The sequence below is a fragment of the Trichechus manatus genome, unplaced genomic scaffold (genome assembly GCF_000243295.1).
Source record: "Trichechus manatus latirostris isolate Lorelei unplaced genomic scaffold, TriManLat1.0 scaffold00059, whole genome shotgun sequence".
Lineage (NCBI taxonomy): Eukaryota > Metazoa > Chordata > Mammalia > Sirenia > Trichechidae > Trichechus > Trichechus manatus.
The window spans coordinates 819,948-930,521 of record NW_004443995.1 but is presented as its reverse complement, the minus strand read 5'-3'; the positions used below and the strand labels follow the sequence as shown (position 1 = coordinate 930,521).

The window sequence follows — 110,574 nt, the reverse complement described above, 5'->3', positions numbered from 1 at the left end:
TACTGTTTCATGAGAAACTGTTTGTTCTGTAAGCCTTCACCTGAAGTACAATTAAAAAAAAAAAAAAAAGAAGTAGAGGTAGTGGACCTATGTGATGTGGAATTCAAAAGACTCATATTTAGGGTTCTCCAAGATATTAGGAAAGAGATCCAGGAGATCAGGTCTCAAGTGACAAAACCAAGGGAAAAAATAGACAAAATCATGGAAAACACAGACAAAACCTATGAAAACATAGGCAAAATCAAGAAAAACACAGACAAAATAATAGAAGAATACAGGAAAATACAACAAGAAAAAAATAAATAGAAATCATACAGAAACAGCAACTAGAAAGCCAAAAGTAAAACAAAATTTCAGAAATGGACAACACAGTAGAAAGTTTGGGGAGTAAATTTGAAACAATGGAAGACAGAATCAGCAAGATTGAAGACAAAATCATGGTTGCCACTTTGAGGAAAAATCAGAGAAAAGAATGAAGAAAAAGCTAAGAATTATGTGCGGCACAATCAAGAGCAAAAATTTTCACGTGAGCAGAGTTCCAGAACGGGGAGAAACTGGAAAACATAAAGAAAATTCTTGAAGATTTGCTGGCAGAAAACTTCCCAAATATCAAAAGACAAAAATCTAATCCTCCAAGACACTTAACCTACCCCATATAGGATAGACCTCAAAGAAAGTCACCAAGACATATTATAATTACACTTGCCAAAAGCAAAGACAAAGAGGGCAGCTCAAGAAAAAGGTAAAGTCACTTACAAAGGAGAAACAATAAGAGTAAATTCTGATTACTTGGCAGAAATATGCAGGCAAGAAGGCAAAGGGATAACATATATAAAATCTTGAAAGAAAAAAAACTGCCAATCAAGAATAATATATCCTGCAAAACTTTCTCTCAGATACGTAGGGGGAAATTGGGACATTTCCAGATCAACAGAAATTTAAGAAATTTGTAACACCAAACCAAACTTACAAGAAATATTAAAGAGAGTGCTTCAGTTAGAGAACCAACAAGATCAGACAACAATCGGAGTCTAGGACACAGCTCAGCATCAACCAGATACCAACCTAGGTAAAAGCTCTCAATAATAACACAAAGCCAAAAGACTTAAAACAGAGAAACAGAGATGTCAATCTGTAAAGGACAACAATGTCACAATAATAAAAAGAGTAATAAATGGTGTAGGCATAGTACTTTCAAATGGAGAGTACATCAAGGCAATATCAAGTATAAAAGATTGGTTCAAACTTAGGAAGATAAGGAGTAAATTTCCAGGTAACCTCCAATAAAATTAACAAACCTACTCATCAGAATAAAAAAAAAGAAAATCATAAAATCTCAATAAATACAAAATCTATAATAATGAAAGAAGAGAAAATCCACAATAAAAATGAACTCAGCACAGGTAAGTGAAAGAAACAAAGAAAACATCAGCACCATAAAAAAAAGCACAATATGACAGTAATAAACTCATACCTGTTGATAATCATACTACTGTAAATAGCTTAAATGCACCCATAAAGAGAAAGAGAGTGGCAGATAAAAAAGCATGACCCATCAATATGCTGTCTATAAGAGACACACCTTAGACACAAAGACATAACTATATTAAAAATCAAAGGAAGGAAAAAATATATCAAACAAACAGTAACTGAAAAAGGACAAGAGTGGCAATACTAATCTCAGATAAGATGATTTTATGGCAAAAATCAACCATAAAAGACAAGTAAGGACATTATATAATGCTTAAAGGGACAATCCAGCAAGACGACATAACCTTAATAAATATCTATGCACCCAACAACAGGGCTTCAAAATACATAAAACAAACTTTGACAACATTGAAAACAGAAATAGACAGTTCTACGATAGTAGTAGGAGACCTCAACAGACCATTCTCTGTAAAGGACACAACATTTAGAAAGAAACTCAACAAAGATACAGAAGATTTAAAGGCCAAAATCAACCAAATAGACCTCATAAACACATATAGAATACACCACCCAACAGCAGCAAAGTATACATTCTATTCCAATGCACATGGGATATTCTCCAGAATAGACCACATTTTAGGCCACAAAGCAACCCTCAATAAAATTCAAAACATCGAACTAATACAAAGCATTCTCTCTGATCAAAACACATTAAAAGTAGAAATCAATAACAGGAAGAGCAAGGAAAAAAATTAAAAACATGGAAACTGAATAACACCTTGCTTAAAAACAACTGAGTACTAGAAGAAATCAAAGAGGAAATTAAAAAATTCCTAGGATCAAATGAGAATGAAAACACATCATAGCAAAACCATTGGGATACATTGAAGGCAGTGCTCAGAGATCAACTTATAGCAATAAACACATGCATCAAAAGAGAAGAATGAGCCAAAATCAAAACACTAGCTCTGCAACTCGAACAAATAAGAAGAGAAGAGTAAAAGAAACTCACAGGCACCTGAAGAAAGGTAATAAAGATTAAAGCAGAAATAAATGAAACAGAGAACAGAAAAAATAATAGAAGGAATCAGCAAGACCAAAAGCAAGTTATTTGAAAAGATCAAGAAAATCAACAAACTATTGTCCAAACTGACAAAAGAAAAACAGGAGAGGAAGCAAATAACCCAAATAAGAAATGAGAGGGGGGACAATACAAAAGAGTCAACTGAAATAAAAGGATCATAACAGACTACTATGAAAAATTGTACTCCAACAAATTTGAGAACCTAACGGACATGGACAAATTTCTAGAAACACACTACTTACCTAAAGTCACACAAGCTGAGATAGAAAATCTGAACAGACCCATAACAAGAGAAGAGATTAAAGAGGTAATAAAAAACTTCCAACAAATAAAAGCCCTAGCCCAAGCAGCTTCACTTGGGAATTCTACCAAACATTCAAAGAGCTCACAGCAGTAGTACTCCAATTATTTTAGAGCATAGAAAGGAAAGAATACTCCCAAATTAATTCTATGAAGCCACCATAACCCTGATCCCAAAGCCAGGCAAAGACACTTAGTCATCTAGTGCTGCTATAACAGAAATACCACAAGTGGATGGCTTTTAACAGAGAAGTTTATTCTGTCACAGTCCAGAGTGCTACAAGTCCAAATTCAGGGCTTCAGCTCCAGGAGAAGGCCCTCTCTCTGTCTGCTCTGGAAGAAGGTCCTTGTAATGCAGCAGTCTTCCCTTGGTCTGGGAGCTTCTCTGTGCAGGAACCTCAGGTCCAAAGGATGCGCTCTGCTCCCGGCACAGCTTTCTTGATGGTATGAGGCTCCCATGTATCTCTGCTAGCTTCTCTCTTTTATATCTCAAAAGAGATTGGATTAAGACACTATCTAATCTTGTAGACGTCATCAATATAACCTCATCATAGTGATAGAGTTTACAACACATAAGGAGATCACATATAACCTCATCACAGTGATAGAGTTTACAACATGTAAGGAAATAACATCAGATTACACAATCATATACAATACTAGGAATCATGACCTAGTCAAGTTGACAGACATTTTGGGGGGACAGAATTCGATCCATGACAGACACCACAAAGAAAATTACAGTGCAATATCTCTCATGAATATATATACAAAAATTCTCAACAAAATACTAGCCAATAGAATTCAACTGAATAGGATATTTCAAAGGGTGGCTTGAAAAAACTGAAGTAAAAATTCAAGCCTCAAGTTGTAATATAGAAGAGTTCAACAGGGAAAATGTTGAATGACGCTGGAAGCATTGAAAGAAGATAGAACGAATACACACAGTCTCTTTAGAAAAAAAAATTGGTTGACGTTCAACCATTTCTGGAGGTAGCATATGATTAAGAACTAATGGTACTGAAAGAAGTCCAAGCTGCACTGAAAGAATTTTCAAAAAACAAAGCCCCTAGAATTGATGGAATACCAATTGAGATATTTCAACAAACAGATGCAGCTCTGGAGGTGCTGACTCATCTATGCCAAGAAATTTGGAAGACAACTACCTGGCTAACCAACTGGAAGAGAACCATGTTTGTGCCCAATCCAAAGACAGGTGGTCCAACAGAATGGAGAAATTATCAAACAATATCATTAATATCACACACAAGTAAAATTTTGAAGATCATTCAAAAGCGGTTGCAGTAGTACATTGACAGAAACTGCCAGAAGCTCAAGCTAGATTCAGAAGAGGATGTGGAACAAGGGATATCATTGCCAATGTCAAATAGATCTTGGCTGAAAGCAGAGAATACCAGAAAGATGTTTACCTGTGTTTTATTGACTATGCAAGGCATTTGACTATGTGGATCGTAACAATTTTTGGATAACATTGTGAAGAGTGGGAATTCCAGAACACTTAATTGTGCTCATGTAGAACCTGTACACAGACCAAGAAGAGGCAGTCGTTTGAAAAGAACAGGGGATACTGCGTGGTTTAAAGTCAGGAATGTTGTGCATCAGGGTTGTCTCATTTCACCACATTTATTCAGTCCGTATGCTGAGCAAATAATCTGAGAACCTGGACTGTATGAAGAAGAACATGGTATGAGGATTGGAGGAAAACTCATTAACAACCTGCATTATGCAGATGACACAACCTTGCTTGCTAAAATTGAAGAGGACTTGAACCCCTTACTGATGAAGATCGAAGACCACAGCCTTCAGTATGGATTGCACTGAACATAAAGAAAACAAAAATCCTCACAACAAGACCAATAAGCAACATCATGATAAATGGAGAAAAGATTGAAGTTGTCTAGGATTTCATTTTTCTTGGATCCAGAATCAATGCCCATGGAAGCAGCAGCCAAGAAAACAAACGATGTACTGCATTGGCAAATCTGTTTGCAAAAGACCTCTTTAAAGTGTTAAAAAGCAAAGATGTCACTTTTAGGACTAAGGTGCACCTGACCAAAGCTATGCTATTTTCAATCTCCTCATATACATGCAAAAACTGGGTAATGAATAAGGAAGATTGAAGAAGAACTGACGCCTTTGAATTATGGTGTTGGCAAAGGATACTGAATATACCATGGTCTTCCAGAAGAACAGACAAGTCAGTCTTGGAAGAAGTACAGCTAGAATGACCCTTAGAAGCAAGGATGGCGAGATTGTCTCATGTACTTTGGACATGTTATCAGGAGGGACTAGTCCCTGGAGAAGGACATCATGCTTGGTAAATTAAAAGGGTCAGTGAAAAAGAGGAAGACCCTCAATGACACAGACAAAGTGGCTACAATGGGCTCAAGTATAACAATGATTGTGAGAATGGTGCATCACCGACAAGTGTTTTGTTCTGTTGTACATAAGGTCACTATGAGTTGGAACCATCTCAACAGCACCTAACACCAATATAAGAATTCAGCATAAAAAAAAAACAGAAAAAAACAAAAACAAAAACACCACAACCAAGCGGGATTCTTGTCAGGTATGCAAGGATGGTTCAACATTAAAAAAATCAATCAATGTAATAAATGACTTAAGTAGACCCAAAGAAAAGAATCACATGATCATTTCCATTGATACAGAAAAGGCATTTGATAAAGCCCAACATCCATTCCTGATAAATAAAATAAGAATAGAAGGGAAATACCTCAACATAATAAAGAGCATCTTACAAAGCCAACATCATTCTCAATAGGGAGAGGCTGAACGCATTCCTCCTGAGATCATGAACAAGACAAGGATGCCCTTTATCACCACGCCTTTTTAACATTGTGCTGGAAGTCCTAGCTAGAGCAAAAAGGCAAGAAAAAGAAATAAAGGGCATCCAAACTGGGAAGGAAGAAGTAAAATTATCCCTATTCACAGATGATATGATCCTTTACATACAGAACTCCAAAGATTCCACAGGAAATCTAATGGAACTAACAGAATGATTAAGTGGTGTAGTGGGATGCAAGATCAACATACAAAAATCAGTTAGATTCCAATATATCAACAAAGAGAGCTTCGAAAAGGAATCAGGAAAACAATACCATTTATAATAGCCCCTAAAAAGATAAAATACTTAGGAATTAATCTAACCAGGAACATAAAAGACCTATATAAAGAAAACTACAAAACACTATTGCAAGAAACCAAAAGAAACCTACATAAATGTAAAAACATACGTGCTCATGAATAGGGAGACTCAACATTGTGAAAATGTCAATCCTACCCAAAGCAATCTACAGATATAATGCAATCCCGATCCAGATACCAACAGCATTCTTTAAAGAGGTGGAAAAAATAACCATCAACTTTATGCCAAAAGGAAAGAGGCCCTGGATAAGCAAAGCATTACTGAAGAAAAAGAAGTAAGAGCCCTCACAGTACCTGATCTCAGAACCTACTATACAGCCATGTTAGTTCAAACAGCCTGGTACTGGTACAACAATAGAAACATAGACCAATGGAACCAAATCTAGAACCCAGATGTAAATCCATCCACCTATGGTCATTTATTCTTTGACAGAAGACTATAATCAAGACAGTCTTTTTAACAAACGGTACTGGCAAAATTGGATGTCCATCTGTAAGAAAATGAAACAGGACCTATACCTCACACTATCACAAAAACTAACTCAAAATGGATCAAATACATAAATATAAGACCTAAAACAATAAAGATCATGGAAAAAAAAATAGGGACAACACTGGGGGTCCTAATACATGGCATGAAGAGAATACAAACTATAACTGACAATGCACAAACACCAGAAGATAAACTAGACAACTGGGAGCTCCTAAGAGTTAAACACGCTCATCAAAAGACTTAACCAAAAGAGAAAAAAGAAAACTGCTGCAACATATCTGACAATAGTCTAATCTCTAAAATCCATAGAGTACTTCATCTCCTCAACAATAAAAAGACAAATAATCTAGTTAAAAAATGGGTAAAGGATATGAGCAGACACTTCACCAAAGACATTCAGGTGGCTAACAGACATATGAGGAAATGCTCACAATCTTTTGCTATTAGAGAAATGCAAATCAAAACTACAATGAGATACCAAGTCACCTCCACATTACTGTCACTAATTAAAAATCCAGAAAATAACAAAGTCGGAGAGGTTTGGGGGAGATTGGAACTCTTATGCACTCTTGTTGGGAATGTAAAATGGTAAAACCACTATGAAAAATGATATGATGTCTCCTTGAAAACTAGAAATGGAAACACCATAAGATCCAGCAATCCCACTTCTAAGTATATATCCTAGAGAAATAAGAGCCATCACACAAATACACATATGCACACCCATGTTCACTGTAGCATTACTCACAATAGCAAAAACATGGAAACAACCTAAGTGCCCATCAACAGACGAGTAGTCAAGCAAAACAAATTATGGTACATACATGCAATGGAATACTATGCAATGATAAAGAATGATGATGAATCTTTGAAATATCTCATAACATGGATGAATCTGGAGGGCATTATGCTGAGTGAAAGAAGTCAATTACAAGAGGACAAATATTGCATGAGACCACTGTTATAAAAACTCAAGAAATGGTTAGCAATCAGAAAAATATAATCTTTGATGATTAAGAGGGAGGGGATGGGTGGGGAGGGGAAATTACTAACTAGATAGTACACAAGTGTTAACTTTGGTGAGGGAAAGACAACACACAATACAGGGGAAGTCTGCACAACTTGACCAAAGTAAATTCATAGAAGCTTCCTAGACTCATCCAAACACCTTGACGGACCGAGTTACAGGGGCTGAGTGCTGCAGACCGTGGTCTCTGGGGACATGGAGGTCAATTGACCTAACAGTTCTTTGCTACTTTTGAGGCAGAGCCCCCACAGTGTTGCATCAAAAACCCTGTTTCCTTTGCTGTGCTTCCTCTCCCCCAGGTTTGCATTTGAATCCTGCTTTGATTGGAGGTTATATGTAAACCCTCTTGTGCCTGCATAGTATGATTAAAAATGTTGCTGATGTAACTTATATGAACTTCCTACTTGTAAACCCCTTAAAAGTAACTTGTCTGCTCGCCCTTGGGGAGCAGTCTTGGCAGCAGCAGCTCCAACTGACTTCTTTTCCTAGTACAAAGAAATAAAGGTGCCTTTCCTGTTCTCCTACCTCAGTTTCTTGTTTATTGGCCAATATGAGTCATGCCAAGGAAGAACCTGGGATTACCACCCAGTAAAATTTGGTGAGTGGTGTTTGGGGTCTTAAAAGCTTGGGAGCAGCCATCTAAAATGCATCTATTGGTCCCATCCTGTCCAGAGCAAAGGAGATGAAGAAAACCAAAGATAAAAGGAAAATATTAGTTCAAAGGGCTAAAGTACCACATGGACCACAGCCAGGACCACATGGACCACAGCCACCACCAGCCTGAGCCTAGTAGAACTAGATGGTGCCCAGCTACGACCACTGACCACTCTGACAGGGATCACAATAGAGGATCCTTGAAAAAGTGGGAGAAAAACACAGAACAAAATTCAAATTCACAAAAAAAGACCAGACTTACTGGTCTGATGGTAACTGGAGGAATCCCCAAGACTATGGCCCCCAGACATCCTACTAACTCAAAACTGAAGCTACAGCCGAAATCCACCTTTCAGCCTAAGATTAGCCAAGGCTATAAAACAAAAAATAACACAGGCGAGGAATGTGCTTCTTAGTTCAATCAAGTAAAGGAGACCAAAAGCAAAGATGAGAAGGCAGGAAGGGACAGGAAAACTGGATGAATGGACACGGGGAACCCAGGGTGGAAACAGAACGGAGGAGAGTGCTGACACACTGCGGCGTTTGCAAGGAATGTCACAGAACAATTTGTGTATAATTTTTGAATGAGAAACTAATTTGCACTGTAAACTTTCACCTACAACACAGTAAAAAAAAAATTTATTTCTTCTCCAAGACTCAACTCCCCTTACTCCCTCCCTTTCCCTACCCCTTGTCCCCTCCCACACACCGCTTTCAGCTTTGCCTTTGAAAATTCACAGACAAGTGACTGCCAGGAAATTTAACAATGGTAAATGCGTTTCCAACTTTACACTACACATAACTTTCCAGGACAAGGACTTAAAGTGAAAATAATCTTTATTTAAAACATATATACAAAGGGATTTAAGACGTAAGAAAATGTTTGCTGAGCAGCATTCATGACACCATAGATATTAAATATAAAGCATCTAATAAAGCATCCTAGAGCCCTGATGGGATAGTGGTTAAGAGTTTGGCTGCTAACCAAAACGTTGGCAGTTGGAATCCACCAGCTGCTCCTTGGAAACCGTATGAGGCAGTTCTACTCTGTCCTATAGGGTCGCTATGAGTCAGAATCGACTCACGGCAACAGATTTGGTTTTTTTTTTGTTGTTGTTCTATTCGTGGGAGACCAAGTAAACAAGGTATCTGTGTGTATATCAACAAATAGATGTTAGAGGGGCATATCTATTATTATTGTTACTTCTGGCTTTTCTTTTATCTTAATATCTGTCTTGCCATTGCTTCACAAAAAGAAGCTGCTTGGTAAGCAGTTCACTCTGGAATACAGAATGATCACAATGGTGTGAGCTCATAAATCCCGTCCTGCCCTCATCAGAGGACTGCCGAGCATGAACACTACCTGATGCATGGATACCTTAAGAAAACTAAAACCAGATGTCAACTCTGTCAGCTTAACTTTTAGGTTTAAGGGGCAGGGACTGCCCCATCTTTCCTCACCATTTCTCTGGGTGAGGATTTAAGATTTTAGGAACTGATACATCATATTGAACATTAAACTCTATAGCCAAAAAGCACAAGAAAGGAATATAGAAATAAATGTGTCACCTTCTCATGCCAAGTGGCCACTGGCTAGAGTAGTAATACGATCTTGGAAGGAAACTGATGAACTTGGCTTGACTTTCTGGTATCTTGGGGCTTAATCTCTAGGTATAAGAGGAGGAGTCATTTCTGGGCAATGGAATTCACATTCAGAATTACAACACTGCAAACCAACGGGACAAATACTAAAAAGCTGGCAAACAATGGCAGCAAATGGACCATTCTGGCTCTCCACCAATGGAGAATGGTGCAATCCTTCTTGAACAAAGCCTCCAGGCCTATTGCAAATGGCAGAATCACAAGCAATGACAGGCCTGGGTTACAAATCAAAGGACATTATGTACATGTGTGACATTGGTAAGCATGTTGATTTAGCAAAAATTTTTGGGCAGTGGGTTTGGTTTTGGTTTAGTACAGTGTTGCATATATAACTTTTAATAAATTCAAGAAAATAAATTTCACTGTCTTCCAGATTATTTTATAACTTTATTTTCTATAGATGGGCAGCCAAGATAAGGAAAGTCTGCTTTTTTAGCTCCTCAGGTGACTGGCATTCAAACAGAGCATTCATCTAATCATCTATTCCTTTTTATGTTTTCTTTTTTACCTTCCTCCCTCCAGGAAGTATTTATTGAACACTTGAGTGCAAGGAGGGCACTGCTATGGGGTTTTAACAACGTGGTAGAAGAGGGACTGGATCTCTCTTACACCCAGAAAGCAGAAGTAGCTCTGTATTATCTTTTACTCTTGTACTTCACAGTACTGATGGTGATACTGTTCAGGCTGCAGTTTTATGCACAAACCTGATACTTATCATTACACTTTGTAAATTTCCTGTTTAATCCTTTGATTATCTCTGTTGTTAGATGCCGTAGAGTCGGCTCCTGATTCATGGTGACCCCATGCACAATGGAATGAAATGTTGCCCAGTCCTAGACCATCCCCATGATCAGTTGCAGATGGGACCTTTGTGATCCATAGGGTTGGTTTTCATTGCCTGACTTTTGAAATTAGACCCCCAGACCTTTTTTCCTAGTCCATCTTAGTCCGGAAGCTCCACTGAAACCTGTTCAGCACCATTAAGAAAAAAAAAAAGTTGCAGTAGAGTTGATTCCAGCTCATGGCAACTCTGTGTGTCAGCATCATAATCAAAAAACCTGTTGCCACAGAGTCAATTCTAACAGCGACCATATAGGACAGAGTAGAACTGCCCATAAGGTTTCCAAGGCTGTAATCTTCATGGAAGCAGACTGCCACATCTTTCTCCCGAGGTGTGGCTGGTGGGTTCAAACCACCAAATTTTGGTTAGCAGCCGAGTGCTTAACCACTGCACCACCAGGGCTCCTTGTCAGCATCATAGACAGTCTAATCTCATAGTTTAAAATCTCCATTCTCAGAGTTGGCTCTGGGTTTAAGGTGCAAACTATGCTCCCCTTCTCTGTTTTCTTAAACTTCTTCTGTTGCCTAGATGACTAACATACAAAAAAAAAAAAGCTTGGGCATGCACCAACGTAGAGTGGATTTGACTGGCTCTCAGAGTACAACTGCCTTCCAGCGGGTCTCTGCCCAGCTGCCTGCCTAGCTTCCACAGCAGGCACACCCATCAGCACTGCGGGGGGATTTCAGGTTTGCCACATGACACATTTCCATACGCTACACTCATCATTTTTTTTAAAAAAAAAACCTGTTCTGTCTCATATGTTTTCCTGTTTGTCTACCATCTAACTTACTGGGAGATTGTTAAAATTATTTTCTTATCTCTAGATTTAATAGGAATAAAATCTATTCAGATGGGAAATTTTGGTAATGTTGAATTCTCTAACTTTCCTGTGTTGTTTCATAAACGTTATTATTTATTTTTTTGCAGTTCTCCACCATCATTTCACTTCTCTCCCCTCCTCACCCCTCACAGTTCTATTCAGTCTTTGTTGTGGAGCCTCTGTGATAGAATGGAAAGGCCTGGCTTTGAACCTTGTGTCCTCACCAGCTAGAGTCTTCAGCAAACTATCTCAGTCTTAATTTACTCAAGTATCAGTGGGGATATTACTACCTCTCAAGACTATTGTGAAGGTTACAGTGAAAGTATGTAAAGTCCCCACATAGGCTTGACACATACCAAAATTGAAAGACCTGCTGCCATTGAGTCGATTCTGACTCATAGTGACCCTATAGGACAGAATAGAACTGCCCCATAGGGTTTCCAAGGAGTGGCTGGTGGATTTGAATTTCAACCTTTTGGTTAGCAGCTGAGCTCTTAACCACAAGTCCATCAGGGATCCAGGATGCTATATTAGATGCTTTATATTTAATATCTATGGTGCCATTAATGCTGCTCAGCAAAAATGTGGGTGTCCACATTCTAGGTACCTGTAAGATTGTGCCACCTAGACCCCTTGGTTGGTGGGACTGTGTGACCTCTCTTAGCTAATGAAATGTGATTAGGAAGGATATATGTTAGTCTGGAACCAAGCATGAGATTGCCAACATAAGATCCTTCAGCATTGTCTTCTCCTTCTGCCATGGCGACCTGCAATGTAACAACTGGTGGTTCTCCATCTGTCTGGGTAAAGAGCTGCGGACTGACTTCATGGGAGCAGGGCCTCAGCTGATGTAGCTCAAGTGAGAAATAAATCTTTGTTGCATGAAGCTTTGAGATTTGCAGGAATTATTACTGCAGCATAACCTAGCTTATCCTGACTGATCAAGTCTCTTATTTAATCCAGACAACAAGCATACTAGGTAGGCAATATTGTTATAAATGTGTTATTGATCTTGTTAGGTGCCATCAAATCAATTTCGATTTATAGAGACCTCATGTGCTACAGAGTAGAACTGCCTCATAGGGTTTTGTGGGCTGTAATCTTCACAGGAGCAGATCACTAGGTTTTTCTCTTGACAAGCCGCTAGATGGGTTTGAACTGCCAAACTTAACTGTTGCACTACCAGGGCTCCTTGTTATAAATGTAGTATTTGTGAAAACGGAGACTTTGGGAGGCTAAATAATTTGTGCCCAAAGTTGCACTGCCAGCATTTGAACTGTCTCGTTTCAAAGTTTGTTTTATATCCACCTCATTACGCTGACTCAAGAAAGTGTCGAAGCACAACTCATTATACTTACTAAAGTGTTCAGAAATCAGTACATGTTAGACCAATATTTGTTGAATAATGTTGTTCATACCCTGGAACTACCCTTCCAGTGATGCCTGGGGTTAGTGAAAGGATGCAGTCCTATGCTGTGCCAGCTTAATACGCTTCTAGAGGTTCACGAGAAGCCTGGTTGTAAAATTTGGTTTGGGGGTCTGCAGGAATTTAAGCTTCACTCTAATTCAAATCAAAGAACAAATAAGCAGGAGCAGCATAAATTATACAAAAGTTAATTCTGGAGTCGTATTTCCATGAACTTCCAAATAATTTGGCCATAACTTCTCTGGATCCTGGACATTATGAAAGTCATTCCACTCATATTTTGAAAATAAATATTTTTTCTCTAGAAGCAGGGAGATGGAGATACATATTTCTGTGTATTAGTAATTTGTGAAATCATATAAGAATTAAACTTTCCTTTCATTAGGTCACTTCAAGCATTAAAATTTGAGAGTCAGGAAATAAACTGCTCTTATTTTTTATCTTTTATTCATACATTTGGCAAATAATTATTGAGTACACTGTGCCAGGCACTGGATACAGAGCAATGAATAAAACAGACAAAAACTGATCTTATATATCAGTAGGGGAGATAAAGAATAACAACATAAGTAATTAAAATAGAAAGTTAGATGGGGAGAAGTACCATGGAGATAAATAAAGCAGAGGTCGACAGAGGTTGTGCATGAGTGTAGAGGGAAGGTCTTACTGAGCAAGTGAAATTTGAATAAAGGCCTAAAGAATGTGAAATGGCCAGCCACCTGGCTATGTGGGAGAAGCACATTCCAGGATCATGAAATAGCAAGAATAATGGCCCTGAGGAGGATTTTGGTTGGTACATGTCTTAGGCTGTGTTCTCTAGAGAAGCAAAATCAGTAAAAGCATATAAATATGTATATATAGAGAGATTTATATCAAGGAAATGGCCCACACGGTTGTAGAGGCTGGAATGTCCCAAGTCCATGGGTCAGGATAGAGGCTTCTCCTGATTCATGTAGCTGCAGGGGCTGGTGAACCCAAGATTGGCAGGTCAGAGAGCAGGGGTCTTGCTCACAGGCTGCAAAGATCAATGAATCCTAAGATCTGCAGACAAGACCGCAGGTAAGCTGAAGGTCAGACGAACAGGAGCCAGCTGCAGGATCCAGCACAAGCAAAAAGCCCCCAAGCCTTGCCAGAATGTCTGCTTATATTTGATGTAGGCTACGTGACCAAGGAAACTCCCTTTCAACTGATTGGCTACTCACAGCACATCCCATCATGGGGGTGATCACATATCGAATCTCAACAGGGAAGTGATCATATTATACAACTGCCAAAACACTGAGAATCATGGCCCAGCCAAGATGACACACAATGTTAACCATCACAACATATAATCAGGAACAGGAGTCTCTTGGTGGTGCAAATGGTTAAGTGCTCCATTAGTAACTGAAAGGTTGGTGGTTCAAACCCACCCAGAGGTGCCTTGGAAGAAAGGCCTGGTGATCTGCTTCTAAAAGGTCACAGCCTTGGAGCACAGTTCTACAACACATGGGGTTGCCATGAGTCAGAATCAACTCAATGGCAACTGGTTTAGTCAGGAACAGCCAGGAAGTCAGTGTAGCTGGAATAAAATGAACACAAAGATTTTTGTCCGTCTTGTTCATCATGAATCCCCATCCTAGCAACTAGCATAGTGCCTGGCATGTAGTAGGCACTACAGAAATGTATGTTAAATAAATAAACCAGTCAATGGGCAAAGGCAGCAAATGGGGTTAGGGCTGGTAACCAAAGGAACTCTCGCTTTATCATATATATGTGTGTGCGAGTGTGTGTGTACACTTTAATTAGAAAAAAAAGAACTGAGACAAATATGACCAAACGTTAACAGCAGTCAATTCTGGGTTGTAAGAAAGTTGTGGGGGTCGTGTACTTTATTTTTAAAATATCTGTTAAATTTCTAAAATTATAATCAACAAACGAATGACAACAGCAAAACAATTCAAGAGATGATAATAAAAATCTAACATGCCATAAATAAAGTGGCCAGTACAGGACTTGGTATTCTCACATGATGTCTCCGGTTACACCACACACCTGGGAGAGATGTGGTTTTATGTTCTTTTCACAACGCTGGAACCTAAAGCTCAAAGGGGTTAAGTGAGTTGAACAAGGCTATGCACATCTAGAAAAGAGAAGAGCTACAATCTGTGTGCAGGTTTTCTGACTTTTTAATTCCAGTACATTTTATTTTATTTTTTAACATTAGACCATGCTGCCTATCAGATATACATGAGAACTAGCTTTTCTAAAATATATAAAATATATAAAAATATAAAATATACTCAACTATTTGTCACATTTAGTAAATAAGTAGTAAGAAAGAATAAGATTGCAAAAACAAATATGATTGTTATTAGTATTTGTTCTTAAAACAAGGTAGTCATTCTGAATTAATATTAATATTAATAAGGAAGTATACTTACTCCTAGTGTCTTAGTCATCTAGTGCTACTCTAACAGGAATACCACAAGTGGATGGCTTTAACAAAGAGATATTTATTCTCTCACAGTCCAGTAGGGTACAAGTCCAGATTCAGGGCATCAGCTCCAACGGAAGTCTTGAAGTCCAAATTCAGGGCATCAACTCCAGGGGAAGGCTTTCTCTCTTGGCTCTGGAGGAAGGTCCATGTCATCAATCTTCCCTTGGTCTGGGAGCGTCTCGGCGCAGGAACCTCAGGTCCGAAGGACGTGCTCTGCTCCCAGCGCTCCTTTCTTGGTGGTATGAGGTCCCCAACTCTCTGCTTGCTTCCCTTTCCTTTTAGCTCTTGCGAGATAAAAGCTGGTGCAGACCACACCGCAGTGAAACTCCCTTTACATTGGATCAGGGGTGTGACCTGGGTAAGGGTGGTGTTACAATCTCACCCTAATCCTCTTTAATGTAAAATTACAATCACGAAATAGAGGACAACCACACAACACTGGGAATCATGGCCTAGCCAAATCGATACATACATTTTTTGGGGACACAGTTCAATCCATGACACTTAGTAAGGGAGCTGATCACTCCCCCACCCCCCCCTTTTTTTTTTTTTACCTCCTACCCACCCACTCTCACTCCCATCAAGTCAATTCTGACTCATAGCTATCCTATAGGACAGAGTAAAACTGCCCCTTTTCAAGGCTGTAAATATTTATGGAAGCACACTGCCACATCTTTCTTCTGCTAAGTGGCTGGTGGGTTCGAACAGCCAACCTTTTGGTTAGCAGCAGAGCACTTTAACCACTGGGCACCCAGGGCTCCTTTTATCTCCTACAGCTCCAACTAACTGACCTATATACTATTTACCCATTACCATTCCCTCTAAACACGTACTAGAGGCTTACTCCATCTCACATTTATTCATAGAACTGAAGCCCAGTATCTGGGTTGCGCAGGGCTGCTGGACTGAACCAGAGAGGAAGTTCTAATTCAGTCTAACTGGTTAGCTTGACTCATGTATACAGAAAGGTCCTGATGAAAATAAGAATTACAGATCATAGCTGGTTTTGTTGCTGAACCCAGGAAGGTGGGTTCTGTCCAGCGCACTCAGACCTGTCAATAATCTGGACACTGGCCTTTCAGAAAGAGAAAGCAACTTTACTGCAATGCTCAGAGCAGGGAGCCAGGAGGAAGTTCCTCACATCCAACTCCCCGAGCCATGGGGAAGCAGGGCTTATATATAATTTGGGCTGCAAGATGGTGGCCATGCAGGCGTACTGGGGAGGGAAAATTCTGGAAGGAAGACGTTGCAGGAATTATGGCGGCCAGGAAACAGGGCATGATGTGGCTCTTGTTGGACCTCTCTTTCAGAATAGGGTCCGGGTGATGATTTTCCTTCTGATTCATTGCACCTGTTGCTGCATCTGCTGTTGAGGTCAACTAACTGTCACAGCTGGCCCAAATCTGGCTTGGGCTAGTTTAAGGCAATCTTTTCTGACTAATGCAAATTTACTGGCATTTGTAGGATAAGGTTACAGTTTGCCACTATATATTTAAATACATCATTCTGACAAGATTCCGTTTTATTTACATAGTCACAAAGGCTTACTAACTCAGTGGTGTTAAAAAAACACAGGTAGATTTGAAAATGTATCTGGTTTATTCAGGATGAGAATTGAAATGGAATGAGTAAAAGCTGGAATAACATAAAAGGCCAGAGATTTCAGGGATGATCTAGACATTGTACGTATAAGCTGATCAACGTAAGTTAAGACAGATACAATTAAATTATGATGCTTTAATTTAAAACACAGGCTGCATTATGGACTATGATGGCATTATTCTTTCTCCTTAGAGTCCCACGGACTCTCTCTTTTATTTTTTAATGATTGTACTTTAGATGAAGGCTTACAGAACAAACTAGCTTCTCATTAAACAATTAGTACACATACTGTTTTGTGACATTGGTTGCCAACCCCAGGACATGTCAACACTCTCCCCTTCTTGACCTTCGGCTCCCTATTACCAGCTTTCCTGTCCCCTCCTGCCTTCTAGTCCTTGCCCCTGGGCTGGTGCCCCTTTAGTCTCGTTTTGTTTTATGGGCCTGTCTAATCTTTGGATGAAGGGTGAACCTTAGGAGTGACTTCAGTATTGAGCTAAAGGGTGTCCAGGGGCCATACTTTTGGGGTTTCTCCATTCTCTGTCAGACCAGTAAGTCTGGTCCTTTTTTTTTTTGAGTTAGAATTTTGTTCTACATTTTTCTCCAGCTCTGTCTGGGACCCTCTATTGTGATCCCTGTCAGAGAAGTCAGTGGTGGTAGCTGGGCACCGTCTACTTCAGCTGGACTTAGTGTGGTGGAGGCTATGGTAGTTGTGGTCCATTAGTCTTTTGGACTGATCTTTCCCTTGTGTCTTTGGTTTTCTTCATTGTCTCTTGCTCTAGACAGGGTGAGACCATTGGAGTATCTTAGATGGCCACTCACAAGCTTTTAAGACCCCAGATGCTACTCACCAACGTAGAATGTAGAACATTTTCTTTATAAGACTATGTTATGCCAGTTGAGCTAGATGTTCCCCAAGACCATGGTCCCCACAGCCCTCAGCTGGGGTCCTCAGGGAGTTTGGGTGCGTCTATGGAGCCTCCATGACCTTGCCTTGGACAAGTTGTGCTGGCTTCCCCAGTATTGTGTACTGTCTTACCCTTCACCAAAGTTACCACTTATCTATTGTCTATTTAGTGTTTTACCATCCCTACCCCTTCTCTCCCTAGTAGTCGTCAAAGATTGTTTCTTTTTCTGTGTAAACCTGTTCATGAGTTTTTATAGTAGTGGTTTCATACAATATTTGTCCTTTTGTGATTGACTTATTTCACTCAGAATAATGGCCTCCAGATTCACCCATGTTATGAGATGCTTCACAGATTCATCATTGTTCTTTATTGTTGCATAGTACTGTGTGTATGTATGTATATTGTGTGTATGTACCATAGTTTATTTATCCATTCGTCTGTTGATGGGTATCTAGGTTGTTTCCATATTTTTTCTATTGTGAACAATGTTGCAATGAACATGGGTGTGTCTATGTCTATTCGTGTGATGGCTCTTATTGCTCTAGGATATATTCCTAGGAGTGGAATGGCTGGATCATATGGTATTTCTATTTCTAGCTTTCTAAGGAAGCATCATATCATTTTCCAAAATGGTTGTATCATTTTGCATTCCCACCAGCAGTGCATAAGAGTTCCAATCTCCCCGCAGCCTCTCCAACATTTGTTCTTTTCTGTTTTTTGATTCGTGCCAGTAATGCCGGGATGAGATGGCATCTCATTATGGTTTTGATTTGCATTTCTCTAATGGCTAGTGATCGCAAGCATTCCCTCACGTGTCTGTTAGCTGCTTGAATGTCTTCTTTGGTGACGTGTCTGTTCATTTCCTTTGCCCATTTTTTAATTGGATGATTTGTCTTTTTGTTGTAGAGGTGCTGGATTTTCCTGTAGATTTTAGAGATTAGATCTTTGTCGGATTTGTCATAGCCAAATTTTTTTTTCCAGTCTGTAGGTTCTCTTTTTACTTTTTTGGTGAAGTCTTTTGATGAGCATAAGTGTTTAATTTTTAGAAGATCTCAGTTGTCTAGCTTATCTTCTGGAGTTTGTGTGTTGTTAGTTATGGTTTGTATCTTGTTAATGCTGTATATTAGGGCCTCTAGCATTGATTGTATTTTTTCTTCTATGATCTTTATAGTTTTTAGTTTTATATTTAGGTTTTTGATCCATTTTGAATTAGTATTTGTGTATGGTGTGAGGTCTGGGTCCTGTTTCATTTTTGTTTTGCAGATGGACGTTCAGTTTTGCCAGCACCATTTGCTAACAAGACTGTCTTTTCCCCATTGATGGACTTTGGGCCATTGTCGAAGATCAGGTGTGGATGGATTTACATCTGGGTTCTCAATTCTGTTCCACTGGTCAATGTATCTGTCATTGTAATAGTACCAGGCTGTTTTGACTACCGTAGCTGTATAGTAGGTTCTGAGGTCAGGTAGTGTGAGTTTTCATTCTTCAATAGTGCTTTACTTATCTGAGGCCTCTTCCCTTTTTGTATAAAGTTAATGATTAGTTTTTCCAACTCTTTAAAGAATGTTGTTGGTATTTGGTTTGGGATTGCATTGTGTTTGTAGATTTGCTTTGGATAGAGTTGACATTTTCATAATGTTGAGTCTACCTATCCATGATATGGTATGTTTTTCCATTTATGCAGATCTCTTTTGGTTTCTTGCAGTAGTGTTTTGTAGTTTTCTTTGTATAGGTCTTTTACATCCCTTGTTAGATTTATTCCTAAGTATTTTATTTTTTTAGGGACTATTATAAATGGTATTGTTTTCCTGATTTCTTTTTCATCATTCTCTGTATTGGTGTATAGGAATCTAACGGATTTTTGTATGTTTATCTTATATCCTACTACTTTGTTGAATCTATTAGTTCCAGTAGTTTTCTCATGGAGTCTTTTGGGTTTTCTATGTATAGTATATCATCTGCAAAGAAGGACAGTTTAACTTCTTCATTGCCAATTTGGATGCCCTTTATTTCCTTTTCTTGCCTTATTGCTCTAGCTAGGACTTCCAGCACAAGGTTAAATAGGAATGGTGATAAAGAACATCTTTGTCTTGTTCCTGTTCTCAAGGGGAATGTTTTTTACTCTCTCTCCATTAAGATTGATGTTGGCTGTTGGTTTTGTATAGATGCCTGCCATGGTTTGAATTATGTCCCCCCAACAATGTGTGTATAAATTTGGCTAGGCCATGATTCCCAGTGTTGCGTGGTTGTCCTCCATTTTGTGATTGTAATTTTACATTAAAGAGGATTAGGGTGGGATTGTAACACCACCCTAACCCAGGTCACATCCCTGAACCAACATAAAGGGAGTTTCCCTGGGGTGTGGCCTGCACCACCTTTTATCTCGCAAGAGATAAAAGGAAAGGGAAGCAAGGAGAGAGTTGGGGACCTCATACATCAAGAAAGCAGTGCCTGGAGTAGAGCACGTCCTTTGGACCAGGGTCCCTGCGCAGAGAAGCTCCTAGTCCAGGAAAACACCGAAGAGAAGGCCGACAGAGACAAAAAGCCTTCCCCTGGAGTTGATGCCCTGAAGTTGGACTGTTAGCCTACTTTAACTGTGAGGAAATAAACTTCTCTTGGTTAAAACCATCTACTTGTGGTATTTCTGTTATAGCAGCACTAGATGACTAAGACAATGCTGTTTATTATTTTAATTTCCCTTCTATACCTATTTTATTGAGAGTTTTTATCATGAATGGGTGTTGGACTTTGTTGAATGTCTTTTCTTTGCCAATTGAGATGATCATGTGATTCTTTTATTTATGTGGTAGTTTACATTGATCGATTTTGTAATGTTGAACCATTGCACACCTGGTATGAATCCCACTTGGTGGTGGTATATTAGTTTTTTGATATGATGCTGAATTCTATTGGATAGAATTTTGTTGAGAATTTTTGCATCTATATTCATGAGAGATATTGGTCTGTAATTTTCTATTTTTGTGGAGTCTTTGCCTTGTTTTGGTATCAGGGTTATGCTGGCTTCATAGAATAAATTCAGAAGTATTCCTTTCTTTTAATGTTCTGAAATAGTTTCAGTAGTACTGCTGTAACCTCTTCTCTAAATGTTTGGCAGAATTCTCCAGTGAAGCCATCTGGGCCAGGACTTCTCTTGTTATGGGTCTGTTCAGGTTTTCAGCATCAGTTTCTGTTTCTCTCTCTGTTTTTAATAATTTATTTTATTTTTGTTGTTGAGAACATACATAGCAAAACATACATCACTTCAACAGTTTCTTCATATACAATTCAGTGACATTGACATTTATTACCCTCCTTTTACCATTCTCACCCTCCTTTTCTGAGTTGTTCCTTGTTAACATAAACTCACTGCTCCTTAAGTTTCCTGTCTAGTCTTTCCAGTTGTTGTTGTCAATTTGGTCCTATATAGAAAGATCCTAAAAGAGCACAATACTCAAGGCAGACATTCTTTACTAGTTAAGCTAACCTATTGTTTGGTTTTAAGAAGACTTCAGGGGATATTTTTGGTTTAAGGTTTAAAGATTATCTCAGACAATAATTTCAGGGATTCATCCAGCCTCCATGGCTCAAGAAAGTCTGAATTCCATGAGAATTTTAAATTCTGTTCTACATTTTCCCCCTTTTGATCAGGATTCTTGTATAGACTCTTTGATCAAAATGTTCAGTAATGGTAGCCAGGCACCATTCAGTTCTTCTGGTCTCATTGCAAATGGGGCAGTTGTTCATGGAGGCAATTAGTCACACCCTCCATTTCTTCCACCTGACTTCCCTTCTTCCTCTGTTGCTCCATGGATATAGAGATCAATTTTGTACCTTGGATGGCTGCTTGGACTCTGTTTATTACCTGCATCGTAGAGAATGCAAGAAATATTCCCTCCTGGGCACAGAGAGGAAGTCTCCCTGTGCTTCCTCTGCAATAAAGAATGATAGAGTTGGACAGTCAGAGCTGGAGTTACCTAGGGAGGGTACCTCCCATGGAGTGCAAAGAAAATTGACAATTTCATTCCTAAAAAACTCCTTTTCCCCACACAGCCTTTTGTATCAGGATCCCTGAACCAAAGCTGACTGTTGTCCTTAGCCAAAATAATTTCTTCATTCAACATATTTATGTTACCTTTGTGATTTTTTTTTTTTTTTGGAACCATTGTTGAAACTAAAAAAAAAAAAAACCAAACCTGTTGCCGTTGAGTCGATTTCAACTCATAGTGACCCTACAGGACAGAGTAGAACTGCCCCATTGGGTTTCCAAGGAGCACCTGGTGGATTTGAACTGCCGACCTTTTCATTAGCAGCTGTAGCACTTAACCACTATGCCACCAGGGTAAGTAGAAATTAAAAGCACAGTTTTAAAGTTTCTTGGAGGCCAGTGTATCAGACTGAAAGTCGGAGAGAGGCGTTGGGAGATCCAGTATTGCCACTAAGCAGTTTTGTGATTTCGGGTAAGTCATTTTGGCTTCCCCAGCCTAATGATTACTAAGACGTCTTTCAGCTCTAGTTCTACAGTAACATATTGCCAAGGGAAGCACACCACTAACCTCTAGTGACATGAGACATGAAAGATTTCATCACACTCTCTCTCCAACCAAAGTGTTTAAATTTTTAATCAGTCTTCACTAGCAGAAAGCTACTATTCTTATGTTGTAGGTTAAGTCTCCATGTCTCAGAGGAGGAAAAACAGACTTTTTTTCTGGCATCACCTAGAACTATTTCTAATAAAGTAGTTAATTTCTTTCTTTTTTTAAATAATTGGATGACTGGATCCTGATGTGACTAATACCAACCAGAAAAGGTTGGCTTTATCACTACTTCCTTTTGTTAGCACCTATGCTAACTGAAGCCTTGGGTTTGGTCCCTATATGGGCCATTAAACTATGTACCAAAAAAATCTCTATTTCTGATTTGCTGTCTTGAAAAGAGAGGTATTTGATCATGGGAAGTACACTGACAGGATGTACAGATGGCTCAAAATTGGAAAAAACAATGGTAACCACTTTATAGTCACCCTGTTGCTGACACTCACATTCCAGAGTAATGAAAAATTCAACTTAACATGTCAGGCAGAAATCATCAAACCACAGTGAGACAGGGTGAGAAAGTAAGAATCAGAGAATTGGAATAAACATATTTATTATAAACATTAAAAAAAAAAAAAACCTATGTTTCTGAGAAGATTTGAGATGTCATTTAGATTGGAGTGTGACCAGATTAAATAAGAGTCCTTTGCTCCTGAGCTGAGACCTTAGATTATTAATTCTACAAACATGCAAGTAGTAGCCATGTTTTTGGTGGATCTGTGCCATCATGCCAAATATGGATGAAGAAAGCTCCAACACATGGAAAACAAACCAGACCACTGCACACTGCTCTTTTAAATGAAACCATTCACCTTTCATTTCTTTTATTAGGGCTAAGTTGAATTTTAAACATTTATAATGGCTTTCCATTGCTTTTCTTCCCTTTTGGTGGTTTGTATTTTATAGATGGTATATGAAAATAATTTCTAAATAATCTAAAAAGTTTGAATTATATATGCAAAACATATATTTTCAAGGTATCCAGACTATTTTAGCCAACTATATTTTGCACATCCCTTCCTATATTTTACTGGTAAGTTTTTGTCTCCATGTTCCACAATCAGCATTATTTTTCTTTCTAGTGATTTCAGAGCTCCCTTTTTAATTTATCCCTCATCAACAAGTATCTTCCAACTCTTGGCTTCTTGAACTGTGTCTCCCAAAAATATGTGTTGTAAATCCTAACCTCTACACCTGTGGTTATAATCCCCTTTGGGAATGGGTTTTCTTTGTTATGTTAATAAGGCAGTACCAGTGTAGGGTGTGTTTTAAGTCAGTCTCTTTTGAGATATAAAAGAGATTAAACAAGCAAGTGAACAAGAAGAGATGGGGGAAGAGAGATACCAAGCCGCATGAAGACCGCCCAGGACTCGATGCTCAAAAGAGACGAGGGCTTTGCTCCAGAATTGACAGAGAGAGAAAGCCTTCCCTGAGAGCCAACACCCTGAGTTTGTACTTCTAGCCTCCTAAACTCTGAGAAAATAAATTTCTGTTTGTTAAGCCCACCCATTTTGTATCTGTTATAGCAGCACTAGATAAGTAAGATGCTTTTCAGTCCAAAACCCCTTTACATCTTTTCTTCTCTTTTCCTATTCATTTGGATCACCTTTTCCATAAACTTGCGAATTTATAGTAAACCCAAATTTGTGGATCTATTTCTGAAAAAGAATTCTGGTTGTTAAAAATGTTTTAGATACTCTTTTCTAGTAGCCCAGAGAAATAAAGTTAAAGGAAATTTCTTTAATTTTACATGCAGAGAATACAGTTTTATAGCATTTTAGAAAAATACACCCATTAATGAACTTTGGATAATAACGGTTTAGAAGGTATCTGACCAAAAAGACATACAATGTTGAGTATGGGAAGGGTCTTTAAATAACACTGTCTGACCTAAAACAAGGTTCTATGGCCTGACTTTCATGTCTATTGAGAAACCCTTGTTTATTTGATTTTCTTTATACCTGGCGGAAAAAAAGGAAACAAACAAAAACCGACCTAGAAATATAAAACAATCCTTCAGGCTACTATTCTTTGTACCTCACAAGAAAACATCTCCACCTAGCGGCTCTTTGTGATCCTACAGCAACTACTAGAAATTCAGTTGCTTTGACTTTTCAAAGTATGCCTGACACAATTTCAGTTAGTTTAACATTAAATGGAAACATGCTTTTATTTTTAATTAATTCCTGAGAATTGAGAAAGGACCAATATGAAAATGAAGAATGTGGGAAATCTTTTTCCAGAGAAATAAAAGAGCAGCCGCAAATAGTAAGCAATATGATATAACAATTATCATCCTTGCAGTTCTTGATATAGATAATTGATGACACATTAAAAAAAAAAAAAGCCAAGTAGGTATATTCTATCATCTAGGCTTTCTAGTTGCTTTATTTTGAATGCATGCAGCCAATATGAGATTAGTATTCATCTGGGGTTGAAGGGTCAAGAGTTTAGGATAGATTATTTGTTGAGCTTTCACTGTGTACTGGGTGTTACGCCAAGTGATCTACTTGTTTCTGGACACATTTTGAGACAGTACAGCATGATGGTTATACCCAAAGTTTCCAAAGCCAAACTGGATTTGCATTCTTGGCTTTGCCACGTGCTCTATGACTTTGGGCAATCTACTTAAAGTTTCTGTGGCTCATTTTCTCCATCTGTAAAATGGGGCTAGTACCTTTGCCAAAATTACCGTGAAAATTAAATGAACTAATATATGAAAATCCCTTTGAACTGTACTTGGCATGTAGTAAGTTCTTAATATTTGTGAAAATTATATATAATTCAATCTTCATAATCCACATTTTAAAATGGTAAAATAGAGATTTCAGCCCAGGTCTGTCCGGATCCAAAGTGCTTGCTAATTCCACTATCCCTCTCTGTTGCAAAAGATAAATCCCAAAATGCACTTTCATTTGCTAACAAAGAAAATTTAAACTGGTAGGCATTCATTAGACAACATATGAAGACATCAAACATAAACTGAAATCACAAGTTAATGTTGAAGAAAGCACTTCCATGCTGGAAATAAGGGGACCTGTTACTGTGTAATCCAATTTATTATTTTGCGCATCAAGTTCCTTTTTGATAAAAGAAAAGTTACATGATCTATGTTCTGTCTAGTCCTGATGTCTATGAGTCTATAGATAACATTCAACGCGTTAAATCTGTTCTTGAGATGGTCTCTAAATTCAGGTGGGATATACTGAAGGTCATACTTTGGCTCTTGTGGACTTGCTCTAATTTCTTTTAGCTTCAACTTGAACTTGCATATGAGCAATCGATGGTCTGTTCCACAGTTGGCCCCTGGCCTTGTTCTGCCGATATTGAGCTTTTCCATTGTCTCTTTCCACAGATGTAGTCAATTTGATTTCTGTGTATTCCATCTGGCGAGGTCCACGTGTATAGTTGCCGTTTACATTGGCGAAAAAAGGTATTTGCAATGAAGAAATTGTTGGTCTTGCAAAATTCTATCATGCAATCTCTGGCATCGTTTCTATCACCAAGGCCATATTTTCCAACCACCAATCCCTCTTCTTTGTTTCCAACTTTTGCATTCCAATCACCAGTAATTATCAATGCATCCTGATGGCATGTTCGATCAATTTCAGACTGCAGAAGTTGGTAAAAATCTTCTATTTCTTCATCTTTGGCCTTAGTGGTTGGTGCATAAATTTGAATAATAGTTGTATTAACTGGTCTTCCTTGTAGGTGTATGGATATTATCCTATCACTGACAGTGTTGTAGTTCAGGATAGATCTTGAAATGTTCTTTTTGACAATGAATGCAAGGCCATTTCTCTTCAAGTTGTCATTCCCAGCATAGTAGACCACATGATTGTCTGATTCAAAATGGCCAATACCAGTCCATTTCGGCTCACTAATGCCTAGGATATCAATCTTTATGCATTCCATTTCATTTTTGACAATTACCAATTTTCCTAGATTCATACTTCATACATTCCATGTTCTGATTATTACTGGATGTTTGCAGCTGTTTCTTCTCATTTTGAGTCATGCCACATTAGCAAACGAAGGTCCTGAAAGGTTGACTCCATTCACGTGATTAAGGTCGACTCTACTTTGAGTAGGTAGCTCTTCCCTAGTCGTATTTTGAGTGCCTTCCAACCCGAAAGGCTCATCTTCCCGCATTATATCAGACAATGTTCTGCTGCTATTCATAAGGTTTTCACCGGCTAATTTTTTTCAGAAGTAGACTGCCAGGTCCTTCTTTCTAGTCTGTCATACTCTGGGAACTCAGCTGAAACCTGTCCGGATGGGTGACCACGCTGGTATTTGAATACTGGTGGCATAGCTTCCAGCATCACAGCAACACGAAAGCCTCCACAGTATGACAAACTCACAGATGCGCTGTGGAATGATATCGAGGACATCACACATGAATAAAGCAAGGACGTGGAACAAGTGGTATCATTGCTGATGTCAGATGGATCCTGGCTGAAAACAGAGAATACCAGACAGATGTTTACCTGTGTTTTGTTGACTGTGCAAAAGCATTCAACGGTGTGGATCATGACAAATTACAGATAACACTGTGAAGAATGGGAATTCCAGAACACTTAATTGTGCTCATGCGGAACCTGTACATAGACCAACAGGCAGTCATTTGAACAGAATAAAGGGGATACCGCATGGCTTAAAATCAGGAAAGGTGTGAGTCAGCACTGTAACCTTTCACCATATTTATTCAATCTGTATGCTGAGCAAATAATCTGAGAAGCTGGACTATATGAAGAAGAATGGGGCATCAGGATTGGAGGAAGACTCATTAACAACCTGTGTTATGCAGATGACACAACTTTGCTTGCTGAAAGTGAAGAGGACTTGAAGTACTTACTGATGAAGACTAAACACCACAGCCTTCAGTATGGATTATACCTCAACATAAAAAAAACAAAAATCCTCACAACGGGACCAATAAGTAACATCATGATAAATGGAGAAAGACTGAAGTTGTTAAGGATTTCCTCTTACTTGGATCCACAATCCATGCCCATGGAAGAAGCAGTCAAGAAATCAAACGACACATTGCATTGGGCAAATCTGTTGCAAAAGACCTCTTTAAAGTGTTAAAAAGCAAAGATGTCACTTTGAGGACTAAGGTGCACCTAACCCAAGCCATGGTATTTTCAATCGCTTCATATGCATGTGAAAGCTGGACAATGAATAAGGAAGACCAAAGAAGAACTGACACCTCTGAATTGTGGTGTTGGCGAAGAATACTGAATATACCATGGACTGCCAAAAGAAGGAACAAATCTGTACTGGAAAAAGAATAGCCAGAATGCTCCTTAGAAGCAAGGATGACATAACTTCATCTCACATACTTTGGACATGTTATCAGGAGGGATCAGTCCCTGGAGGACATCATGTTGGTAAAGTGGAGGGTCAGTGAAAAAGAAGACCCTCAACAAAATGGATTGACACAGTGGCTGCAACAATGGGCTCAAGGATAGCAATGATCATGAGGATGGTGCAGGATTGGGCAGTGTTTAGCTCTGTTGCACATAAGGTCGCTATGAGTCAGAACCTCATGGCACCTAACAACAATGGATAACATTATCCATTGATACAGAGTTGGTTCCTAAAGTCCTTTTTTCTTAGACAGCCACTCTCTCATTAAAGGAAGCAAAATTCAGAGAATGCCTACAGAATGCCAAGTGACCATATCAGTTGAAGTTGGTTTTACGTAGGCTTAGTAGATGGCAGGAGCCCTGGTGGTGCAGTGGTTAAGAGCTAACTCTGCTAACCAAAAGGTCAGCAGTTTCAATCCACCAGCTGCGCCTTGGAAACTCTATAGGACAGCTCTACTCTGTCCTATAGTGTGGCTATGAGTCCAAATCGACTGGATGGCAATGGTGTTTTTTTTTTTTTTTAAAGTAGGTGGCACAAGAAGTTTGCACTGGACTGCTATCCTAGAGGTTGGCAGTTCAAATCCACAGAGACACCACAGAAGAAAGGCCAGGCAATCTGCTTCCATTAAGACTACAGCCAGCAATCTGTGGAGTCGTTTTACTTTCTAATACATGGGTTGCCATGAGTCTGAATCCACTCCATGGCAAAGGGTTTGGTTTTTTTTTGTTGTTGTTGTTTTGTCTTGTTCTAGTATCTGGCTCATCAGCTACCCTATGACCAAATCTCTTCCCAAGCTGATTAGTGGTTGAGTCAGGCCTATTACCAGGTCTCCTAATTCAGCCCATATTCCTAGGCATTTAAGCCAGTTTAACCTTGTATTTCTTTCTACTCCTATTTGCAAATTTGCCTTTTAGCCATATACCCCACAAGCCCTTATTTAAAAAGGTTCATACTAAGGATCTCTGGCTATTTTGGGCCTAGCTAGCAGTTTAAGACTTGAAAATCTTGTGAATCAACAAACAAAAAGAATCTTTATAGATGCCAAAATTTACTATAAGACCCGTTGCAGTGGAGTGGATTCCGACTCCCAGCGACCCTGTAGGACAGGGTAGAATTGCTCCATAGGGTTTCCAAGGAGTGGCTGGTGGATTCAAACTGCTGACCTTTTGGTTAGCAACTGAGTTTTTAACCACTGTAATAGGTAAATTCAAAACACTGCCCTTGTTTTTACCTGCTTGACGAAATCAAGCAAATTACCAGCCAGAACTCTCATTTGGTATTACCCCATCCTCACTGCCCCAACTTGCTTTCCTCACCTCAATTGGTTAAAATGGCTGTCAATCCAAATACGGTCCCTCCCCTCCCAAGAATCCCTCCCTTAACATTTAAATCTTGGTCCCTCTCACCCCCACATCACACACTCCCGGAATCTGGTCACTGATTGGTTGGGGAGCCACTGCGCATGGAATCACGCAGGCCAAAGTGCGCTCAGCCTGCTGGGAACTGGGTTGAAGGCGCGAGGACAGCACGAGCTCCTCCCGGTGGCCTCCCCTCCCCCTTACGGTGACCCCACTCCGACCGACAGGTCCCCGAAACGGTGGCGGCGGTTTGTGGTCGTTGGTCCCAGGGATTTATGACCAACATTTGAAGACCCAAAGGGGTGAGGAGGGGATGGGGGCAGCGAGGTCACAGCTAAACCTTTAGTAACGGCTGGAGACCTGCCTCCCAGCCACGCACACACCTAGATACGTAATGGGGACCCGTGCCCCGCTAGAGGCTGTGTTCACCTCTCCTAATTGCTCCCAACCCCATCTAGCAGCGGAAGAGCAAGAGGCAAAACCGAGGGTTCCCGCCCCAGCTAGCCTGTTTTGACTGGACGGATCCCTCGCTGCCACGCCTTGCACCGCGTGATCTCCCCAGCCCGGCCTCCAGCTCCCCTTCTCGTCCGAGCCCCCTCCGACGGCTCCTCCCGCCCTGCGGCGCCCTGCCCTCCCTCCGCCTTATTTCCGCTCATCCCCGCTGCCTTCCGGCGCTTCCACCTGCTACCCTCCATGTTCTTTCTTTAACACTCTTCTCCCTCCGTCGACCGTCACGGGTCGGGGTCGCCTGCCTTTCCTTCTGGCCGGCCGGCCGGCTGTTGTTGCGCCTGCGCGTCCCCTCTAGTGACTTTGGGACAACGCCCACGGTGATCCGACTGCTGGGTGAGATTAGCGATCACGTCGTCGTTTTCATTGACTTCTAACTGGAGATGAGCCTCGAACTTCCCTCTGCCTTTGACTCTACTCTGCCTTTTTCTGTTTCCTTCCCAAGTCTTCTCTTGAATGTTGGGATTTGAATAGCGGAAGCCTGCAGGTATGATGGAAGGATAACTGACTCGTTACCCCAAAACAGGCAACCATAGACGGTGATACACACAGATAGTACCATCTTTTGTTTCCTAACATCATATCGTTTTTATTACTAATTTTAAAAATTTCTTCTTTGGAGTGTTGGAAAGACTACTAAACGTCAAGTCAGGAGACCTGGTATTTAATCCTTGCGTTCATTTTAACTCCGTGAGCCTTGTGAAGCCTGTTGATTTATTTGGGCACCAGTTTCCTCATATGTGAACCTAGTTTAGCTATTGTTGAAGTTTCTTTAAGCTCTCACTTTATCATTCTTGATAAGTACTCTGTAGCTTTTCTATTTTATGATCATCTTAATGTAGGGTAATATATAAAAGAAAAAGAATATCAGCATGAACTCTTTAAGTCTTCTGTTTTTTTAAGGACTTTGCGTTAAAGGATGGCATTGTAACCAAGAAGCAGGGTATGTGGCATGTGTAAGTAGACTGACATGTAAATAGCATATTCACTTGTTGGTAGAATTTTGCTCATTTAAAAAAATAGGATATTTTCATTTCAAGAATCACTTTAATGCATATTTGAGGAGTTTGACAAATTTCCATTTGGAGCCTTTCAGAATTATGGGCTTTAATGATAGAATTGTTTACAGAGTACACATTTCAAACATTCTATTTTTAAATTAGTTTGTAACTGTGAGCCATTATAGACGTAAAGGGACTGTTAGTGCTGCAGTTGCTAAATATTAGCAATGCTTTATTTTCTGCTTAAGACACTGCTTTAATTGCTAATTTTCACTTAAAAAAAAAAAAAAAACCATTGCCGTGGAGTGGATTTTGACTCATGATCCTGTAGGACAGAGTAGAACTGCCCCATGGGGTTTCCAAGGAGCAGCTGGTGGATTTGAACTGCTGACTGTTTTGGTTAGCAGCTGAGCTCTTAACGACTGCACCACCAGGGCTTCAATTTTCACTTAAGAGGGTGAAATTCTGGACTTGAGCATTATTGCCAAAGGTAGTAATACATACCAACACTTAAAATATAAACATGTATATTATTGGCTATTTTATGAGGTAAGAATTACTAATAACAAGAATGGACCCAATTTATACACCAAAATTAAGATTTGTATGTATAGTGGTGTCATTTTTGTTTCTTAGTAAACTTAGACCTGTTGGATTACGAAGGTTTGTGAATAGAAATCAAATAATTGGTGTAAAAGTTGTTCAGATTTGCATATTAATTCTGGTTATTGTTTCCCGTTTTATTTTACTACCTGGTGGTTGGTGAGGCAAGGAGATGAGTGAAGAAAATATAATCCATGTGTTCAAGTTGATAATATATTTGAAATAACAATTTTTAGAAGACCTTATGTAGGAAATAGTAGTGTACTTACTTTGGACTAGAATTCTGTTTCTTTATGGGTGTCTTTATCCTAAATTTAGGGAACATATTGTGCTTTCATTTTTAAAGCAGTGTTTTTGAAAATTGTTATTAGTTACAGTTTTTTTTTTTTTAATCAGGTTTTAAGTCATCCTAAATTTAAGTTGACCCTATGCAGTATAAAGGTCCCTGTGTGGCACAGAGCTGGACTACTAACCTAAAGGCTGTTGGTTTGAACCCACTCAAGGGGCTTCTTGGAAGAAAGGATAGATAGTCTCCTTCTGTAAAGATTACAGCCAAGAAAATCCTGTAGAGCTCAGTTCTGCTTTGTAACACAAGAGGTGGCCAAGAGTCCGAATTGACTCAACAGAATTGGATTTTTTTTTTTTTATGTAGTTTTACTGGAAGTTGTGAAACACCTAGTTTTGAAAGTTTTCATGCACTTTATATTTAACTTCTAGAAATAGCAATATGGTCTTATTTTTAATAAAATAATTTAAAATGGAATTGAACTGACCAATCTATACTCTTTTATTTTGAAATAATTTTAGACATCTATATCCATACACTTTTGATTAGTCCTTCTCATTTTCCAACCAGGTTGCTGTAGTTTAGTCTGTCACTAAAATGAGTAGCCACTAAAACACCTTCATTGACCTGGCAACCATGATCTCAGTGTGCTATATAACAACTGAGATAACAAGTAATGAATTTAATACCACCTAACGTAAGAAACGAGTTCTGGTGGCACAGTGGTTAAGAGCTATCTATGGCTGCTAACCAAAAGGTCAGCAGTTTGAATCCACCAGCCTCTGCTTGGAAACCCTATGGGGCAGTTCTGCTCTGTCCTATAGGGTCACTATGAGTCAGAATTGACTCGATGGGTATGGATTTTTTTTTTTTAATGTGAGGAATGTCATAAAGATCTAACGTGCCTTTTATAAAAGTATTTTGATACCATGAAAATTAATTTTTTTCATTATTGCATTCAGTTTTTAAAAACCATAGTAAATTTATGTAATGTTCATTTTTACAGTTTTATAAATTCTTACAGTGCAGGTGAGAGTTTCAATTAAGGTGTTAGTTTGAACAAAGCTGAAATCAATTCCTTTATATAAATTATTGATGTTCATTTATATTTTTCTAAAACAGTATTTGTCACATTTTTCATTAGTATATTCTCTATTTTTTTAAAGTACAAATTTGAACATTTAAATTTTAAGTAATAAAAAACCAAACCAGTTGCTGTTGAGTCGATGCTGACTCATAGTGACCCTGTAGGACCGAGTAGAACTGCTCCATAGGGTTTCTAGGGAGCGGCTGGTGGATTTGAACTGCCAACCTTTTGGTTAGCAGCTGACCGCTTAACCACAGTGCCATAATAAGATGCTTAAAATTCAAGAAGATATAGTTAGCACTTAAAGCTAAAGATTTGGTTCAGATTGCTACTTGAATATCTAGCCTGTGATTGGCTGTACCATCTTGTCCTTTTACTTCATAGCTCAGTGGCTTTTTTGTTTTTCTCCTGCTTTTGAGGCTGTGCTGGAGCACAATGAAAATTCAGGGTTTTAGGAAGAGAGATTTATTTGTGAAAGCTAGAGTTTATATACGATGCAACAACTTTTTAACTAACCCATCCAACTTTTTTTTTTTTTCTTGGCGTAAAACATTTATGTCATTCTCTTGCTCAGGACCCCTCCTTTCCTTATTCAGATTTCTTTGGGTCAGCAGGGTAAGGAAAAAAAGTTTGTAGAACACTTTGGAATGTGAATCCACAGCTGAAAGTGGCAGAGGACTAATTGAGTCTGGAAGCCTCAGTTGGCATGTCAGCTTTGTTATAATGTACAGGACTGCATGTGCTTCCTTGGAGGTTTACATAACTCTCAGATTGACTTTGGAATATTTTAGAGTAAATGTAATGTTTGCCTGTATTTGGATTTGATTATAGTTCTCTGGCTAACGTGCTTGAATTCTGGCTTTTTTAGAAATGTACTTTGGTTAAACTAATTCAGTGTTAGAGTTTGATATTTTCAAACTTTCCTGATTGAGAATTAGACATTTGTGTATGTTTTGTTTTGTAGGTTTCAAGATAATGCATTCCTTTCTAAAGAAAGGATGGGGTTGATGACTTTATTATGAGGATGACAGAGAAAATGCAGAATCCTATTTGAAGATACCACTCACTGGTCAGACTAGGGCAGTTTAAAGATACTTCCTGATTATATTTCGGAAAACTTTTAATTGAGTTTGGAAAGATGAAAGTTATATCTTGGAAAAGGGTGATAAGTGAGGGTATTTCATCAGTGGGACACAAGTGGGTAAAAGATCAGAGGGGAGATAGGAAGAACTAATAAGAGAAATTCAGTATGACTCTAAAACCTGGTTATATATACAATAGGGCAGGTTTGGGTTTTTTGTTGATAATATGCTTAATTTGAACAAACAGTATCATGAAGCTCTGTAGTCCCTAATTTGATCTTTCTTAGTACTGGTGGACTTCTCAATTTTGGCCACCATGCTTTTACAGGAAGAGACAGGATGATGAAGGAACTTGAAACTATATCATAAGAGAAACATTTTCCATACTGGTTCTGTAGAAAGTTAATACGTATACCAAGGAAAATTAGGGTACCATGATGAAATAAGTTTCGGAAACACTGAGATAAACAAAGCTGAACAGTTTTTTATTGTTTTAACTGAAATTTTTTATGACCTTACATATGCTAACGTTCATTGTGATACTCTTAAGAGGGGAAAGTGGTTTTCGGATATATTTAGCTATGGAACACATTTTTGAAGCCTTCTTGTTAATAGCTCCTGGAACACTTGTCTAAGGGACACCAGTTTAGGGGATGTTTGGCTAAAGGAACTTATAATATTTAGCCTGGAGAAGAGGACAATCATCTTTCAAATGCTGTTTTAGGAAAGAGACATGATTAATTTGGCTAGAAGGATAGAATCAGGATCAATATGGGAAAGTTACAAGCAAACAGATTTTAATGTGTTGTAAGGAAAAACTTAAAGAGTTACCCAAGGTTAAGTTGCTTTAGTGAGTTCTTCGTAAGAATTCAAGAATAATATGGATGACTACTTTGTAGAAATACTACAAAAAGTATGCAAACATCAGATGGATGGTTGAATTAGATCATATTTAAGGTCTCTAATCTGTGACTGGAGCCCTGGTGGCCCACTGGTTAAGAGCTTGGCTGCTAACTAGAAGATTGGCGGTTGGAATCCGCCAGCCTCTCCTTGGAAACCCTATGGGGCATTTCTGTTCTGTCCTATAGGGTTGCTATGAATCAGAATCAACTCTATGGCAACAGGTAGGTTGTTGTAATCTTAATTATTAACGATTTTCTAAAAGTTTTTTGTTCCCTAAATTTTCTAAGGAAAAATCCATTTTTAAGAATTCATTTTTTCTAAGTTAATACACTTTAAAAAAAATCATGTCTATAGTATAAATAATTGATTAGATACTTGCTGTTACAATCTTATACAAAAAAAAACCTACTGTAAAGAAAAGAATCTAGATTTAGGTAGGGGTGTTGCTCTTTATAAGTTGTATGACCTCAGCCAAATCATATCACTTTTTGGAGATCTCAGTTTTTTAAATATTGAAAATGAAGGTAATATAAAGTCGGGGTTAGGAAGACATTATTTAGCAGGCAGATTTCTGATTGAATATCTATTCTACCAGTTTGCTAGCACAATGACTTTATCTTTCTTAGCCTCACTTTATTTATTTTTAAAATGGAAAAGAATAATACTTAACCTCACAGGGTTATTGTAAGGACTCAATGAGATAATCTATATGAAGTGCCTGTCATTATACTGGGTATTTAATGTGCTAAATAAATGAATGTAGAAATAAACATAAAATTGAATATTACAAATAGGTAAAGATCAGAGCTGTAAAGTGATTTGTCAAAGGTCTCTTCACTAAGAACTAGAACTCAGGTATTCTCTCACCCAGTTCCGTTATCTTTAGTTAAATCAGATGTCCCTCCCTTCCTGTCTCATTCTTTGAACATGTATCATATGCCAGGTAGTGTAAATGGTGCTAGGGATTCATGAATAAAAAACATGATGTTTCTCATGTCAGGTGGGAGGTGGGAAGAAGAGAATTGAGATGGGTTCTATGATAGAAAGTACAAAACAAACAAAAAACCAAACCTGTTGCCTTACAGTCGATTCTGACTCATGGTAACCCAACGTGTTACAGATTAGAACTACTACATAGGGTTTTCTTGCCTGTGATCTTTACAGAAGCAGATTGCCAGGCATTTCTTTTGTGGTGCTACTGAGTGGTTGGGTTCAAACTACCAATCTTTAGGTTAATGTTGTTGTTAGGTGCTGTTGAGTCAGTTCCGACTCATAGCAACCCTGTGTATGACAGAATGAAACACTGCCTGGTCCTGTGCCGTCCTCACAGTCATTGTTATGCTTGAGCCCATTGTTGCAGCCACTGTGTCAATCCATCTCCTTGAGGATCTTCCTCTTTTTCACTGACTTTCTACTTTACCGAGCATGATGTCCTTCTCCAGGGACTGATCCCTCCTGATAACATGTCTAATGTATGTGAGACAAAGTCGTGCCATCCCTGCTTCTAATGAGCGTTCTGACTGTACTTCTTCTAAGACAGATTTGTTTGTTCTTCTGGCAGTCCGTGGTATTATTCCGTGTTCTTCACCAACACTGTAATTCAAAGGCATCAATTCTTAGGTCTTCCTTATTCAGTGTCCAGCTTTCACATGCATATGGGGCTATTGAAAACACCATGGCTTGGGTCAGGCGCACCTTAGTCCTTGAAATCACAACTTTGCTTTTTAACACTTTAAAGAGATTTTGTGCAGCAGATTTGCCCAGTGCAGTGCGTCATTTGATTTCTTGACTGCTGCTTCCTTGGGCATGGGTTGTGGATCCAAGTAAAATGAAATCCTTGACAACCTCAATCTTTTCTCCATTTATCATGATGTTGCTTTTTGGTCTAGTTGTGAGGATTTTTGTTTACTTTATGTTGAAGTGTAATCCATACTGAAGGTTGTGGTCTTTGATCTTCATCAGTAAGCACTTCAAGTTCTCTTCACTTTCAGCATCAACATTGTATCATCTGCTTATCACAGGTTGTTAATGAGTCTTCCTCCTATCCTAATGCCGCGTTCTTCTTCATGTAGTCCAGCTTCGCATATTATTTGCTCAGCATACAGATTGAATAAGTATGGTAAAAGGATCCAACACCGACACTCAATTTTCTTGACTTTAAACCACGCAGTGTCCCTTTGTTCTGTTCGAACGACTGCCTCTTGGTCTAAGTGCAGGTTCCTCATGAGCACAGTTAAGTGTTGTGGAATTCCCATTTTTCACAGTGTTACCCATAATTTGTTATGATCCACACAGTCATATGCCTTTGCATAGTTAATAAAACACAGGTGAACATCATTCTGGTATTCTCTGCTTTCCGCCGGGATCCGTCTGACATCAGCAGTGATATCCCTTGTTCCACATCGTCTTCTGTATCTGGCTTGAATTTCTGGCAGTGCTCTGTCAGTGTACTGCTGCAGTTGCTTTTGAATGATCTTCGGCAAAATTTTACTTGCCTTATGATATTAATGATTTTGTTCTGTAATTTTCACATTCTTTTGGATTGCCTTTCTTTGGATTAGGCATAAATATGGATCTCTTCCAGTCGATTGGCCAGGTAGCTGTCTTCTAAATTTCTTGGCATAGATGAGTGAGCACTTCCAGTGCCGTATTCATTTGTTGAAACATCTCAGTAGGTATTCTGTCAATTTCTGGAGCCTTGTTTTTCACTCATGCCTTCAGTGCAGCTTGGACTTCTTTCAGTACCATCAATTCTTGATCGTATGCTACCTCCTGAAATAGTTGAACGTTGACCATTTCTTTTTGGTACAGTGACTCTTTTTATTCCTTCCAGCTTCTTTTGATGCTTCCTTCATTGTTTAATATTTTCCTCATAGAATCCTTATATATTTCAACTTGAGGCTTGGATTTTTTCTTCAGTTCTTTTAAGCTTGAAAAATGCAGAGCATATTTTTCCGTTTTGGTTTTCTGTCTCCAGGTCTTTGCACATTTCATTATAATACTTTACTTTGTCTTCTCAGACTGCCCTTTGAAATCTTCTGTTCAGCTCTTTTACTTCATAATTTCTTCATTTCACTTTAGCTACTCTGTGTTTAAGAGTAACCTTCATAGTCTTTTCTGACATCCATTTTGGTCTTTTCTTTCTTTTTAATGTCCCCTTCATTTGTCATGTATGATGTTCTTGATGTCATCCCACAACACATCTGGTCTTTGGTCATTAGTGTTCAATGCTTGAAATCTGTTCTTGAGATGGTCTCTAAATTCAGGTGGGATATACTCAAGGTTGTACTTTGGCTGTCATGGACTTGTTCTAATTTTCTTTAGCTTCATCTTGAACTTGCATATGAACAATTGATGATCTGTTCCACGGTCGGCCCTGGCCTTGTTCTGACTGATACTGAGCTTTTCCATCATCTCTTTCCACAGATGTAGTTGGTTTGATTCCTATGTATTCCATCCGGAGAGGTCTACATGTGTATAGTCGCCGTTTATGTTATTGAAAAAAGCAACGTATTTGCAATGAAGAAGCCATTGATCTTGCAAAATTCTATCGTGTGATCTCCAGTGTCATTTCTATCACCAAGGCCATATTTTCCAACTAACAGGCCTTCTTCTTCGTTTCCAGCTTTGGCATTCCAATTGCCAGTAATTATTGTTGCATCTTGATTGCGTGCTCAGTCAATTTCAGACTTCAAAAGTTGGTAAAAATCTTCAGTTTCTTCATGTTTGGCCTTAGTGTTTTGGTGCATAAATTCAAATAATAGTCGTATTAACTGGTCTTCTTTGTAGGCATATAGATATTATCCTATCATTGACAGCGTTGTACTTCAGGATAGATCTTGAAATGTTCCTTTTGATGATGAACACGACACCATTTCTCTTCAATTTGTCAATTCCCAGTATAGTAGACCATATGATTTTCTGTTTCAAAGTGGCCAGTGCCAGTCCATTTCAGTTCACTTATGCTTAGGATATGTACGTGTATGCATTCCATTTTTGATAACTTCCAATTTTCCTAGATATATACTTCGTACATTCCACATTCTGATTATTAATGGTTGTTTGCAGCTGTTTCTTCTCATTTTGAGTTGTGCCTGTCAGCAAATGAAGGCCCCAAAAGCTTGACTCCATCCATGTCATTAAGGTTGACTCTACTTTGAGGAGGCAGCTCTTCCCCAGTTGTATTTTGAGTGCCTTCCAACCTGAGGAGCTCATCTTCCGGCAGTATATCAGACAGTGTTTCGCTGCTATTCATAAGGTTTTCACTGGCCATTTTTTTTCAGAAATAGACTGTCAGGTCCTCCTTCCTAGTCTGTCTTAGTCTGGAGGCTTAGCTGAAACGTGTCTACCAAGGGTGACTCTGCTGGAATTTGAAATTCCAATGGCAAAGCTTCCAGTATCACAGCAACACACAAGCCACCACCGTATGACAAACTGACAGGTACATGGTGGGTTTTTTTAAGTTAATAGTGGAGCACAAAGCATTTGCACTGCTCAGGGACCTTAGTAAGTGTACAGTAATACCTAATTTAGCTTTGAGAGGGAGAGTCATGGTTTTTCTTGGCCAGTGTTAGGAGTTGGACAGGCAAAGAAATTGAGGAAGGACTGTGGAACAATCTGTGCAAAGGCTGGTTTATGAGAACGTGGCACATTGAGAAATTGCAAATAGCTAAGTGTTGTTGTTGGCATAATATGGTAAGAAGTTGGAGAGGTAGGCTGGGCCAGATTGTAAAAGGACCCTTATGACTTTTTAAAGTGTATGGGTTTTATTTTCAAGGAATAGTTGAGACCCTCTGAAAGGGCATTTTGTTTTTAATACAAGTGGCATATACTCTTGATACTTTAAGCAGACCAGAAAAGTGAAAAGTAAAGATTTTGACTCCTCTTTCCTACTCACCATTGATAACTACTATTACAAGGTCCTTGTAAATTCTTACAGAATTTTTATGTATCTATATAAGCATAAGGAGCCCTGGTGGCAAAGTGGTTAAGAGCTTGGCTATTAAGCAAAAGTTCGGGAGTTCAAATCCACCATCCGCTCCTTGGAAACCTGAAAAGGCAGTTCTACTCTGTCCTATAGGGTCACTGTGAGTTGGAATCGACTGGACGACAATGGGTTTTGTTTTTTGTTTTTTTTTATATAAGGATAAATGAATATATAAGTGTACTACACCTTTTGAAGATATACGGTTGATGTCATAGTAAATGTATCATTCTCCAACTTGGTTTTTCTTATTTGTTATATCTTGAATATTCTTGCATGTCAGCAGACACAAATATAGTGCCATTCTTTAACAGCTGTATATCATTTCATTGTGTAGTTATGCCATGATTTTTTAAATCAGTCCCCTGTTTATGGATAGTTAAATATTTTCTAGTTTTTTGCTTTTACGTACAGTGTTTCAGTGAATATGCTAGTACATACGTCTTTATATGTTAGCGCAACTATATTTGTAGGTTATAGTCTTAGTAATTGAATTACTAAGTATTTGTGCATTTTTTAGATTTTGATAAATATTACCAAATTTCTCTGAAAAAGGTTGTTCCAATTTTTTTCCTGACTTATGGTGAACCCCGTGTGTGTCAGAGTACAGCTGTTCTTTCTTTTTATTCTGGTGAGAATAACACACAACAAAACACACACTACTGTAATAATTTCCACATTTACAGTTCAGTAACATTGATTATATTTTTTTATGTTGTCTGACCTTTATTGCTATCCTTTTTCAGATTATTCCACCCTTAAGATAAACTCAGTGCCCTGTAAGCAAAAACTCCCCGTTTCCTTCCCTTTCCCACCCACTGAGAATTTTCGGTTTCTGTTTATTTGCTTATTTCATGTAAGTGAGACTATATAGTATTTGTCCTTTTGTTGCTAACTTATTTCACTCAGCATGATGTTTTCAAGGTTCATCCATGTCATGGCATGCCTCAGGACTTACTCTTTATAAAACAACCTGTTTCTATCGAGTTGATTCTGACTCATTCCATTTTATGTATATGCCACATTTTGTTTATCCATTCATCTGTTGACAAACATTTCAGTTGTTTCATCTTTTGGCTATTGTGAAAAGTGCTGCAGTGAACCTTGGTGTACAGGTTTCTGTTTGTATTTCTGCTTTCATTTCTTCTGGGTAGTTACCTAGGATTGGGATTTCTGGATCATATGGTAGTTCTGTGTCCATCTTTTTGAGGAACTACCGAACTGTTCTCCATGGTGGCTGTGGTATTCCTGTGAGCAGTGGATGAGGGTCCCACTTTTCCCGCAACCTGACCAACATCTGTTGTTTTCCGTTTTTTTTTATCATTGCCATTTTAATGGTGGTGAGGCGGTATCTCATTGTGGTTTTGATTGCATCTCCCCAATGGCTAATGACTTTGAAGATCTTTTCACATGCTTGCTGGGCATTTGAATATCCTCTTTGGTGACATGTCTGTTCAAGTCCTCTGACCATTTTTTAATTGGGTTGTTTGTCTTTTTGTTGTTTTTAGAAATTTTTTATATATTTTGGATATTAGACCATTACTAGATAAATGGTTCTTGAATATTTTCTCCTAATTTGTAGGCTATCTCTTCACTTTGTTGATAAAGTTCTTTGATGAACAAAAGTATTTAATTTTTATGACGTCCTATTTATCTGTTTTATCTTTTTCTGCTTGTGCTTTTGTTGTCATATCTGATAATCTGTTGTTAAAAACTAGGTCCCTACATTTTCTTCTAAGAATTTTATGGTTTTCACATTTAGGTGCTTGATCCAGTTTGAATTGGTTTTTGTGTATGGTGAGAGGCATGAATTCATTCTGTTGCATGTAGAAATCCAGTTTTCCCAGCACCATTTGTTGAAGAAGCTCCTTCTTCCCCATTGTATGGACTTAGCACCCTTGTCGAAAATCAGCTCAACATAGATGTATGAATTTATTTCTGGACTTTGTATTCTATTCCATTGGTCTGTATGTCTTTTATTATACCAGTACCAGACAGTTTTAATTACTGTAGCTTTATACTATGTTTTGAAATCAGGAAGTATTGAGTACTCCCACTTTATTCTTCTACAAGATTGCTTTAGGTGTTTGGAGTCCCTTGCCTTTCCATATACATTCGAGGATTAACTTTTCTTTTGCAAAGAAGGCTGCTGGAGTTTTGATGGGGATTGCACTGAATTTATAGATTGACATCTTAACTATATTAAGCCTTCCAATCCGTGAACATGGGATGTTTTTCCATTTATTTAGGTCATCTTTAACTTTTTTTAGTAACGTTTTATGTTTTCTGTGTACAAGTGTTTCACCTTCCAGGTTAAATTTACTCCTAGGTACTTTATTCTTTTAGAAGCTATTGTAAATGGTAATGTTTCCTTACTTGCCTTTTCAGATTGCTCATTGCTGATGTATAGAAACCTGTGTTTCAAGGGATTTGTTCATTTCCTCTAAGTTATCTCTTAAAATTCTTTTTATGTCTGTGGGGTCAGTTGTAATGTCCCCACTTTTCATTTCTAATTTTAGATATTTACATCTTCTCTCTCTTACTGTGTGAGTCTAGCCAAAAAAGAACTTCTGATTTTGTTGATTCTCTCTAGTGTTTTTCTGTTCTCCATTTATTTCTGTTCTGATCTTTATTATTTCCTTTATTATGGTAGTTTAGGGTTAGTTTGCTCTTCCTTTTCTAGTTCCTGAGGTTTCAGAGTTAGGCTATTGATTTAGAATCTTTCTTCTTTTTTAACGTAGACTTTTATTGCTATAAATTTCCCTCTGAGTACTGCCTTTGCTGCATCCCATAGGTTTTGGTATGTTGCGTTTTCATTCTCATTTGACTCTTTTAAGTATTTTTGATTTGTCTTTGATTTCTTTTTTGACCCATTGATTGTTTAGTAGAATGTTACTTAGTTTGCACATATTTGTGTATTTTCCAGTTTTCTTTCTGTTATTTCTAGTTTCATTCTATTATAATTGAATAAGATACTTTGTATGATTTCAGTCATTTTAAGTTTATAGAGACTTGCTCTGTGTCCTGAGATATAGTCTGTCTTGGAGAATGATCCATGATCACTGGAGAAGAATGTATATTGTGCTGTGTTTAAGTGGAGTGTTCTATATAGATCTGTTAGGTCAAGTTGGTTAACAGTGTTGTTCAAATTTTCTGTGTCTTTACTGATCTTATTTTTAGTGTTCCTTTCATTATCGAAAGAGGTGTATTAAAGTCTCCGGCTGTTACTGTAGACCTATCTCTTTCTCCCTTCAATTCTGTCAGTGTTTGCTTTATACATTTTGGGACTCTGAGGTTAGGTGCATAAATATTTATAATTTTATATCTTCTTAATGAATTGACCCTCTCATTATCATATAGTGTTCTTCTTTTCTCTTATAATAGATTTTGACTTAAAGGCTAATTTGTCTGATATTAAAATTGCCACTCCTACTCTCTTTTGATTACTGTTTACATGGAATTTTTTTTTTCCTCCATCCTTTCACTTTCAACCTGTTTGTGTCTTTGTGCCTAGGGTGTGTCTCTTGTAGACAGAATATAGATGGGTCATTTTTTTAATCCAATTTACCACTCTTTGCATCTTGATTGGAGTGTTTAATCAAGCTTCTGTCATTTTGTTATTCTTTTTTTATGTGTCTTATAACTTCTGTGTCTCTCTTTTCCTCTGGTGCTGACTTCTTCTGTGTTTAGGTTTTTTGTTTGTTTGTTTCCCTTCTTTCCTTTTGTGTGTAATGTTTTATTTACTTTCTTTGTGATCACCATGAGTATTACGTTTATTATGTTACAATTATAACAACTTGGCTTATGTTGATACTAGTTTAACTTCAGTAACACACACAAACTATGCCAGTCTCTTTCCTTCCTGTTTATATTGTTGTTATCATCAATTACATCTTTATACCTTGGATATCTTGTAATTTAATTTCAAATTGATTTTATTATTACATGTTTCTTTAATTAGTAATACCTTAAAAGCAGAAACCAAATCCATTGCCATCGAGTCAACTTGGACTCCTAGTGAGCCTAAAGGACAGAGTAGAACTGCCCTGTAGGGTTTCTGAGGCTGTAAATCTTTATGGAAGCAGACTGCCACATCTTTCTTCCTAGGAGCAGCTGGTAGGATAGAGCTGAAGGGCTCCTTCAGAATACCTTAAATCCAGCCTTTATACTTGTCAAGACATTACCATTAATGGAGCTTTTTTGTTTTTTCCCTGTATGTACAAAGTCAAATTACTATCTAGTGACCTTGCTTTTCCTTCTGGAGGGCTTCCTTTAGCATTTCTTGTAGGTTAGGCCTAGTGGTAGCAAATTCTCTCAGCTTTTTTTAATCTGGGAATGTCTTAATTTCACACTCGTTTTAATGATAGTTTCGCTGGATATAGTATTCTTAGCTGACAGTTCTTTTCTTTTAACATTTTAAGTATATCTTCCCACTGCCTTCTTGCCTGAATGGTTTCTGAGGAGAAATCAGCATTTAATCTTATTGGATAATTCCAGTTTTAATGCATACTTGCCAACAGTGTATACAGTCCTGTTAAATGTTTTTCTGTTTTTTCTGTTAGGTTCTTCACCCAGCAAATACTTATTGAGTATCTTCTTTATACCAAGCACTATGGTGGGAAAGTATTCAGATGGAGTTCTTGCCCTCATGCAGCCCAGCATTTGAACCAACCATAGAAAGTCTGTAGGTGTTTTATATGGTCTGCACAGTTTTTATTATTGTTTTTTACATTGAATTGATTTCCGGTTTTTAAGAATTGAGAGATTTCACATAAAAATCTTCAGATTTCTAGTTTCTCTTGAAAAATTGGAAGAGTTGGCATAAATTTGGTATATTTGTTTCCTATAGCTGCTGTAACAAATTACCACAGGTTTAGTGACTTAAAACAACAGAAATCTATTTGCTCACAGTTCTGAAGATGAGCAATCTGAAATAAAAAGTATCAGTAGCGTTTTTTCCTTGTGGAGGCTTTGTGGGAGAAACCATCCCATGCCCCTCTCTTAGCTTCTGGCAGTTGGCGACATTCCTTGGCATTCCTTGGTTTGTAGGTGCATTACTAATCTCTGCCTCCATCTCTACATCGCCTTCTTCCCTCTGGGTCTCTGTCCAAATCTCCTTCTCCTTTCTCTTTTAAAAAGACACCAGTCATTGGATCTAGGACCCACCCTAATCCCGTGTGACCTCATCTTAACTTGATTACGTGTGGAAATTCTCTATTTCCAAATTAGGATTTGAACATATGTTTTCTGGGACACAATTTAACCTTACACTGGGCAAGCTAGATTTCCCCATTGTCTCTTTTAGATGGTTTGTGGGCTCTCTAGTTAAGCGGAGTTCATACCGTTCTTACAACCTTGTTCTTGCCGTTTTCACTCATTTAATGTTTCTTGCCAGGATCTTGTCAGCATTTGAATTGGTTGTCTAGTAGATATTCAAACTTACCGTGTTCAAACCTGAACTCTGATCTTACCCCCCTAAAATTTGTTCTGCTTCAGCCTTCTTTACCTCATTTTTGTCATTCTGTTTTTCTCATTGCTCGAGCCAAAAACTTTGGTGTCATACTTTAGCCCTCTTTTTATCTCATAGTCCATATCAGAGAATTCTGTTGACTGGACCTTGAAAGTGTATCTCAAATTAGACTGCTTCTTGTCACCTACACGTCTCTGGTCCATGACACCATCATTTCTCAACTGGATTTCAGCTGTAGTCTTCTAATTGGTTTCCTACTTCCACTTTTGCCCTTTTACAGACTCTTCTCAACACAACAGCCAGATGGCCCTTTGACATAAATGATCATATTATTCCTGTGCTCAGAATCTACAGTGGTTCCTCAGTGGACTTACAACAAAAGCTAAAGTCCTTAGTTACCTGACTTGGAAGTCCTACATGATTATGACTGTTTGTTGTGCTGACTGCATCTCCTACTTACCCTTAACCTGGCTCTGGCCACATTGGTCCCCTTGCCGTACCTTTTAAATGCCAGGCACATTCCTACCTTAGGGTTGTTGTCCTGACTTTCATAGATACGCATCTACCACACCACACCCACACTTCCACCTTTGAGAAAATGAAAGATGTTTCTGAAGAAAATGTTCTGCCTGTGTCAGTATCAGTGCGTAAAAACTTAGGATGGACTTCTCTCTAGCACTTACGAAAACTAACCTTTATTTGGTTCTTATATAATTTCAACAAGCTTTTCACACACAGTGCCTTATTTTAATCCTAATAGCAACACTGTGAGAACTTGTATTGTTACTCCCACTTTACACATGAAGCGACTAAGGTATAAAGAGTTGCCCAAGGTTGGATAGCTAGGAAGTAGCAAAGCCAAGTCTGAATTAAGGTGTTGTGGCTCGAAATTCCATATTTTTTAAAATGCTGTGTCACAGTGACTTACTTTCCATTTCCAATAGGAAATTTCTGTTGAAAGCTAAAATAGCTTTCCTAGTGCATTCCCTATACCTCAAAAGTGGATTCAGTTTGTGTGTTTGTTCATTATAACACCAAATGAGAGGGATATAAAATTAAGAAACAGAATAAATCACATCTTTAGGAAGACAGCCTAAGGGATATAGTAATTAATAAGCTCATTTTAAAAAATTAGAAGTATATTTTTACATACATTGGTCAACAGAGATCACAGCTCTTCTACCCTAGCTCTGCCCACGGATTGATGGAAGTTTCTTAAGCAGCTGGTCATTGGACATCACAGTAGCTGCTGTTTGTGCTCAGATTGGAAGTGGTTGCAATTCCTACTCTTTCTAGTAACTTCTTTTAGTAGATAGGAACGGGTTGATTTGAAGCTCTGTTTTTCCAAGCATCTGTTTAATTTCTGTTAACTGGTGGAACTCTGGAGGATTGCTGACAACAGCAGCAGTATTAGCATTAGGCAACAGTTATCTGGCAAGTATAAGTCAGAGAAAAATGCAGTTGACAGTGATTATATATTCATTGATGGTAGTGTACTTTTTTCTTACTCCCTCTGCTTTCTTTTTTCTTAACTCTCTGCCACATATTTCTGTTTTCTCACTCTTGTCTTAGTTGTTTCTCTTTTTCACTTTTACCTCTCCTTCTTGTAGCTTAGGTCTTTTAAAGGTACTGCTTAAATCAGTCAGTTTAATCACTAAGTTTCCAGCTTCTATTATAGGGAGGAGTGTTGGGGGCGGAACACGAAAGGGATAATGAAGAGTAATTACCGAACACACAGCCACAACTGTTCTTGGTTTCTTGCAACCCAAAGAAATGCCTCATAGATACCTGGTGGTTCATGTTATAAGCTTAAGCTCTGTTTATAAACTTTGTTTTAGGAACCGCAAACATGAATGAAGAAAATATAAATGGAACAAATGGTTGCAGTAAAGTTCGAACTGGTACTCAGAATGAAGCCGCATTACTTGCTTTGATGGAAAAGACTGGTTATAACATGGTTCAAGAAAATGGACAAAGGAAATTTGGTGGTCCTCCCCCAGGTGTGAAATTAAATTAAGTTTTTAGTTATTTAGCTTAGGTGTATATCCCTGCGAGTGTCCCAAACAATAGCTGTCTCTTCTTAACTGCTTTAAGACCTCAGCAGTCATTTTTTTACTATTGTGAGGGGAAAAGGTAGATTACATGTTATCATGTCTTACCCTTAATTTTTTTCATTCCCCACTCTTGGTTTAAGAAGCAGTTGAAAAAGAAGTTGGGTTTGTGAGACACTGTGTCAGGATTGGGGCAAAGAGGAAAATGGTATTCTAGCTGTTAAAATAAAGGGGAGGTCATTTGGGGAAGAATTTGAAAGAGCAGTGGGTAGAGGAGTGGTAGTTATCCAAAACAAAAACAGATGCTAACATAAAAGAATGCATTACTCTTTCTACCAACAGTCAGTATAACCTTTTACTCAAAGTCCTCTAATTAACTTCCTATCACACCTAAAATCCTGGCCTCCAGCTTCTTCAATGGTCTCATCGCTACCACTTTCCTTCTCCCTTAACTGCACTTCAGCCATACAGGCCTCCATACTTTAACATGTTGCTCTAATATAAAGCACGTGCTTTTTCTTCTTCCTGAATGCTCTTCACCCACATATCTTCAAGGTTTATTCTCTTTCATTCATTCAGATCTCTGCTTAAACCTCAGGTACTCTGAGAAGCTTTACCTGACCACCCTTGTGAAAATGTCACCCCTTGTCCAGCTTCGTTTTTCTTCATTTCTCTCTTAAATTATCACTCATTTAGTGTCTCTCTTTATTGAATGAATATAAGCTTCATGAGGGAAGGGGCTTTCTTTGGTTTAGTTTTGTATCCCCAATACCTAGAATAATACATCGTACGTAGGAAACTCACAGAAAATTTGTGGAATGAGTGAATGTTTGAATAGTGACTATAAATATAAGAGTTTATTTATCTCTGTTTATTTTTGTCTTTCAGGTTGGGAAGGTCCACCTCCACCTAGAGGTTGTGAAGTTTTTGTAGGAAAAATACCTCGTGACATGTATGAAGATGAGTTAGTGCCTGTGTTTGAAAGAGCTGGGAAGATATATGAATTTCGGCTTATGATGGAGTTCAGTGGTGAAAATCGAGGTTATGCTTTTGTGATGTATACCACAAAAGAAGAAGCCCAGTTAGCCATCAGAATTCTTAATAATTACGAGATTCGACCAGGGAAGTTTATCGGTGTATGTGTAAGCTTGGATAATTGCAGATTATTTATTGGAGCCATTCCCAAGGAAAAGAAGAAAGAAGAAATTTTGGATGAAATGAAGAAAGTTACAGAAGGAGTTGTAGATGTCATTGTTTATCCAAGTGCAACTGATAAGACCAAAAATCGTGGTTTTGCATTTGTTGAATATGAATCTCACAGAGCTGCTGCTATGGCTAGGAGAAAACTAATTCCAGGTAAACTGATTCTTTTAAAGATTATTTCCCATATTAACTTTATTATAAACATGCAAAATGACTATAGCTCAGAGATCAATATTATCGAACCTTGTAATGCTATTTAAAGAAAAATAAAAGAATTGAGTAAGGAAGTAAAATCAATCAAAAGATTGTAAAAGACAAGAAATTCTAGTAAAATGAGTTATTACTTATAATGCTTTCCTGATTTACTGAAAGCATACCCTTCTAATGAGTTGTTTATTGTTTGATAAAAATCCAAAGGCCAATACCCATTTCTTCTAAAAAAAGTCAATCTTTGAAGTATTTGTTCTGGTGACTCTTAAAATTAATTCTACAATGAGTTTTTGTTACGTTTGCTTTAGTAAAAATAAAAGATTTTTTTTATGTGAGTAGAAAACTAATGCTTAACCAAATATATTGATTTTTGAGTTTCTGCTTTTTTTGAGAAAGTTTTACTCAGTAATTTATAATTTTCATTCTTTGTTTTAATCAGCTTAAGTTAATTAATTAATTGTATTTTTTACAGGAACATTCCAGCTCTGGGGCCACACTATTCAGGTAGATTGGGCTGATCCAGAGAAAGAGGTTGATGAGGAAACCATGCAAAGAGTTAAAGTTCTCTATGTAAGAAATTTAATGATCTCAACTACAGAGGAAACAATTAAAGCAGAGTTTAATAAATTCAAGCCTGGTGCAGTTGAACGAGTAAAGAAACTTAGAGATTATGCTTTTGTTCACTTTTTCAACCGAGAGGATGCAGTGGCTGCTATGTCTGTTATGAATGGAAAATGCATTGATGGAGCAAGTATCGAAGTAACACTGGCAAAACCAGTAAATAAAGAAAACACTTGGAGACAGCATCTTAATGGTCAGATTAGTCCTAGTTCCGAAAACCTGCTTGTGTTTGCTAACAAAGAAGAAAGCCACCCAAAAACTCTAGGCAAGCCACCAACTCTGCCAGCTCGGCTCAACGGTCAGCATAGCCCAAGCCCCCCTGAAGTTGAAAGATGCACCTATCCATTTTTTCCTGGAACAAAGCTTACTCCAATTAGTATGTATTCTTTAAAATCCAATCATTTCAATTCTGCAGTAATGCATTTGGATTATTACTGCAACAAGAATAATTGGGCACCACCAGAATATTACTTATATTCAACAACAAGTCAAGATGGGAAAGTACTCTTGGTATATAAAATAGTTATTCCCACTATTGCAAATGGATCCCAGAGTTACTTCATGCCAGACAAACTCTGTACTACATTAGAAGATGCAAAAGAACTGGCAGCCCAGTTTACATTGCTTCATTTGGGTAAGTTTAAAAATACTTGAAATAATATATCATAGAATATAAAATTGGGAGATACTATTATAAATTATTTATAAATTTGTTTGAATTGTTAACATTAGTGGCGAGTATTTAGTATAAATTTTACATCACCTTTGTAAAATCATGTTAATTTTGTTGAAACTTGCCTCCTGTATAATCTTCCTACATTTAACTTTTAAAACATTACTTGCTTTGGGGAAAATTTGGTTTTGATTTACTTTGGAGTTCATAACCCTGCTTCATTAATTATTTTTATAATGACTAGTCCTTGTCTGAAGTAAAAATTTTTAGAAAGTTCCAGGATTTTCCACTTAAACCAGTTCATAAGAGAGTGTCTGCATCTTTGGTAAAGTCTACATAATAATCTTTTTATGTGGGGTTGGAGAGTTTCTAAAATAAGAAACATTTCAGAAAGGGATCATAGATACGTGCAGCCTTAGGCGCACCAATCTGGAAATTTGTCATTATTACTCATGAAAGACAAAAAGCATCATTAAGATACATTAAGACCAATCTCTTCTTTAATTTCATGCTTTAAAAAGAGTAAGTTTTCTCTGAAGCATTTGAGACATAGTTAAGAGAAGCTTTGGGCCATATACAGATACTATAAATAAATATTTGGTATTGTGAAGGAAGAGGTGTAATATCACTCTGGTGTTTTTCTGCTTCCCAGCTGTTTTTTACTGTTATGTTAGCCTCTTCCACCCTCTCCCACCAGTATGTCTGACTTTTTTAATGCAGCCATAAATTTCAGTTGATGATTACTTTATGCCCTAACTCGTATTTTTTAGAGCAGTGGTTTCTTGAACATGAACAATAAAGAGAAATCTACTGAGGATTATAATTTTTTTTAATATTATATTTTTGGTGAAAGTATACATAGCAAAACAGTTTCCTATTCTACAATTTCTACACATATTGTTCGTGACATTGGTTACATTTTTCACGTTGTGTAAACATTCTCATTATTTCCGTTCTAGTTTTCCATTCCCATTAACTTAGTCTCATTGACCTCCAACCTCTCATCTATGCTTTAGACTAATTGTTGACTATTTGATCTCATATAAATAATTTTTTAAAAGAGTGCAGCATTCAAGGGTGACATTCTTTACTTTTTGAGCTAACCTTTTATTTATTTAAAAGGTGACTTTATGGAATAGTTTCAGTTCAGGGTTTAAACATTATCTCAGGGCAGTAGTCTTGGGAATTCCTCCAGTCTTAATGGGTCCAGTAATCTTGAATTTTTGAGAATTTGAAGTTCTGTTCCATGTTTTTCTCCCTTTCTATCAAGATCCATCTATTGTGATCCTGTTCAGAACATTCAGTAGTGGTAGTTGGGCACCATCTAGTTCTTCTGGTCTCTGGGTAAAGGAGGCTGTGGTTCATGGAGACAGAATAATTGTCTCTTGATTATAATTGTCAACCTTACAACTCAAAATTGCTTTGTTATAGGGTTGCTGAACCATATTACTGAAGGTTTTATGTATTTAAAATTGTAATTCTCAAATTTATTAAGAGAAGGTAGTTAAAACGGAAAAGCATTGTCAAAAAGAAGAGTGATTTTTATACATTGTATAGACTTCCTTATCCATCAGAGCCATTTCCATGTTGTCTTAGTCATCTAGTGCTGCTGTAACAGAAATACCACAAGTGGATGGCTTTAACAAAGAGGAATTAATATTCTCTCACAGTCTGGTAGGCTACAAGTCCAAATTCAGGGCATCAGCTCCAGGGAAAGGCTTTCTCTGTCAGCTCTGGAGGAAGGTCCGTGTCATCAGTTTTCCCTTGGTTTGGGAGCATCTCAGCGCAGGAACCTCAGATACAAAAAACGCGCTCTGCTCCTGGCACTGCTTTCTTGGTGGTATGAGGTTCCCATGTGTGTCTGCTCACTTCTTTCTTTTATATCTCAAAAGAGATTGGATTAAGACAGTATCTAATCTTGTATACCTCATCAGTATAACTGCCACTAATCCATCTTATTGGATCATACTGATTGAATCTACAACACATAAGGAAATCACATCAGATTACAAAATGGTACACAATTATACAGTACTGAAAATCACGACCCGGCCAAGTTGACAGATATTTTTGGGGGACACAATTCAATCCATGACACATGTTGTTCATATTTTAGGAGATTCTGATTTGGATACCTGGTCAAAATTTTAGAGCTGAAGGTAGGGTCTCCTTCAAAGAAACTATCTAGTTTTGGTTTGGTGGATATGTTTGGAAATTTAACAGTCATCTTAAGTTAATAAATTCTTAAGTATGATTTCAGTTGATGCACAAAATAGAAACCTTCATTTTTATTTTAATGAAGAGTAGACTACCTAAGTTAAAGGTAAAATTAGGAGGATAAAAAATAATTCAAATTAGGGTTCTTAGAGAAAAATAGATCAAAATACTCATTTGGAGTGTGGGATACAGGTAATTATTGAGTAAGGTTTTCCCAGGATAGTTGTATCTTATATATACTGGTAATGCTGAAACATTTTGATTTTTTTCCCCACTTGTTTCTCATAAAATTTATAAGTTTCTAAGATTTTACAACATAGTCTTAGTCTGTTTTATGGTAGATGTTTTCTTTAGACATGGTTTTCTGCATGATTGTAATTAAGTGTTCTGGAATTCCCGTTCTTCACAATGTCATCCATGATTTGTTTACAATCTACACAGTCGAATGCCTTTCCATAATCAGTACAACACAGGTAAACATCTTTCTGGTGTTCTCTGCTTTCAGCCGAGATCCATCTGACATCTAGTAATGATGTCCCTAGTTCCACATTCTCTTTTGAATCTGGCTTGAATTTCTGGCAGTTCCCCGTTGTTGTACTTCTGCAACTGCTTTTGAATGATCTTCAGCAAAATTTTACTTTCGTGTGATATTAATGATCTTGTTCGATAATTTCCGCATTCTGTTGGGCCACTTTTCTTTGGAATGGGCACACATGTGGATCTCTTCCAGTCAGTTGGCCAGGTAGCTGTCTTCCAAATTTCCTGGTATAGACAAGTGAGTGATTCCAGTGTTGCATCCATTCATTGAAACATCTCATTTGGTATTCTGTCAATTCCAGGAGCCTTGTTTTTTGCCAGTGCCTTCAGTTCAGCTTGGACTTCTTCCTTCAGTACCATTGGTTCTTCATCATATGCTACCTCCTGAAACGGTTGAATGTTGACCAATTCTTCTTGGTTCGGTTACTCTCTATTCCTTTCATCATCTTTGGCTGCTTTCTGCATTGTCCAGTATTTTGCCCATAGAATCCTTCAGTATTGTAATTCAAGGCTTGAATTTTTTCTTCAGTTCTTTCAGCTTGAGAAATGCCCAGCATGTTCTTCCCTTTTAGTTTTCTACTCCACATCTTTGCACATTTCATTATAATACTTTACTTTGTCCTCTTGAGCTGCCCTTTGAAATCGTCTGTTGAGCAATTCATCATTTCTTCCATTTGCTTTAACTACTCTGCATTTGAGAGCAAGCTTCAGAGTCTCTTCTGACATCCATTTTGGTCTTTTTTGTCTTTTTAATGACCTTTTGCTTTCTTACATTATGTTGTCCCTAATGTCATCCCACAACTCATCTGGTCTTTCATCATTAGTGCTGAGTGCCTCAACTCTGTTCTTGAGATGGTCTCCAAATTCATGTGGGTTATATTTAAGGTCGTATTTTGGCTATATTGAACTTGTTTTAATTTTCTTCAGTTTCAGCTTGAACTTGCATATGAGCAGTTGAGGTTCTTTTCCACAGTTAGCCCCTGACCTTGTTCTGACTGATGATATTGAGCTTTTCTGTTGTCTCTTTCCGTAGATGTAGTCGATTGATTCTTGTGTATTCCATCTGGAAGGTCCATGTGTATAGTCACCATTTATGTTGTTGAAAAAGATATTTCCAATGAATTAGTCACTGGTCTTGCAAGATTTTGTCGTATGATCTCCCGCATTGTTTTTATCATCAAGGCCATATTTTCTAACTACTGATCTTTCTTCTTTGTGTCCAACTTTTGCATTCCAATTACCAGTACTCATCAATGCATCTTGATTGCATGTTTGGTGAATTTTCAGACTGCAGAAGTTAGTAAATATTTTCAATTTCTTCATCTTTGGCATTAGTGGTTGGTGCGTAAATTTGAATAATAGACTATATGAACTGGTCTTCCTTGTAGGCGTAGGGATATTATCCTATCACTGACAATGTTGAATTTCAGGATGGATCTTGAAATGTTATTTTTGATGATGAATGCGATGTCATTCCTCTTCAATTTGTCATTCCCAGCATATAGACCGTATGATTTTTCGATTCAGAATGGTCAGTACCAGTCCATTTCAGCTGTACTGACCTGTAGCTCCCTAAGAAAGACCTTATCAGGTACAGTATTCCTAACTTGATTATGTTATTGAGGGATAAAACTAGCTTAATAAATGAAATCCTTAGAGGGCTCAGGTAGTTTGTTTCAATAGTCTATTTCAGATTTTATCAACCTTATATCGAAGCTGCTTATAAAACATAGAATAATTTGTGTTCTCTCAATCTCTTTTCACTCTTAGAAAGAAGAGTTAGTAAGATACAACCACTTACACTAAACACTAGGGTCTATTTGCGTGCAGACAGTCACATAAAAATTTTTATTCGGATTGACTAGAAGAAAGAAGAGTAAAGGTTGTTGGGTTAGAGGCAAGTGATAATACTTACACAATTGAAGAGAAGGAGAGATGGAATTCAGATATCAAGAGGTCTAGGAAACTGATCAGAAGATAAAGGTCAGACCTATAGGAGTTTAAAGTCAGGGCAGGCGCTATTGACAGCCAAGAGGCTGTTGCCACATGGAAGTTTAAGAATAGATTGAATATTGTTGTAGCAATGTTCTGACTTGCTTTTTCCCTGTTACTATTGGAGCATCCTGTTATTTAAAGGCTTGATGCATTTTTTAGGTGCAGCTTCTGTTAGGTAAAGGTTGTGGAGTTTCATTGGATAGTTTAGATTGAGATTAATTGATAGTAGAATGTTCTTAGGGGGAGAAGGGCTATGTGTTATTGATATCCTGCTAAACATTTACATGTTTCAAGGACTGGCATTTTTCTGAGGTCTTGAGAAGTTGCCGTTGGTTCCTAGAATTCCTCAAGTAGGGCTTATTGAATATTAAATAATCTTTGGCTCTAGTCCCTTAAAGAACTTAAATCTAATTTTCTGGATAATGCATTTAACTGTTATTTTTAAGATACTTCCTTTGGGTATAGTGAATTTTTAAAAAAAATTTACTTTGATATCCTTATATAAACCTTTCAGTTTGATAGTTTGATGCTCTTCCAGGCATTATTATCCAATTTTACCTCAATTATCTTTGACTGCTAGCTGTTATATATATATTATAAACAATCATTTGTCTTCCTTTTTAGAGGTCTCTAGGTGTATAATTTTAATGTCCACATAATTTTGGTATTACCATCCTCGTTTTTCCAGTTTGAAGAAAAAAAAGTTTTAGACTTTGCATAGTTAAATAACCATTGTTTGCATTATGAAGAATTTTTTTTTTTTTTTTTTTTTAGGGACAACAAGCACCTAAATGAGTACTATTTATTACAGAGTTTACTTCTCATGATCACTTAGTGCTCTTAACCAGAGTCCAAAAATTCTTGAGTTTACATTACTTTAAAATAAATTTTTAAATTATTTGTTTTATTGTCCCATTTAATGTGAGTTCTATTTTCAGCAAAATATCTTAACTGTACCCTCCTATTTTTTTAACTTGAAAATAAAGACTCTCTCCATGTCCATAATGTCAGGAAATAATTTCCTTTACCTCACTGGCAACCGATCATCCAGTGAGCAGGATAAAGAAATCATGTATTTACCTGGTTATGCTTAGGTACATGTAATAAGCAGGATACCCAACAGTTTTAATAGGCAGAATGCAGACTTGGTGATTAAGATAGACATGTCTTATACTAAATGTTTGATGTATGCTGTTATACATTTGGGTTTTTCAGCATCACATCTGTTTAAATAAATCTTTTCTTGTTTTGTAATTTTGTATCTGTTTAATAATGGGGCACATTATAAGTGTGAATAATCCTGCTTTTCCTAAAACTCTGCCTGTTTTGAATCTGGACCTTCTGATATTGTCACTGCTTTTCCCCGGAGGATTCTTTGCCATCTAGATGTAGAATAAGCAGGAACAAGCAGATAAAGTCCTGGAGAACTAGAGTTTTGAAAAAACAAAAAAATTCTGTAGAATACATAATGGAAAGAGGGAGGGTAGCCTTAGTGTGTGTTGATAATTCATTTATGAAATAATTTATTAGTAATTATAGACAAAGCATTTCTTTTCTCATTTCTGTATTTGTATAATATCCACTAATACAAATGTTAGTTTTTTCTTACTCAGACTGAAAGAATGGAAGAAAAAATTCAAGCCTCGAGTTGCAATATTGAAGGATTCTATGGGGAAAACATTAAACGATGCAGGAAGCATCAAAAGAAGATGGAAGGAATGCACAGAGTCACCGTACCAAGAAGAATTGGTCAACATTCAACCATTTCAGGAGGTAGCATGATCAAGAACCAATGGTACTGAAGGAAGAAGTCCAAGCTGCACTGAAGGCCTTGGCGAAAAACAAGTCTTCAGGAATTGATGGAATACCAACTGAGATGTTTTAACGAACAGATGCAGCACTGGAGGGGCTCACTTGTCTATGCCAAGAAATTTGGAAGACAGTTACTTGGTGAACCAACTGGAAGAGATCTATATTTGCCAAAGAAAGGTGATCCAACAGAATGCAGAAATTATCGAACATTATCATTAATATCATATGCAAGTACAGTTTTGCTGAAGATCATTCAAAGTGGCTGCAGCAGTGTATAAACAGGGAACTGTCAGAAATTCAAGCTGGATTCAGAAGAGGTGGTGGAATGAGGGATATCATTGCTAATGTCAGATGGATCTTGACTAAAATCAGAGTAGCAGTAAGATGTTTACCTGTGTTTTATTGACGATGCAAAAGAATTTGACTATGTGAATCATAACAAATTATGGATAACATTGCAAAGAATGGGAATTCCAGAACACTTAATTTTACTCATGCAGAACCTGTACATAAACCAAAAGGCAGTCGTTCGAACAGAACAAGGAGATATGGTGTGGTTTAAAGTTAGGAAAGTTGTACGTCAGGGTTGTATCCTTTCACCATACTTATTCAGTCTGTATGCTGAGCAAATAATCTGAGAAGCTGGGCTATATGAAGAAGAATGGGGCATCAGGATTGGAGGAAGACTCATTAACAACCTGCGATATGCAGATGACACAACCTTTCTTGCTGAAAGTGAAGAGGACTTGAAGCACTTACTGATGAAGATCAGAGACTGCAGCCTTCAGTGTGGATTGCACCTCAACATAAAACAAAAATCCTCACAAGTGGACCAGTAAGCAACATCATGATACACGGAGAAAAGTTTGAAGTTGTCAAAGATTTCATTTTACTTGGATCCACAATCATTGCCCATGAAAGCAGCAGTCAAGAAATCAAACTACACATTGTATTGGGCAAATCTGCAAAAGACCTCTTTAAAGTGTTGAAAAGCAGAGGTGTCACTTTGAGGACTAAGGTGTGCCTGACCCAAGCCATGGTATTTTTAGTCACCTCATATGCATGTGAAAGCTGGACAATGAATAAAGGAGACAGAAGAAGAGTAGACGCCTTTGATCTATGGTTGCTGGCAATGAATATTGAATATACTGTGCACTGCCAAAAGTATGAGCAACTCTATCTTGGAAACAGTACAGCCAGAATGCTCGTTAGAAGCAAAGATGGCGAAACTTCATCTCACGTACTTTGGACACATTATCAGTAGGAACCAGTCCCTGGAGAAGGACATCATGCTTGATAAGGTAGAAGGTTAGCGAAAAAGAGGAAGACCCTGAACGAGATGGATTGACACAGTGGCTGCAACAGTGGGCTCAAACATAGCAACAATTGTGATGGTGGCTCAGGAACGGGCAGTGTTTTATTCTGTTGTACATAGAGTTGCTATGAGTCGAAACTGACTCGACAGCACCTAACATCAGCAACAATGACCACGTTAAGCTTTAAAACAGGGATAAAGAACCTCTGTGTCACAAATTAGATTTTGCCCTTGATTTAATTTCCTCTGCCCTGTATGTTATTGTTCTGGCTATGGCTGATGAAGCTTAATTAAAAAGCAAATCTCTTTTGGATGCCACTGTTTGCTGAGTGTATTTTCCTTAAGTGTGCAGGAACTACAGGTAAATAGAACATTGTTTTTGCTCTTAAGTAGTCACAGTCTAGTGAAGAAGGCACATATACAAACTGTATGCATAGGTTATTTTCTGAGTACAGAAGAAGGGCACACTTCCCACTTGATAGGAATTATACACCTCAAGGAGGAGTTTGTGAGCAGAGAGGGGCACAGTATGACACACTTAGATTAGAAAAATAGGGCGGTGGTGGAATAATGGCAAATAGTTCTGTATAGTGTCTCCTGTGGTGACTTCAGTCAGATTTCTCGAATTAGAGAAATTGAAAAGATGTGGACATTCATTAATTAAAATTTCATCAGTCCTGTTCTTTAAGACTTTGCAGGTATTTTCTTTTAGCAGGACTGTGTTGGCTGTACTTGCTTTCCCTCTGAGCAAGTAATTTTTTTCTGGGTGAATCCATTCTGATTTGTATAGAGCATTTTATGGGTAACTATTCATCTGTTTATTATGTTTGTACCTTTCTTTTTTCAATATTCATTTCATGGCTGACGCATATTGCTTCTCATATTTGACTTTGTAATGGCATACATCATTAGAATCTTTAATTTTTTTTATGGTGATTGAGTGATAAATTATATAGTGTCTGTCTATACAAATACACGCACAAATCCATGATAGCTATTATCTTTGCTATCCCCTTAATATCGTTTAAATTAGAACTTGATTTCTGTTTCACTTATAACTTGTTGAAAAGTTATGAAATGAAAGACACAACAGAGAAGATATGCTGTTGTGAGAAATTTTAATCTGAAAAATAATTGATGCTTTTTTCCTGTCTCTCATGAGCTATCATTTCCAGATTGATGGGCAGAAATGCAGAAATAAAAAAATAAAAGTTACGTTTTTTAAAAATTTGCCAGGAAATTGCTTTGAAATAGGGAACTGTCCTTCAGGTTTTTTAAAGAAATCATTTTTAGGGACACTTAAGCTAAATATAATGTAATGGTTATACTATAATAGAGATTTCGATTATAAATAATTAGAAGAAAAATAATATTTTTAGAAATCTTCTGGTTTTAATTACAGCTCTAACTTTAATGATACTGTTTTAAACTGATACTGTAAAGAACAAAAATAATTTTCTGAAGTTGCTGTAAAGTTTAGTTAAATAATAAATAGGCATCAGCATAAACATTTTACACATTTGTTTCATATGACCAAGTGGTGAACCGAAAATTCCATTAACTCAACTATGTGTCTTTCACCTTCTGAGAGGTCCCAATGCTCATGAAAATGCATTTTTATTCCTCTTGAAACTTAACATATTTTTCTGAAAAGCCCTTTGAACTATCATCTTGTATTGTTCATAATTCTCATTTTACTAATTCTTGTGTTAATTGATCATGACCATAATAATAATGAGCACTAGAGTGAAAGTACAAGAATTCTGTAGTCTCAGCCACCAACAAACTAACCTTGGAATGGCAAATGAATCACTTAATCTTTGTGAACCTCAACACACTCACCTCTCAAATACCAGGGTTTTACTTGGCAAAGGACCTTTTTATCTAAATTCTATGGTTTTGTTTAAAATTTGTTTAAAAAAAAAACTAACGCAGGACCAAAAACATCACTTCAAATTTTTATTTGTCTTTCAAGATGCATATTTTAGTTCAGATACTTTAAAAGGAAGAGCTTCTTTCACAAGAGTTAACTCTTCATCAGTTTATAGAATTCAAAACTTGTGTCTACTTCATAGCAGAACAACTGGATAAACTGAAAGATTCAGTTAACTGTTTTGCTTGCATGATAACAAGTAATTAATTGCCTTTGGTTATTTTCTTCCCTGAATTTGCCAGTTAATCATAGTGAAAACTAAGATTTTATAAAATAAGGTAATTATTTAAAAGTTTGGAAACTAGGAGGATAGAAAATAATTCAAATTAGGGTTCTTAGAGAAAAAATGGATCAAAATATTCATTTGGAGTGTGGGATACAGGTAATTATTGAGTGAGGTTTTCCCAGGATACTTGTATCTGATATATACTGGTAATGCTGAAACATTTTGATTTTTATCACCACTCATTTCTCTTATAAAATTTATAAGCTTCTAAGATTTTTACAACGTAGTCTTAGCCTGTTGTATGGTAGATGTTCTCTTTAGACTTGGTTTTCTGCATGATCATAATTAAGTGTTCTGGAATTCCCATTCTTCACAATGTTATCCAAACCTACCAGCTGCTTAGTAGGAAAAAGATCTGGCCGCCTGCTTTCATAAAGATTACAGCCTTGGAAACCCGGTGGGGCAGTTATACTCTGTTCTATTAGAGTCACTATGAGTCAGAATCAACTTGATGGCAGCGAGTTTCAGGTTTTCGTTTTTTTATTAAAAATATATCGTGTGCCCTGTATTTGTTCTGTAGTTGTATTTATTAACTGACCAGTGTGATCATTGTGATTTCACGTACTTTGTACATTTACTTACTCATTTTTGTTCCCTTATTTTATCTTATGATTTCTTAGTATTATTGGTTAATACATTTCTGAAATACTTATCCTAACACATTAGTTTTAACAGTAGCTACTGCTTTATTAATGAATTTAATGTCAATTTTGTCAAGTAATTCATGTTTAAAAAAGATAATGGTATTAAAGTTTTCCGTTCTTACATAAAATGCCAGACCAGATTTTATGTTCCATTCTTAAATGTCTGTGGCAGTTCATAATTTCTCTTTCCTATGACTTACCTGTTGTTTTGGTTTAAGAATCAGTAAAATCTGCTGTGTGGAAAACTGCACTTAGTCTTCGTATGTCACTTTCTGCTTCCTGTTTTAACAGTCAGTAGACAATAATTGTACTATAGCGATATAATTTAGTGATTGACTGTGAATGGAGGCAGAGATGCTCTGGAGTAATAGTTTTACTGTGATGAATTTATTCAAGAAATCATCTGTACCTTTAACCACTTTAAAATTAGTGTCAATTGCTTTTAGGCCCTTTGGTTAAGATCAGAAATAATATCTACTCTTATTAGTTAATATTTGATATGTCATCTAATCTAGAGTAGTACATCCTCTACCCAATACCTGGTAGTGCAGTACCTCCAAGAATGGTGCATTTCCCTCTGGGGACTCCAAATAAAACAAGATTTAAAAACAACAACAACAAAAAAAAAACCTTAGTCTCCCGAACTGAGCTTTAAATCACCAGAATATTAGTAACTACTTTGATTTTTACTGCTCTTTAATAATATTTGGTTAAAAAAAAAAAAAAAAAACTGTTGCCGTTGAGTTGATTCCTATAGCTACCCTATAGGAAAGAGTAGAACTGCCCCAGAGAGTTTCCAAGGAGTGGCTAGTGAATTTGAACTGCTGACCTTTTGGTTAGCAGCCAAATGCTTAATCACTTCACCACCAGTATTTAGTTAAGGATATATTAATCACATGTGGGCAGTTATTTGCCACATAGCAAGTGATATTTGAGCTGTAAAGATAGCCCATACGTGGATTTTTATATACACAGTTCAGATTTTAAGAAAACTATTAATTTAGCTATCTGTATACCTTCCTGCCTTCTTTAGTAAATATAATCTTTATACGTCAGTGATAATATAGTAATGATTGCTACTACAATTTTGTCTATAATTTTAGATTAAAAAGTGTATTAAAAAGTAAGAGTGTGCAGTCATTGTTAGAAAACAGTCTGTTGTATGGACTGATAATTTGGTGAATGTACTCTAAAACCACTCTTTTGTTGTGTTGAAACAGTATAACTTAATTTTCATATGTAAAAAAATTAATTCAAAGGTTTGAAGTTTGAATAAATAAAAAAATATAAACCATGAGATAAAACTCCAGTTTCTTTTATGGGATAGATACCTATGTTATCTTTTTCTTTTGCACATGCTCTTTTCCTTCAATATGTTTTCTAGGGATGCTATTACTAGAGATCCTTTTTTTACTTCTTTTTTTTTATAATCCCGTTTTGTGTGTAGACTGTTGAAAGACTGCAAGCCCATTAACTTAATTTTTTCTTGTTAACTTTACTTCAGCAATACATGTTCCAGTCTGCTTACTTATTGGCTGGATTATGGAGTAAACAAATGTACGTAAAATTTGCAGCATTTGTGCCATATATGTGGATGGCTTGTTTTTTTCTCCCGTTGCTCTGTTAACTCTTAACCTAAGGATGACCAAATCTGTAGTTATGGATTTACAAAAGTATTTAGATTATTTAGGGCACAGAATTTATAAGGTTCTAAGTGAGCCATTACGGATCTTTGGAAAACAATTTAAGATTTATTTTGTGCTATAAGGTTGTAAGTTTTACTAAAAGCAGCTCTTCCCCAGATGTATTTTGAGTGCCTTTCAACCTGAGGGGCTCATCTTACAGCACTCTGTCATACAGTGTTCTGATGTTATCCATAAGGTTTTCATAGGATAATTTTTTCAGAAGTAGATTGCCAGGTCTTTTCTTCCAGTCTGTCTTAGTCTGGAAGCTCAGCTAAAACCTGTCCACCCCGGGTGACCCTGCTGGTATTTGAAATACTGGTGGCATAGCTTCCAACATCACAGCAAGACACACACCACCACAGTACAACAAACTGACGGGTGGTGGAAACCAGTCTCCCTATGTATATTATATGTGACTTTATATAAGTTTCCTTGATAGATTACATAATCCCTTGGTTTGAAATTTAGGGATCCCAAATATAGATATAATGATAATACGAGAGCATTATTTTCCCTTAAGAATTAGAGGAAAAGAGGACGTAATAAGCAAAAATATGATTACAGGTGGTCCCCAACTTACGACATGTTTAAGTTACAATGAACTACGCTTACGACCTTTTTTTTTGTACATCTCATTGTTAGTAATATGTACTATATATAATGTTGCAGCACGTAATTTGCTGATGTTATCATATCTGTAGGTTTATATGTAATGTTTCCAACAGCCAAAGATAAGAAAAGATTTGATTTATAAAGATACTGAGAATAAAAGACAATAATAGTGAAAACTAAAAAAGAAAAAAAAAATGAAGTATTCTGTTTACGTCAGAACTGACTTTACGACAGCCATCAGAATGGAACCCTGTCCTAAGTGGGGGACTACCTGTATTTTTAACCCTATTGCAAAACACTCCTAGGTTCTGAGGGAGATTATAAATATGATGAGATAGCTATGATGGTTTTTCCCTCTTCTTTATTTCTTATTATTTTCTGTGATGAGTAGAGTTAAGATTTTTAAGTTTTCTCATTGAAATGTAGGATGTCTGTGATTTTTCTATTTTTCTGATCACCTACTTCTAATTTATGTACCAGCGTTCTAAAAACACTCACTTTTCTTGATTTTGAAAAATCTTTAATTTTTTATTTATTTGCTTGTTTTCTTATTTATTTATTGTGGTTTATGAGACAGTGGTGTTTCAGTAGTAGACTTCTCCCCTTTCATGTGGGAGACTGGAGTTCCTGGCCAGTACACCTCACACACAGCCACCACTCATCTCTGTGGAGGCTTATGTGTTGCTGTGATGCTGAACGGGTTTCACTGGAGCTTCCAGGCTAAGACAGACTAGAAGAAAGGCCTGGTGATCTACTGCCTAAAATCAGTCAATGAAAACTCTATAGATCATAACGGTCCGATCTACAGTTGATCATGGGGATGGTGCAGGACCAGGCAGTGTTTCGTTCCATTAGGCTTGCCACATATCGGGCCGACTTGATGGCAGCTAACACCAACAACAATCCTACAGCAAAGGGTTGTTACTATATTAACTAACATGGCTTGAGGAGGGGTATGGGTTGGCTTTTCATCAGTTCTCTAGTATCTTGGAAAGTAGCTTGATGATGTCGGGCACTCTTTAATTTGAATTTTTAAATTGGAGAATTGTTTTATTGCCTTAAGATTTTGCCTGAATTTTCATTCAGGTAATAATGATGACTTTTATTTTCAGTTCTTTCTATCTAATATGTTGTGAGCTTCTATAGGACAAGAAAATTTCTATAGTCACCTTCCAGATATTTCTATTTAAATGTAATGAGGCACGAATAAATTGAATGAAATAATCCAAATATGATTGACTTGTTTATTTAATAGTGTTTGTCTTGGGATACTCTTTAAATGTATGGTATGTAATTCAGGGAATTTACACAGATTCAAAAGCCCTATTGTAAACCCAATGTAGGGAAAGGTGGAAGATGTTCAGCTTCTCTTCAGCCCAATATTTTATTGGGAGGTAGCGTAGTCTCATATTGATGCAGTGCGCTGGTCTAGGTAGAAAATTAATCTCTCCATCTTTTGTCTGTCCTTTGTTCTTGTATGGATGAGTGGTTCACATTCATCCCTGCCTCATTTCATAGAAAGATTTGAGGTGGTTTATCAAAAATATGTAAAATATGAAAGGATATAGATTTTTAAATTGACAGAGTTGAGGCAATGGGAAATTATGAGTAGGAAAATAAAGGCAAGCAAAACTAAACAATATATTATTTAGGGATATATGCATACATTCTTTATGGTAAAGCCATAAAGAATAGGAAGGTAATCATTAACATTTAAACGTTAGGAGTGTGATTAGTTACTTTAAGTGTTAGAGGCAGGAAATTGGAAAGGATACGAAAAGAAACTTAAGAAGATTGAGATTTTTCTGTTTCTAAACCTAGATGTGAGTACATATTTTTATTTTTTAAATTATGTAAGCTATACACCTATGTTTTATACATTTCTCTGTTTATATAACTTTATAGTTAAATAAGCTGGGAAAGAATGCAAGTCAGCCAGCCAGCCAAGATTAAGAATTTGTATTATTTTGTCAGAAACAGATTAAGAGTTGTTCTACTTTAGAGATTCCTAAATTAATATATTTCAGGACAGAGTAGAAACTTTATATAGTATCCAGACCAGATAATTTTATTCTGCTCAGACTTTATCTGGAGTGGTCACTTTTCAGTACCACAGTGTAATGGAACCTTGACAACTAGGGAGGGCCTGGAAACTATTAGAAGTAGGACACTGAAGAACTGAAGTATTTGGGGCTGTTTAGTCTGTAAATGAGAACCCTTTAGGGGCAAGGAGTCCTGGTGATGCAGTGGTTAAGAGCTTGACTGATAACCAGGTTGGCAATTCAAATCCGCTTGCCGCTGGTTGGAAGCTCTCTGGGGCAGTTCTCTGTCCTATAGGGTCCCTGTGAGTCAGAATCAACTCAGTGGCAATGGTTTTTTTTTAGGGGGAATGTGACTGCTGTTTTCAAATATTTGAAGAGCTGGCACATGGAAAAAAGACTTCAATTATTTATCTATGAAGCTCAAGGAGGTAGAATTCAGCCTAATAGAGGAAGGTTTCAGGGTGGTAGGTGATGACTTTATATAACCCAGACCATCTAAGTCTTTAAACTCCTGAAAACTCCGTGTCCATCAGTTTAAAAAAAAAAAAAAAATTAATTTTTTTAACATTTATTTTGTGTCTTTATATTTGTTAAATAAATGTATAGGGGAAGTCAAACTTTTTCACCTAAGCTGTTGTAACTCAGAATTGTCTTCCCTAACACTGTTTGGAAAAGAATAGCCTTACCATTTTGAAACCCTCTGAAAAATTTAACCTTTGTAAACTGTGATTTAAGAAAGGTTGTTTTTGGCATCCTGATTCATCTCATATGAATATCCTTTCTGTTTATTATTATTCACTCCTTTAGGCTTTTCCTTCTCATTTTCATTTTAAATGGCAGCTGGCTGACTGTGAATCCTTGTTATATTTGTTCAACAAATACTTAGTGGAACACTTTTATAGGAAGTCCTGAGGACCACTGTAGTTGATTAGACACAATTGTTGCCTTTATAGAGCTTTTACATTCTGTTGAGGGAGAGACAGTTATTCAGTTACAGATCTGATAAATGCTCAGAAGGAGTGTAGGGTGTTATGAGATGTATAATTGGGTGTGATCTGACCTAATCTGGAATGAGTTGAGAAATTATATATTACATTTTAGAAAGAATTTCAGCAAAAACAAATTAAGTAGTTAGTTTGGCATATAGGCAGCCTAAGATAAAAGAGCATGGCATTTGGAGATACATTTCCTGGATTCAAATACTAGCTTCACTACTTACTAGATATCTGACCTTGGGCGAGTTACTTAACCTCTCTGTACTTTAGCGTCCTCGTCTGTGAAATGGGAATGCTGATAACAATATTTATCTCATTAGAGTAATTGCATATACTAAATGAGATAAAATTATAAAGGGCCCAGAACAGTACCTTTTATATATTAAGTGCCATATTAATGTTAAAGACTAATATTTACTCAGAAAATAAGTTGCATACACCAGTTTCTAATCATGTAATAATATTATCAGTAATAATATTTTTTGAGCACTTATGTACTGTGCTGAATGCCTTATAATAGTATATTATTCTCATAGTTCTTTGAGGTGGATATTAATATCTACAGGTTTTTACATATGAAGAAACTGAAGCTTCAGTAGGTTAAGTAATTTACCCGTGATCCCACAGCTCGCTAAGAGGTGAAAACTTGTGCTCTTTTTTGTAACTTCACATCATTCCAATGAAAAACTGACCTTTGCTTAGTATAAAGCACTTGATAACAGATTGTGGACTTGTGGAATATTACTGTGAGATGGGCTTTTGCCTTTTCAGAGACAGGTTTAGCTTTACCAGTCCTACAAACACATACACCAAACCACTCCAGTGTAGTGGACCTGGGACATCTGGCTGAATCCTAAATGAACCATCCTAAATCAGAAAGTTCTTGTGAACATATTCACTAGCTAGCTTTGGGATTTTTAAATTTACTTTAGGATAATCATTTCCAACCAAAGGCATATGTGTCAAGGTGGCAGATGTTCTCCCCCTCCCCCCAACCCCAGTCCAAATGCTAGGCAGAATTTCATATAGGCAAAATTTGTTTATATGTGTTTCCAGGTACCCAGTTGCTTGGTAGTCTCATTTTGCTCTCTGATTATACACAGATACGTAGCTCAACCATATAATTTATCGCTCCAAATATGTCTGTGCTTTTTCATTTCCTTCGTTAGCAGCCTATAGTGGCTTGCTAATGTATAAGTAAGTCCTCCAAACTTTTTATTTTCCTATTCAGAATGTACTATCATTTGGCCCCACCGTACCTAACCATAGGCAGATACCTCCTGCTTTGATCATCTGAACTTGCCATGCTCATTGGTATTTCTGGACCTTTCCTAGTGCAGCTCACTCTGCTTGGAAGTCTTCCCCTTAACTTGTATATATCCTGATTTACTTATTGCTTCTATTTAGCTTTTCTTAGATACAATAACCCCAAATGACTGGTTCTTTATAATAGTGCTCAACAGTTTATTGATTTTTATATTGTTCTTTGTTTACTGTTATAAATTTTTTGATCAAGATTATAAAGTCAAGGGACTTTATACATGTCTTTTTGTTGTTGTTATGGTCTGCCTCATATAGGTCAGTACTGTATCCTCCTTTAGTACACAGAATATAGTGCTTTTCAAGTAATTCAAAGTGATCCACATGCTGTAAGGTTAGAAGGTAAAGATTCTTAGGAAAGATACATTTTGGCTGTGTTTTGAGGAAAAGAGAAGGGACCTAGAGAGGAAAGGATTGGAGAAGAACTTAGATTTGGTACAGTCATCGACAGACATAGGAACAATTAAATTATAAACAGCATTTAATGGGACGAGATAAATACTATAGCAATTATAAATATATAATCCTTAAAATGCTGACGAAATCGGTGTTTCAGATAGTGGAAACATTTGAAGTACAGACTGAGGTATGTGGACTATTATTATTTACATATATACATATATGATGTATACACATTGGTAATACATGTAAATATAGACATACATATGTAAATAAAATAAATACTACATTTTACTCAAGTAATACGTGCCTTCTGTGTTTGTTTGCCAACTGCTCCCTTCCCCCGCAGGGTATTTTTGTATGTGCTGTATGCTATTTTTTTTTACAGCGACATGTAAAAAAGAATTGGCATAGTGGCTCTTACGAAAATACCCTGCAGGGGGAGGGTGCGGTTGGCAAACAAACGTGAAAGGCGTTCATTATTTGCATAAAAATACAGTACGTAAAAATTTAGATAGTAATGAAATAGGAGATTAAGATGGTAATGGTTGTTTTTGAATCATCTGAGAGAACTTTTATATTTTTATCAACAATAGAATATAATGGATAATATGTACAGTTTTATAATTCTATTGACTATTATGCTAACTGCTTAAATTATATAATCCACATTTACGTTTAGTGGCATTTATAGCATTTGATTAAGCAATAGATCATTATGTGTTATTTCTAAACTTAGTTTACACTAGGCTTGCATTTCTTTTTCATTCCTCTACACAGGTGTAGACTAAGAAGATGGTGTTCTTCCTTTCAGTGTAGTTTCCTGGAGTCAGGAAAAAAAAATCAAAATTCAGGATGCTGCTATAGCAGGCTTATTTGGAATACACTGGAATCCTGTACATTCAGTTATTTTCTGTCTTCAAAAGAAGAAATAGAGTATAATATGTCTGAGTCTGAAAGACAGTTTTTCATCTTTCATACTAGTTACATTAAAATTTGTATGGAATTCTTCCTCATACTGAAGACCAGTAAAGTCATCTACAAAGGCACAAGAATATGTTTGTCCAATTAGTTTTAAGTGACTTTAGGACTTTTCATCACACTTACAGAACAAGTGAAATATCGAAAATGTTATGTCTTAATGAGTTCAGTGAAAGTTAGGATCCTAATAGTGGGATTTTTATCTAACTTATCTTTCGGCTCTTATTCCTACAATAATAACAAAAGACTGAAAAATAGCACATCTCATGATTTCAGTTTTACAGAAAGCAGGTAAAGACCTGTCTCTAATCTTTGACGTTTAATTTACCCTGTTATCTGTGACTTTTTGACATGCTTTTTCTTTTCTTTAGTTTCTTCCTTGAGACCTAATTATTGATAATCCCTTTGTAAGTAATTTATCAGATATATCTATTTACAGTTGGTACTTTCCTCAAGGAATGATGCCAATAAATTGGCAATTAAATTGGATTAAAGCATTAAAGCATCACTAGTAAACTTGCATTTGATATTAGATTGAGATTCTGCTGATAGCTTTTGCTTTTACTCTTAGGATTATCACCATCTTTTGTATATGTTAACAGAAGTTTGTTACAGATTGATAATATAAATTCCAGCAGTTTTTTCTGTTAAACTTCTTGAATTCATTAAAATTAAAGACTAACAAAAAACTAATTCTAAAAGTCCAAGGTGGTAGTTAATGAAGCCTTTTATGGAGAGAAGACTTGTTTCATGTTTAATAGAAATTCCAGTTAGCATTTCTCTTGAAAATCACCAGATAGTTTTTAAATTAGTCTGAGTAATTTTTCTTTTGTATGTTGTTTTGAGAACAAATGTATTATAATGAATGATTTTATTTTTGTTATAAATTACACACTCCAGAAGACTCTCTTGTGCCCCTTCTCATTCATTACTCTTCCTCCTTCCCAAAGGAAGGCACTCTTCTAACTTATTCTGTCTTTTGAAATTTATACATTATATATACACCTTTGTCTGACTTCTTTCAACATTGTATTGTGATATTGATTCATGTTGTTCCATGTAACAGTAGTTCATTTGCTCTGATACAAGTATTCCATTGAAATGATACTTACTTTTTCTATTGTTGATGGAAATTTGGGATGCTTCAGTTTGGAGCTATTTGAACAGTGATGCTATGAAAATTTTTGTATATGTGTTTATTTTGTGTTCATTTGCTTGCATTTCTGTTGCATTAATAGGCATGAAAGTGGTTGTTCATGTTTTTAAAACTTTAGTAGGTAATGCCAAGCCATTTCCCAAAGCGATGACACCAATCTACACTTTACTAGTAGTATATATTGTTGTGTGCCGAGTTGATTCTGACTCATAGTGACCCTATAGGACAAAGTAGAACTGCCTCATAGGGTTTCCTAGCCTGAAATCTTTATGGGAGCAGTTCTCCAGGTCTTTTCTCTGGGGAGTGGCCGGTGGGTTCAGACCGCCAACCTTTCGGTTACCAGCTGAGTGCTTAACCACTGTACCATGAGGGCTTCCTATAGGAGTTTGAGTCGTTCCATCGTCCTGCCAACATTTGACTATTAACAGTCTTTTAAAATGTGGACATTTGGTTTAGTATATATTGGAATCTCATTGAGATTATAATTTTTACATCACTGATAGTAATGATATTGAGTATCTTTTAATAGGATTACAGGCCGTTGGGATATCCTTTTTTGATGAAGTGTCTTTCTTTTTTAAGTCTCTTGTCCCTTTATTCTATTAGGTGTTCTTTCTTTATTACTCTAGTAGATGCAAGCCCTTCATTGGCTATATTTGTTGTCAATACCTTCTCCTGCTTGTCTTGCCTTTCTGTTGTCTTAATGGTATACTTTGAAAAAAACAAACAAAAGTTTTTATCCTTATGGTTCAGTTTATCATTCTTTTATATTACAGTTAGTGTGTTTATGTCCCGCTTAGGAAGTCTTTGTTTACCCTGAGGTAAAGAAAATTCTTTCCTATATTATCTTTAATAAGAAACTTAAAAAAATTTTTACATTTAGTGAAGATGGGAAATAGATGTCAAATTTTTTTTTCTCCCAGACTATGGATATTTATTTACCCAATACCATTTATTGAAAAGACTGACCTTTTCCCACAGCTCTGCAGTAGCACCTTAGCATCAGTCAAGTATGTGTGTATCTGTGTCTGTTCTGTTCCATTGATCTATTTGTCCTTGCACTAATATCACATTGTCTTAATTACATAGCTTTATGAAAAGTCTTGCTATTCAGTAGAGTATATCATCCTGCTTTTTTTTTTTTCTTCTTCACAATTGTCTTGGCTCTTCTGACCCTTGCATTTCCATATGAATTTTAAAATCAGCTGGTAAATTTCTGTCAAAAAAACCTACTGGGATTTTAATTGGTATTGAATTGAATTTGTAGGTCAATTTGGAAACAGCCGACCTTTTTATAGTGTCAGGTCTTAGTAATATCAGGTCTTTATAAATCCATGAATATGATATATCCTCCCATTTATTTAGGTTTTTTTAAATTGCTTTCAAACATTCTGTAGTTTACTGTGTAATTGTCTCTTTCATTGGATTTTTTTTCCTAGGTATTTAATGTTTTTCAGTGCCATTGTAAAAGATGCCTTCTTTTTAAATTCTGTTTTTTAATTGTTCCTGTTATATGTAAATATATTTTTTATATGTTAGACAAAACTACTTGTTGGTTCTAATGATTTGACTAGATTATTTGAAAATTTCCATATACAAACTCATGTCAACTATGAATAATGAGCTTTTTTTCTTCCTTTCATCCTTATATTTTTCTTGCCTTATTGCACTGGCTAGAACTACTTGTCCAGCTTTGAATATAAATGATGATAGACGGCATTCTTGTAAACTTTCAGTATTTTTCCATTAAGGTTTGTTTTATAGTAGCTTTTATTATAGAAGACCTTTATCACATTAAGGATTTTCGCTTCTATTCCTAGTTTGCTTCAAGTTTTATCATGAATGCATGATGAGTTTTATCAAATGCTTCTCTGCATCAGTTTAGTTAATTAGATAATTTGTTGTTTTAATGTGCATTGCACTGATGTTTGAATGTTACATCATCCTTGCATTTCTGAAATAAACTTCATTTGGTCATAATGCATTATCATTTTTATACATTACTATATCTGATTTTCTGATTTTTATATCTGTTTTTTTATATTTACTGTTTCCATTTTTATTATTATTTTTTTGCTCTTCATTTTCTCCTACATCTTCAAGTTTCCACTGAGACTGTTTATTTCTTCTGCCTAAAGAACACTTAGTAATATTTCCTCTGGTGTGCCTATGCTTGTAAAAGATTATCTCAGTTTTTGTTTCTCTGATTGTCTTCTTAATTCGCCTAACTTTTGAACAGATATTTTTGCTAGGTTGGCAGTTATTTACCTTTGGCCGTTGATGTTATAATGCTGCTGGGTTCTGGCTTGCATTGTTTCTGTTGAGAAGTCAGCTGAAAGTTTACTTGTTAGTACTTTGACTGTAAACTGTGTTTTTTTTCCTTTTAATATGGTTTTTAATATTTTTCCTTTATCTATGTTTTTCAGAAGTTTCTTATGATGGACTTATGTGTGGTCTTCTTAGTTTAATTTCACTTGGGACTTTCACCAATTCTAAAATCTGTAGATCAGTGTCTTCCATTCATTTTCGAAAGTGTTTTCACATACTGCTCTTGTCCCATTTTCTCTCTTCTCCCTTTATGATAATCCAATTACACATATATTAGACTTTTTTAAGGAGCCCTGGTGACACAGTAGTTAACTGTTCGGGTGCTAACCAAGAGGTCGGTGGTTTGAACCCACTAGCCACTCCATGGGAGAAAGATGTGGCAGTCTGCTTCTGTAAAGATTTCAGCCTTGGAAAAACCCTATGGAGCAGTTCTACTCATAGGGTTGCTATGAGTCAGAATCGACTTGATGGCAGTAGGTTTGTTTGTTTTTTGTTTTTGATTTTAGACCTTTTTACTGTATCCCATATATATTGTTTGTTTTCTGTTTGCTATCTGTATATTCAGTCTGTATATTTTCTTCTAAAACTTTATTATCTAAGAACATATAAAAGTTCTGAAAAGTTTATCTCAATTCCTTGTAGATCTGTTATTATTGACTGTTGTTTCTGTTGGTTTTAGATCACATTGTCTTGTTGTTGTTAGTGGCTGTTGAGGCAACTCATAGTGACCCTATATACAACAGAACAAAATACTGCCTGGTCCTGCGCCATCCTCACAATCATTTCTGTGCTTGAGCCCATCGTTGTAGCCACGGTGTCAGTCCATTTCCTTGAGGGTCTTCCTCTCTTTCGCTGACCCTCCACTTTACCAAGCATGATGTCCTTCTCCAAACATGTCCAAAGTATGCAAGATGAAGTCTTGCAATCTTCACTTCCAAGGAGCATTCTGGCTGTACTTCTTCCAAGACAGATTTGTTCATTCTTCTGGCAGTCCACAGACACATTATCTTATTTCCTTGTATTTCTGGTTATTTTTGATTGAATGCCAGACCTTGTCTATGGAAAGTTGTGGAGATAATTTGAGGGCTAGCATGGTATTATCTTTAGTCACAGAAGATATATGTTTGCTTCAGAAAGGTGGCCCATGGGTACTGGCAAACCTGCGTTTCCTTAATCCAGATAGGGATTGAGAAGATTTGAAGTTGAATTTAGTCTCTGTTAAAGTTGACCTACTTCTGGCTTATTTTTACTCTTAGAGTGTTGCCCTTTTGGGTTCTAAGCCTGTGCCATCTGTAGCTCCTCAGCTCTAGTTTTTTTTGACCTTCTAGCCTCAGAAATTTGTCTGTCTGTTGTCATCTTTCCTTGATTCTTAGATCCTTTCTTGGGATTTGGCCAACCCTTCTAGGGGAATTGCACCTCCCAAAGTTGCGTACACCTCTTTGGCTTTCCTTCTTCTCCAAGATCATAACCCCAGAATTCTTACTCTCTTGGTAGTTCTCAGTGCTTTCAAACATATATTTTTGTTTTTAGTAGTTGTCTACCTTTTCTAGTGTTCATTGGATAGGTTGCTTGACGTTATGTACTTGACCATGTAAAAATGAAGACGTGGATTTTTTTTTACTGAGTTATAATTTTTAGTTTTTTTTAAAAAAAATCTACAGTTTTTTAAATCTGTAGATCACTTGTGAACCATTAAACATTTTTATTTGTTCATACTTTTATTCACAGTTTCTTAGCATAGGGGGTTGTATATACATCTCTATCAGAAATCTTTAAGGCATATAGAGAGAGAATCACTAACGTGAATGATGATTGACCATTGTAACTTTGTAATATATATGGTTAAATTAGGCTTCAAATAGAGGTTAGCTGTTAACAAGTAATATTTTTCATCAGTTGGTATTTTGGACATCTCTCTGTCCTTAATACAGGAAGGAAATTATATTTCATATGTAAAGCAGCTACACCTTATACAGCATTTATATTTTTTAAATCCACTTACATTTGTTTGACTGCTTATCAGAAGTTTGTGAACATCTATTTTTAAAATCCCTTCTTTATCTTTGTAGGGTAGTAGTTTTTGGAAAGACCAACTAATAATTACGTCGGTTTTTTAAAATGTATTAATTCATAATTTTTATGCAAATAAAAATACCATTCTCTTTGTTCATCTTTGCAGAACTTCAGAAATGGTAACCATTTGTTGCTTTTTTCTTTATCTCTAAATTTATTTTTCTATTTACTGTCAAAAGTGTTTTTAAAATTATCAAGGATTCCATGCACTTCCAAGATAGGGATAACATCATTCTGAAGACTCAATTATTTTCTATCTCCACTGCTTACAGACAGGGAACACAGTCTGTTCAGCCTGGACCTGTGTAGAAGAATTTGGAGGAAATAAACAGGTAAGAAAAGTCTCTTAGGAATGTTAAGTGATATATTTAGTTTTCAGAAGGCCAGTTATAAGTTATTCTTCTTATGGTTGTAAGAAATACTTGATGATTTTTCAGTGTACTCTTGCAAAGTATTTTGATTATTAAAACTTTGTTAATTATAAACTCATTTATTAAAGTGTTAGAAAAAAGTTATTCGGTTTCTACATCTTAGGGTGGTCTTAGAGCTTCTAACATGCTCTGTTGTACATTATAAACCACTAAGATGTTAAACTGATAGTATTGTAAGGTAGATATAGTTGGAGTATGTTATATGCAGAATTTCCAGCATTTCTCAAACTTAACTAAAAGTAGGACTTTAATTTTTTTCAACCTTATTAAGCCAAAGTTATTACTGTTGTAATTTAGAATAAAAGTCATGTTTTCTAGGATTCCTGTTTAATTTTTGCACCATGGTACTGAGAAGGATAAGCTTTCTAGGAAGCTAATTTGTAGTTCCAGTAGATTTTTACTATCTTGAACTGTTCACGTGTTGTGGTTCCCTGGGTAGCAGTCCATGGACTAGTTCTGTGTCCTTGAGTTATGTGTCCCAACTGTGCCCTAATTTCTTCTTTTTTCAAAGGGAATAATAATAGTGCTTGCCTTATAAAGGTATTGTGTGGATTAAATAGTGCTGACCTTATATTGTTATTTTTGGCACTTAGAATAGTGCCTAGCACTTAATGGAAAAAAGAAAAAAACCAAACCCGTTGCTGTCAAGTTGATTCCAACTCAGCGACCCTACAGGACAGAGTAGAACTGCCCCGTAGGGTTTCCAAGGAGCAGCTGGTGGATTTGAACTGCCAATCTTTGGTTGCCAGGCAAGCCCTTAACCACTGCACCACCAGGGGTCCAGCACTTAAGAAGTATTCAGTAAATGTTAGCTATTATTTATTTAAACCATACCTCAGATGTTTAGAGAAATAGTGTTATTATAATTGAGAATTATACTGATTTTTAGAGATCTTAATCTTAGCGTAAAAATTCAAATATGTGATGCTAGTTCCAGAACTACCTTTCCTATAACTTTTTATAGTTCACATTAATCACTAGGTCTGATTTTACTGATAGAAGTGAAACTTGGAAAGAGTTGCTATCTTTTTTCAGGCTTTGATCTTCTCTTCACTTTTGCCCAGATATCTTATATGGGAAAATAGCTACAATTTTCTAGCTATACTGAAATCTAGGTTGCTGTAGCTCAGATTAGAACCTTCCTTCTCATAGGCTGCTGTATTACTTTTTCAGAATGCATTGGAAGCTAGCATTAAAAAGTGTTTGACATAATTCTCTTACTACAGAGGTAGCAGACTGGACACTTTAGATGTGGTTCGTTTGGCCTCCTCAGTTGTTGAAAGTAAAGCAGTTAGGCTTGATTTATATAGCTGCGCACCTGCTGTTTCACATTTGGTCTTCTTGGAGTTCTTTTTTGTTTATTTGTTATGTTTTGACCTCTGAAGGCATTTGCGTTTGTAATTACTCTGTTCAAAATACCGGAAAAACTTATCTGTGTGTATATGTATATATTTAATGTTTTTCCATTATGTATTATCTTCATTAAGAATTCTTCTCAAACTGATCTTCACAGATGCTCAGTGAAATAACTGTTCCTAAGGTCAAATAAAGGAGCCCTGGTGGCACAGTGGTTAAGGACTTGGCTGGTAACCGAAACGCCTGCTGTTGAAACCCACCAGCTGCTTCACGGGAGAAAGATGTGGCAGTCTGCTTCCGTAAAGATTTGTAGCCTTGAAAACCCTGTGGAGCAGTTCTGCTCTGTCCAGTAGGGTTGCTACGAGTCGGAATCGACTTGATGGCAGCAGATTTTTTTTTTTTGCTTAAGGTCAGGTAAAGTTGGGAAAAACTGCGTACTATATACTCCTCTTGGAAAATTATAATGCATAATCGCATATTGAATAATCATAGTAGCAGCCTGTTAGATTTCTAAATCTATCTTTCCTAAGAATATTCCCCTGATTATTTGGGTAAGGGATTCTTGTTTTGAGGCATTTGAATTGTATGGGGGTGTGGGTTGGGAAACACTGAAGCTAATCCAAAGAAACACTTAGGTTTTGTTTGTTTTGTAATTCCTTGGGGTATAGCTGAAGCATAATAAAATCTACAGATTTAAAGTATGCAATTTGATCAGTTTTGATATATGTATGCATCTGTGAAACAGTCACTGCAATCAGGAAAACATTCCTATTACCCTCAAAAGTTGTCTCATGCCCGTTTGTAATCCATTCTTCTTTTACCTTCTTTTCAAGCAACGTCTGATCTGCTTTCTATCACTGTACATTAGTTTGCATTTTCTGGAATTTGAAACTCTTATTTTTGAAATTTTAAATTATATAAATAAGAATGAAGCAGCTGTATTCTCTCAAAAAAAAAAAAAAGATACAAAAGACTGACAAATCTGTGTTTATGATAGTTGTTATATACCTTCAAAGTTTCATGGAAAAATAGAAAATCCAAATCATTCTTACACTTGTTTGGGAAAATATGTAGTAAATTGAAAAAATATTTGTGTTTAAGAACAAATGCAGATGATTTTTTTCCCCAAAAAATGAATCTGAAAAACATGACTCTAGTAAAAATAAATTAATAGAGAACTAACCAACCAGAACTTTATAAGAAAGCAGTCACAGGCAATAACTTTCCTTCTCATCCAGTTATCCATTACTAATATTAACGTACTCATGGCTGCCTATAAAATTTGATGATACTGTGTTCTAGTCAAATTATCCCTTAAAAGTTTCTAATGATTTTTAAATATCAGTTATAAGTTACTTTATCATTTTTTATAACTATATAATTTTTTTAAACCAGAATTCTGAAAATAGTTTCCTCTGCTTTACACTTAGGTATTGATTGTCTTTGCTAGGATAGAAAGTACAGAATGATAAATGTTATTTATATTTAAATGATGTTTTATCTCTGTATTTGAACCCAGTTGTATTTTATGTTCTGGGAATGTACAGTCCAGTTTTTAAAAAAAAAAACTTGTTATTTTGCAGATGAAATTAACTGTTTCATTGCAAGATAACTTTTGGTTACGTTTATTGAATGTTTAGAAATTGAAATAATAAAATGGTGAAATTGGGGATTTTTTTCAAAAATTTCAGTTAAGATCCTGTAGAAATCTGAAGAAATTCTTCAAATATATTTTAAAGGTCTGAGAAATGTATTTCATAGATTAAAAGACCAGGTGCTTCACCCTCATACACTGTTGTAAAATGGTGCAGCCACCTTGGACAACAGTTTGCCAGTTCCTCAAAAATTTGAACATATGGTTACCATATCACCCAGCAAATCCATTCCTAGGTATTTACTCAAGAGAATTGATAACATATTTCTGTGCAAAAACTTACACACGAATGTTCATAGCAGCACTATTCATAATAACCAAAAAGTGTAAACAACCCAAATGTCTATGAGCTGATAAATGGATGAACAAAGTGTGGTCTATACATACAATGAAATATTATTCGGCCATAAAAAGGAATGTAGTTCTGATGCACACTATGATGTGGATGAACCTTATACTAAGTGAAGAAACCAGCCACAAAAAACTATATATTGTATGACTATGTTTATATGAAACGTTTAAAATAGGCAAATCTGTAGAAACAAAGATATTAGTGGTTTCTGGGGCTGGAGGAAGGGGGATATAGGAAGTGATGAAAGTGATGAAAATGTTCTGGAATTAGTGGTGTTGGTTGCACAGCTCTGTAAATATACTACTGAACTGTACACTTAAGAGGTGCCTTGAAAAAGGGCTGAATGTGGAGGTAGAACTCACATAGCTAACAAGGAGAAGAAAGTAACCAATTACAAGGAAAATACACTTTAATAATGGAAGATTATTCTAAAGAGTCTAGTCAGAAACAAACTAAAATAAAAGGATATCCAAATTAATATGAGAAGACATTTTCTGCTGAACTCAATTTCAAGTGAGACACCACAGCACCTGGAAAATCTGTGATGTTTGGTGAAGATGTGTAAGATAAATTTAGTAACAAAAGAAAATGAGAAATTGAGTAAGTCAGTATGTCCATTGCTTACACATCACTGAGAAATGTATTGTGGTGGTATTCATTACCACATTGTTTCTTGTATTGGACAGAGAAAGTTATTAGAAGAGATGATAGTGACTACAGAAGCAGGACCGACTAGTGTGTGGTGTGAGCTGCCTGTCTTGCTCAGAATCTTTCTACATCCAAGCCTTCTGCTAGCCATTACTGCTTGATTAGAATTGACACATAAGGTTAAGCCTAGTATCTGTTCTTGAGAGAGATTAAATTTATTCTATGAAAATATTTGTATTCATTCAAGATACAAAGGTAAAATTGTAGAGGATTTTATCAGACTGTTATCTCTAATAATACATTATATTAGAGCGATAATTTTCAAACTTGTTTTTGCTTTTTTGTGTTTTTGCAAAGGAACGTTTTTTCCAAGTGAAATATTACATAAATCTTCAGCATATAAAACAAGGGAATGGGGCGGGCGGGTGGGAGGTGGGGGCGGGGAGTAGCAAGCAGAAGCCCGGGAGCTTAGAGCACTGTCAATTTCCTTCTCTCCCCCTGCCCACAACAGCCTCTTGAGACACTTCCAGTCAAACCAGTTTGAGAAGAAGATTGTCAAAGTGAAAAAGCTTGGTGAAGTGGAAATGACATTAGGAATTAGAAGGCCTAATTTTTAACTTGTTCTTTCTCCAGTCAGCTGTGGGAATATGGATTTATTACCTAATCAACCACTCTTTGTTTCTGTCATTCATCAGTGAAACAGGTAGTTTGAATTAGAAACTTCTAAAGTCTCAATCTATTCCTTTTTATGATTTTGATAGGAGAATTTGATTAGTCAAAAGCATTTTTAGTATCAGTAATTAAAAAGATAGACCACCCAGTAAAATGATCAAAAGTCTTGAGCAGACACTTAAAAAGATGTACAAATGGGCAATAAATATATCATTAGTCATCAGGGAGTTCCAGTTAAAACTACAATAAGATACAATTTTACATTCACTGGAATGGCTAAAATTAAAAAGCCTGGCAGTGCCAAATGTTGCTGAGGATGTGGAGCACCTGGAACACTCATAGTTTATTGGTCTAAATGTAAAGTGGGCACACTGGAGAGCTGTTGGGCAGTATCTACACTATGACCAGCAGCTCCACTTCTAGGTATTTACTCAAAAGAAGTGAAAACATACATTCACAAAAAGTCTTGTACAAGAATATTCATAGCAGCTTTATTCATAAGAGAACAAGCCAATTAGAAAGAATCCAAATATCCATCTGCAGGTGAATGGATAAAGAAACAGTGGTGTATTTATACACTGGAATACTACTCAGCAGTTAAAAAAGAGCACACTACTGATGCACACAATAACATGAATTAATCTTAGAAATTATGTTGAGTAAAAGCAGCTAAGCATAAACAATACATATTTGGATTCCATTTATATGAATTCAAGAATAGGCAAACCTTATCATGGTGATAGAAATCAGAAAGCAGTTGCAGGGGCACAAGGGAACTGCTGGGTTGGTGGATATGGTTTATGTCTTCGTTTTGGGTGTTTGGTGTTGGTTTTACATGGATGTGTACAGTTATCAAAACTCATTTAAATGAACACATAGGATTTATGCATTTTACTGTATGTAAGTTATATCTCAATTTAAAAAAGTGTTGAGACAGTTAAATAACTGTGTAAAATTTAAATTCTGAAATTGGCTCTGTATCATTCCCTTAAGAAGGGGTAGGGGGAGTACACATCCCAGTCTGAGGCAAAAATGGTATGATTGAAGAGCTAAGGATATTCACTGGGAAGAAAAACCAGGGGTGGGCAAGTAAGTATATGCTAGGAATTTTAACTCATTTCCTAAAAATCAATGAGGCTTTCTGATTTTTTATTTTCTATGATATGTGAATTGTATTTTAGATCTAAGGAAAATATGATTCTACTTCTAAGTTTATTCTGCTAGTTAAGTGTACATTTTATTATCTTAAGTTTGATATGTGTTGTGTTTTCTAATCACCTACATGTTTTTCTTAACATATTTAGATTTTGATTCTAATAAAATTTATTTTTGAATTGCTTGTAAAATCTTAGAATCATCTGAAACTTTTGTTTCCTAATCTTTATAGTATCGTGGGGAATTTTTTTTTTTTTCTCTTGGTTTATCCTGAGTGGATAGTCATCACGGTCAACTTTAAGTTTGTATTTTTGTTTAGTCGCCTTCAAAATGTGGGAATGCCAACAATTGATTAGTGTATTGTAAAATGAAATATTTTCAGTAAGAGGATTATAGAGATGCAGATTTTCCGTCCTAAACACTATGCATGCTAGCTTCTTTATGAAATCTTCCTCCAAAGATAGTTCCTCTATCTACATATCATGATAGGCTGCATTAGCTCTTGATTGTAAACCCAGAGCAAAAGTGATTTCTTTTTGAAATCCACTTCACACATCTGTGAAGAAATGTAACTGCAGAAGTGTAAAATACCTGCTCTTCTAAATCATGTTGTAGATGACCACGTTGTTAAAATTTGAAAAAGCTAGGTGTAGCATAGATATGTGGCTAATACGGAATTAACTGTATTTGCTTAATAGTCTTTGGGGGGAAGGAATCAGAACCGAATTTTTTTTAAAGCAATTTTTCTGGAATACTGTAGGGGCAATGATGCTTCTGTTCATCCTCAGTATTGTAACCCCTCAGGCAAAGTGGATCCTTTAAGAGAAGGAAAGAATTCAGCTGTGAATACCTGGGGTCATCCTTCTTTGTCTGTAGTTCCTTATCCTGTTTAAAAATACTGAAAATATTTTAAACTGATGCTTTAAATATATTGTCTTCCTGGTATATACTGTTTTTATTGATATTATGGTACCATTCATAAAAATAAAAAAGTTATGAAATTATTCAAGTTAGAGTTTTTACAATTCTAGTTGAGTTTTTACATTCTAGAAATTAAACCTATATTTAACTGATTTTTATTTTTTTCCATTTTGTTTTTTTTAACTAGGTCCTTTCTGATGTTGCTTGAGCTTATTCTCCTGCAGTTGATCTCATTCCTGTTGGCTAAACATTAAGCCCCATGACAACATTAAGTTAATGCTCATATGTTTCAGACCTCATTTATAGTGCCCGGAAAATATTACAGAAAAAAACTTCACCTGTGTGTTAGATGACCTAATTACTTTTCTTCCATTCCTAGATGACACCGTAATTTTTATAAATAATCATTTTCTAGCCATTGTCACACCCTTGGCTTATTCTACACTAAAAAACATAGTTGAGTTTTTGGAAAGTACAAGATTTACACATTTGGTCTTTGATATACATACATGCTCTCTAGAAATATTACAATTAATGAAGCAGGAAATTATTGATATATAAGATGAATGTTTATTGTGGAACAGTAATATTTCAAATATAATTGTATTTTTGATAATTTGGTTTAATTTTGAGTATTTTTCTATACTATAAGTTGATAATGGTTTATTGAAGTTTATTTTATAAAGATTTTTACTGTTTTACGGTACCAATAGGACTCTAATGTTAAATTGGTATGTTGAGTTGTATAAATGTTTATAGTAGTATTTAAATAATGAAATATCAGACAGTTACTTTACACCAAATGTTTCTGCAGTCCAAGGGTGAATGTTTCAGCTGGCTTGATGTCTAATACAGTTTCATAAAAAGAAGCAAATATGAATTGGCTGTTTTTTACCTTTTCTTCATGGATTACTCTTAGCCCTAGAACCAGATTTAAAAGAAGCTTCATTGTAGAACAAGATAAATCAGTTTCTCTTTTTCTATGATCCAAAAAACTAAAACAAAACAAAAAAACCTCTCAAAACAATACATATCCAAGAATGTATTCTAGTAAGATCTCTGAAGCATTTTGTCAATGAAGGATATATAATACTGACTGATAAAACTATCAGGATTTGCAGTGTAGTGAATGCTGAGACAATCTTTCCCAGCAGTGTAGTATCATCAGGATTTTGAAAGTTAGAACATTATGTTAAAATGTGATTATAGTTTTAATGCTTTGTCTCTTAGAATTAAATTTATACCCATAAATATGTGCAGTATAATTGTTCATGTATTTATTTACAGACTACAATTTTCGTCGCAGCTCCATAAATAGTCTTTCCCCTGTTAGTGCTACCCTCTCTTCTGGGACTCCCAGCGTGCTTCCTTATACTTCAAGGCCTTATTCTTATTCAAGCTATCCCTTGTCACCAACAGTATCATTTGCTAATGGCAGCCATGTCGGACAACGACTATATATCTCCAATCAGGCCTCATTCTTCTGAAGAAAATATTGTAAACATTAGTATGAAAATGTCTTTGTAAAACATGCAAATTAAAATACTGTTCTATTTTAGAATCGGGTTTGCACATTTGGTTTTAAAAGGATAAATGTATATTTATTTTAACAGTAAAACATCAGCCACAATTCAGAATAGCATACAGTTGTAGAATTTGTGAAGATGCAAGGTTTAAAAAGTTATTCAGTAGTTTTTCTTGATAAAGGTATAATAAACTACTATTCTTTTTAAACTTTTGGGATTTAAAATACTTGTAATTCCTGCGTGGGCATTAGAACCCAGTAGTTTATGTTAATTTTTGCATAATAACTTTGCTACATAGCATTTCACGAATATTAAAACACTTGTAGACAATGGTTACACTAGATTCGATTACCAGGGATCACTATCTGTATTGGAGAGTAGAGCAAGTGTTTAACCAGAAGCAGCTATAACTATTATGTAGAAAGAAATGATGAGGCAAAAAGATTAAGTTGCAAATTTTATGCAGTACAAAAGGAAAAGCAGTCTACCATTGTGGTCCTTGAAACTAACTATAAATATTGTAGTTAATAATTATTTGTTATAGAAATTATAATTTTGCTGTTAATTTATTTAAGATTTTTATAGTTATGCTTCATTTGTGTTTTTGATATTCATTGTAAAGTTGTTTGAATAAGAAGTGTTATGTTTTTTTAATGTTGTAATCATGTGTTGTTTAATTTTTATACTTGAATTCAAATTCTTTGACATTAAATTTATGATGCTTCCAATATGCACTTGTTTTATTTTCTTTGTTGGAATCCAAAAAAATTTTTAGCTCTCTCACTTAATCCCTGTGTCCTTTTCTTGAGAATAATTTCTCTTAATTGGTATACAGTCTTAAGCTCCGTGTCTTGATGGCACCAAAGAAAAAAGTTACTGTAGATGGAAAATTGTTGGTTTTGCAAAACACAGTAGCAAAATTCCTTTTCAGATGTCAGTACAAATATTTTTTTAGTGAGCCCATTGAAGCTCCCTTTTTCTGCTCATGAATAGTTAATAATTCCAGGTCATTTTGACTGCTTAACAGTTTAGTAGTGTACATTTATAACTAATTCCTGATGATGGTTTACATAATTGATACCAGAGACCAAAATCTTTTGACTTTTAGATACCAGACATTAACCATTATTGATCAACTCATTGTGTAGCTGTATGGAACATAACATTTGCATATATAGAATTTGAAATGGTTGCAAATAAATTTCTCCTGCCAACTTTAAAGTTTCCAGCAGAAGTTATATGGGGAGTAAATTCCATTAGTTTTCATCCTCTAAAGAAGGTTGATACTGTATAACCATATGCAGTACTTACTTAACTTTCCGGGTTAACCTTAGGTTTTCTAACTTAGATTAGTGTAGGTACCATACTTAACCAACACTACTTTTTTTTCTTCTGATGTAACTCTGTGATTTGCATGAGAGTTTGCAATTTAATTGCTATGTATATGACTCACAGGTGCATATCACTTATTCAGCTAACATATAATGAGTTTATTTTGTCAGCTACTGTGGTAATACCTTTGGGATAGAGAGATGACTCAAACAGTAAACCAAAAGAAAGACACATTAGTTTTTCATAGATATGTTTGGAATGACCCAAACCATAATAATTACAAGTTTCCACATAGCATTTTCACTTTGAATAAAATATCTCAAACAACTGAGTTTACCAGCCACACAATGTATTTGGTGACCCATGATAATATGATGAGAAATGTATAAGCTTTTGTACCACTTCTACCACGTAATAGCACTTTGAACTTGAACACAGTTTTTAATTTCTCTGACCCATACTTTTCACATCTCTAAAATGGCAATAAACACTTTATTATGTTGAAGGTAAAACATCTGACAAGACATTCAAATGGTGGCTGATACTACTTGAATATAATTATATGAAGAGTGTACTTGTTTATTTGTATCTGTTTTTCATCTCTTCCCTTTAGCCAGAAATACAGAATTAGCACACACATGTCAAATAGGGTTCCTTTCTGTGATGTTACATTGCTTTTGAAATATGGATGAGCAGTTAACCTGATTCATACTGCATATGAAATTTCTTTTGACTTGTGAACATAGCTACTAATTCTTTGCTGCTTCAATTCTTATGGTATAGGTTGTATAGGGCCTTTGCCCCAAATGAGGGCTTCCCTAGTGTGTTGATATATCTCTTAGCCATATGATATATAGCTTATTGGGCAGGGAAACAATTCTAAAACACAATCTCTTATCAAGTTCTGTGTGCAACTTTGTGCAAGGACCATACCTGAGAAACACATCCTGTTAGGGAGCCATGATCTAGCTTGCCAAAAATCCCATGTAAGCAGAAAGATCAGAAAAGCTATGCAGAAAAGTTCTCTTTTTTTTTTAATGAGGAAACTTCAAATATTGTGAGAAAAGTTCAAGGGATTTTTATCCTAGTTAGGTGGGTAAGGGATCCAATGAAATTTGTGTTTCCGATTTTGAACCTAATTAAACTAGTGAGCCTTTAAGGAAATGAGCATTCTCGTACTTTACTGGGGGGATTTTAGATTGGTGTAATTCATACAGAGAGCAATTTGGCAGCTATCATCCAAAACTAATGATACTTAAACCTTTTGACCTAGAAGCCCTACTTCTGGGATATACTTGTTTTATGAAATGATAGATGTTAAAGGTTATTCATTGCATCATTGTTTATAACCCAAGTATCAATAGGGGACTGCTCAGATGAAGATACATTCATCAGTGCATACTACAAACCTATAAAAAGAATGAGGATGCTCTGACATAAACATAATATTAAGTGGAAAAAAAAGTTCAGAAAAGTGTAGTATAGTATGCTATATTTTGGGTGAAGTGGGGCATGAACATACATTTGTATGTGTTCATATGGGAGCTCTGATGGCATGGTGGTTAAGAGCTTGGCTGCTAACCAAAAAGTCAGCAGTTCAAATCCACCAGCCGCTCCTTGGCAACCCTATTGGGCAGTTCTACTCTGTCCTATAGGGTTGCTATGAGGATCGACTCAATGGCAACAGATTTTATATTTGCACACAAAACTCTGGAAGGATATACAGAAAACTTTATGAGGGAAGGGGATGAAGTTACACTTTAAAATTACTTTTTACTGTAGCCACGTTATAATGATAAATATGTAGTTTTGTAATTAAAAAGACATATATTCTCAGAAGAGAAGATCCCTAATAAGCCATGGTCTGAATGAAGAGAAACACATTAGGAAAAGCTCCACTGGTCTATTTACCGGGTGATCAGAAGTTAATCGGTTTTGAGTAGGGACCTTGGGTAAACACATCAGTGAAATAGCTGTGCACTTCACAACTTTTAACGCAGTGGATCCAGTGTACTTGTAATGTCTGTCACTAATGATGTGTGTATAAAGCATGTTCAGTCTCTAGTATGAAAATCACAGTGACAGTCCCTGGGATTTAGGTACATCATAAATTCTTTTGAGAAACAGCTCTAGGCTAGCAATTAGGCCTTAATAGAGACTGACCATCATAAATTGGAATTGGGTGTTACTTGATGCACCAAATTTGTAAAGTCGAGCATGCTCAGCAGCACCACAACCAAGTGGAAATGGTGTATAGTGACAGTTTATGGCCTCTTCCAGCTATCCTGCCATCCTTTATTGAATCACGGAGGGTTTCTAAGATCAGTTTACTGAAGAAGGAAAAATTTGGAACCTAGTTTCCTAAGGATAATGGAAGTCACCAAAAACCAAATTTCTTTACACATCATCCAGAAACTATACAGAACAAGAGCAAATAAAACTACACATGATCCACACCTTTAGCATAACATAGAAGATGGAAAACTTTACAACCTTCAAATTACCTGTAAATTAAATAAATATGAACACCAGGTTCCAGGAAAGTTAATTTTTGAGCTTTTGCTGCAAGCCTTTGGGTAGAGCAAGGGGTGCGTTGAAAGGTCTGGAAAAACTGCACAGGGAAGAAAATGGGAGTAGAGGACTAAGGGTGAGTTTTAAAGTCTGCTCTGAAAATATTGAAAAGAATCCTGGTAGATACAAACACTGATTAAAGGAGAAGAGCTTAAAATTTCACAGACTCAAGGTGGCAGACTTGGAAAGGCATTGCTTTGGGGAGAGAAGAGGGTCAAAAGTAAGGGTGAGGTGCTCTTTGGATTGTGGATGGTGAAGGGAAAAAAAAGCAAAAGGGGAAGTTTTGGATCCTTCCAGACAAGTGAGAACCACCAAAAGAGAAGGGCATACAGTCCCTCTCCCTGACAAAATAAGTCCATTAAAGAGGTTTCATCCTAAGATGGTACTCTGCTCCACAAAGAACAGAGGACATTCTTGAGCCTGGAGTCTTACAAACCACGCAAAACTGCTAACCTTATCCATGAAGTGAATAGGCAAAAGCAGTGCACTTCTTCACAAAACTACTATAAAAATAAAACAGAAATAAGAAGCAAAACGTTTCATCTGATGAAATTTTTTTTCCAAGAAACCAAACAGTAGGAGAAAACAGTAACACAACACTCTCAATTGAAATATCCTCAAGCATTTGGCAACAGAGAAAAACACCTTGCAAGAACTCAGGGAGTATTACCCTTCTGGAATCTCTGGATGGGGAAAACAATTAATGAGCTTGGCTGTTAACCGAAAGGTTGGAGATTCGGGTCCACCTAGAGATGCCTCAGGAGAAAGGCCTGGCACAAAAATCAGCCATTGAAAACTCTTTGGAGCACAGTTCTACTCTGACACACCTGGGGTCACCAGGAGTTGGAATTGACTCCACGGCAACTGGCGGGAGCGGTGGAGGCTTCTTGAGGAATCTACTAGAGAATGAGTTTCTAATGAAATGACTCCAGGAAACTGGCAAAAATAGTGATGGTGAGTGTTCAGTATATTTAACTGTAGATATAAGGCTAAAAAGTAGGGCTAAGGGTGGAAATAGAACACATAAATGTTATATGTAGTTACAAATAGAAATGAAACTAAAAATGGGAGGAGAAGGAGGGAGGCAAAGAGGACGGTGGAATAAGTTCTTTATTTTGTAGGCAAAAGATATTCACTGAGAGGACCCCATAAAAAACTGACAACCAGGCTGTAAAGTGTTAAATAAGAAAACAGGGACTAGCTATAAAACATACAGGTAAAAATATGACCACTAGAGCAAAAATAGAAACCTTCTAAATTTTAAAAAAGAACAAAACTTCTGTACAAAAAGGATACATTAAATATAACAATACACACAGTAATTATGTCCTAAAATGACAATTATAAATCTGAATGGGCTTACCTGAAATTGACTCACAGAGCAAAACCAAACTCTATATACAAGAAACAGACCTAAAAGTGATTCATAAAGGCAAAAAATAAAGGCGTGGCAAGTGACTACAAGGCAAATGAAAATAAAGTTTAATTACATATGCACAGTTGGTAGCATAATTTGTAATTGCAAAACATTCCAAAAAACCTAAATGTTCATACATGGAAAATTGGTTGAATAAACTGGCATGTCTATACCATGAAGTATTATAGCAGCTGTAAAAAAGAATGAAGAAAAACACTATGAACTGATATGGAGTGATTTCCAGAATGTATTAAGTGAAAAAGCAAGTGTAAAAGAGTATATGCATGCTACCTTTCGTAGAACAAAAGGAAAAATAGAAAATATACAGGAAGGATAAGCCAGAAACCAATGAGACTGGTTACCTACAGAAGATGGGTGGGAATGAGGTGGGAGGGATGAGGAAGAGGTCAGTGACAAATCCTAGAATTATCCTTCTTGTACGGTTTTTACTTTTGGAATCATTTTAGGGGAAAAACTCCTAAAACAGAATACAAATAGAAACAAATGAACCTGACTGTATTTCAAATAAATTTAGCCACTTTGAAGGAGAACAAAAAAGAGCTAACCCAAGTGTCTTAGTTATCTAGTGCTGGCATAACAGAGATACCACAGGTGGATGGATTTAACAAAAAAGAAATTTATTCTCTCACAGTCTAGGAGGCTAGAAGTCCGAATTCAGGGTGCCAGCTCCAGGGGAAGGCTTTCTCTCTCTGTCAGCTCTGGGGAAAGGTCCTTGTCATCAATCTTCCCAGGTGGAGATGCTTCTCAGCGCAGGGACCCCAGATCCAAAGGATGTGCTATTCTCCTGGCTCTTGTTTCTTGGTGGTATGAGGTTCCCTATGTATCCCTGCTCAATTCTGTCTTTATATCTCAAAAGAGATTGGTTTAAAACACAACCTAATCTTGTAGATTGAGTCCTGCCGCATTAAGATAACTGCCTTTAATCCCACCTTATTAACATCATAGAGACAGGATTTACAACACATAGGAAAATCACATCAGATGATAAAATGGTGGACAATCACACAATACTGGGAATCATGGCCTAGCCAAGTTGACATATATTTTGGGAGGACACAATTCAATCTATGATTAAGCAAAGTAACTTTTGAATCCTGTCCTTTCACTCTATAACCTGAGTGGAAAGACAAGGAGGAACTGTAAAACAAACCTAACAAAATTCAACTCTTAGGTTTGTTTTACACAACGGTATGAATTTGTGACTCTGAACCTACTTTCTGTGTTTTATAGGAATGAACAAATGAGTAAACATATTGAGTATGGTAGAAGCCAGACTTCTCACTGTTGGAGAAGGGAGTTACTAACATGGAATGGTGGGAGGCTAGCAAGAACCCTGTGGTGTTTGATTTTATTTAGAAGTATCAGTATGAACTTATTTTTGTAATAGAATGTCAATATGGATATGTGGAGATGTTTAAGAAAAAAAACTATGAGCGTTCCCAGCTGTGTCTGCTGAAAGCACCTTGAAACAATGATATCCTTCTAGCAATAAGCATACCTAGCACCAGGTACTGATTTCTAAATGCCACTGAAAAATGGAAAATGAACCAGGCCTTCTTGGAGAAATAATTGATACCAATTCCAGGTTAGATAAAGTAAAAGATGAGCCTGGGACATCTTTTGTGCTAGAGGGTAAAGAAGTGCTCAGAAATGATGGAGATGTGTCAAAAGGACACAAGAGCTAGCTTAAAGGGCTTCCTTTTGTCAATTCTGGAGCAGTTTGAGGATCAAATGAAATAATAATAATGGAGTATAATTTACTGACTAAAATAGCATCTTTGTGTCCATACTGATATAAATTTAAAAAATAGTAAAAGAGGGGTGGATAAGGAAAAGCTCTTCCTTACAATAAAATGACAAATAATGTGGAAGAAATGGACAAGTTGGAAAATCACCATTTTCCATGCTTCAATAGCAAAAATTGATTCAGACAAGAATCATCAGTGGGATGCTAAAACTAGTGCGTAAAATTTTGATGAATAACAGGACATTTTCATAATCTCAAAATATCTCCCCCAAAATTGCTTATTAATTACAAATAGGAAAGAATTACCAGAGTCTTTGTTTTCTTGTGGTGAATTATCTGTCAGGTTTTACTCTATCTTTCCTGAAATCTAGCGTCTGTTGGGACAACCTTGGCTCATCTTACATTTTATATACATCTGAACCCTAGTGATAGACAGAATTTGAGTATGCTTTTTCCTAGGAGATTCCTCAGCCGTTGTAGCCAGTGATCCTTATCCACTCTTTTTTCACTTTCTGTAATAAGCATCTCAGTCCCAGCTTCTGCTTAGCCAAGACATAAGGTTGGAGAGAATTATACCAAGACCCAAGCTTACTAAGTAAAGTCCTGGTTGTGTCAAGTTCTTCAGCTAATAAAGGCTTCTAATGGGTAAAACACAAATGAAAGACTGTTGCTTTATTATTTCTGTAATCTAGAGGGCTTATGATTTGCAGGGCTAATGACCCAAAGAAAGAATCGTTTACATTCCGTTCAGTGGGCATTTACCGAACACATCCTATGTGCTAAAATCTGGAAAGACACATGAATATGTTTCCTGACCTAAAGGAAATCACAACACTGAAGAGGAGATAAACATAGAAACAAATCAAATACAACATGCTGTAACCAAAAAGTTGTTAGAAGCATCTGGATAGAAATTACTAGAGCTGGAATCCCAGGATCGCATAGTAAACAGAGATTACTCTGTGTCCAGAATCTTAGAAAACGTCCTGGTTCTTCTTTTGCCTGGTATGTCATAGGTATAGGTGATAAGGTGTCTCAGACCACATGATGTTTTAAAACAATGTTTATATAAGGCAAGACTCTCTCCATATTTAAACATCCTACATAATCCCCTTTCATATCATTATACTGACATTCCAAAATAAGCAATAAGAACCATTCTGAGGAAAGACAGGAGCCGCAAGTCACCTTTTGACCCTAATTTGAAAGATTTCACCCTTGGGTTCTCATCTATTCAGTCTGTATTGTTGTTAGGTGCCATGGGTTCCGACTCATAGCGACCCTATGCAGAACAGAATGAAACAGTGCCTGGTCCTCCACCATCTTCACAATCGTTATGCTCAAGCGCATTGTTGCAGCCACTGTGTCAATCCATCTAGTTGAGGGTCGTCCTCTTTTTCGCTGACCTTCTACTTTACCAAGCATGATGTCCTCCAGGGACTGGTCCCTCCATCTGTAAACCCTCTATATTCATTTTTTATTTATTTAGTCATTCAGCAGATATTTTATGACTACTATATGCCTGATACTGTAGTTAATATTGAATATACAGTGATAATACACATTATTTCATCCCTGTTGGAGCTTATATGACTAGGTAGTACTGCCCAACCAATATATGAGAGTCCTCTTCTAGATTAAAGCTTCTAGATTTCTTGATATCAGAGAGAGATTACTAAGAATCATAAGCATCCTCCCCAATATCCAGTCCTCAATAAATAAATAAGGTGAACACCAAGATTGCCTGAAATTCTATGTAGCACAGATGCTAAGATAAAGAACCTCAGCTCTGATCATGTAACTATATACACGTTATGCAAGGACACTTTAGAATGTTCTTCAACAATAAGCGATGGTTAAAGAGCAACATTCAGGGAACACTGGAGAGAAGAATGCAAACAAAATTATCCATCTAAGAATCTTTGACCCTTGAACTGGGTGCCTACTGTATCTTGTGGCAATTCAACTTGAGTACTCACCCCCTGGCCTTTTAAATTCCTCAGTACAATCACTGAAGTAGTATAGGGTGATTGTCTTGGGTATCTTGTAAATAATTCTGGATAATATGTGAACTAATTCTGGATAATAAGTGAACTGATTCTGGATAATATGTGGTTGCAAAATAGTTCCCTAAACAGAGAAGGAGGGCATGATATTCCAGGTAGAAAGACAATATTTGCAAAGATGGCATTGTGAGACAGGATAACATGTATAGAGAATTGTAAGAAGTTTGTAACTGATGGAGCATAAATTGTGGGATTTGAAGAGAAGTGAGAACAAGGAGGTAATCAGACATAAGCCTGGAGAGGCAGGCGAGATAAGGCCATGAGTTTGTGCTTTGTTATATAGTTCATGGAAAATAAGATAACAACGTTTAACAGGGAAAAGTAATGATAATATTTGCATGTCACAAAGTCACATTAGTGGCAGTCTAGAAGATGAATTGGTGATGAGTGAGGCCTCTAGGAAGGGAGCCCAGTTAGGAAGCCATTCCAGTGATCCAGGTAACAGATGATGAGAGCCTGAACTATGTTGTGGTGCTTGAGCCAGAGGGAAGAGGACTAATTTAAAATATAGATGGGAAATGATTGAGTGTACAAGTTCAGGAAGAGGGAGGAATCCAGAGGAAATATTACTTTTCTGGCTTGTAAGTTTAAGTGATATACTGCGTATGATATATTGGAATTTAGCGTCATTGCCGCCCCTTCATTATGTCCTCCTGTAATGTAGGAGTCATGCAGTTCCTCAACAGTTGTAAGTATCTTGCCTTTCTAAGTAGTCACAGTTCTTAAGAAGTGGTACATAGCACAATGCCTGGAAGACTTTTCAGGTATCATTCTAGGTTCATAATATCCAACAGACAGGGTTGTTTTAAAGGAGCCATGGTGGCTCAGTGGTTAAGTGCTCGGCTGTGAACCGACAGGTAGACATTTCCAACCCACCAGACGCTCCACGGAGGAAAGAAGCAGCAGTCTGCTTCCATAAAGATTACAGCCTAGGAAAACCTACGGGCAGTTCTACTCTGTCTTATAGGATCACAATGAGTCAGAATTGACTCGACGGTTTGGTTTTTGTTTTATTGTAGGAGCTAAAACTACATTTTCCAGACTCGTTTGCAGCTATGGTTGTGGATTTGATTTAGATTCTGCTAATGAAATGCACTCACATGAGATTTGGAATTGGAGGTGAGGTAAAGGCCATCATAGTGCTGTGCTCGTTGGTTAGAACAGTTGGATAGATTGTCTTCAGTAGCAGATGACGATTTCTAATGTCTAGTCACCAGCTTTGTGGGTGTGAGGCAGTTGTGATGGCACTAGTTTTGGTAAGAGTAGCAACAGCAGCTTCCCGATCACTGAATTACAGCTGAGGGGGTGTAATCTTGAAATACAAATTGTCCAGTGCTGGGCCCTGGATTTCTGTTTCTGCCTAGAAATATTTTAAGTGCCCAATTCCCTAAATTAAACTCCTCCCTGCTCGACATATCTAGAACAGTTTCTGTTTCCTGCACTAAACCCTAACTGACCAGGGATAGGTAAGTATACCCCTTTCTGCCTTTGGAATGGAGCAGCCATCTTTACTAAGTTGCTAGGTACTTTCATCACACACTGAGTATCTGAAATTTTAATATTTGTGGAGAAGTGAGCTGTAAGATTGAAACCTATGTAGGGCAATGCAGATGAAATGTCAAATATATCTAGGAAAATGCTTAACAATTTGGAAATTACCATCAGATCCTTACTTTGCATGATCCATTAAAACAAAACTCAGATGAACAAATAAAAATTTTAAAAATTGAATAGATAAACGTACATTCCCAGGTAGGAAAATAATCCTGAGCATAAAATAAGGCTCTAATTATTAGAACATTATAGGAAACAGAGTCATAAGCTAGTCCACCTTCTCAAACAGTTCCTAAGATAACCCCACACTGTAACTCTAAGTGTATATAATCAGATCCAATCGCTATTCTAAGGGCAGATCAGAAGAAGGGAATTTCATGCTTCACACTTCTTTTTGTTTGAGTTGTATGGGAAACATGTCTTCTTTGCCCAGACTTCCCAGAATGTATGCAAAAGAATGCACCACAGTGGCCACTTCCTCCAAACTGCCTTGTCTCAGAAGCCCTGAAAAGAGGTAGCATCAGTGTTTCCTTCCCCAGCAAGAATAACAACTGTTCCAGAAGTGTCTTTTTATAACTGCATGTGAGATGACCTGAACTTTCCTGCAGGGGAAAACAGCACCCAGTGTATGAGGAAAAAACATATTAAATCTTGTGATAACCACAAGTCTGACTTACTAAAGGTTATAAGTGCTTTTCAAAGATAAAAGTTGTACATGTGCCTGCTTGATTCCTATTCTATTTTTCTGGGGCAAAGAAATCACCCTCATATTTTTTAAATAAAGATTATTTTAGGTGAATATGTATATCCTTAAGCAAATTTTAGTTGACCATCGTATACTATTTATTGCATATACAGTTCTTGGATAGCCCATATCTTCTACAAGCAATATAATTTGTTTGTATATCTGCAGAGCTAGAAAAAACGTCCAGAGCAGAGGTAAAGGTGAAAGGAATAAGTGAGACGTTCACAAAGGAATAGAATGGAGATTGCCATTCCTTCATGCATCCTATCAGTCAAAATGTATTGAGTACCTGTCATGTGCAAGACACCTCTGTGTAGTAGGGATACAAAAGTTAATAATGTTACGTTTTTGATCTGGAATTCAACAAAAGAAAAATTAATGTTTAGCAACAAAGAGGAGAGGTCAGTTTTTACTCTCTTCATGATATTTCAGCTCGTCACCAACCACCTAATGGCAGCATCCAGAAGCTTTTGTCAGATCCTCATTTTCTTTGACCTTCCTGTGTCATTTGATGGTATTTCCTAGAAAGCTTTACTCATATGTGACTTATTATTTTCTTTAACTCTGCTCCAAACCGTGTAATGTTAGCAGTTCAGTGAAGCTGAGTTACAGTGCAATTAAGTGAATTGACAAGGGCCTCTTCTTCTTCCCCAAACCTGTGTTACCAAAAGTTTGTTTTTATTAAATTATTATTATTTACATCTTCTTTTCTTCTATCGTCTCCCTCCAGATGTCCTTTGTGTATCTGAAATTCAAAATATCTATAACCAAACTCATCACTTTGCTTACTTTGTAAGCCAATTATTCTTCTTCCAGACTTCTATACTGCCATGGAATTATCTTTGTTTGTCAGGTTATCAAGGTTTGAAATTCTGATCTTACTCCCATTAGTCACAAAGTCAGCAACAAAGTCTTGCCATTTTACTTCAGAAATGTATCTTGCCTTATTTCCATCCTGTTCGCCTGCCACTGCCACTCCTTACAGCCTGAACTAAGGTTATTTCTTCCTAGGACTATTGCAATAGCCTTCAAGTGGAGCTCCTAATTGAAGTCCTTCTACAACTGGCAGGTTTATAATTATATATTATTGGTGTGTATATTGGTTTATTACCTATTTCCTTGAGAGGAAAAAAAAAAAACAAAATCAAACTTGTTGCCGTCAAGTCAATTCAGACTCTTAGTGACCCTAAGGGACAGAGTAGAACTACCCCAGAGAGTTTCCAAGGAGTGCCTGGTGGATTCAAACTGCTGACCTTTTGGTTAGCAGCCATAGCTCTTAACCACTACGCGACCAGGGTTTCCCTTTCCTTGAGGACAAGGACCAAATTATACACAGCACTTAGCAAAATACATTGAAATTTCTCAGTAGCTATTAGTTGAATGAATGTTGGATTGGTGAATACCACTAATAATCTTCCCAAAGCCCAGATCTGATGATGTCATCCTTGACGCAAGACTTCTATGGCCCTATTCTACTGAACACAAACTAAAGTCCATTATCGCTGTCTGGCCTCCCCCTGTTTTTCCGTTGTCTTTGACAGGGTTGCTTGGTTGCAAAACACTTAAATTCATGAAAGCCGTCTTAAATAAACCCCTATGCATCTGTCAGTTTGTCGTACTGTGGAGACTTGTGTGTTGTTGTAATGGTGGAAACTATGCCACCAGTATTCAAATACCAGCAGGGTTACCCATGGTGAACGGGTTTCAGCTGAGCTTCCAGACTAAGACAGACTAGGAAGAAGGGTCCGGCAGTCTACTTCTGAAAAGAATTAGCCAGTGAAAACCTTGTGAATAGCAGTGGAAAATTGTCTGATATAGTGCCGGAAGATGAGCTCCTCAGGTTGGAAGACACTCAAAAGATGACTGGAGAAGAGCTGCCTCCTCAAAGTAGAGTCGACCTTAATGAATGGAGTCAAGCTTTCAGGACCTTCATTTGCTGATGTGGCATGACTCAAAATGAGAAGAAACAGCTGCAAACATCCATCACTAATCAGAACAGGGAGTGTACGAAGTATGAATCTTGAAAAACTGGAAATCGTCAAAAAATGAAATAGAACACATAAACATCAATATCCTAGGCATTAGTGAGCTGAAATGGGCTGCTATTGCCATTTTGAATCAGACAATCATATAGTCTACTATTCTGGGAATGACAGCTTGAAGAGGAATGGCGTTGCATTTCAAGATCTATCCTGAAGTACAACACTGTCAGTGATAGGATAATACCCATACGCCTACAAGGAAGACCAGTTAATATGACTATTATTCAAATTTATGCACCAACCACTGAGGCTAAAGATGAACAAATTGAAGATTTTTACCTGCTTCTGCAGTCTGAAATTGATCGAACATGCCATCAGGATGCATTGATAATTACTGGTGATTGGAATACAAAAGTTGGAAACAAAGACGAAGGATCGGTAGTTGGAAAATAATGGCCTTGGTGATAGAAACGATGCCAGAGATCGCATGATAGAATTTTGCAAGATCACTGACTTCTTCATTGCAAATACCTTTTTTCAACAACATAAACAGTGACTATACACATGTAGACCTCACCAGATGGAATACACAGGAATTGAATCGACTACATCTGTGGAAGGAGATGATGGAAAAGCTCAATATCGTCAGTCAGAGCAAGGCCAGGGGCCGAATATGGAACAGACCATCAATTGCTCATACGCAAGTTCAAGTTGAAACTGAAAATTAGAACAAGTCCATGAGACGCAAAGTACAACCTTGAGAATATCCTGCCTGAATTTAGAGACCATCTCAAGAATAGATTTCACGCATTGAATGCTAATGACCGAAGACCAGACGAGTTGTGGAAAGACATCAAGGACATCACACATGCAGAAAGCAAGAGGTCATTAAAAAGACAGGAAAGAAAGAAAAGACCAAAAGGGATGTCGAAGAGACTCTGAAACTTGCTCTTGAACGTTGAGTAGCTAAAGTAAAAGGAAGAAACAATGAAGTCAAAGAGCTGAACAGAAGATTTCAAAGGGCAGCTCGAGAAGACAGAGTAAAGTATTATAATGAAATGTGCAAAGACCTGGAGACAGAAAACCAAAAGGGAAGAACATATTTGGCATTTCTCAAGCTGAAAGAACTGAAGAAAAAATTCAAGCTTTGAGTTGCAGTATTGAAGGATTCTATGGGAAAAATATTAAACAGTGCAGGAAGCATCAAAATAAGATGGAAGGAATACACAGAGTCACTGTACCAAAAAGAATTGGTCGACATTCAACCATTTCAGGAGGTAGTATATGATCAGGAACTGATTGTACTGAAGGAAGAAGTCCAAGCTGCACTGAAGGCATTGGCAAAAAACACGGCTGCAGGAATTGACGGAATACCAATTGAGATGTTTCAACAAATGGATGCAGCACTGGAAGTATTCACTTGTCTATGCCAGGAAATTTGGAAGACAACTAGTAGGCCAACCAACTGGATGAGATTCATATTTATGCCTATTCCCAAGAAAGATGATCCAATGGAATGTGGAAATTATTGAACAATATCATTAATATCACATGCAAGTAAAATTTTATTGAAGATCATTCAAAAGTGGCTGCAGCAGTGGATTCAGACGAGAACGTGGAACCAGGGATATCATTTCTGATGTCAGATGAATCCTGGCTGAAAGCAGAGAATACCAGAAAGATGTTTACCTGTGTTTTATTGACTATGCAAAACCATTTGACTGTGTGGGTCATAACAAATTATGGATAACATTTTGAAGAATGAGAATTCCAGAACACTTAATTGTGCTCATGAGGAAACTGTACATAGATCAAGAGGGAGTCGTTCAAACAGAACAAGGAGATAACGCGTGGTTTAAATTCAGAAAAGGTGTGCGTCATGGTTGTATCCTTTCACCATACCTATTCAGTCTGTATGCTGAGCAAATAATCCAACATACTGGACTATACGAAGAAGAATGGGTCATTGGAGGAAGACTCATTAACAACCTGCGATATGCAGATGACACAACCTTGCTTGCTGAAAGTGAAGTGGACTTGAAGCACTTACTGATGAAGATCAAAGACCACAGCCTTCAGTATGGATTACACCTCAACATAAAGAAAACAAAAATCCTCACAATTGGACCAATAAGCAACATCATGATAAAAGGAGAAAAGACTGATGTTGTCAAGGATTTCATTTTACTTGGATCCACAATCAACACTCGTGGAAGCAGCAGTCAAGAAATCAAAAGATGCATTGCATTGGGCACATCTGCTGCAAAGTGTTGAAAAACAAAGATGTCACCTTAAAGACTAAGGTGTGCCTGACCCAAGCCATGGTGTTTTCAGTCACTTCATATGCATGTGAAAGCTGGACAATGAATAAGGAAGAACGAAGAAGAGTCGACTCCTTTGAATTGTGGTGTTGGTGAAGAATATTGAATATACCGTGGACTGCCGAAAGTATGAACAAATCTGTCTTGGAAGAAGTTCGACCAGAATGCTCCTTAGAAGCAATGATGGCGAGATTACGTCTCACACACTTTAAACGTGTTATCAGGAGGGATCAGTCCCCGGAGAAGGACATCACGCTTGGTATAGTAGAGGGTCAGCAAAAAAGAGGAAGATCCTCAACATGATGGACTGACACAAGGACTGCAGCAATGGGATTAAACATAACAAGGATTGTGAGTATGGTGCAGGACCAGCCAGTGTCTCATTCTGTTGTACATAGGGTCGCTATGAGTCAGAATCGATGGCGCCTAGCAACAACAACAACATCTTAAATAAAAATGGATTATTTACTTTGAAATAATACGGGTATATCCATCTCACAGAATGCAAGGGCAGGTAATACAGCTTGGCCTGATGAAGGATTTTAACCAGCAATAGAGAAACCCATTCAAAGTCAAGATACTGTCTCTCTCATAGTCCCTCATCTAAGCTTTTCTTTTGGCATCTGATTCATTCCTTACCTCTGTGGATTGGATTTTATTAATTACTTGATTCAGCAAATTTTATAGAGTGATACTATGTGCTTGACACTGTTCTAGACTGTTCTAGATACAGGTAAATGACAAAAGTCACTGCCTTTGTGGAACTTATGTTTTATTTGCGGGGAGAGATAATTAATAACAAAAATATACTGTCAGGTAAGTGTTATGAAGAAAAGAAGGATAAGGGAAAAATTAAAGGGCCATTTTATACAGGAGGGAAGGTGACATTTGAGAAAATAATTGAATAAAGCAAAGACTGAGATCCAATGGTTGTGTATGAAGGCACAACCATTTCAGCCCAATGAAGGATAATACTGAGGGGCCATTTTAGCATCAGGGCTTCCCGTGGGGCTGGCTGAAAATGTCAGGCCTGCATCTCAAATCAACCTCTACCCAATCCTGCTTCATTTCCTTCTCTTTCGTAGGTATCCATCCCAAGGGCACTCCTTAATAAATATGCTCAAGACTAAACTTCATCTCAGAGTCTGCCAGTCCTACCTGTAACAGTTGATACCAAGCATTTTCAGAGAAAGCAAGTGATAAGATGGAGTTTTTGAGCTAGGTCTCCACCTGGCTGGCAATGAAAACCCCATTTCTGATAGTAGAGTGCAGATAGCTTCTGGTACCAGTTGTTAAAGCTTCCACAAGTGATGAATTAGGATGGTATGCTGTGAAAGAGAATACACTATCTGCTGCAAATTATCAGGTATTTGAAAAGTAGGAAGGAAATAGTAACTTTCAGGACAATGGAATTTGATGTCTACAGGTAAGCTTGACTGATGCTTTAAAAGATGATAATGAAAGATTGAGAAAGGGCATAGAAATAAAAGATATGATTGGAGGAACTCTATGTCCAGGGCAGAGATAGTGAGATATAAAGCTGGAGAGCTAAGTAAGGGAAGATTACACAGAGGTTTATAAGCCAGGTAGAGAAGTTTGGGCTTTAACTAAAGAGCAATGGGGGAAAAAAGGAGGACTTTTTTTTGGCTGCAACATCGTCAAATTACACTTTATTGTAGTGTGGAGAATGATGTGAAGCAGTGGGGAGGGGAATTGGGGCATTCATTAAGTGACTTTTAAATATAAAGCATGTGTTAAGGCATTGTAGATGGGGATTAAAAAAAAAAAAAGGAAATAGACACGGTTCCTGCCTTCCTTGTCAGGGAGCTTTGTGGCCCCAGTGAAACCTGTGTTAAAGATGAGCATACAGTCTATATTTTTAGTTATTGAAAGTTATAACAGATATAATGAGCCAGCAGTTGCATGGCTCAAAAGGTAGACTAGAAGAGATGAAGGATTCATGGAGGAGGTAGGAACCAGCCAGGGGAAGAGCTCTGGAGTTGGGAATAAATACAAGAAGTGAGGAGGAAGAGTTGTTACCCCACTGCACGGTGGGCAACAATGTGGGTTGGGCTATTTCCTTAGGTTGGAATGCCATTGTCCTTCCTTGCCTGTCTGTCAAAATTCTATCTTTAAGGCTCAGCTCAGATATCACCTTTTTCAAAGTCCTTCCTGATTCCAAGTTGGAATTGATTTTCTCCCCAATTCTCTATTTATACAACTTGTTATATTATTTAACCCATTCTGCTTTGATGAACCCAGCTGTGAACATGACTGTCTTCTCCACTAGATGGTAGGCAGAAATCATCTTACAAAGTTTTGGCTCTTCCATTGCTGAGCACAGTTCCTAATGCCTATAAAGTGCTTGAGGAACATTTATTAATTTAATTGAAAAGCAACTCAATCCCAGGCTGAAGAATTTGGTTTAATTAGTGTAATTTGTGGTGGACTTGAAAACAGACTCAAGTTCCCAGGTCCCTCCTAGTGCTTTGTACAGTCCTTGCTGTGGTGATTCTATACAGTTTACAAGGTCAGTTATTAGGGTCTGCAAGTTTGCTTTTTCCTCCTGGTCTTGATTTTCTATTTCTGTTTTCATCTATTGGATTGTAATTGCTTTTCGGTAATTCTTCTCAACTTTTGTGGAATGACGCAAAAAACAAATAAATTTTGAAAAAATAGCTAGTTACAATAAATAATATACGTGCGCAACTTTTCTAGTAAATATGCAGTGAAAACCAAAACCTACTGCTGTCGAGGCGATTCCAACTCATAGCGAACCCATAGGGTTTCTAAGGCTGTAAATCTTTACTGAAGCAGACTGCCACATCTTTCTCCTGTGGAACAGCTGGTAGATTCGAACTGCCGACCTTTTGGTTAGCAGCCGAGTGGTTTAACCACTGCACCACCAGGGATCCTATTATAAAGGAACATGTTTAATCATAGATACTCTAAGTTGTAGGAATAGGCTCTTTGTTCACAAAGTATCTTTATGCACAAGAAAAGGGAGGCCTGATTTTATATGTGCACATGTATGTGTGTGTATGTATGTGTGTATATATCTATATGCCTGTGAATATTATAATATATATTAGCCTGTAAATATTGTAAAGATTAGAATATATATATTAGCCTGTAAAGATTGTTTTAGAACATACAGTGAGATTTGTTCTTCTTTGAGCTCATTGATGGGACAGAAGCCCATGAATTCAATATAGTATGAGCAATGAAGGAATTAAACTTAGCTGACTTCCATAATAAGTAAAACTAAAGTCAATCTAAGCAAAAGGAATAGATATTTAAGGGGGTTCAAATTTGCATTTAAATTTAATAATGCTATTAGGCTCCAGTAGATAGGTAAATACAAAAATTTCATTGATTCTATATTTTATTAGCATGTGTTTCTTTTATACATCTTCATAAGTAGAATTTCAACTACAATAAAGCAGAAGAAATCCTGACAGTTGGACTGAAATTGCAAACCAGTAGACATTTTTCATTGACATGAGTGAAGCTTTAATTATCTAGTGGTAATTAACAATTATGTCAATACAAGTTGATGTTCTGCCTCTGTGAAAGTAGTGCTCTCACCAGCCTATGTTTGTGCGTTGACAATTTCAAAACTTGATTTTATGGTTTGTTGTTTAAACAAAATCTGCTTTGGTGAATATCTGACTTTTCAGAAAATGTAACTTGTAAAAATATAACTCCATTGGCTTTCTCTTTACTGAAGTTATGTGCATAAGCTGGTCTCCAAACCATAGGGTATACACAATATGACAATAAAGCCATGAGTGACTATTACAAACAAATATTTTGAAAGTTTCATTTAGATCAGCTGTATGGCCCATACAAGACAAAATAATCTCATTATCTTAGTCATTTCTTATTTATAGCCTCAAACATGATTATCCGAGTTCATTCAACTCATCCTTCCCATTACTTCCAAATGACCTTTGAAATTTTCAAAAATCACATTTATCACAAAGGATTAATGCCATCACTGAAACTATCTTAAAGGTATATCTTAGGCTGGGTTCTCTAGAGAAGCAAACCAGTAAAGTGCATACATATAGAGGCTGGAATGCCCCAAGTCTGTGGGTCAGGATAGAGGCTTCCCCTGATTCACGGAGCTGCAGGGGCTGGCAAACTCAAGATGGGCAAGCTAGAGAGCAGGGCTCTTGCTCACAGGCTGTGAAGATTAACGAATCCCAAGACAGGTAGGCAAGACCATAGGTAAGCTGCTAACTCAAGTCCCAAGAACCAGAGATCAGATGAACAGGAGCCAGCTGCAGGATCCAGAACAAGCAAAAGCCCCAGCAAGGAGAGAAGGAAGAGGTAGGGGGCAGACGGTGGAGAGAAGAAGGCTGAGGAGGGTGGTAAGCCACCACAGGCCCTACCCCTGCTGGTACCAACTCACAGCAGATCCCATTATGGGGGTGATCACATATCAGATCTCAACAGAGAAGTGATCACAACATTATATGACTGCCAAAACACTGAGAATCATGGCCCAGCCAAGCTGACACATAATCTTAACTATCACAGTCCACCCTTGTCAACTTGGCATCTGTACACATCTCCTTAAACCATACATAATCTCTGAATAAAGACAATTATTAAGTCATACTTGGGCCTAACATAATACACAATGAACACGCATACAACCAAAAATGCAATAGTCCTGTTTACATTTTATATTTTATAAGTGAAGAAGACAGAAATATTTGATGCACACTTACAAAGCAGAAATACTCATAACAATTATAGTCCTCATTTCTGCAACTGGTCATGTGGTCATAACTGGTACTTAGAACTACCTTCTTCCACCATCCATTCCATATTCCCTTTACCCTCAGCAAGCACTTCAGCTGGTCTTGATTCTGTGCCTGGTGGGTTGACCCAAAACTTCATTCCTGGAAGTTCTGGGCCATTAGTAGTCATGTCGGAAGTGCGTTGCTGTAGTTTCCCATTGACTTTAAGCACAGGGCATGGTAGTACTGACAGACACCCTAAGGGATCTCCTGCGTTCCAGACATACTCTTCTTTACCTCCATTATGTAATATCAATCCGATTTCCTCTTGGTAATCATGATCAATCACAACAGCCGGTATGGTAACTCCCTTCTTTGCCTGTTGTTCCAGAGGCATAAGGAGCCCAAAGTGGCCAGGTTGCATACTTAGCTTCCAGTTCAATGGAATCAGTGATGTGTCTCCATGTGGAAGCATTCCTCTCTTTGGAACTAAGACCTCTAGACCTGCGGAGCATAAGGTCACGGGGACAGGAAGCAAAAATCTTGCGAGTGGGTCACTAGGGGTAATAGTGAGTGGTACCACTCCCATTTCCATCCCTTGATTTCTGGACCCATGAATCCTGGCTATGGGGGATACAGCATCACGTATTGGACAGTGGTTTAGAACATATACAACCTCCTGGAGAACATTGCTGCAGCCCTACAAGGTATTGCCACCTAGCTGGTGCTATAATTGTGTCTTCAGGAGGTCATTTCATCATTCTATCAAGCCAGCTACTTCAGGATGATGGGGAACATGCTCAGACCAGTGAATTCCATGAGCATGGGCCTACTGCTGCACATCATTTGCTGTGAAGTGAGTCCCTTGATCTGAGGCAATGCTGTGTGTGATTCCATGACAGTGGATAAGGCATTCTGTAAGTCCACGGATGGTAGTTTTGGCAGAAGAATTGCATGCAGGGAAGGTAAATCCATATGTAGAGTAAGTGTCTATTCAGGTCAGAACAACACACTGCCCTTTCCATGATGGAAGCTGTCCAGTGTAATCAACTTGCCACCAGATTGCTGGCTGATCACCTCAAGGGATGGTGCCATATCAGGGACTCAGTGTTGGTCTCTGCTGCTGGCAGACTGGGCACTCTGCAATGGCTGTAGCCAAGTCGGCTTTGTGCGTGGAAGTCCATGTTGCTGGACTCAAGCATAACCTCCATCCCTGCCACCATGGCCACTTTTTTCATGAGCCTATTGAGCAATGACAGGAGTAGCTGGGGAAAGAGGATGAGTGGTTTCCACAGAATGCATCATCTATCCACTTGATAGTTAAAATCCTCCTCTGCGGAGGTCACTGTTTGGTGAGCATTCGCATGAGACACAAATATCTTCACTTCTTTGGCCCATTCAGAGAGGTTTATCCACATACCTCTTCCCCATAAATCTTTGTCTCCAATTTTCCAATCATGTTCCTCCCAAGTCCCTAACCATCCAGCCAAACCATTGGCCACAGCCCATGAATCAGTATACAGTCACACATCTGGCCATTTATCCTTCCAAGCAAAGTGAACAACCAGGTGCACTGCTTGAAGTTCTGTCCGTTGGGAGGATTTCTCTTCACCACTGTCCTTCAGGGAGGTCCTAAAAAGAGGGTGTAGTGCTGCTGCTGTCCACTTTCAAGTGGTGCCTGCATATCGCACAGAATCATCTGTAAACCAGGCACGAGTTTTCTGATCATAAGGAACTCCCTTTGAGGCCATAGGTGCAGACTGGAATATGGAAGGAAATGTGACAGGAGTGGAGACCATGGCATTTGAGCTACTTCCTCATGCAACTTCTGCCTTCAAGTCCTGCTTGGGCCCGATCTCATATATAACACTTCCATTTAGTGATGGAGTGCTGCTGTGTACATCCAACTTTATGATTCTGTGGTCAGACAACGCCCAGTTCATGATGGACAGCTCAGACCTCATGGTGACTTGGTGTCCCATGGTTAATGTTCTGTCTTTACTAAGGCCTGGTAACAAGCCAAAAGATGTTTCTTAAAAGGAGAATAGTTATCTGCAGAAGATGGCAGTTTCACTCCAAAATTCTAATGATCTGCACTGTGATTCACCAATAGGGGCCTGTCAAAGACTCCAAACAGAATCTCTGTCTGCCACTGATACTTCAAGACCTTTGGCTCACTCAATCATATGGCCCAAGTGGCAGAGTGGCTTGCATAGCAGCCTGAACCTGTTGCAGAACCTTCTCTTCTTCTGGGTCCCACTCAAAAATGGCAGCTCTTCAAGTCACTTGATAAATAGGCCAGAGTAGCACATCCAAATGAGGAATATACTGCCTCCAAAATCCAAAGAGGCCCAATAGGTGTTCTCCTACCTTTTTAGTTGTAGGAGGAGCCAGATGCAATAACTTTTCCTTCACTCTAGAAGGAATATCTTGTTATGGCCCACACTAGTGGACCCCTAGAAATTGCACTGAGGTGAAGGTGACTGAATTTTTGTGGAATTAATTTCCCACCCTCTGGAATGCAAATGTTTTACCAGTAAGTCCAGAGTCATTGACATTTCTTCCTTACTAGGTTCAATCAGCATAAAATCATCGTTGTAATGGACCAGTGTGACGTCTTGCAGAAGGCAAAGGCAATCAAGGTCCTTGCAGACTAAATAATGACATAGGGCTGGAGAGCTGATGTGGCCCTGAGATAGATAACTGAAGGTGTAAGACCAGCCTTGCCAGCTGAATGCAAACTGCTTCTGATGGTCCTTCAAAACAGGTATGGAGAGAAAGCCATTAGCCAGATCAATAGCTCCATACCAAGTACCAGGAGATATATTAATCTGTTCAAGCAGTGAGACTACATCTGGAAGAGCATCTGCAATTGGAGTCACCAACATTATTAAGTTTTTGATAATACACTGTCATTCTCCAAGATCCGTCTGTTTTTTGCACAGGCCAGATAGGTGAGTTGAATGGGGATGTGGTGGGAATCACCACCCTTGCATCCTTCAAGTTCTTGATGGTGGCAGTAATCTTTGCAGTCCCTCCTAGAATGTGATATTGTTTTTGGTTTACTATTTACCTAAGTAGGGGACAGTTCTAATGGATTCCACTTGGCTTTTGCTACCATAATAGCCCTTACTCCATTTGTCAGGGGTCCAATGTGGGGGTTCTGCCAGTTGCTGAGTATATCTAACCCAATTATGAATTCTGGAACTGGGGAAATCACTACAGAATGGGTTCGGGGACCCATTGGACCTACTGTGAGACCAACATGAGCTAATACTCCATTAATAACCTGACCTCCACATGCCCCCACTCTGACTGTTGGACCACAGTGATGTTTTGGGTCTCCTGGAATTAGTGTCAGTTGAGAGCCACTATCCAGTAATCCTCAAAAAGTCTGATTATTTCGTTTTCTTCAATGAACAGTCATTCTCACAGAAGGCCGTACATCCCTTTGGGGAAGGCTGGGAGAAAGATTAAAGGCATAAGTTTTTGGCAGTTTTGGAGTCCTTCCTCAAGGGGACCCAGTTTCCCCTTCAATCAAGGGATTGTGGGTCTGTAAACTCGCTCAAGTCTGGGAATTGATTGAGGGGCCGTGATTCTCTATTCTGGCGATCTGAGTTAGACTGCTGTTCACTTGACCTAGAATTCATCCGCTTGTACAGACCAAGTAAATGTTTAGTAGGTTTTCCATCTATTTCACTCCTATGACACCATGACTAAATAACCAATGCCATAAGTCCATACGAGTCAGACTATTCTGATTACTGCAGGTGTCTGAATTCAGTTAAGGCAGTTCCCACTCAAATCTGACTTACATAAACTAGCAATCACAGTAGTCGTCAAGGATGCTGGGCCTTCCTTCACAAATTTGTTTCTCACTGATGTTGTAAAAGGTGTGTCCTCTGGGCACTCCATGTATGGATCTGTGGGTCTAATCTGATAAATCCACTCTAACATGCCAAGTTCCCTAAGCCTTTGGATACCTTCTTCTACAGTATACCAAGCAAGATCTGGTACTTCAACTTGATTTAGCGTAGGCCACCGTGTAATCCATGCTTCAGCAGCCCAACCAAATAAACTATTAGAGCCTTTCCTAACGTCTCTAGCTGAAACATTGAATGAAGAATCTGTGCTTAGTGAGCCCATATCAATAAACTCAGACTGATCCATCTTTATGTTCCTTGCACCATTAACCCACACCCTTAATAGCCATTCCCACATAGTCCCCAGGTTTCTGTTTGTGCATATTAGAAAAGTCAAGCAGTTCTTTCAGAGTGTAGCATATCTCCTCCTGGGTTACACTTTGTATTTCACCTTTTGGGGCTCCCTGGGACTTAAGTCTAGTTATAGGTCTAGAAGCCAAAATTGGTGGGGAGATGTTTTGAGAACATTCAACATTGTCTTGTAAAGCATCTGCCTCAGGTGATGTCCCAGGCGATGACTCAGACAAAGGTGCTTTAGATGCAATTGAATTAATCTCATTAGATGGGACAGGAGGGGCTAATTGTTCTGTTGGCAGGAGTGATTCAATAGAATTTAGGAGCTCAGTGTCTCCAGCTTCCTTAATATCTGCCCGTATGTCCCCAACCCAGGTTTCAGAATCCCAATTCTTCTCAATCTGTGCCCTCACTTTAACTTCAGACACCTCTAGAATTTGGCAGTTGAGTTGATGTTGTAATTCAGCCACTTTTATTATAAGACTCTGTGTTTGGTTTTTGCCAATGTCAACTCTGTTACTACAAGAAATAAGGCTTTCTTTCAAGGCTCAAGTGGAAACTTTGAGGTTGCTTATCTGGTGCTTGAGCTCTGAAGCCCTGAGCTCATCTCTTTCTTTCACCAGTTTGTTTAGTGAAAGTAGGACCAACCAACCAGCTTCCTTATACTTCTCATTACAAGAAAATTGTAGAAAGGTATCATCCATGCAATCACCCAGAGCCTTGTCTTTCACCAATACCTGATCTATTGGTGGTGATATTTTGTGTATTTGAATTGCCATCTCATGCCATGGATTAACAGTGTCCTCTTACTACTGGAAGCAGAGTCATCAACATCTTTCAGACTAACCAGACTTGAGAATCAATTTAGAAAATTCATCCTTACAATTTTGTTTCTTTAGAACCATTCTTGGTACCAAATGTCTTAGGCTGGCTTCTCTAAAGAAGCAAACCTGTAAAGCATATAGATATATATATATAGAGAGAGATTCATATCAAGGAAATGGCTCATGTGGTTGTAGAGGCTGTAACGTCCCAAGACCGTGGGTCAGGAAAGAGGCTTCTCCTGATTTGTGTAGCTGCAGGGGCTGGCGAACTCAAGTTCGGCAGGCCGGAGAGCAGGGCTGTTTCTCACAGGCTGTGAAGAGCCACGAATCCCAAGATTGTCAGGCAAGACTGCAGGTAAGCTGCTATCTCAAGTCCCAAGAACTGGAGATCAGATGAACAGGAGCCAGCTGCAGGATCCAGAACAAGCAAAACTCCGTCAAGCGGAGAAGGAAGAGATAGGCAGCAGAGGGTGGAGAGATGAAGATTGATGGGGGCAGTGAGCTGCCACAGGCCTTGCCCCTGCCAGTATCGACTCACAGCAGATCCCATCATGGGGGTGATCACATATCAAATCTCAACAGGAAGTGATCACAACATTATATGACTGCTAGCACACTGAGAATCATGGCCCAGCCAAGCTGACACACAGTCTTAACCATCACAAGGTGGGATCTGTTTCTGACTCATCCTATTTCATAACATATTGTTTGACTCATGGTATATGCTCAACAAATGAATAAATGTGCATCTGAAGAAATTCCTCAGGAATTCCTAAACCTCTTCAGTGCACAGAACTCACCTCCCATTCTATTTCTGGGATGCCACATAACTCAGTAGTAATGCTTCATAACTGAATCTAATAAACAAAAAAACACATTCCATTTTGAGCTGCTAATGAAAACCCATTTATGGAAGTCTCTACCACATGTGGAAGCTTTAAGTGGAAATGAGTCACAGTCAAAGTAATAAAATACCAACACTTTTCAGTACTATAGAGCTTTATACGTTTCAAAGATCTTTAAAATGTACTATTTCATTTTATCTTCATAACAATAATGCTTGATGATCAAAAAGTAGAGTTTCGGGAGGATCCAGGTTTTATGATAGAGACTAAAGTTTATATAATTTTCAGGGCACATTGGAAGAAAAAAGAATAAAAAATTAAGCAAGAAAGAATATTTATTTAGAATGAGGAAAGAAACCACAACAAATTACAAATTTAAAAAAGAACAAATACCACGATCATAGCAAAATCGAGAAATACAGCATTCATTATATCTTTATTAACGAACTATCTGACACATATCTGTAGTACATTTTTTTCCTACATTTTTGGCAGCAAAACTTTGATGTCTATTCATATGACAACAATTTAATATAATTTTTATGGAGTTATCAGAACAAGTCTTTCTTTTAGCATGGTTGATTATTATTTTTTTATAATTGATAGTTGGGATCCTGGTGGCATAGTGGTTAAGAGTTCAGCTGCTAATCAAAAGGTCATCTCTTCATATCTACGAGGCGCTCCTTGGAAACCCTATGGGGCAGTTCTACTCTGTCTTATTGGATCCTATGAGTCCGAATCGACTCTATGGCAATGGGATTTTTTTTTTTTAATTTGGGATGTATAAAACATGTGACTTCATACATTGTTGCATTTTTGGTTTGTAGATTCCTACAGACTTGTGCCATAAAAACCGAAGATTTCTAACAAATTCTGTTTTGCATTAGTTTTAAAAAGGAAAAATATATATGGTCCATTGATTATTGTATACACTGGATTATACTATGTACTCTTAAGAGGAGAATACTTCCATTGTAACTGAATTAATAACCTCCAACAAGCTAAGAGGTATTACAATATTTTTTTAATATTTTATTGTACTTCAGGTGAAGGCTTACAGAACAGATAGTTTCTCATGTAACAGTAACACACATGTTGTTTTATGACATTGGTTAACAACCCCACAACATTTTAACCCTCTAAATACTCAACTTTTTTTTTTTTTTTGGTGAAAATACACATAGCCAAAGATATGCCATTTCAAAAATTTTTTTTACAT

The 110,574-nt window shown here is 37.1% G+C and overlaps 1 protein-coding gene across 1 annotated transcript; it reads left to right on the top strand.

Moving 5' to 3' along the window:
- Window positions 1–29,963: 29,963 nt before the first annotated feature.
- RBM46 (RNA binding motif protein 46) lies at window positions 29,964–81,778 on the top strand. Its single transcript, XM_023733487.1, has 6 exons — window positions 29,964–30,079; window positions 46,998–47,159; window positions 48,099–48,566; window positions 49,096–49,878; window positions 74,520–74,579; window positions 81,624–81,778. Exons 2-5 carry the CDS (start codon window positions 47,009–47,011, stop codon window positions 74,573–74,575), a joined length of 1,458 nt encoding a protein of 485 aa, XP_023589255.1. The 5' UTR covers window positions 29,964–30,079; window positions 46,998–47,008; the 3' UTR covers window positions 74,576–74,579; window positions 81,624–81,778.
- The last annotated feature ends 28,796 nt before the right edge of the window (window positions 81,779–110,574 follow it).

Bases quoted from the DNA above. Each gene is read 5' to 3' on its own strand.
- RBM46 (XM_023733487.1), top strand. From the start codon at position 47,009: ATGAATGAAGAAAATATAAATGGAACAAATGGTTGCAGTAAAGTTCGA. The intron at 48,567-49,095 runs GTAAACTGATTC...TATTTTTTACAG, and splicing joins TAGGAGAAAACTAATTCCAG to GAACATTCCAGCTCTGGGGC. The intron at 49,879-74,519 runs GTAAGTTTAAAA...CACTGCTTACAG, and splicing joins GTTTACATTGCTTCATTTGG to ACAGGGAACACAGTCTGTTC.